This window comes from Platalea leucorodia, assembly GCF_965183815.1.
Source record: "Platalea leucorodia genome assembly, chromosome: Z".
NCBI lineage: Eukaryota > Metazoa > Chordata > Aves > Pelecaniformes > Threskiornithidae > Platalea > Platalea leucorodia.
In genome coordinates, this window is record NC_138858.1 from 11,367,841 (window position 1) to 11,506,417 (window position 138,577).

At 57.8% G+C, this 138,577-nt stretch overlaps 7 protein-coding genes across 8 annotated transcripts in view; 2 read left to right on the forward strand and 5 right to left on the reverse strand.

Annotated features, from left to right (window-relative positions):
* Positions 1–8,069: 8,069 nt before the first annotated feature.
* On the reverse strand, positions 8,070–10,396 carry LOC309602070 (C-C motif chemokine 19-like; the record flags this gene model as incomplete). Its single annotated transcript, XM_082335375.1, has 4 exons — positions 8,070–8,090; positions 8,623–8,719; positions 9,056–9,179; positions 10,339–10,396. The coding sequence occupies 4 exons, from the start codon at positions 10,394–10,396 to the stop codon at positions 8,070–8,072; spliced, it is 300 nt and encodes a 99-aa protein (XP_082191501.1).
* An 8,941-nt stretch (positions 10,397–19,337) lies between these two features.
* LOC309602226 (C-C motif chemokine 20-like) lies at positions 19,338–20,416 on the reverse strand (the record flags this gene model as incomplete). The annotated part of the gene is made up of 3 exons (XM_082335617.1): positions 20,315–20,416; positions 19,627–19,747; positions 19,338–19,509 (listed from the first exon to the last, which is right to left on the reverse strand). The coding sequence occupies exons 1-3, from the start codon at positions 20,379–20,381 to the stop codon at positions 19,338–19,340; spliced, it is 360 nt and encodes a 119-aa protein (XP_082191743.1). The 5' UTR covers positions 20,382–20,416.
* A 40,505-nt stretch (positions 20,417–60,921) lies between these two features.
* PHF24 (PHD finger protein 24) lies at positions 60,922–64,482 on the forward strand (the record flags this gene model as incomplete). The annotated part of the gene is made up of 7 exons (XM_082335835.1): positions 60,922–61,290; positions 62,205–62,390; positions 62,813–62,891; positions 62,982–63,184; positions 63,842–64,008; positions 64,179–64,280; positions 64,386–64,482. The coding sequence occupies 7 exons, from the start codon at positions 60,922–60,924 to the stop codon at positions 64,480–64,482; spliced, it is 1,203 nt and encodes a 400-aa protein (XP_082191961.1).
* A 17,181-nt stretch (positions 64,483–81,663) lies between these two features.
* On the forward strand, positions 81,664–97,932 carry DNAJB5 (DnaJ heat shock protein family (Hsp40) member B5). Of its 2 annotated transcripts, none has more exons than XM_082336568.1 (4): positions 81,664–81,701; positions 88,762–89,006; positions 91,084–91,682; positions 95,967–97,932. In XM_082336568.1, exons 2-4 carry the CDS (start codon positions 88,796–88,798, stop codon positions 96,198–96,200), a joined length of 1,044 nt encoding a protein of 347 aa, XP_082192694.1. In that variant the 5' UTR covers positions 81,664–81,701; positions 88,762–88,795; the 3' UTR covers positions 96,201–97,932. The 2 variants fall into 2 exon arrangements, with proteins under 2 accessions (XP_082192694.1, XP_082192693.1); XM_082336567.1 differs by lacking the exon at positions 81,664–81,701 and adding an exon at positions 85,595–85,668.
* Positions 97,933–100,892: 2,960 nt separating this feature from the next.
* Positions 100,893–121,658, reverse strand: LOC309602707 (transitional endoplasmic reticulum ATPase). Its single transcript, XM_082336545.1, has 17 exons — positions 121,535–121,658; positions 116,557–116,668; positions 115,995–116,167; positions 113,649–113,791; positions 112,528–112,658; positions 110,651–110,782; positions 110,140–110,242; positions 108,478–108,611; positions 108,088–108,223; positions 106,919–107,031; positions 106,091–106,255; positions 105,858–105,980; positions 104,574–104,786; positions 102,992–103,300; positions 101,930–102,085; positions 101,639–101,793; positions 100,893–101,323 (listed from the first exon to the last, which is right to left on the reverse strand). Exons 1-17 carry the CDS (start codon positions 121,549–121,551, stop codon positions 101,218–101,220), a joined length of 2,421 nt encoding a protein of 806 aa, XP_082192671.1. The 5' UTR covers positions 121,552–121,658; the 3' UTR covers positions 100,893–101,217.
* Positions 121,659–123,106: 1,448 nt separating this feature from the next.
* Positions 123,107–132,099, reverse strand: FANCG (FA complementation group G; the record flags this gene model as incomplete). Its single annotated transcript, XM_082336907.1, has 14 exons — positions 123,107–123,273; positions 123,521–123,644; positions 124,490–124,627; positions 125,171–125,226; positions 125,389–125,726; positions 126,187–126,253; positions 126,497–126,657; positions 127,450–127,596; positions 127,980–128,110; positions 129,293–129,452; positions 130,075–130,268; positions 130,898–131,029; positions 131,730–131,820; positions 132,013–132,099. 14 exons carry the CDS (start codon positions 132,097–132,099, stop codon positions 123,156–123,158), a joined length of 1,944 nt encoding a protein of 647 aa, XP_082193033.1. The 3' UTR covers positions 123,107–123,155.
* Positions 132,100–135,957: 3,858 nt separating this feature from the next.
* The window catches only part of PIGO (phosphatidylinositol glycan anchor biosynthesis class O), a gene marked incomplete at its 3' end in the record, with an annotated part of 11,105 nt that continues 8,485 nt past the window's right edge, over positions 135,958–138,577 (reverse strand). The window contains exons 7-10 of the mRNA XM_082335376.1: positions 137,967–138,170; positions 137,455–137,657; positions 136,649–136,719; positions 135,958–136,078 (exon numbers count right to left, since the gene is read on the reverse strand). Coding sequence (XP_082191502.1) covers positions 135,958–136,078; positions 136,649–136,719; positions 137,455–137,657; positions 137,967–138,170 — 599 coding nt within the window. The remainder of the gene's footprint in view (positions 136,079–136,648; positions 136,720–137,454; positions 137,658–137,966; positions 138,171–138,577) is intronic.

Consider the following 138,577-nt stretch of genomic DNA (forward strand, 5'->3'; position numbering starts at 1 on the left):
TCTGCAGCTTCAAACTAGCCTGCCTTTATCTGGGAGCAAGGCTCCATAGCTGCTTTCATAAGGCATTTGATGATAAACTCTTTGGCTTCATGTTCACCCTGAAGAGCTCATTTCTTTTCTCTCTTTGGGTTGCTTTTTTTTTTCTCAAATCCAAACTCAGATTATGCTGGCAGAACAGAGCCAAGGCTGCCACGGCCCTTGCCAGGATCACACTAGCATGTGGCCCAGATGGTGACAGTAAGGACGTTGTTTTTCACTGCTGATGGTTCACACTCTACTATTAGCGTCTGCACAGCCTGCTCAGCTTCAAAGAGGACTAATGGATGCAACATAAGATCTGCTTCCTTTGGCCCAGCTTGCCAACCTCTCCCATGCTCCCATGGCACCTTCATCGCATGGGCACTAGGTCAATTTGGATTTGCACCCATGGACAAAGGTTTCTTCTGGCCATGGGCTGCCTCACATCAAGTACCCAAAAATTGGTGGGGACTTCAGAGTGTGACTCCATCCTGCCGCCTCCACCTTCTAGAGAGGTTCCCAAGGTCCTGGTACCTGCGACTTCATGCAGCCTTCAGAGGAATAGCATAAGGCAGAGGAACCCCACGTCACCCATGACAAACCTAGTAAGCCAGAATAACAGGTGAAAAAAAGGATTAGGAAGGACTGCCCCAGGTCATCTAATCCATCCTGTGCTGGGCCAGGGCCAGCACAACTTACAGCTTTCCGACAGGCACGGGTTTAATGGTAAAAGTTTCCTGCAGTGGAGATGTAGCATTTCTTCATCTGCGTCTTCCTGCTGGATGAAATTTCCCCCTGAAGTCTGACCCCAGGGACCCCTGTGGTTTCTTGACCTATCATCAGAAGTAAACTCAGAGAGTACTTTTTTCACTTTCTCTTCGCAGCACGCCTTTGTGCACTTGGAGACCATCTTATCCATTCCTGGAAGCAGGGTAAACCCAAGCTTCTTCAGCCTGTGCTTGGAGGCCAGGTCATCCAGACCTCTGACTAAACTCACTGCTGTCCTCCGCAACCCTCCTAAGTGGGTGCACACTTTTCCAGAGCCCGGTTGTCCCATCCAGGACCATCTCTCCCACCAAGACTGACTTAAATGACTCCTGCACTACAGGATCACTCATGAGTGATGCCAAAAATCCTCGCTGAGGATTTGGAGTTAAATTAGAAGAGTTGTCCCTGCCAGGAGGGAAGGGGACAGAGCCTGGATGCAGTGACAGCAAGCTGCAGGATGTGTACCCCCTTGTCCTCATCCCAACAGCCGCAGCTCAGTCCCCATTTCTCCCATTACCACTGCACCAGTTGCCAAGTTGGGCTGCAGATCTGAGCACCTCTTGGTATGAGGCTGACTCACAAATAGCTCTTTGTGGTGATTTTTTGCTTTAGTCTGCACTAACACAGTTTTAAACACTGGTTCTACATCACACAAGCATGCCAGGAGATGCTAATTTTTGCAACGAGCCACCTGCATTGGATTTGCTACCAGCAAGGCTGTTTAGCTTGAAACCAGGCCAAGGTGGAGAGAGCTTCCCTCCTACCATCCCTGTCATGCTGCAAAATATCTACTGCTCCTAGTGTCTGTGCTGGGATACAGGGCAATGAAATGCAAACAGGGCAGAGCCTCCCTACCCCAAGTGACAAGTGCAAAGCTGAGTGCCAGCATCTCCAGGACCTGCTGCCCTGCCCAGACCAACCGAATCCCACAGGCTCAGCAAAGAACCATTGTACAGCACAAACACAGCCTTCGGACACAGCAGGGATCAACCCAGTGGACTTCAGCCCTGCTGCTTTTGCCCCAGGCAGGCAATGAAACCCACAGCCCTGCAGGCTCCGACACTGGGAATTCCCTAGGGCAGCTGGCCTTGGTGGGGCAGAGGAGGATGCTGGAGCATTGCGCAGTAGCTGGGAAATGAAACCAAGCACTGTGAGAAGAGGGCAAATGTGTAGCTGTAGTGTAGCCGGGACACTTCTGCTTTTGTTCTTTGCAATACAGTGGCTGTCATCCATCACTGTAAATGCTGACTGGTGCCTTTCCAAAAGCCACGTCAACTAAATAAAAGGTGGAAAACTACAAGCTGCAGGGTCTTTCAAGGAAAGCAATTGATTTCTTCACCAAAGACCACCTCAGCAGCTCAAAAGACTCCCAATAAGAAATGCTGCTTTTCTGGAGTTTTGTCCCTCCCTGAGACAGTAGAAAGTGGTGGCTTGATAATTTAAACAAGATTAAGGAATGTGCATGTAAACACAGTTGTGTGCTTGCAGTGTGGGGACAGTCAGTGCACAGCCCAGCAGAGGAGGGGTTTTCCCAGCCAAAACATCTGCAAGGAAGAAAATCTTGCTTTCTGTGGGAAAGTAGAGAAGAGTGAGATGTGTTTGTTGAAGAGGCAGACTGAAGGCTGTGGACAGTGAACCTCCCAAGCCAAGCAGCCGTACCACACCTGGCACATCTGTAGTGACACAACACAACTGTCAGATCCCTCTGGACAGGCACAGAATAGCCACCACTCAGGTAAAGCCTGGGGCAGAAGGGTCCAAGGAAACTGGTCAGAAACTGGGCAGCGTGGGGCCAAACAGACAGAGTGGAAGGGAGAACCCAGGATTAGAGATTTGCACTTGATAGAGCTAAACAAGGATCACAGGAAGAGCCTCTGGGTCTGCCTTGCTGCTAGCAATCTTCTGGCTCTCCCTTTCTGTGCTGGACAAGGAAAGGTTTTTCATGCTTATGGGTTTAATGCATCCCAGCCAGCCTGAGGCTGCACATCTATTTCCCAAATTCATGAGAAGCTCCAAAATCTTCTCTTCATTGCTGCTGTCCTCCCTCAGTTCTCACCCCATGGTTGTCCCTCCCATCTGTTCCCAAGCAGAGCTAAGGGAGCTCCCAGATCTTCATGAGTCCCCTCCAAGCCCCATCCCTGCAGTCTGAGCCGGTTGGTGCCACCCCACCACAATCTCCTACAGACCCAGCTCTGTTTTGCTGTGCAGCCATGCGTTTTTGCTGTGACTGCAGAACAACTGAGAAAAGGAGGGAGGGCAGGTTTCCTCCCAGCCTCCTGGCCAGGGGCACACCACAGAGTGCCGAGAAAGCCTTACATGGCATGGCTAAGCAGGAAAACAGGAGGGAGAGGTGGGGAGTGCCATAGAAATGGCACTAAGCCTCCCATCGGTGCCTACCAGTTCATTGGGAGGGATGGGTAATGGGGAAGGTACTTTCCAGAGACTTCTGGCAGCAGGACAAGTCTATTATTTGCTTGTCCTCCTGATTTTCTCTTTAATCTCTGTTTTTTACTGCTACTGTGCATAAAGAGAAGATGGGTGCATCTGAGGTTGGAGAGGTTGTGTTCCCCCTCCCTTTCCAAAGGGTGCTCTGAGCTATGGGATATGGGCAAGGGTGCGCCCGGCTCAGGGCTAAACCTGCACTGCAATGAGCTGTAGCACCTGCAACTTGTAAAAGCACAGAGCTGAGCCCTAAAAAGGCACAAGGATCCCCATATCAGACAACTTCTGGGCTCAGTTTGACTCCAGGGTCCTGGGCCAGGAGAAGCACCCTGGTCCCACGCTCCAGTCCTGGGGATCAGACTCAAGAAGCCAGACCATGGAGGTGCAGGCTGGGCGATACCACCAGGGAGAGTCCGGCTGCAGGAAGAGGGCAGCAGGGATGGCACCAGCTCCTGCTCAGAGCCCCACAGCCTGGCCAAGGGTGCTGGCATCTTCCCACAGGACAAATCTCAGCAGAAAGTGTCCAGACAAGTAGCACTGGTGATGACATGCTGGGAAAGAAAGGGGAGCAAGCAGGGGCCTGGGGAGGAGAGATGCCAGACCTGGATCCTCTCCATCACCCACACACGTTACTATTTAGGCAAGAGCAAACAGCGTGATGGGACGAGATTAAAGGGGCTTTTCCGCACCTGGCTTCCCACCCTTCCCAACCATCCACATGTCCCATCTCCTCACAAAAACCGGTGCAGATCCCTGAGGCCCTGCCAGCCAGGTCCGGTGCTGGTGCCAAGGGAGCTGTGGCCATGGAGATCAGCCCCTTGCCTTGGCACCAAGACCACCAGTACAGGGGACAACTGGCCCTTGCACTGGCAAATGTGCCCAGGGCATGTCCACAGCTCCTGTGGACCCCTCTGCACCAGGGAGCGATGTGAAGAGGCTGTGTTTGGGCTGTGGCGGGGGGAGCATCTTTTAGCCCTCGCGGTGCTGCTCACCGTGCCTGCGAGTGCATGCAGGGAGGGTGCAGCCAGCTCCTCCCTGGTCCCTCCAGGAGCAACACAACACATGGGGGATGCTGGTGATGGAAAAAGCTCCCGTGCACCATCTCTTTGGAGGCAAGGGACAAAACCAGTTCCAGTTAAGCCCATGGAAGGGGTATTATGGCACCAAGTGAGAGCAGCATAGCATTTTGCTTTGGTGCCCCCTCTTGCTGCAGAGAAACAGAGGGGCGCTTTTGCTATGGACCTGCAATCCTACCTCCTTCCTGGCTGGGAATGCCCATGGCAGGTCAAACCCTGAGACTGCAGCAGATTGTGCCTGCTGTGTCTTGTACCCCTTGAATGCAACCTGGGAAGCATCCGAGACAGCTTTCACCATGCCTGGGAGAGACAGAAGTGCTCTCGTGATCCTGGCTATGAGACCTGGCAGCCAGAGAACAACCCAAAGCATGCTCAATTTGCTTGCATAGATGCAGCCTTGTCTTTCTTTCCTGGCCTTGTGCAGAGTCATCAAGAAAGAAGCAGTTTTGTAGCTCCTTAGGAAAGCTTTTCAGTTATAATGTCTTATTATTCCGTATACGTGAAATACACGTCCCAGGAGTGGATAAAGGACTGCAGGTGATTCAACTGATGCTCCAGAACACCTCACACCAAAGTGATCCTTGCACATAGCCCCAGACCTACTGACGGCATGTCTGCAATGGATCCTGATCCTGCCCCACCAACCCCTGAGGATGTGCTGAGGGTAGGCAAAGAGCAGGAAAAGCACACTTGGGCAGAGAGAAACAGGAGGACTTGGAATATTTTTTACTGAAACTAGCTCTTGGTTGGGACTCAAGGTTTTTGATGTGGCAGTGACTAGCTGCTTTCTCTAAAGAAAGTGGTTGCTTCCCTTTAAAGAGATTGTTGACATTTTGTATCAGAAAAACACACTCCGTAGTTTACAAAGGACTGAGCCCTGCTCGTTTTTGACAGATTTCCAAGAGTCAGGCTCTGGAGTAGGGACAGCTGCTGCAGGGCTGGAGGAGGGACAGCCAGCCAGGACCACATACCTGGCTGGGGACAGCATCTCCTCCAGTCCTTCACTGGGGGGTAAGGACAGCCTGCTGCCAGAGCTGGGGCCTGGCTCACCACCCCCTCGAGAGCCATGAAAGACCAGGACCTGGCAGGGATCTGTGATGAACGGCTGCATTGCTCCGAGGAGGGTGCATTTACTGTTCCCAGAAGAGGTGGGAGCCACGGGCTTTGCAACCATGCTTTTACAGGCAGCTTGCCCAAACAGTCCCTCAAACCCTGATGGAAATAGATAAACCTGCTTCCAGCATCCAAGAGATCAGTGTAAGACCCTTCTCCCTCAGTTTTCCAAGGAACTGGGCCAGGACACTGTGGTCATCGTAGGGTGGCCTCCGGCCAAGGACGAACCTGATGCATCTCAGGCTAAGCCCCTCCTGCAGCCCCTGTCCTGTGCAGGGACCCACGCCAGCTGCAGCAGCTCAGTCCCGGTGCAGATTCAAGCCAAGCATCCTCCTCCCCATCCACAGCCCCTCGCAGGTCACCGAGTGAGTGGCAGGAAGGCTTCTGCCCAAGCAAGCTCCAGTTATCCTCCTTTCCCACTCACACTGTTTGTCTTGGCCTCTCTTCCCATACCAGCCTTCCTCCTCTGCCTCCTCCTCCTCAGGATTGTATTGCTCGGGCTGTCACTATAGTTAATGAGCTGGGACGGAGCTGGCGCTCTGGGAAAGTCATGCGAAGAGACAGCCGAGACCAGGGCATTGCATGTGCACAGATACCAGGGAGGAGGACCTTGAAGGGGGGAACACCTGAAAAAGAAACCCAGGACACCAGCCAAGGGGAGGAAAAGGGCCAGGGCTAAGCTTGCATTCAACAAGTCTCAGCAAAAGCCATCAGGTGTCTGGACATCCCCTGGCTTGGACAGCCCAGCTGCTGCACCACCATGGATGCCATCCCCCCAGAGGGGCTGGTGGCCACGTCCCTCTTGCCTTCAGGAACAGCTCCTGGGCCATCTCATTCCCAGCCTGTGCCCAGGCTTGCTGGCTGGCACCAAAGCCTGGCCAGGGACAGTGTAAATAATTTAATGATGTGGATAGTCATGTTTGACACTGTGGTCTTTGAGGGGAGAGCACAATGCCTGGCTGTTGGCCATGCAAACCCCATTCATGCATGTTTGGCCCATGCTTCACCCAAACAGAGCAGCTTTGTTCAAACATCACATGGCATGGGCGAAAGGGCAGTTCCCAAGGGGACATAGGGCCACTTTGGGGCAGCAAGACCACAGACCCTCTGCACAGACCCAGGAGACCCAAGGCTCAGGAGGAAAATGGCCAGGTACTCTCAGTTCATTGGCAATGAGGGGCAGGAGCTGGTGGGCTGCACTCCATGCCTTGTCCATGGACATGCCCAGGATCAGGTGTCTTCACCTGCCTCCATTTCCCCAAAAGCTCTTTATCTTCCCCTGCAACCCGGCTGCTAGCAAGCACCAAACTGCCAGGGCAATCAGCAGACCCAATCGTCCACGCTGTGCCTCAGTTTCCCTTCAACACAAGGACAGAACTCCTGTTCCCGCAACTCTTCATCCATGTCCCATGCTCCCATGGGAGCTGAAAGCCAGGGAACTCCAGACTGGCAGCTGCACCAGTGGGACTGAAGTGGTTTCGGCTGGATGGTGCAATACTGGCGTGCTCCCTCCCACCCCATCTCTGCAATACAACCCCCTGGGGACCTGCTCCGGCAGGCTGGCCCAGCTGTGCGGAGCAGGGCGCCCGCCCCACCACAGTGCTGAGAGCTCCCAGGAGAGACCTGCAGCCCAACTGCTGTAGAAAGCGTTCTTCACCCCTGTGAAAGCCCCTTCCCCCCCATGCACCCCACCCTTGCTACTGCAGCATCGCAGGCAACGTTGACTGCATGCCCCACACTCCGCGCTGGCCTTTGGGCTCAAACATGAGGCAGGACAACCACCCGCTGGCTTTTCTTTTTATTTAACAAAATCACAGCACAATAAAAAAGAGAGAAAAGAAGCAACTTACACCCGTAATTGTTGCATCGAACAGATCTAGCAGCAATACCTGAGAGCAGAATGAACACTGCTCGTGCATCCCTGTCCAGGCAGGGAGCGGGGCAGGTGGCAGGCTGAGGGACCACGAAGGGGGGCAATGTCCCTGAGCAGTGCAAGGGCCAAGGGCAACATCGCTGCCCGCTCTGCCGCTGCTGCATTACTGGCTTTATTTCTACCTGTGCAAGGAAGGGCAGGAGGGGAAACAGTGCAGGGAAGTCAGGGCGTGAGAGAGGAACCACATCAGCCATGCTCTGTCTGACAGCATCTCAGTTGTGCTCAGCGAGGGAGCAGCACAGTGCATGGCCAGCGAGGAACTTCTCCATCCCTCCCCTCCATTCCCACACTATCCCGTCCTGGCAGCCCTTCCCAGGGATGCAGAAGGACTGCAGAAGGTTTGGGGCTGATGATGGAAACCCAAGGGATCAGACTGGTGCTGGAGGTCACAGCCACTGCACCAAAGGGTAGGCTGAGACCCCCCCAAACTCATCTCGCAGAACAGTCCATCAAACAGCTTCCAGGCTGTGAAGGTGGCAGAGGCTCTGGTCCAGCAGCCCCCAGCTCAGCCTGACGCAGGTTGCTGGGTCACACCAGAGACAGAGGGAAGAAGAGAGAGCAGGCAGGGCTCTGCCCAGCCCCGCACACTGATGCAAGTCCTGAGGAGGGCTGGCCTTGTGGCTGGAGGTGGAAGCAGGTTGGCTCCATTAGCTTCAGATTCACAGCTGGGAGCTGGCCCCACTCAAGGCGCTGGGACCGGCCACAGGCTTCTTCGGAGCCTACTTGCCCTCAGGTTTGGTCTGAAGAAGTGAAAAAACACAGCTGTGATGAGCGTGATCCTCAGGGCAGAGCCTCCCCAGGGTCCCTTCCCCATGGTCAGGGTGGTCACTAAGGGGTGACCTCCCCTGGCCAAGCCATGGTGGTAAAGCAGGGACTTGGCAGGGCTTGCAAAGCACCCACCAAAGAAACACAAGCCCTCCCTGTGAAGATGCACAAGTTGCAGACTCCAAGCTTGCAGGGTAGAAGTGGGGAGGGTTTGGTCCTGGTGCCGTTTGCTGTAGCACCCATTGGGCTCAGCCCAGGGTGGCACTGGCTGGGCAACAGCCCCAAGGCTGCATTTATTTGGGGTGGAAGAGGGATTGCAGAGGAGCCAGACTGATCCCAGCTGGAGGGAGGAGGGATGGAGACTGAGATGAAGTATCCATGAGCATGAAGTATCCATAGAGCACATCCCAGCAGCCCAGTCACACTGGGAAAAGCCTGTTTGGTGGTGGATAAACCCACCCCCCCCAGCTGCCTTTGTTCCCAGCTGAGCACAGGGACAGCTCTTACCTTCCTGGCAGAGCCGGCATCCAGCTTCTCTTGGAGGCGAACCACCCATGGGGCTTGGAGCGGGGCACAGAGGCGCTTGCCCTTTGTGGTGATGAACCTGCCAGGCCCACAGGAAAAAATCAAGATGAGGTGAGCAGGACACCCCAGGGATGCTCCAGAGCACCCCGAGCTCTCACCCACTACCTTCCTCACTGCCCTCCTCCATCTCTACCTTGGAATGACTTTCTTCCCTGTCTTTTTTCGCAAGCTTTCCCCTCCTGGCAAGTCTGTCCTGCTCTGATTGAGCCTCTGATCTCCACAGTCGCTTCCACAACCCTCCCTATTCCCTAGCCCCCCAAACCCAGCTCAACATCCCTCCTCCACCCTGATCTGCCTCCCTCCCTGCCTCCCCACAGGGTCCATCCCTTGGCCACCACCACCCTGGGGCTCTTACACGGCAGCTGGGATGTTGCAGCCATCCTGCACCAGCTGGAGTTGATAATCCCGCACTATCCACCGCGGGATGGGTATATCACTCGTCCGCAGGCAGCAGTCAAGGACGTTGTTCCCACCGTGCACTGGAGGAAGAAGACACCATGCAGGCTGAGGCTGCTCTCCCCAGGTCGGCTGTGTTTTCATCCAGCCTCCCCAGAGGGTGCGGGAGCTGCGGGGCTGCCCCGGCAGAGCAGGGCAGGATGGTGCCCGCCAGCGATGCCCTCTCACACCGCCCCGGCTACACACGCAGGCAGGAGCTTTATTGCTTCCGTGCCCCGGCGCCGGGAGCCCTTTGCCTCCTTCTGACAGAAAGCAAAGGAGGTGAGAAACAGCAGATTGGCAGAGGGCGGCCCTTCTGCATGCCTGGGTCCCTCCCGCACCCCCGAGGCCAGTACCAGCTGGCAAGTGGGGCAGGATGGGGGTCTTCACCCCACTTCAGGATGCTGCAACACTGAAGATGCCCATTCCCAAAGGGCTGGGAATGGCTTCAAGCTGTATTTGCTGAAGCAGCCGTAGGTTTTGCAGCCACCCTATCACCAGCCTGCCCCGCACTGATCAATCCTGTGACAGCTGAGGGACACAGCTCTCTGCACTTCACTGCAGGGTAGGGGAGCTCAGTTGCCCTCCAAGCAAATGCTGTACTCGCTGTTAATGCCCGCCAAGGCTGGCAGTGCCCAGGGGTGCCTGTAACCCCAGGCAGCAAAGTGAGGTGCAACACCACAAGGTGTCTGGACTCCCCAGCTCCCCGCAGCAGAGCAGAGGGCCTGGTGTCACCCACCCAGACAGCTGTGACCTGTGCAAACCCCGTGTTCAACACCAGCAGCCCCTCAAACATGGGCTCTGCGCTAACACACGCCTTCCCTCCCACTCCCAGCCCTGCCACTTGCCCCCAGGCTGCCCCACACCAAAGGGTGCCAGAGATGCTCCCCTGGTGTGCTGGGGAGAATGGGACCAAGGTGATCCCAGCCCAGTGTGCACAAGCTGGGCTAGGGCACTGGGAGGCAGGATTGCTCCATGGCCTTTCCCAAGAGCAGCTTTCCAGCCCCAGTGCCCTGCAGGCTCCTGCCTGGACTTTGGGCAGGACAGAGTCCCCCTGGGACAGGTTGCAAGCAGAGGATGCAGGAGGGCTGCAACAGAGCCCCTGCCATGGGTCCCTCTAAAAGTCTGCTGGAAATGCAAAAGAGCAAGAAACTGGATCCCCTCCCTTCCACAAGAAAGGCAGCCTGAGAGGTTCCCTCTTACCATCCAGGATACGTCCCAGTACCAGGAAACTGAAGCAGAGAAGATGCAGCTGCTGCATTTTGCTGCTGACTCTGGCAGAGGATGGGCTGGAGGCGATGGTGCTCCGGGCAGGAGAGGTGAGATCTGCACAGCTTCCCTGCGCTCTGCTGCTCGTGCTCCCCGCTGCCTATTTATCCTTCCAGCCCGTGGCTTTCACTTTCTTTTGGAGGAGTGGGAAGTTGTAACAAGTTTTGCCACAGGCTGGATTTTAATCTTTGAGCAGTTCCCGTATATCCCAGCTGCTTTCCCTGCAGCCAGCTGCTCTGCGGTCCCCGAGCCAAACACCCTCCTGCCCTCTCCGCTGCCAGCACCCAGGCCACAGGGGTTGCTGGTCAGGGCCAGAGCAGCTCCAGGGTCCCTTCACCCTGCAAAAGCACCCCAGGGCCCTGGGCAAGCACATGGTGGGTCTCACCCCATACATTTCCCAGTCCTCCCTCCAAGACATCTCTGGGACGTTGCCATTAGGTATTGCATAGGCTCAACCCACTGATGTGGGGGGACAACGTGCCTCAATCCCATTTTTGGGGTATATACCAGTACTGGGGTGATGCCTGGCTCCCCTGAGCCCCTCATCTGGTCACAGGAGCCCGGCTGGCTTCCCCTGCCATCCTCATTGCCTGGGGAGGGGGGCACATCCAAAGCTGGTGGATAGAGGAGAGCCCAGCCAGCATGCTCCAGTCCAGGGCCGCGATCTCACATGCCAAAAGACAACCTGGTTTCCGGATGTCCCAGCAAATGGGCTGTCCTGGTTTCGGCTGGGATAGAGTTAATTTTCTTCCTAGTAGCTGGCATAGTGCTGTGTTTTGGATTTAGGATGAGAGTAATGTTGATAACACACTGATATTTTAGGTGCTGCTGAGCAGTGCTTACACTAAGTCAAGGACTTTTCAGCTTCTTATGCTGCCCTGCCAGCGAGGGTGCTGGGGGTGCACACAAGAAGCTGGGACGGGGCACAGCCAGGACAGTTAACCCAAACTGTCCAAAATGGTATTCCATACCATATGACATCACGCTGAACAAAAAAATGGGGGGAGTTGGCCAGGGGGGTGCGGCCACTGCTCAGGAACTGGCTAGGCATCGGTCAGTGGTCAGTGAGCAATTGCACTGTGCATTGCTTATTTTGTATATTCTTTTATCATGACTATTATTCTCCCTTTGTTTTCTGTCCTATTAAATTGTCTTTATCTCAGCCCATGAGTTTTACTTTTTTTCCAATTCTTTCTGCCATCCCACTGCAGGGAGTGAGTGAGCGGCTGCGTGGTATTCAGCTGTGTGCCGGGCTAAACCACCACATGGTCTCACGGCCAAAGGCAGCTACAGAGATTCCTGGAAACAGGTTTTCTCTGCACAAGAGCAGAAATCCCCAACAGAGGATGTGTGCATGGCACGGGGTGCCAGCAGCTCACCGGCTGCATGGGCTCTGCAGGGAGCGAAGACCAGCGCTCCTGCTGCAAACCTTCGCAGAAGCGCAGCGACAGGGGCTGTTTCTCCTTGGGATGGTGACTCACCACCATACCAGTGCCACCTGCAGTGTTGTCCCTTAACCAGCCTGCTTCAGCCCTGATAGGTACCAGGTGGGATGCTGAGAGCAGTGGGGTTGTGCAGCCCAGGGAAGGAATGGTGAAGGGGGTGTCACTGCTGTCAGCAGCTGCCTTGTAGGGGTTTGGAGAAATGACAGAGCCAGGCTCTTCTTGGAGGGGCCCAGGGACAGGATGAGAGTCAGCACCACCAGTTGCACCCAGGGAAATTCCCATTTATAGTAGGAAAAATATTTCCCCACAGGGGTGAACAAATCCTGGAGCAGGATCTCCATCCCTCCGCCCTCTCCCTCACTCCAGCTCCAGCCTGTCCTGGCACCTCGGTGGAGAGGGCCACACAGCCCTTCCACAGGGACAAATATCTACGTGGGGATAAGACACAGGGCTGGGACCCTGGGACCTCAGTGGGTCCCTCTGCTCCTCTCAGCAGTAGGATATAGTGAGCTTTGCCCCTTCCCCACTCCACGGTAAGGAGACTCCAGCCATGCCACCGGCCAAAGTGTTCCATCCCTGCAATGGCACTGGCACTGGCACCAGCTTCATGTATGGGGTGGTCTCTTCCATCAGGAGAGCATCGCCTCCGGGTGCTCCTGTGCCCCTGCAAGCCGGCACTGTGCCGAAGGGGTTAGGCAGGGGCAGGTGGGCAGGGTGAGCAGCACAAACAGGATGTGCCAGATTAACTTCAGTCAGCACCTGCCTTCTTCCAGCGCTCACAAGCTATTGGAGAGAAATCTTCGCTGGCGGAAGGGGAATTTAGGTGGCAGAGGATTAGTGTCAGTCATCAGCCGCAGCCTCCCTGCGGGTTTGGGGATGCAGGCTGGCTCTGGGACCTCGTCTCCGCTTGATCTGCCCCGGGGCGCTGACAAAGAGATGCCACAGCAGGGAGGGCAATGGCTTCTGGCTGCTGATACTGGTAGTCAGATCTCCAGGTGCGGCCGCTCCTAACCCAGAGCTGCCTCCTCCCCAGGAGCTGGACTGACGGCGCGAAGCCCCTGGTGAAGAGGGAGCCCCAAAATCAGAGCCCTGACCCACTAGCAAGGGATGCTGGCAGTGCTGCCCAGCAGCAAACCCTCGCCTCCTTGCATGTTTAGTGGGTTCGGCAGCTACCAAAGCATGCCCAGGTACTGGCAAGGCGTGCTGGGAGGTGCTGGGGGGTGCTGGTCCCTCCAGTGCACTGCTGGGGTCCTGGTCACTGTGGCAAGCAGTGGGGTCCCCTGCCACTTTCCTGGCACAAGGGACTCCCACCCACTGCTGGTTCCTGGCAGGCCACACACTGAAAGCAGTGTGTCCAGTGTTGGGAATCCATCCTTGTAGGGGTAAACCCCTTAACCAACTCTGGCTGCAGGGGACCCCTGCCCTTGCGCTGCCTGCAGTCCCTGCCAACACATGGGCAGGAAGGAGAGTCCCTGCTTCCTCCCAGCAGCTGTCTGGGTGCCAAGTGGGTGAAAGCACGGCTGCTCCAGATGCCTCTGCTCCCCAGGAGGGACACCGAAGAGTGAGGAAAGGGGCTTTCCGCTCGCGTTGTGAAAGGGGAATGTGACGGCTTTTCCCCCCTCCACTGGGGTCAGTGGGATTTCTAAGAAGAGAGTGGTCATCTCTGAAGCACATCGCTGTGGTATGCAGGGAGGTCGCCCCATCCCCCTCGCAGGGATGAGCCTTGGGGACCAGAAGAGACGGCACAGAGGGGGAAAAGGGGATGTTTCGGGGTCCAGGCTCTTCAGAGGCACAAGCAGGAACAGGCAGGGGATCTGGTGTGATTTGGGAAGAGGGGAGAGCACTGTGTGCGCTGACCCATTTAAGCCTCATCCAGAGCAATTTGGGAGCGCTGGAGCTCCAGCCCCGAGGACACCACAGGCAGCGAGAAGCATGCCTGAGCACTCCCCCCGGCAGCAGCCTCAATAATGCAGTTGTTAATTAAAGTTGAAACTGTATATGGGGGGGATCCCCATGCGAAATCCAACCCATCAAAATGTAAATGGGCTGCGTGAGCATCACCTCCATCCCTGGGCTCTCCTCAGGGAGCAGCAGCCACACTGGCACCCTCCCGGAGATCTGCCGGCTGCAGGAGCCCCCGGGGCAGCTGCTCCCCACTGAGCTTGTGGGCTCCAGCGCGCTCCCCAGGCTGTCTTGCGGTGCTCAGCTTTCCACCTACAGAGCTGGAAAGGACAAATGGGGGAATTTCAGCAAATTCCAGGCACAGCCAGTCCCTGGAGTAGGATCTGGCCAGGCTGCATTCACCTCATTGGGAAATACTGGGCAGATATTGCAGCTATTTCAATTTCCCTTCCATCTCCTGGCACAAAGGAGACTCCTGCACAGCTTCCATTGCAGCCCCAGTCCCAGTGCGGCACGGGGACCAGGGCCATCGCCAGCCCACGGGGCTTGGGGCCCTGCTGGATCTCCTCTACCTGAGGGAACCCGGTCAATCTGATTTAAATGGAATTAAGGAAAAGAAAAAAGCAAGCCATGGCTTTGCCCAGAGGAAGTAAAGATGGTCCTGAGGGTCTGGCTAAGAGGGATGCAGAAGGTGCCAATTCCTGCTCTGTTAGAGCCCATCTCTCCCTAATGCTCATTGCCTTCAGTGGCATTGATGCTGAGGTCACTGTAGGTGATGGGCAGCAGAGCCAAGACCCTTCAGCTGGGTCCCACTCAACTCCACCCAGGTGAACACCCATCTCTCGGGGTCTCTGCAACTCAGGTGTCCCTCAGCATCATCTTCGGGCTGCACAGTCTCCCAGCTGGGTGCTTCCTGAAAATGCCCTTGGACATGCTGTGATGGCACTGAGATGGCAGCGGCCAGGTGGGATGACCCTAGCCCCGGCTTCCCGCTGTCACGCTGCCTGTCCTCCTCTCTGCAGCCTCCTCAGGGGTTTCAGGAGGGGAGGGCTGGAGAACAGCTCGGAGACCTGTACAAAAAGCAGCCTGTCAGCAATTTCCTTGTCATCTCCCACGTGGCTTGGCAGGAAGGATGCCCGGTGAGGCTGCACCCCAAACTCACCTGTGGACAGATCTAAAACACATAGAATGGACCAAAAGCCCTGAAGACTGCTGTCTTTTACTGCTCTGTTGGCTTTTAGACTGACACCAGACAGAGGAGGCTGTGGGGGTCTTGGTCTGGTGCAGCTCTGGGACACGGCTCACATTGGCCCCACTGCAGGACATCCTCAGAGGAAAGCAGATGCTCTTCCACCACCCCCTTGGACAGCTGCAGCCCAGGAGCAGGTCTGAAGTCCCCAGCAGGATGGGAGGCAAGCGGAGGGACGTGGGGGTCTGGGCAAGTGGAAGGAGGACCATCAGCACAAGGACACACCAAAGCCGAGGGGCTCCAGCCAGCAAAACGGAGGACGGGGGAAGGAGGGCACTTGGGAGCTGCACATAGGTGAAGAAAGGTTTGAGAGGAAGCTCTGGGCTGGGGACCTCTAGGAGAGGATGGGTGCCAAGGGATGGCTAGGACTGGGAAATATGTTGGGGCAGGAAGGGTGGGAGTCCCTATTGCCCACCAGCCACTTCTCCACCTCCTCTCTCCTCTCTGGACGATGGCAGACCCCAGAAGGGCAGTGTTGGTGAGAGAGCAGCTAAAAACACCTTGAAGCTTCAGCTGGAAACTACAGCCCCTCTAGGACTCACACAGCCCCAGAAACAGCCCTTGGCACCTGCGGGGCTGCTGCAGCATAGCCGGCTCCTGCTCCTCGGGGACGGTGCGGGGCAGAGGGACAGACCCAGTCCGCATGTCTCCAGGTGAGCCTCGCTGGAGCTCAGCCCGGCGTTGCAGCCCAGCACGCTCCGCTGCCAGCACAAGCCTGGAGCACCATCTGCGCCAGCTAATGACTTGAGCTAATCATTTGGCCTGGCTTCAAGACTCCCCTTTTTTTGGCTGCACTCTCTGGTTTCTATCTTGTGTGGTTACTTTCTGCTGTCACTGAAGCCTTTCTGCTCCAGGGTGGCCGAGCTCTCCCCTAACTTTTTGCTCTGCTTGACATGGGTGCTGTTTTCTTGCGTTCCCTCCAAAATGTCTGGCAGGGCTTGTACAGCCCTTGCACACCCACTGCCCCAGCACACACTGCATCAACCCTGCCCTGTCTCTGCACGTGGGGCAAAGCAGCGGGTTTGCCCTGCCATGGGGTACAACTGTGTGAATCCTCTTCTGCTGCTTCACTGTGGCATCATCACAGAGCATCTTCTTTACATCACTTGTCTCAGCTGGGGTCCGTGGATTCAGCGCCTCCATGGGGAAGGGGTTTTGTCCCCTGCTGTGTGCTCCAGATCCCAGCCCATCGCCTCTCCTTTCGGCCTCTCGCAGGGAATCTCCTTGGAGTCATTTCCCCAGTGCCAGCTCCCTGTGGCAGCACTGTGGCCACCTGCCCCACCAACAAGAGGCTCCCACTAACCCTGACACCTTATTTTCCTTAAAGGCAGTATTCTGCAGGAAAGCTGGAAGCAGTGCGCAAATGCCATGTGCGTGTGCAGGCACAGGCACACGTGAGGCTGCATTTGTGCATCTGTTTCCATGCTCACGCATGCCTTCCCATGCAGGCATCAGTGCCCAAGTGTGGGACAAACTCTGGTGCTCTTCCACAAGCCCTGCTTTTAGGGTAAAATTTAGGGTAAAATTAGAGCACCCTCATATGCATGTTTTTTAACCTGTCTTAGCCTAAGGCCCACCTAGCATCTGAAGAAAAAAAACACCGGTGTGGTGTTTACATCTGCAGCCACAGAGACACCAGAGTGGATTTCACGTGCTGGTTCACTCCTGCCATCAGCTCATGCTTTGCTGTTTGTGGTTGCAGATGTATTCGGCTGGGCCTCATTTCTAGGGGTTTTTTGCAATCATTTCACAATCCCCTGACACCGCAAGCAGCACAACAAGGAGTCCCGCAGAAGGCAGGGCCAGCCTCGCAGTGCTGGATGCAGTGCATCCCCAGCAAACGCAGGGCTGTCTCCAGCCCTCCCGCAGCAGCCCCGGCTGACTCCCAGTACGTGGGTGTTGGTTCCCAGGCTCCCAGCAAAGATCAGGCCAGAGCACAGCCTCATTAATAACTTGGTTTAATGCTGTTTTCCCAAAGCAGCAGGGAGCACAGAGCCCCTGCTTTAAGCAAGCAGTGCTTGTCCGGGGAGGGTCAGAGTCAGAAGGACAAGCTCAGTGGTGAGCAAAGACGCCATGTACAAAACCATTTTGTGCACCCATGTTTGCTGGCATCTCGGGACCTCTTGGTGGGGACAGCTGAGCAAACAGGACAGCTTCACCTTGCTGGGCAACACAGCTGCAAGAAAGGTGACTTTCATGGTCCCCCTCCCCTGTGCCAGCAGCTCCCAGACCCTGCACCCCCGGGGACGCAGTGCCCAGGGGGGCTGCAAAAGCCAGGTCCTGGGGGGTGACCGTGTATGGGGCAGGAGAGCAGACCCCCCATGCCGCCCTTCCCACCCCACCAAAGCCCATCACAACAGCCAGAACGAGTGAGTTTGGTTGTAAAGGATATATTTTATTGCCTCGCATCCTGTCCAAAAGCCAGTCTGGCAGACGGCCGCGCGCTCCCACGTGGAGACAGCAGCATGGAGCCAGCTCAGCGCCCGTCCCGTACTCAGGGCCGGTATCTTGGACTTCACAGTTTCTTTACACAGCCTTAAAATAATAGACCTATAACGCCTACCTAATAAAGCGATCAAGCCAGATAAATGTGCTTGACAGAAAGAGTCAGCTACAAGATTTACTCCAGCCAACACACAGCCTTTGCTGATACTGTTAAGCCCCGCAAATCCTATTATTGCAATTATATGACTTAATAGACCTTTACTGACCAAAGTCCACGTCTGAAGTCTCTGCAAGCAGATACCACTGCGGCTGCAGTACAGCCCTTCAGTTTGCTCCTTCTTGGCACGCTGGAGGGGGTTTGCAAGCATGGGGAGATTTCCCCGCCAGCCCTGTCCCGGGGATCTGTCCCCCCTCTACTTGCAGTCTCACCTTATGGTGTCTTCAGGTTAGTGACTTCTCATTTTACTAAAGGTTTAGGATAGAGCTGCTCTCAAACAGCGGCAGCGTCTCTGCGATGAATTTTGCAAAGTCTTCTATTCCCGCACCTGCACAGCCTCACATGCAGTTTTCACCATGTGGGCTTTTCAGACTTGGGAAGAAAGTATACAAGAGTTTCTTTTTTTTTCAGAAAACTACGCATTTGGCTTAATAATGTCTGAATATCTGACAACAGCAAAACCAAGGGAGATAAAAGGGTAAAATTCCGCTAAAATGAACAATTTGTTCTGATTTCCTTGCAATTTTGTACCTAAAAAAAAAAATCGAAGGGACAAATCCTGACTATCTTCCTCCAAACTACACTGCAACAACGCACTATTTTTAGGGAAAGCCTAGAACAGCCCAGAGATACAGCCACACTGTCATCCCCACTGTCCCCAAACTCTCCATCTCAGCTGGTGTTAATTGCCATGCGAGGAAGCACCCAGCAAGCAGCCCGGGCAGGACCACGGGGACATGGGACCTGCCTGGCACCCCACAGTCCTGCAAGCCAAAAAGGAGCAAAAAGGTGAGAGGGAAATGAAATGCAGCCATTGTTTATTTGGTAGAAAAATAAGAGCAGTCTTCCAGAAAAGCCAGCCTGCAGCATAAAGGGTACTCTGTGAAGCACAAGGAGCCAGAAGTAGAGCCTTCCAGGAAGACCGAATTAAAGCACAGTCTTTACATATAAATACAAATGTATAAAATCCCCCAAAAAAAGTCATAGGAAAAGCTGCCATCCTGCCAGGCTACAGAAATCCCCTCTCACTTCCCCCTCGGGGCCACGGCTCAGCTCCCACATGGGTCCAGGTCCCCACTGGCATGGCCATGGGGCAAGCGAGGACCTGGGTGCTCTTTGCTGCTGAGAGTACCCAGCCGGTGCCGGGGGTCCCGGCTGGGGGGAACTCTGCGGCAGGCGTGGCAGCACCGAGGGGGCTGCGGAGCAGAGAGCAGCCCCCTCGGCCAGCCCCGTCCTCGCCCCGGGGCTGGCAGGCAAGTGTGCGGTCTGTGGATGTCCATTGCCAGGCAGTGAGTCGGTCATCAGTGGGGAAGGCATCCGTCCTAGGGGAGAGAAAGGCAAGGAGGAGGCAGTGAGGTGGAGAGGGTCTCAGCAAAGGCACCCACCCCAGCCAGGGGGCCATTGCCTTGCGTGACGTGCCTTGCCCATCCCCAAGCATTCCCTTGCCCCAGCAGCTCCAGAAAGAAATCTGATTTTAAAGCAAGCACAGACCAGGAGGGAGCTGTGTTCTCAGCACCTCCATGCTCCAGCCACGGTTGTGGCAGCCCTCCCAGGCTTGGCCCTGGGAGGTGGGTGTCCGCCCTTCCACGGGGAGGGATCTGGGATGGGGAGCAAGACCCTCACCCCATCACCCTACTGCCCCCCACTCCCCTTTGCCTACCTCTTCAGGCCTGACTTAGACCCGCTGCCGCTTCTGCCGCTTGGGTCTGCCCCCGGTACGCGGGTTATGTCCCTTCTTCTTGTCCTTCTTGTCATTCTTTGCCTTCTTGTCCAGGTTTTGCATCAGCTTCTGGACGGAGGGGTCAGTGGGAGAGGCGCAGATTTTCTTATTCTTCTTGGTGGTAAACCTGGGGGTGCAGGCAGAAAGGTTTGCTGGGCGATGAGCAGGGGCGAGGACATGGGGAGGGGGGACTTAGCTGGAGCCAAACTGCTCCAGATGGTCCCGACTACAGTGGGGTACTCACACAACAGCACGCAGCACGCATCCCGACTCAGGTCCCTGGAGGCTGTAGGACTTCACCCAGTTGCTGGAGATGGCTTTCCGGCTATGCTTCAGGCAGCAGTCCATGGCCGAGCTGCCAATGCCTGGGGACAAGGGGGAGACATGGGATTTCGGACCCTCACCCAGCCAGGGCACTTTCTCATCCCCAGGGGAGCACGGCACAGCTGGCTGATGGCCCAGGGCTTGCTTGGTGTCATTCGTGGGAGAGATGCTGGGGCAGCACATGAGGGTGGGAGCTCTCAACCTCAGTACCCAGTTGCAGGTCAGACCCTGCCCCAGGGATATTTCACTGCCAGCGGAGGGGAAACTGAGGCAGAGATGGGCTCCTTGCAAAGGGTTGAACCTTGTTCTCCTGCCTACGCTGTTCAACTTGGAGTTCTGCTGCCCCACTAGCCACGTGCACACACACGTGCTCCCAAGCCAAGCAAGCACTGCAAGCCGATGCCGCACACCAACCAGGCTTGCGCACACGCACACGTGCCCTACACACGACTGCGCGGCAAACCCCAGCTATGCACGCACCCAAATGCACCACAAACACCCACTGTGCACTGCCACCGCACCACCCAGCACCCTGCACAGACCCCGCCGAGCACCCATCCCCTGCCCCATCGACCCATAGGCGGGCAGGAGGGCTTCATGCCGCTCACCTTGAGCGTGGGTGATGAGGAGGGTAGCGGCCAGCAGGAGCAGTGGCAGGAGGAGGCGCAGAGCCATGGCGGGTGCCGTGGGTGCTGAGCTCGGCAAGGCTGGGAAGCAGGATGCGCACTGCTGCCTTGTGCTGGGGCTGCTCCTATTTATCTCTGGACGCTTTGCTTTCATTTTCGGCCCCGCCTGGCAGGCAGCCCACCAGCCGTCAGAGGGCTGGGTGATGGAGAAGCGGGAGGATGGGGGATTCCTGTAAGCTGCGAGCCCCCCTTTACAGACGCGTCCTGTCTTGTTCCCAGCTGCCCATCACGGTGCGGGGTGCCAGGTGGGGGGCACACCGGAGACACAGCCCTCATCGTGGCTAGATGAGTTTGTGGGCTCCTGTTTCCTATCCGGTCCTGCAGCCTGCCGCTACCTGCTCTTGGTGGGTTGAGTGTTGCTGCTTGCCTGTTTACTCCCCAGACAGGGACCCTGGCGGGTGGCCAAGGCATTAGGAAAACCAAGGAGTCAATCTGTTTTGCTTCACCACCTCGTGCTTTGCTCCTGAGCAAAACATAGGCGAGAAGGGGCTCAGGGTGACCCCACGTCTCAGCCCCCTGAGCCTCCATCTCTGTCCAGCTGCCTTGGGGACCTCCCCAAACAGCTGAATACATCTGTAGGGCTGGGAAGTGCAGGGGCTGGACTGCAAATGGGGCTGGGGGAGATGATAGTAAAGCCCACCGTGCATTGGTGCTGATGCATGAGTGGGCATGAGTGGGGACCTCAAATGGCTTGGAGGCACGGGCTGACGGGAACCTCCTGAGGTTCAACACAGACAAAATGTGAAGTCCAACAGGTGGGACGGCATGATCCCATGCAGTCAGACAGGTTGGACATGGCTGGAAAGACGGGGACCATGCAGAAGTGGACCCGGAGGGCTGAATAGGAACCCTCAGGGCACCCCTGTGGTGGCAAAGGCCACCCAAAGAGATGGCCACATGGCTGGACCAAGCCCTGAGCAAGCTGGTGAAACACCGGTCATGCTCTGAGCAGGAGATGGCCAGAGACCTCCACATTTTCACGTGATTGCCAGGGCATGATCTGGAAGAGACCAAGGATGGAGGTTTCACAAGCGCTTTGGGTAACCTGTTCCAGTGCTTGAAATGTTTTCATGTTGGAAACATTTTCCCCGCTTTTTAACTCGAATTTCCCTTGATGCATCCCGTGCCGCTGCCTCTTGCCCTCCCCAGGGCCCCTCTGAGAAGAGCCGGGTACCAGCATCTCTCCAGCCCCCCCGGGCAGCCAGCAAGGAGCCCCCTTTGCTGTCCCATCCCCAGCTTCACCACCCCACCGCTCACAGCCCATCTTTGCCTGCCCTGGCCTCCAGCTCCTCGGCCAGCCCTGCTCCTGCTGCTTGTGTCAGCCGTGTCCTGGGAGTGCCAATGGGACGCAGGGCTGTGATGGGGTCTCCCCAGTGCCGGTGGGGGCCAAGCCCCTTCCTCAGCCCTGCTGCCTGAGCCCTGGGGTGCAGCCCCATGACTTTTCACCAGTTCCTGATAAGGACCCTCATAAATAGATATCAAGGGCAATGAGCAACCCAGGGAGAAGACCAAAGTCCTAGCTGCTGTAGAAAGCAAGGCCACGATAAGATGACCAGGCTCTCGCCCCCTCAGCAGGGAGGGGGCAATGCTGGTATCATGGGGGGGGGGGCTCACCAACAACTGCCCTGCAGCCCTCTCTTGGGCAAGGAGCCTGGCAAGTTGCAGCGGCTTGTTGCCCTCCTCGGGGACAAGTTGGGTGCCTGAGGCAGCGTGGGATCCAGGGCTGTGCTCCTGTGGCTTCCCCCATCACCCATGCAGAAGAGAAAGGGAGCTCTCATGCTGGGGCGTACCAGTACCCAGATGGGGGGGAAGCAGCTCCCCATGCACTCATGTGGCACCGAGGTTGATGCCTCAGGCAGCAGCCCTTGGGGCATGCAGCAGGCATGGGCCATGGGCAGCAGTGGGCTGCCTGTGGGTTCATCTCCCCAGGGTGCCTGGCAGCACAGGGAACTGGATCCTGGAGGCGTCCTATGTGCTGTCACCCATCCCTCCAACCCCAAAGCACCAGTGGCATCAGGACAAGGCAGGAAACGGAGAGCCGCACTGGCTCTTACCGCCTTTCCAGCCTCTATTTCTGCAACCTTTCCAGGCAGCAGTGCCCAACTGAGGACCTGGATGAACCCTTGCCCTTGGCACATCTGGGACACTGTCCCACCCCAGTTCCATGTGCTGGAGAAACTGGGGAAGTACTGATCCTGTAGCCATCCACCCTGGTGAAGTGTCTCCCAGAGCCTATGTGGTATGAGGACAAGGGATGTGGAAGGAGAGGAGATCTGTCACAGGTTGCCCCCAGCATGGACTGGTCCAGCCCAGGGCTCTCTCCACTCCTGAAGGAGCCCAGGAGAGCTCTGCGGTCCCAGCGCAGAGCCCAGCTCCATCCCTTGCCCAGTCTCAGCCCCAGTCGCAGCAGCAGGCGCCTGGAAAGTCCCTGGCTCTCTGCGTGTTTTCGAGACACTGCAGCAGCATCCTCCGGCCAGAGGCCAGTCCCAAATATGGTCTGAGCTGCTGAAGAGGGTCAGGGCATGTGTTCACTTCACAGGCATCAATCTTTGGCAAGTCTCTGGTTGCTGCAGTTTGCACCCTGAAGAACGCGGCCGACTCAGCAGACCCTCACTCCGATACCTCCAGGGAAGGTGGATTGGAGAAGACCCAAGAGCGAATAAACTAAGGGTAGGGGAACCTGGTCATTGCTCTGGCTGAGCAATGCAGACGCACCTGCATGCCTGATCAGCAGGACCTCATGGAAACTGGCATGGAGGTCCCTGCCCCACCTCCCCTCCTGCCTCCCTTCCCTCAGAGCCCCCAGTTCAATCCTTCCTCCCCAAGTCCCTTGCTCTATCACCTGTCCCCCCAGCTCAGGGAGAAAGCAGGGAGCTTCTGGCAATGAGACAGGCAATGAGCATCCCTGTCTGCAGGCGGGTCACAAGGCAGACGAAACTTTTGGGATACAGAGGAGCTGCCGGGAGTGGGGGGTGGAGGCAAGGCTTTTTGGGGCTCTCCAACACCGGCAGCCTCCACCAGCCTCTCAGCCAGGCACAATTTCTTGCACGCACCCACATAAACCCATTTCTCACCAGCTTGGGCTCCTGCAGCCTCCAGCCTTTTCCCAGAGCTCAGAGGTGCAGGATGGAGACAGAGAGAGGGAGGTGGGGAAAACTAGGCAGGGTGCCCCTCTGCAGTGTCTCAGCTACAGGGAACCCCTTCCTGGCCCCAGGGTCTGTGTCAGACACTGTACAGAGCCTTTGCAACAGGGCTTTGTGCAGTGGTGCCTCCAGCTACCCCCATGCTTGGGCAGCCCAGCTTCAGCCCTCTGTGCATCCCTGTGGTGGAGGGACCTCCAGACTGCAGGAAGAGGGGAGGGTGTCCTAGGCAGAGACTACGGCATCCCTGCACACCGAGTGTGCAAAAACAGTGGGACCATAACAAAAGTCACCAAATCGCCTTGCTTGTGAGCCTTTCCCAGGCAACGAAACCACTGTGGGAGCGTGTAGGGACTCACTCAAGCCTCCATCCCAAATGCTTCCCATGTTTGTACGCCACATCCCAACAAGTTTTCAGGTTTGCCCACAAATTACTTCCCTGGCTTCCAGCATGGCAGTTTCCTGGCATCTCACCCCATAATACCAGAAGATCTTCTCTCCTGACCCCACAGCCCTCTTCTCATCCAGCTCTGGGCTGCCCTTCAGCCCTGCAAAAGCCCCCAGCTCTTCCCTGCTTAACCAGACGTGCGGTCTGCTCCCTGTGGGGCTCAGGGCTGGGAGCAGAAGCTCCTTGGGTGCATGCATGGACCAAAGGCATAGAGGGGAGCCAACCAGGGGGACTGGGAATTTCCAAATCCTTCTGGACACTGCCTCCAAGTTAAAGTCACTGCTAACAGGAACAGGGTCGCGCAGCTCTGCTCAACCCGCTGACCAGCAAATTCCTTCCTGCAGAGGCCCTGATTCCCAAGACCCAGTGCAGAGGTAGTTTGCAAAGCCCAGCATGGAAAACCCCCATGACTGAGAAGGGGAGTGGGCTGCCTGCCAGGCACACCGTATAGAAATGCCGTATAGTGAAAAGGTCCTCGGGAAGTGGGAAAGAATTGCTGGAAGCCAGCAGCACACGAGCCAGGCAGGCTCCCTGCTGGCTGCTGCTTTGTCCCCCCAAGTGTTCGGCAAGGCTGATGGGAAGAGCGGGATGAGCACAAGATGCTGGGAAGGGCAGGGAAGGCAGCTCCCTGGGAGTCCCCTCCCCACACACGGGTGCTGGAGCCAGCTGGGCTTGGAGAGGGTCTTTGACCAGGAGAAGTTTGCCCCCATGGCCCTGAACACCCTAGGTGGAAATTTGGTTTCCCAGCTGGGTACGGATGCAAGGAGTTAACCCTTTGGTTGCTAGCACACCTGCAGAGTGGCTCAGCCACTTTGGGGTAGGACAGGCTTGCTGATGGAAAATGTGCAGGGGGTTAGCAAGCGGGCTGAGAGGGACCCGAGCAGGTCCTGCGCCATGGCAAGATGCTCTCTTCATACAGCATCCTCTGCGTGGCATGCAGTGCTGCCAGTAGTGCTCCCTCAGACCTAAATGCAAGGAGCCGGGCAGGATCTGTGTTTTGTCTCCCTGTGGAAAGCACGTGGTCAGGGTTGCTCAGCTCTCACCCCTCCTGATCCAGGCATTACCGAACACATGGGATCCTTTGGGCTCGGGCTGTTGTGACTGTGTATATGTGTCGCTGCCTCACCAGGAAATATATTCAGTGCTGAAAGGGGTGATGGCTCAGAGCCTGTCCTTCCATGGCATGGTGGAGACCTCCATAGGGTGGCCAAAGTTCGTGGTAGAAAGGGGACACGGCGAGAGACTCCTGCTCTTGGCAGAGATGCTAGGCCAGAGAGCAGCAGATGCTGCAGGGAAGAGGGAATCAACCGGTGTTTACATAACCCTCCAAAAACTGGGCCCCTCTCAGCTCTTCCACCAACCACAGGCCCAGCCCTCCTTCTTCCACTGCGAAGCACATCAATCCTCCATCCAGAAATCCCACGGTTCCTCATACAGCAGCGTAAAACTCAGTGGAAACTGCTGGCACCAACCCAGCCTTCGCTGAAAGTGGAGATGTAACAAGTCATAAATCCTCTCATGGCAAAGTGAGCAGCAGCCCCCAAAGCAAGGTACGGTGTGCATGCCAGCCGCGCCAGGAGCTCCGCGCAGTTTGGAACGGGTGGGTTGGCTGGGCCCTGTCCAGGCAGGGATGCGCACACACGTACACTTCGTGCAAAGGCATCGTCCTGGCGTGTGAATTCAGAGAGTCTGGAAAAGTTGCTGGGAAAAAAGCTGGCTGAGTGTTGTTGGACAGGAAACTGCTCCTTCTCCATCTTCATGCTGAGAGATGTCGGACTTTGTACTTGCAACGAGGCAGAGCCGTGCTGCAGACGCCCGGCGTCCGCACAGCAGCTTGCTCTGCCCCACACTTCTGGCACGAGCTCAGCTCCGCGGGCTGGAGAGCCCAGATCCAGCCTCCAGAGCAAACAGCAGCTGGCACACACGGCAAGTTCATCAGGAGGGGGGAAATGGAGACAGAGAAATTAAAGACAGCCAAAGGGAAATGAAGCAAAACATCAAGAAGGCTCTTGAGGGTTTGCAGAAGACATGAGAGCAACACGTAAACTAGGAAATGGATACGCTTCAGCCAAGACTGGAAAACACCAGAGAAGGGTGAAGCTCCTGGCGATGGCTCAGCCGGCTGCTCTAACCAGGGAAGCAGTGGTGGAAAATGCAAAAGGTAGAGAGAAAGCAAATAAAAGGAGATGAAGCCCCACAGGGCTAGGAGCTGCTGGGCACCGACACCAGGCAGAGACCCGCCACGTTGTCTGTCGACTTCATGGGCCACGAGCATCTGGACTTGGCATCAGAGGGAGCACGAGTGCCAGGAGGGCACCCGAATAGCGGAGGGCTCAGCCCTTTCCAGCAGCCTGCACGGAAAGGAAACAGCTGCTGGAAGGGACAGAAGCAGCCGGGGGGTTCCAGGAGCCCTGCTCCGCACTGGACAGGTTTCATATTGCCCGGATATAATTAAAAGATTAGAAGTTATGTACTCCATACCTAAATATAACTAGCCATTAACAGTAATTCAGAGCAGCAGGGCAAAGCAAAGGAGCCGTCAAAACCCTGCAATAGCTGACTCCACCATGGGGGCAGCACTTGAGGACGTGAGGAGTGACCTGAGGGTCATTTTGGCACCCAGGCAGACAGGAGTAACGCAGAGGGGATGGCCTGCACCACCAAGGAGACCGACACGATGCACAGCAACCTCCTCCCAGGCACACACAGAGCAGGGACTAACCCGGGGAGGGTTAGTCCCTGCTAACCCCAAGGACCTGGGGAATCAAGACTGGCCATTTGACCTGGCCATCCATCTGGTCTCCAGGAGGAGGCAGAGGGGAAGAGGCACCCACCAAAGTACAAGGAAAACAGTGTTTGGAGCTGGGACTCTGCTTGAGCTGGCCGGCAAGCATCTGAGCTCTGGTTTGGCGGGTGGCTGCAGGCAGTGTGCAATGGGCTGAGATCAGTGCAAGGGGCTGGAAATTCCCTTTGGGGCTGGGGGTCAGCAAGGTGGCTGTTTACAGCAAGGGAAGAGCTGCAGGGCCAGAAGCCGGGAGACCTCCTGGCAGCATCCGCCTGCCAAAACCCTGCAGAGCCTGCAATGGCGGCTCTGCGAAAGTCAGCCAGGCAGTTTGCAAGCCTCTCCTGGAGGGTACCTAGCTCAGGCATCAGGAGGAAGGGGAGATACACCACCATACCCCCTCAGTGGGTCCCGTCCCAACGCCTTGGCAGCAGGGCAGATCCCACATGTTGCAGAGGTCTGGAGGAGCTCAGGGCTGCCCAGATGAGATTGAGTCCAGGCTCTGTCCCATGTACCCCAGAAGGGACTGACTGTGGTCACAGTCACAAAGGGGAATTTACCCCTCCAAGAATACCATGAGGGCTGCAGCCCCAATTTCCATATATGCAGGGCTCCATTCCAGGCCCGAAGGTCCCTGTGACTGATGCCTGTATTGCAAACCCTCACCTGGCTGCACCAAGGCAAGGTTACAGAGAGAAGAACGAGGTTTACAAGACCAGGTGATATGGCTGGCATTACTCAATAGGCAGGGAAAGCATCCTCGGGACATGCTGCTGTCTCCACAGCCTACATCTACCTCCCATCTGACACCTGATCACATAGGCAAATACCACAGTCCCTGAAGCCCCTCAGGACACAGCTCTGGCAGATGTGGCCCATCCCATGCCCCTTGGGTTTCTCTCTCCACTCAGCATGGAGACAAGGCCAGATCCAAATCTTCCCATGGGTTTCCAGAGACAAATCATTCACTGCCTGTTCCCATCTCTTCCCGCTCTCTCCGGAGCCTTAGTAAACTCAGGATCAATACTGAGTCAGGCAGGATGTGTCCCGCCAATAACTCACAGCAGTGGCTTCACCCTCTCATCACAGCCCAGGGTTAGCACAACTCTAACTTAAAAATAGGCTGATCTGCTGTAGTGGGTTAACCCCAGTAAGTAGCTAAACCTACAGCTCGCTCGCTCCTCCCCAAGAGGGATGGGGGAGAGAATCAGAAGCGTAAAACTGAGAAAACTCATGGCTTGAGATAAAAGACAATTTAACAGGTAAAGCAAAAGCTGCGTGCACAAGCAAAGCAACACAAGGAATTCATTCACTACTTCCCATCGGCAGGCAGGTGTTTAGCCACTTCCAGGAAAGCCTTCATCATGCTGATGAAGTAAATACCTTCATCACATGTAGCGGTTACTTGGGAAGACAAATGCTGTAACTCCAAATGTCCCCCCTTCCTCCTTCTTTCCCCCAGGTTTTATTGCCAAGCATGACGTTTATTGCTGAGCTGGTTGTGCACCCCCAGCTTACAGAAAAGACCTTGAGATGATTGTGCAAATACAGTTCAGTAATAACTAGAACATCATTATGTTATCAGCACTGTTTTGGTCACAAATCCAAAACACATCACCATGCCAGCTTCTATGAAGAAAAGTAACTCTATCCCAGACAAAATCAGTACAATCTCCACCCCTTATTCAATACCATTTATGCCATGCTTAGGTCCCACACCATCCAATACATCCTCATTAACCACCACCCTCCCTCCCATCCTTTGATTTATACACAGATATCATTCCCTTAGTCCATGGGCCACCCCTGTGAAATGGCCATAAGATGTCCATTGAGTTCACTTAGTCCATGACTTTGGGCACCATCTGTGATGGTGGTCGCTCAGGACAGGAGAGGTGGTGTGTTGCGTCGAGTTACTGGGCACCAAAGCCAGCTCAGGTCAGGTCACTGCTGCACTTGCACTGCTTCTTGTGGGGCTTGTCCTCCACTGGTTCAGGTGGTTCCTGCTATAGTAATTCCTATAACATGCAACTCAGATCATGGATTACAACAATGTAAAGGTATATCCATTACAATCTCCACCCCTGGTCCCTATGGACCAGGCCATAGGGTTTAACATTGCAATGAACTCCTCCCCTTGCCCCTGCTCCGCCTTGGACTTATCCATGGGCCACAGTGCCTTCAGGGGAGAACCTGCTCTGGCATGGCCTTATCTGTGGGCTGCAATCTCTTAGGGGTGTTCTTGCTCCAGTGTGGCCTTATCCATGGGCCACAGTCTCTTCAGGGCTATACCCGCTGTGGCGTGAACTTATCCATGGCCACAGACGTTTCGAGGTGTTCTGGCATGGCCTTATCCATGGCTGCAGATGCTTCAATGTGTACCTGCTGCGACATGGACATATGCATGGCTACAGACACCTTGGGGTGCACCTGCTCCCACGAGGATCATCCACAGGTCACAGTCCCCTCAACTCAAGTTGACACTGGAGTTCCAGCTTGTCCAGTACCACAGCACAGAAACAGCAGCGATGCCCTGGCCATCTGCCAGCCCAGGAGCATCGCCATTGCTGTTATCAAAATGTTCCCAGGCACAGCAGAGTAAGATGATAAGCAGTATGGCAAGCAGCAAAAGCAAAAAGCAGTCACTAACAGGCACTAGACTCTAATATACAATGAGGCAAGCAAGCCTCATGGCAAACGCAGGAGTCTGCCAATTAGTAGCTAAACAGTTATAACAGCTATAAATTCGGTCTAGCACACTCCAATCAAATCTGTCATTATCTCAAACCCTTTGAGCCCTGCGTTGGGTGCCAAAAAGGACTCTGTCCCAGCCCAAACCATTACATCTGCCATCTCCTACAGGAACACCTTTCTATTGCCTGGTTAGAGCTTCACTCTAACTCTGTCCATGACGCTGTGGAAGCCCCAGGTGGGATCACTGCAAGCACAAAATGCAAGAGCCAACCTCCTTCTGCCACTGAGGCCAAAACACAACAGTCAGGGAGCTTTATTTTGATAGATGTGAAGGATGGAAGCAATGGTTATGTTCATCCTGTCTGACCACAGGCCAGGAGCTCTCATCAACTGAGCCCACTGTCACGATCAGTCAGGTCAATTCCTCTTCCATAAGCACAATCCAGGCAGCCCTGCTGTCTGTCAGTATGTCCAGTCCCAATAGTTTCAGCAGCCAAAATAACCTGTACTTAGAAAATATGTGGCTGGCACAAACGCTGGGAAATCACAAACAGGGCATTGGAGTTGATGTACACTTGTGCACACGTACATCATCAGACCACTGCTGACACCATTCAGTTCTGGAGTCAGCCTTTCAGAGGAAAAAATCATTTGAAAAAAGGGTGAGAGGGGATTTATAAAGAGATTTTACAAGAACCTGATATGGCATATCCAAGCCAGAACCCCCTCCTTCATAGCACTGGGGAAGCTTTAATAGATGTCTCTAATGGGCAGGAGACTGGTGTGCAGCCTTCACAGGCACCCACTTTGTGTCCCACCAGATTTGCCTGTCAACAGTAGTCATCAGGCACATTTACTGACTCAAAGCTGCAGGGTCAGACCAGAGCGCAGGAAGCAGTTCTCCGTCTATTTGGTTGGCCATGGCCAACAGTTTGTTCCCCACAGTAGCTGTAATGATGAGCTCTCTCATGTCTACAACATCCAGTTTCCACAAGGAACACCCCACAAAATGAGAAACATCAGATACACCTTCTACCTGATATATCAGAAGGAAATCCCACAATGGGCAGGAGGGACCCCTGGCCTTCCCAGGAATGGAAAACTGGTGGCACTTGTGGATATTGCGAAGCACTTCCAAAGTCTGTAGCAAGCCCCAGGCTGCTCTAGGGATGCTGTCAGGTCAGAGCTCAGGATGAACCTGACCCAAATGTCCATGCTTCCCCTGCGCTCCAAAATCATGAGCTGCTTCTCACTCCACAAGACCGAGTTGCCCTGGAAAAAGGATCTTGGCTGAAAAACAGTGAAGAAGCTCGCGTCTCTTGTGGAGAAGAGCCCAAACCCTTCCTCTCTGACCTGGGGAGATGAACGAGCAATCTGCCTTGGCCCATCTGGTACTTCCCACAGCCCAGAGTTGCTCTGTCCCGATGGGCTGGTGTTCCTGTCTCCATCCTCCTGATGTGTCTCCAGAGCCTTGGCAGGCGGATGCTGCCGGGAGGTCTCCCGGCTTCTGGCCCTGCAGCTCTTCCCTTGCTGTAAACAGCCGCCTTGCTGATCCCCAGCCCCAAAGGGAATTTCCAGCCCCTCGCACTGCTCCCAGCCCATCGCACACCGCCTGCAGCCACCCGCCGAACCAAAGAGCTCAAATGCTTGCCGGCCGGCTGCGGCATTTCAAGCAGAGTCCCAGCTCCAAACACTGTTTACCCTATGTTCTGGTGGGCGCCTTTTTCCCTCTGCCTCCCCTTAGAGACCAGTTCAATGTGACACACGAGGCCCTTTCCCCTTTGCAGAGGGTGATGGAGACAGCAAGATGGTCTTAATGCAGCCAGGGCTGTGGTGGCATGTAGACACTGGATAGAGAGACATCCCTGTGCACTGAAAGCAGATCTGCCTCTGGTGGCTGTGCTGTTGGGTGGCTCTGCACACACCCATGGGGCCTTGCACTCTGTGCGCTCTGAGGGTCCAACGCCCCATCTTAGGACCAGAGGTCCCATCCCCGCCTCCCCCGATGGGTCCTGTCCTGACACCTTGGCAGCAGAGCAGACCCTGCGCGTTGCAGAGGTCTGGAGGAGCTCAGACTGCCAAGACAAGATTCAGACCAGATCATACCCCATGTATCCCAACAGTAATTGACTGTGGTTGCAATCAGGAAGGGGATTTTGCACCCCCAGGAAGACCACAAGGGCCATGGCCCTAATTCTCATCTGCGCAGGGCTCTGCTCCAGTACCGAAGGTCTCTGTGAGAGTTGCCAGCATTGCAAAACAACAGCCTTGCTGGAGGGAGAGGGGGAAGATGTACAAACCGGCAGCAGAGGATTGTGTGCCATTTCAGTGTCGAAAGCTCTGGGGATGCTCCTGCTCCCTTTGTATTTGCCTTGTGCTCCTACCTCTGGGAGCAGGACCACCGGGCGTCTGCAAGCCCAGAGCCCAGCTCCCACCTCGAGCTGCCTGCCAGCTGCCCAGTGAAAGGACCTTTGCACTGAACCTGGAAAACCAAAGACCAAAGCATCTGCCCTCCTTGCTGCACAATGCGGCATCCCTTCACGATCCAACAGCTGAAAGCTTTGTGGACAGAGAGGGAAACTCAACGCTGGAGCTAAAATTGAGAGCAGGAGAGGTGGGGAACAGACTTCAGAGCATCTTCTGCTGCTTCCCAGGTGGGCATGGGCAGAGGGCATGGTTATCCATGATGCTGGCAGTGCTGCGGGGTTCAGAGCTGCAGGAAAGGGGCTTCAGACTCCACACAGACACCCCTCTATTTGTCTGATGCCTCCGGTATCATGGAAAGGGGCACCACGTGCTTTTTTAAAAAACAGGATTTCCTCTGAAGCACCATCTGTATTTTCTCTTCCAAACAGTAAGACCCCGCCAGCCCCACAGTTTCCCTTGCCAGAGAGGTGACGGCACGCAGGGGCAGGGAACGAGGGCACGAGCCTCAGCACAGCCCTGCTGCAGCCTAGCAGGATGCCCTGAACCTCCCTGGGGTGCAGGACCCCCCGTCTTGCTCCCATCTGCAACGGCCTTGCTGCTCTAGGGAGGTTGTGTGTCCCTGTCCCTGTGCTGTGGCAGCGCTAGCACACATAAAGATTGGTCTAAGCAGGTCTGGGGAGAGGGTTTGGAGCATAACTGCAAAGGCCAGTTAGCATGTTTACAACCGAAAGCATACATAAAGCACTCTGCTCTTCACAAGGGGAGGCTGGAACAGCCAGGGCGGACGGCCGACCTTGCATCTCTGCATGGCTTCAGCTTCACATGCAAGTAACCTCTGCTCGGGGGACCGCCATCTCCCATCATCAGGCCCATCACATCAACCCCATCTCCTCTCTGCCTCTCATTCAGTGCCTTTTCATCTCCTGTCCTCATGATATTAGCCTCTTTGCCCGGGACAATAGATCTTCCCGGAACCTGTTGAAATTTGCAGTTGCTCATGTATCACAGGGAATTAAAAGATTAAGTGTATCTCCAGGCTGCCGAGCCCAAGCTGAGTGTCCAGCCGAAATTGCACACAGCCGCTTTGGCTAGAGCACTGCAAAGATAAGGATAACACTCCAAACATCCAAGCAGCTCTTGGAGGTCAAGTTGCTCTCCCTTCCCACTTGATGTTATCTGCTTTGGGATCTCCTGAGTCACACACAGATTTCAGGAAAAAAATCCGGTCTTATTTAAAAACATTCAATTGCCAGAGACATCCTCCAGTTTGGGGATGTGCTAGGGGCTAAGTGTCTCCCCAAACACGTGCACCATCTTTCTGGTCACCCCTGTACCCCTGTCAAATATTGGCATAACATTTTCTTCTAAATCTTCTGGAAATCCCCGCTGTCCCGAGACTTGGCCGATGCCTGTGCTCGGCACGCTTTGCTGGAATAGGCATTTTATATATGCTAAAGCGAGTGACGTAGGACTTTAGAAGAGCTCTTCTGGGGTGGCGCAGCCCATCTGAGATTGTACTCCCAGATCTCCCTTCGAGGACCTCCCTGAAACAACATGCAGCGTCCGTCCACCTCCGCCGCGGTTCCTTGACCGTAAGAGACCCCAGCCTGCTGGCCCCAAGCTGCATGGGAAGAGCTGGGTGCGGAGAGCTACAGCTGGGGGACCTGCAGCCTGGACCCACCGCCAAACCCGCCAGGGGATCAGCAGCATCCCTCATGGGTCTCCATGAAGGCAGCAATGCCCTCCTGCCCCAGAGCAATCTCACAGTCGTCTGGTCTGCACCATTCAGGGCTAAGACTGGGCAACCCAGTGGTCTCCTCCAGCTTTAAACACCAAATGGTGTAAGCGGAGGCCCAGAGGAACAAGAAACAAGGGGAGGTGTGGTACCCACACCTTCCTCTGTCTGTACAGCCCAGCCAAGGCTCTCTTGCCCATCACTGGCTGCCAGACTGTCTGCCAGCCAAAGCCACCAGCGCACCACACACTGTCTGCTCCCTTTTCCCACTCCAAGGATGCCCCCATAAAAAGCTGTCCTTCCAGTCCCTCAGCACTAAACTTAACACAGTGCAATTTCTGGGAAGCTTTGGATCTCACATGTGTTTGTCCCACTTCCCAGGCTTCCCAGCTGCCCAGCTGTTCCTTTCCATTTGAGCTAATCACAGAGATTAAGGCAAAGACCCAGCCTGGAAGGTTTGCAAACAGCTCGAGCCTGTTTCTGCAAACAGCTTTTGCAGTTGCACATGGGCTGATAAACCCTGTGGCATCTGTGCAGGGAATTCCCAAGAAGGACTCGGTGCTAACCCAGCCCAGCCAGGAGCCAGCCACCAGCTTAGGGACACTGCAAACCACAGGGCCACCAGGCACAGGTCCTTCAAAGGGGAAGCTAAGGGAGGCAGCAAGGCTGAAGAAAAGGTGCCCAGGGCTGTCAGAGAGAAGACTCATGTCCATAACACATCTCACCACAGAGCCTGGGTCTTAGTGTCCCCTGTCCCCCCAAGAAGTCTGCCCAGCTGTCACCTCCAGCCTCCCGAGCACGCTACCACACTCACGCTCTCGGGGAGAGGGTATCCCTCCATCCCGGCAGGGCACCGTGGAGCTGGGTGGCCAGCCCAGGGCCGATGGGAGCCTCCAGCCCCCCATCCTGCCAGCCAGAGCCCCCCGTCCTCGTGCTGCCCCGCGGCTGCAGGCAGTAGCTGCTGGCTGGAGCTGTTCACTACTAGATTGACTCCAGATTTTGCAGCCTTTGAACTCTCATGGCCAGGAGACTCCAAGCCAACAGGACAGAGAAACCATCCTGCATCTGTCCAGCTGTGAGCTGAGGTTTCTGCAGCCACCCACCAAGCGAGCTGCTGTCCCTGTCAAAGTAAACAGGTTATCCTCCCTCTACTAACAAGCTCGAGGGATCGCTTTCAACCCCCAGCCCATCTGTAGCCCCATGTTTGCCACTGTATGAAACAAGCCGCTTGCAGCTGGCCTCACCGTGACTGCACGGGGGAGGGAGGGGATGCAGCCAGCCGGTGGTCCTGATGGGCTGCAGCGTATGATGGACAGTTGACAAACATGACCCTTCCCAGCCGTTCAGCGCTGAGTCCCGAGGGATGGATGTGAGGGTGAGCTGGGGAGGAGAGAGAAGCCAGATGCTCCTATAAGAGGGGCTTGTGGTTGAAATGCAGTTTTCCCCCAGCATGGTGGAGGTCGCCCAATATCGCTGCTTTGGAGGTGAGGAAGACATTTCCTTGGGCAGTTTGCGTGCAAGAGCGTGACAGTGGGCTAAAATGCACTGCCCTGATGCCCATGTGCTTTGGGGACACAGGGTGGCTGATGCGCCAGCACGAGGGCAGGAGTAGAGCACACAGCCCATTTCCCTGGCAATGCAGGGACCCAAGCAAGCATGTCCGGCTCCAGGCATGTTGAAGGGGGAGGTCTGTCCTCCTCTTCTTCCCCTCCCTGCCACCAGCCCCCCTCACCCTCCCCAAGGCCAGCACAACACAGGCTGGGGGGGTTTACAGCAGGCTCAAATGGCTGCAGGCATTTGGCCTCGCTTGCAGCCACGCCAGGACCTCCTCTGCCTGCAAGTGAGTGGTTTTGAAGGCAGACAACAAGCAATGCTCGCACTGCTGCAAAGCACAAAGCTCAGGCTAAGCACGGCTGGATTTTGGCAGGGTACAAGGTGAGCAGGGATCTGGATGACCCGGGTGCAGGGAGCCCACCAGCTGTCCCATCTGCGGCATCTTGGCTAGAGAAGATCCCATCCCTTTCTCGGCACGGCCGGCCATTCCCGGGGTGATGTCTTCCAGGCATGAGAGCCTGAAGCTTTTGTCAACAACATAAACAGGACAACTTGGACCCAAAACCTGGTCAGTTAAACCAGAAACATTGGTCAGATTTACGGAGGGGAGATTTTGAGACAAACAGTTTAATTAAGTGAGGAGCACAATCAGAGGAAGAAACAGGAAAAACACTTTCAATTCTCCTTTTTTCTTTTGAAAATAAGCATGTTCCTGAAAGGCACGTGGGTGAAAGGCATGGGCTTTCCAGCCAGGGGAGCTGCCAGAGGAGCACTAGGGACCCTGCACTGACCAGGAGACCCTGGGAACCCACGACACTGATGAATGTCCTCGCTGTGAACCGTGGTGAGAGGGGTGACTGTTTCTCGTTAGTCAGGAGGACAAAAGCATCCCAGAAAATCACAGGGATGTGACCAGATAGAGAAGCTTTTTGTGTGACTAACTGTCCATGGATGAGGGGCAAAGGAGGATAAAAGGAGCAAAAGGAGAGCACACAGAGCCGGTTTCTCAACTTCGTGACGTAGTGGCAGAGGCTGTCGGGCAGAGAGAAACTGCAGTGGCCATAGAGTTTGTCTCTTTCCCTGCTGGTTTCTCCGTAGCTGCAGCCCTTGGTCTCTCAGCACCTCAACCACGAAACCAGGCATCACTTATTGCTTCAGAAAAGTCTCTTGCATTGGTAGCTCTTGATGTATTACCACAGAGTCCCTGGAGCGATGGCGTCCCCCTGAAGCAATGCTTGGGCTGCAGTGACACCGCTGGAACGTCACTGTCTGCGCTGATAAATTGTGTGCATGCTCCCCTGCATGCTTTAGAGCCAGGCCAGCTAGCGCTGAGCTAAGTGTATGGGGGTGAGCAGGGTCAGGGACCATCCTCGAGGGACGGGGGATGCAGCCACTCTGTCCGGGGATGAGAGAGCTTGGCCCTGGGCTGCTCCCTGCCAGCTGGCTGAGGTGCCTGGTGGTGTTCCCGCACACACTTAATCAGCTCATCCAGACCCAGCAGTGGCCTCATTAATCACTGACGGACATGAGTCCCACCAGGGGCTGAGACAGCCCAGCCAGCTTCCTTCCTCCGTGCACCCCACACATTCCCTGATTTACACCCTTCCGCCTCTGAAACGTAAGCGTAACCTCATGCCCTGCTCCGCTCCCGATGCAGACATAAGTGTCCCATTGCTTTTTGCCCTGGAAGGCAGCTCTGACCCATCACCCAGGCAGCTTGGCCCCCAGCTCCAGGACGTGCCCTGTGTGGGACGCCCCTGCCCCACACCACTCTCAGCCATTCGCCCCGCAGCCCTCTGTGTGAAGCCAAAGCGTTTAACAAACACTTTCCAAGCAGCTCCATTAATTTTCCCTCTCCCATCTCTTTCAGAGCTGGCAGAAGAGCACATTGGGATGGGTCCGAATCCAGAAGGAAATGCTAGCAATCGGCTTCATTTCTTATCCAAGTTTGTCCGACTCCTCAGGCTGTTTGGTCCTGCTCTCCTCCACCAGCTCCAAGAGCCTTGTGCTCCAAGCAGGTCCTTGCCAAGACCGGCTCACCTCCAGTCTCCAACTGGGCACCGGGGACTGCCTGGGGTAGAGCAGGATTTCCTCCCACCAAGCATCAGGCAGTCATTTCTCCAGCCTTCCTCCATCCCTCCTTCAGGCTCCCTCTGCCCAAGACCATTTTCAGCTGCTGGTCTCCCCAGTCTCCTCCCGCTGCCTTCACGGACTCACAAATCCATCTCATGGACTCGCAAACCAAACTAGGTCTCAAGTCCAACCTCCCATCCAAAGCAGGGGCAGCAGTGGGATCAGACCAGGTTGCACAGGACTTTGCCCATCTGCGTCTTGAAAAACTCCAAGGCTGGAGATCCTACCACCTCTCCAGGCTCCTCTTCAAACACACAGTTGTCCTCATGGGGAAAAACTTCCCCATGCTACAAGCTAGATCACTCTCATCCTCCCATGCACTTCCATTAAAAGCCTGGCTCTGTCTTCTCCATGATCTCCCCATAAATGTTGGAGGATGTCTCCTCAAAGCCATCCCTTCTCAAGTCTGGAGAAGCCCCGCTCCTCCAGCCTCTCCTTGCCAGGCAGGAGCTCCAGCCCCTGCCATTTCAGTCGTCCCTGCTGAGCTCTGTTTATCAATGTCTCTCTTGTACTGGGGGGCCCAAACCTGGACGCAATACCTAGATGTGGTGTAATGAGTGCTGATCAGAGGAGGATAATAATTTCCCGAGGTCAGAAGGAAAGAGATGAGCCCTTCTGCCTTTCCACAACTCAAGTGCATTGCCAAAACTATTTCTCCGGCTGCCTTGAAACGATGATCAGCTCCTGTGTGCGCTAAGAACCTGTGGGTGATGCCCAGCCAGCACCAGCCCCGTGTTTCTGCATTGCCCAAAAACTCACTGGACAAAGCGGTGGAGGAGGCCTTTTGCAGACAACAGATCCAGAAAACAAGCAAGTTCCCAGGCTCTTTGGACGCCTATGGGAAGGGAGCAGCTGTAGGATGCGTTTTCCGCAGACTCACAAAGCCTACGGCCAGAGGGAGCCATCAGATCAGCTTCTCACAGCCCTAAGCCCTGCTGGCAGTGGTGTAGCTGCCCAGTCCTTGCAATGTTTTAGTTCCTTAGTTGTCTCCTTGTGCCTGTGGATTTCATCTACACCCATTTAATATTCATTTCCCATCATGCTGAATGTTATCAGGTACAGAACTGCTCCCGGAGGAACAGGCTGGTGGGTGCCACTTCCCTCCGGATGGCTGCCTCTGCCTGGGTCACACACGCTGCCCCGAATCACCTCCTGCCCCTCCTCAGCTCAGGGCAACCTGGAGTCCCCAAACTGCCACAGGGTACTCATGGGGTACCCATAATATCCTTCACAGCACAGGGAAGGACAAGAAATGGCAGCGCAGCTCGCAAACAAGGTTACAAGAGATCTCCGAGTTTAAATTGTGCAAACGTCACAGAATCTGCAAAAAACTGCAGAATGGACCAAGTAAGTTGGAAGCTATTCTGGAGACTATGTTTTGTGAGATAGGTTGGCAAGAAGCAGTGACTAAGCAAAGTTAGGATGTTTTCCTTTTGGAGGGCACTTCGGCAGACAAGAGAAAAACCGTTAGCATCGAGTCCATGCGCACACCACTAAGAGATGCTCCCTTCCAGCAGCAAGCTCTCAGGATACCCCCACGTCTGGGGAGAAGTGACCTCTCTCCACAAGCTGCTCACGTTGATTCACCATCCCAGGGATGGAGATGGAGAGCTGGGCAAAAGGGGTCTCTTCCCATGGGGTTCGCTCCCATTCCCCCTCTAAAACCTCATGTCGGAGTTGCATCAGATTTGCTTTGCTTTGCTCTGCTTGTGGTTTTCCCAGAAAGAGCAAGCAATCATTCTTCTTTCAAGATGCTTGTAGTAACAGCCGTGCCATCCCTGTGTGCCTGACACATGAAGGATGCTCTGTGCTCTGGGGAACGTGGATGCCTGAGCAGGGAGATACCCAGCAGATGCCTGCCTGCACCAGCATCTCCTGGGAAGACCAGGGAAATTCCAGTTGTATGAGAAATGAATACCATCGCAGCTAAGATCCCTCAGCCTGTTCTTCCAGGGCTCTTGGGTACAATTTATCTGGGCAGCTGCTTTTGAAATATTTGCCCTCAGTGTATGTCTTCTAGTATCTCCTCTAGTGCCCGATAAACTGAAAAGTGTTTCACAGCCTTCCTTGCTTCTGTTTACTTCCCAGACATTGAATACAGATATTGCCTTCCTTTCTGCATCTTGCGTAACAGCGTTTGCATTCTTTTTGGAAACAGATTTAAAAGTTGAGTATGTGTTTTGGTAGTAAAATCTGTCCTCCTCCTCCTCATCGCTGTGGTCAGACATGCATACCTCCCAGGAGCATTCACAGTTTTAAACACTTCCCAACTTCCCATTTGCGTCTGCTCATGCCAACCCAGCTCATTTCGGACAGCTGCTTCCCCTTCTCTGCTGAGCCTGCCAGTAAAATCCCCTTCCTCACTGCACAATTTGGGCTTCAGCTTCTAATAATGCCTTTCTAAAGCACATGCCTTTTCAATTTTTTTTTTTCAGCCCCCACTGCTTTACTTGCTGCGAATCTGGCTCAGGGTACACTCAATCCCACTGTCTATGTCACTGATGAAGATATTAAATAGTGTTGGTCCCAGTACAAACCCTTGAGGGACACCACTCATTACTGGTTTCCACTTGGACATTGAGACATTGACTATAGCTCTTTGGACACAGCCATCCAGCCAATTCCTTACCCATCGCTTTTCCCAGACCAAGCAGAGATTATGGCCAGTCAGCATCGCTGCAGTACCCTGGGTACCATTATCTCAGCACAGGTAGCACGAGCACACGTGCCTGGTGGCAGGGGCAGCGCAGTTTTCCCCTGCAAAGGTGAGCTGTACTGGCTGGGAGTCTCTTCTGGGCTGGAGGATGCTAAGCTGGGAGGTGGCACAGCCATCTGGTGTGGCATTCCCCATGGGAGGCCACCATGGGTCCATCTCCCTTGCATGTCTGTGTTCCTGAGGATGCTCCTGAGGTTGGTCCTCCAAAGCACCCATGGTGCACCCATCACATGTGCTCCTAACCAGGGCTCTGGCCTTGGGCTTATAGTAAGGATCCCATGGACAAGGGCTGGGGAGACCACGGTGGACGCAGCGAGGGGCACAGCCCATGCCATGCCTAGGGTTGGGTCTTCCCTGGGTGGATGAGCTTTGGCAGGATGGGGCAGCCTTGCCACAGCACCGCTGGCTGCTGGGACCCCTTTGCCAACACCGGCACAGCCCCCAGCCGCAGTTCCAGTCCCTCTGTGCCACGTACATCTTCATGGCTCAAGGGGCTTCACAGCCATGCAGAGGTCCAAGGGAGAAGGCAGACCCCAGCTCCGCAGGGGCTCCTCTCTCCGGGGTCAGGTCCATGTTGCTCAGGCTCTTGGGGGACTGAGGTTCAGCTCTGCCTCACAGGGGTGACCATGCTGAGGGGAGGAGGGGGAGAGGTGTGGAGCAGAAGGGTCAGGGGTCCCTGGTCCCCTGGGCTGAGTCAGCAGCCCCACTGCAGCTGGGGGAACCACTGCCATGATACTCGATGGGCACCAGCTGCGCAGGGGATGCAGCACAGGGCAGGGTGTGTGTTGGCCCTGCAGGGATGTCCCGAGCTGCTGACGTGTGACCTGCTCAGGCTTAAAGAGGTGCTTAAACTTCACCAAGGGGACACAGGTGTAGTGTGGCCGCATGGTCAGCAGCTGATGCAGACTTTCCATGGACCACTGCACTGCCTCGGGAAGCTTCACAGCTTTGTCTCCATCCTTTTTCTTGCTGCGTGCAACCAGAGCTTGCTGCACACTTCCTGCCTTATCTCCAGCTTTGAGATGACAACAGGTGCTGCAGCACGAGGCTGGCTTCCATCCTTGACCGTGCACAAGCATGGGGTGGCAAAGCCAGTCTGACAGCCATCATCTTCCTTTGGCAGGATCAAAGCTGGTCCTGCTGTAGGTCCTGCTGCCTTGCAGGCTGGGAAGGGCTGGAGGGACCATGGACAAACCAGGAAACCATACCAACTCCTCCTCAGTCCAGGAGAAGGAGTATCTCTCACACAGTGTTCCCCAGCGATGGTGGCTGGATGGAGGAGCAGACCTCCGTAAACAGCTCTTCATCTCTGCTGTCTGGCTTGCTGCCCCAAATCTCTCAGTCCTGGGGGGCTCAGGGGCAATCAGAACCTCCAGGCACTGGCTGTGCCTGGGGACCCCAGCCGGTGTCCCCGTGCCGCTGGGGAGGGAAGAGTCCAGGTAGTGGTAACTCACAGAGAGGCCATCATCTTCCTTTGGCATGATCAAAGCTCGTCCCCCTGCCAGTTCTGCTACCAGTCCTGCTGCCTTGTTGGCTGGGCTGGAAAGGGCTGGGGAGGTCCACGTACAAAATGAGAGTGCACAGGGACTCCTCCTCCCTCCGAGGCAGCCCCTCATCTGGGCAAAGCAGGCTCTCATGCACGATACTCCAGCACTGGCTCCCGGCTGTCACAGGCAAAGCAGCATGGACCGTCCCGGGCACCGGTCTCCACACATCCCCGCAGAAGCAGCCCCCCCTCAAACGGCGGCAGGGAACCTGCCAGCCATGGCAGATGGCACCTCTTCCCATGCTAATGAGCCGGCAGGATTTAATTCCTGCCTCCCATTAACACTCATTAGAGTGTCACTTGGCCATTCTTCTGCGTCTATCACATCTCTGCCGTTTCTGCTTCAAGATGTTAATTTGGGGCTGCCTCTGGGGTGGCCCTCATCCTCCCTCCCCCCCCCCCCAGAAGGCTGCCGCCTCACTGTCTCCCAAACCCTGCATTAAATGGGTTTAAATGGGTCTTAAGAGGAGGCAGGCACAGAGCAGCATGCCCGGCACCCATGAGATGGCTGGATGGAGCTGGCCTTAACCCCCAGAATGGGTCTGGACTCAGGGTTTTCCCACGGCGTCCCCACCTTGCCCAAAATCCCACAGCCCCGCCATGGGCACAGAGCCGCAGGAAGATGCAGCCAGACCTGCTGCAGCTTGCTGGGGGCCAGAAGTAGGTTACTTTCTGCCATGCATAGAAATGATATGATGCATATTCATCAGTTACGGTTGTGCTGAGATTACAACAGTCGCATAAATTGCAGGTTTAGGGATCATCAGCTGCACTCTGTGACTTTCCCAGGGCTTCCTCCCCTGAAAAAGACATGGAAATTGGAGCCATCTCATGAAAAATCAAGGTCAGCACTTTAAGTGATGCCTTAGAGAAATACTGTTGTCTTGACTGTACATTTTTGCACCCCTCAGGTGAACAATTCGGTGATCATAAGCCTCATCTTATTATTTAAAATGGTATTTATCAGTTGTAATCACTCTCAATACATTTTTGTTCTTAAAAATCAATTTACCAAGCTCTTCACAGGTATGATGGAAACAAATTGAATTTGAAGCCCAGCCTCACAGGATCGATGCTAAGCAGGTCACTGCATCTGTTTACAAAGGGAAAATATTCTTTCCTGCAGCTGCCTTTGAGCATAGCGGAGCCCAGGGAGCCTAAAAGCTTTGAGCAGTGGAGAGGATTTGGGGATCGCTGCTCTGCAATCACCCGTGAAGGCAGGAGCTGGGGTTAAAAGTGCCCCAGGGCATGCAGTCCTGCCCCGGTTCCCCTGTTGAACGAGGCTCTCCCCAGCCACTTGTCACCAGCCTGGCCATGCCACCGGCTTCACCATCTGCCCCAACCACTTGTCACCAGCCTGGCCATGCCACCGGCTCTCCGGTCTGTGCCTCCTTGCCAGCCTCGCCACGCGACACCGGCTCCCTCTGAAGCGACAACAGCACGGTAATTGCTTCACCCACTGGTGAGACCCCTCTCAGGTGTCACCAGCCTTAGAGACCTCTTAAAATGCAACTTGATAGTTTTCCCCCAGTGCATAGATAGCTGTGAGAACCCTCAAAATGATTTAAGTTCCTCTCAACTGCAGCGTATGAAGTTAACCCTGGGGGGAAAATGTACCGCAGTGTTTCCACCCATCCATGACAGATGGGTCTCATCCAAAACTCTGAATCGGATGTCACTAAAAAAGAAAAAAGGCCTGAAAAAGCACTGATGTGAGCAGGATCTGTGCAACACAGAAGGTGGGCAGTCAGCCCCAGGCAAATACTCATTTCTGCTGTCCGCTCTCTTGCAGACACAGAGAGACCTTGCAGAGTTACCCCCCACTGTCAGCTGCACGCAGCAGTGATCAGCCAAGCTACTGACCACTCGCTTTTTCATGCTTTCAGGTTCATTGCTAGCCTGCAAACAGTCCAGCAGACGAAGTATTATTGCCTTTCAGGTGGGGACTGGCTGCAGAGCAACACAGAGCAACTGGAAGCATTTCGATATTCTCATATTTTAGGGTATCTGTGACCACAGAAAAAAACAGACTCTTTTCAGCCAAGCCTTTCATTAATTTTTCATCCAAAAGAGAAGCTAATATCTAAGTGTAAAGCTCCTTGCTTCCCAAATGTCTCATTTGAACTATATGGGACTTTCAAGAAAGGCCATCTATTTCCCAAGCAAGTGCTCCAAGTGCCTTGGGATAACACCACGGTTCCCTTTTATTGCTCCTGCAGCAACCCCGGTATCATCGTCTGTATTTTCACGTCTCTATCAACAGAGGAAGCTGCGGGAGAGCTGCTGTTAGGAGCTATTCAAGAATTGCTTCCGCGATCTGTGCGTCTTCACCAGCGCCAAGGAGAGGGGATAATGACTTCCCTCGATCTGCTGGCCACGCTCCTCCTAATGTAGCCCAGGATGTGGTTTGCCTTTTTCACGACGAGAGTGCTCTCTTGGCTCATATTCAGCACGGTGCCCACGATAACCCCGGGTCCTTCCCATCAGCGCTGCTGCTCGGTGCGCAGCTCCCAGTCTGGGCTTATTGCACCTCAGTGCTGCACTTTGCATCCCCCTTGATGAATTTCAGGGGGTCAATGCTCACATTTCTGTAATCCCTTCCAAACTGAGGCTGTGCCAGGTGTCAGCCACCCTTGTCTAGTGGCACCTGAGGCTTCGCTGAAGGTCCACCCTCTCTCAGCTCCCTGTGTCAGCCCCCGGGTGCTTCAGTCATTACTGGCCACCCACCGGCTGCCGAGCTGTCGGTGGTCACCCTCAGAGTCCAGCAGAGTTTTCCCTTGGGAAATCCCTGCTTGTCCTTGACGTGCTCGGAAATGGCATCTGAGAGGTTGTGCTCCATAATGTGTCTTACAGCAATTACCGCCGCCTTTACTGATCCACACCAAGTCACGTCTCCCCTTCCCTTGCACAGCACAGAGCCCTTTGGCTCCTGGCACCACCAGTAAGTCCTCATCCTCCGACTGTATAGCGATAGAAAACACAGAAATCAGGGGGCAGAGACCACGAGATGTCTCTGTGCCCTCTTTGCTCTGGCTTGGGCCAGCCCAGGCGCTGGGTCCCAGCCAGCCAGCAGTGCCCTAAAATCTCCTGCAGGATCAACCATCTCCAGCATGGCACAGAGGAAAGCTTTGGGTGATCCCAGCTGTGATGTTTCCGCGCAAGCTGGAGCTTTGCATCCCAGCAGCAACCTCAGCTACTTTTATACAAAGACGTTAACGAAATTCAGGATATCTTGGTTTTGAAAGCACTGCATAATTGCAAGCTGTTATTGTCTGAAACCGCATTTGCAAGATGCAATCTCAACAGACAGGCAGTTTGGGGAAAAGAAACACTTGCTTAGTGTGGGAGAAGCTCCTGCAGAGGATATAGCCTCGCAATACCCTTGCCAAGCATTCCAGGTCTTCTCAGCTGTCCAGGCACCACAGTTTTTAAGTGGAAACCTGTGGGAACATCCTACCCAAACTCCCCCCTGCCCTTGCCGTGAGCTCAGGGTTTCTTTGTCCCATTTCTCTGTATAGCTGTGTAGGTTCCTTCATCACTCCATCAGCATCAGGTAGCAGAGCCCAGAGTGGTTTGCAAAGGGGCAGGTCTACAAGCTCCCCACCCTGAACTGCAACAGCCAGAAAGCTCTGGCAAAGCCTCCATGTTCCCCTTTCTATCCTGCTCACAGCACTGCTGAGACTTTGCAGCTGACCAGACTGTGCCCTTCAATGCAAGTGCTTGTGATCCCTTCTAGACTCCTCTTCCTCATCTTCCTTGAAGAGCAGAAGCCTAGGAAATGCTGGGTTTGATCAGGCATTGGCAAAGCCACAGGCATGAGCGTTATTTCAGGCGTGTGATTCAGTGAGGGGCTAGAGCACCCCAGGAGGAGAACGGGTGGCTTTTGTCTTGAGCTTTGTGGCTGTATTTCATCCAAAAAAACTCATATCCCATCCCTCATTCATGTCTTCACTCACCCAAACCCACCCATGCTCAAACTCTGGAGGACTTGTTGGGTCGTACAAAGCTTAAACTGTGCCTTCTTGGTATCACTTGGCCCTGGGAGCTGGATTTTGCAGTGCATCAGTTTTTATGATGCATGGGACAGTCCTGTATGAAGTCTGGCCACAGACAGGGCACCCGGTCCTTTCAGACAAAGAGCAGGGAGCATCCACAGACTGACTCCAATTTGGGACATACCTCCATCTGGCTTGTACGTAAGGGCAGGCAGGACTTTCTGAAGGGGGTGTCCCAGGTCCTCCAGGGTGCCCGAGGGATGAGGATAGCTCAGAGATGGAGAACATCCTTACCAAAAGATGCAGTGGATGCTGCAAGTCCACTCAGCTTCAACAGGAGACCAGCTCACGGGAGAGAGGTCCATCGAGCACATCTAAATACTCTCATGGTGGCCCGCACCCCCTGCCCCTGGCCACGGCTAGCCCCAGGGGAGGGTAGCAGGGCTGGTGGCCACGCAGGGCTCTGCATGGACCAGCAGCATCAGTGTTAATCAGGCTCTGCCCCAGCCCTGCCGCGAGCACACACTTGCCTGCAGAGCTGTGCTTCCAGAACGCTCCTTGCAATTACATGCCCTGCCACCATGCAGGCGAGTTATTAATATTTATTAGGCTCAATTATTCATGGCCTCTTTAGGATCCTGTTGTTTAAGTCCAGCTTGAGATCTCCAGGCTAGCAATCACAAAACTTGCTTTCCAAAGGAATTACAGTAAATCAATCCTTCGGAGATGTTCCAGGCAGCTGTAAAACTCATGGACAGAGCTGTCTGGAAAGGAGCCTCACGCCCAGCCCTCGGAGGCCCAGAAGTGCTGCATGGGAGCAAGCAATGCTTGAGCCTTCCTGGGGTGGGGTGCGGGGTCCCGGGACACCATGTCCCCTCTCACCACCACCTGCATGGAGGTCACTCTGGCCATCTCCTTCTGAAGTGGCAGGGGATCATGGTTTGGAGGTTTCTCCCTGTCAAAAGGACACCCGGTGAGGATGGAGAACAAACCATGATGTTTGTGGCAGAGCAAGGCAAAGCAGGCAGCAGCCAGGAGGACGCAGCCTGTCCAGGCAGCTGTGACAGGGGATGTCCTTGCTCGCCCCAGATCCTGGCTGGTGCTTGGTCCATAGTTGGGAAGCCATAGGGAGGGTGCACGATCCAGGAGGGACACCCCAGGGTGTTCCCAGCAGGGATACCCCTTGGCGCAGGGCATCCCACTGAGACCTGCCAAATTGCTCTATTAAAGCGGGATCGGCAGCAGCTAGGAGCATGCACACAGCCTGGAGGGGGAGGATTTACCTTCCTGCCCTCTTGATTTCCACTGTGGCAAGCTCTGGGTGAGCCCCAGTAGCAGACACCAAGCACACCAGCCCCTGGGGCTGCACAGGAGGAGGCAGGGGGTCTGCCCGCACACCGTCTGCAGAAGACGCGAGCTGCCAGGGCTGCGCTCTGCCAGCAGAAAGCCATCTGGACCACTCAGAGATGCTCGGCAAGGCTGATAAGCCGGGACCTGGCACCACGCTAACTGCACCCGCCAAGCCATCTCACGGCTGCTTGCAAAGCCCCAGGCAGCACAGACTATCCCAGCACTTCCTCAGCAAAGCCTGAGCCACACTTCTGCACTGACCTCTGCATCTGCTCCCAGCCTGAGGCTCACAGCAGCCACCCCACAGCCACCTCCAGCAGCTCTCAGCACCACTGCAATGACGGGTGGGACACGGGACTCCCAGGGGACCCACATGCAGCTGGAAGGAGCTGTGGGGTGGGCAAGGTCCCCCAGGGCACCAGGCACAGCACATGTCCCTGCAGCCCTCCATGATGAGGGTGAGCAGACCGCCTCTCTGGTGGTGCTGGTTGATGCTCAGTGACCATGATGGGAATCGGGGCATGCAGAGCTCACGTAGTCACCTGGGAGGGGAAGAAGAGAGCTCATGCAAGAGAAACAGCCCTCTGCCTCCCTCCAGCCCCTTCCCTCGCCAAGTCAGAGAGCTGTGGGCTCTGAGAAACACAGCATGGCCAGGGAGGAGGTGCACGGCCAGGAGGGAGCATGGTGCACAGGCTCTTCTCTGGAGACCAAGAAACACCCAAGGAGCAGCCTTGCCCACAGTGATTCATGGCTGAGCCGCATCACCAGCGTGCAAGGGATGGAGAGATTTGCTCAGCGCAGAGGAGGAGGAGCAGGGGTTTGAAGGGAAGCAGCCCTACATGTTGAAGCCTCGGTGATGAGCAGGCAGAAGGGACTGGCTGCATAGCCTCCAAAGCCAGGGTGATGGTCCTGTGCCATCAGGCTCTCACGCTGCTCAGGTGGGTGTCAGAGTCCCGATGGGGGATGCCGGCATGGAGAAGAGCTGGGCAGAGGCACTTGGATGCCACAGCAAGGGCCATCCCCTGAGAGAGGATGCCAAAAAGGCCACATGTCACCCTCAAAAACTGGGTTTCCTTGTATGCCATCCTTCCTCTGACTTTCCCTCCCATCTCCCTGTCTCCCCTGCATCTCTGCAGCAGCCGATGCCTCCTGCCTGTGACATAGCCCTCCTTTGACTAAAATCTGCAAAACCGTGCTGTGCTCTGGGCTCCAGCATGGCTCAGCATATAAAATTTTGATCTCTTAAATGGGTTTGCAGGGGAAGCTGGTGAGCAGGAGGGGGAACATGCACCCGCATCCACGGCCCCTGCCTGGGGCAGGTCCCTCTCCTGCACCAGGTTGGTCACTGCTAGAGAGGACGGAGGGGGTCAGGAGGTGGTGGAGGGGCCTGATCCAGCTCACAGAAAGGCCAAGGGTGGCAAAGAGGAGGATTTGGAAAGAGGAGAGAGAGGAGGAACTGGGGCACAGCCAGGGACTAGGGGAGACAGGCCACCCAGCTGCAGAAAGCAGGGTGGGCACATGTCAGCAGGGGCCAGCACTGCTGGGGGCGGGGGTCTTGCCCCATACCCCAGGACGTCTCCAGGTCGAGGACAAACGTGGGTTGGACCCTCTGAGCTGTCAGATCTGCCCCCACATCACCCCCCCAGCCACCTTTTCTCCCTCCTCCACCAAGCCGCCGCACCAGCTGGCTGCACCACCAACCCGGCCAGTTCTGGGGACCACCATGGGTCCCCGGGGCCAGCACCCACCGCCCATCCCTGCTCCCTTTGCCTGGGGACACAACCTGGGCCCCCTTGTCTCACAGCCTGCCTCACCCTGCTGAAGGAACCGAGACGATGCTACCACCAACAGTGCCTCAGACAGCCTCCAGCAGGCAGGGGCACTTTCTTTTTCCCCAAAAAGCCTCTGAATCCCAGCAAGAGATGTTTTAATCAGAGCTTTCTGCCCTGCGGGACTCCGTGCAGTGTAATGAAAGAGGCGCAGACAGCCCTTTTACTCTCCCCTCCCATCAACCCTCTGTTTGGCCTCCTCTCCTTTTTTAATCCCCCCCCCCGCCCCCGCATTTCAAGCCTGCTTGGTAAATGTTTGAAAGTGATGCTGATGCAGTTGGTATGGCAACGCCAGGCTGGGGCCCTCGCCTGAAACCCCAAACACACAATTAGCTGATTAAGAGGCGGTAGCGTGCTGGGGCTCTGCTGCTCCATAGGCCTGTCCCTGTTCACACCATCGGAGCTGCTCAGGGGTCCACAAGAGGGGTGAGAGGCATCAGATGCTGTGATGCAGCCCAGGGAGCATGCACAGCCCCTCGCGTGGGTAAAGGATTGGGGTTCCAGGCTTGGAGAGGCTGGGGACGAGCCTTTGCATGAAGCCTGCCTGTAGGATGCTGCGGCATGGGAATGTGGCTGATGGAGACACCAAAAGCGACGTGGAGACTGCTGGACCCACTTGCAAGCACCACGTCCCTGTCTAAATAGCAGCACCCGGGAGCCTTGCACAGCGCCCAACTTGGGTGCAAGTCACACCACATCCCACCTCCACAGCAGGATGGGACCCAGCCGTGCCCCAGAGGGATGCGATGGTCCCATTCAGTGCTCCTGGCTCTCCGCTCCTCTGGGCCGTGCTCCCCTGGAGCCATCTGGGGTCTGCATCTGCCTCCAGCCCCAGGGGCTGCCTGCTTGCCCCCAGCCTCCAAAACGGGCCAGGGCAGTGCCCTCGCCAGCAGGGCAGAGGCATGTGGGCAGGCTCTGCCCTCGCCTCTCCTCTCTCTTCTTGCACAGCTTTATTGCTCATAAAACAGCTCAGGAAGGCAGCAATCATCCCCGTGACAGCCCCGGTTAGTGAAGTCGGCCTTCATTAGGCATTTCCGTTCCACTTGAAAAGCTCCTCTGTGAGGACGCTCGACTGGCCTGCAGCAGAGATGGCCGGGCTAAGGGAGGATGCAGGGATGGGTGACGCTGCAGGGGGCAGCCAGGCTGGCAGGGCTGGCATCCCTGCCCGTGCCTTCCTACAGGGACGAATGCGTCCCTTGCGAGGTGCTGTGGGGCTGGCACTGGGGTGCTGCAGCTGCAAACCCATACCCGGTACCTGCCCACAGTCCAGCCCCGGCGCTTTTCCTCTCACCCCAGCCTCAACCCTTCTCCCCAGCTCTAGGGCTGATCCTGCTCTCCGGAGCCCTGCGGTGTCCTGGGGGACAAGTCCCTGCACCAGGCTCTGCTGTTTGGGTACGTTCATGTTCCCACTTAGAGCAAGGGGGTACCAGTCCCTGGAGAGCCATGGGGTCTGGCCTTGACCCCTTCTGGGGACTCACAGGCGGAGGGGAAAGGACAGGTTGGGGGGACAGCTGATCGCTGGGAGCTGGCTGGAGTGCCCCTGTGAAGAAGGTCATTTAGCTAATGCCTGCAAGAGTGCTCCTAGATTAGAGAGCTCTAAAGTGCTCAGCTATTATCTGTCCAGAGGGAGCATCCTCGTCTCATCAGGGCCAGGCTTGGAGAGCCGCCACCTGCCGGGATGGGGTCTCTGTGCCCTGGCTGCTCTGTAGGGACGTGCCACCCCCAGGAAGGGCAGCCTGGGGTAAGCCCAGGCAGCCACCCTCGGGGAACACCTTCATGCAGACCCTGGACCCTGGGGCATCCCTGCCCATCAGGGGATGCGTTGTTGGCTTCCTCCTGCCTGCTCTTATCTCCTTGCTTCCCTCACCCCAGCACGTTTCCCCCAGCTCCCCTTGGAGCATTTTGACACCCATCTGCACCATCAGATCACATCCTTTCTCTGCATCCCCTCCCCAGGTCCTGGCGCTGGTCACCACCAGCTTTTCCCCCTTATCACAGGGGTGAAGGCAGTTCATGGGGGAGCAACATGAGTAAATGGCTGCATGAAGCAGCATGGTGCTGAGCACCTCACGCTCTCTCTCAGGCTCCCCAGAGCCCAGCCTTGTACAGGGAAAAGGGAACAGCCAAGCTGTGACCGCAGGACAGTAGCAGGGAGCAGACAGCAGCACGCAGCCAAGGGCTCACCTGGAGGTGGAGGTGCAAGAGGATGGATGGGCTGGATGCAGGCTGGATTTCCTCCTTCCAGCAGCTGGAGAAGCTGGTGGGGTGCGTTGTCTGCTCGGGGCTGCATGTCCAGCAGATCTGGGGCTGCCACAGCTCAGCCCAGCAGACACGGGGAAGCGGTGATGAGGCAGGGCTGCGTCAGACCCCGGCGAGGATTAGGAGGAAGCAGTGGTCAGTGCTGCACCAGGGCCCTGGATGGAGCTAAAACCACCCTGGGCAGCACAACGTGGTCATGCCCCAGGAGGGGAGGTTGGGTCTGGCTGGAGTGGGAGCTCAGCCCAAACCTGCGGCTGGATGAAGCAGAGGTGCCTCCCCCCTACGCAGCCCAGCGCCTGGCCCTGCTCTGCGTGGGATTTTGGCTGCCACAAGCATCCAGACAGACCTCAGTTGAAAACTCCTGGGTCCTGTGGAGCTGCAGGGCTGGAGATATATTCGTTGGGCAAATTCTGCTCCAGGCTTCTGTACTGGGGTATTTTTGGGTGCCAGGAAAGCTGCTGGGGAGGGGGCAGAACCAGCCCTTGCACCCCGACAGTGCGCACAAGGCTGCACAGTAATTATGCCTTGCAAGAGCTCTGCACTCCGGCCCCGGGATGGGAGGGAAAAACTCAGAGCAAACAAACGCGGTGCCACGGCCGCGAGGCACACAGCCAGCGTCTGCGGCGTCTTAACCTACTTTGGGTTCGTTACCACGCGGCCGCTGATGGGGGCCAAAGGAGGGGCTGCGTCCCCGCTGGGCACCATCGGCAGCTCCCGCTCGGGGCACCCTGGCCACCAAGGGCTGGGGGAGAGTGAGGGCCTGCCATCCTTGTGCACACCTCCCTGTCCCTGTACCCGAGACCATGGCAGGGTGAATGCGGGGAGCAGGAGCCACAGAGCAGCCGCCACCCGTTAGCAGTTTGCAACGGCATCGGCACTGCAGCACCACACGCACACCTCGGGGGGACCACTGGTGGGCATGGGAATAGGAGTGGGCTGGGGGTCACAGGGCCACCGCCCCCCTCTGCCATCAGGCTCGGGCTGCGGGGAGGCGGAGGCTGTGGGGACCGAGGCCTGAGCTGCCAGGGTGTGGGAGCTGCGGAGGACAGCTGCATTGATGGCCGGGGGTGTGACAGGCAGTGTCAATGAGCTGTCCTCGATGGTGGGAGCATGACAGGCAGCCATCAGCATCATGCACGGCGCCTGTGGTGATGACCAGGGGTGTGACAGACAGCCACTAATGAGCCGGCGTGAATGTCCAGGGGCAGCGATGGACAGCCAGCGGTGGGCATGATGGACAGCTGTCAGTGGGCACGAAAGACAGGTGGCCTTGGGAGGTGCTGTCTGCAGTCGGCATCAGGACATGTCTCGCTTGGGTGCCGGTGGAGAGCGGGATCGTGTCTGCAGCTGGGATCAGGTCCATGGGCGGGATCCGGAGCCCCTTCCCCTGCGCGGAGCCCATGCAGCCTGAGGGCAGGGGCTGGGGCAGCCGGGGGGAACCAGGCACAGTCTCCCTTGCTCACGGGCTCGCTCCTGCACCGCTTGTTCCTGGAGACGGGCGATGCTCTGCCATTCTCTGCCTGCAGTCTTACACGGCAGCCCATCAGGCAGCTGGTTTTTATCCCATTTCATGCTGATTTTGGCATCATCCTCCCCTCCTGAACCAGCTGCCACAAGGTGCGCCGATGCCTCTCCGAACCCTCCCCGCAGCGTGTCAACACTATTATCTCCATCAGCCAAACTTGTAATCTCCTGGAAAAAAAAAAAAAAATCTCGCTATTTTGACAAGTTCTCTTTTCCATCACCCCCCGCTGACTGGCGGGAACGCTGGCTCGCACAGGCGCCCTACCGCTGCTGCTCCTGCTTCTTGGCAGAAGCCAAAATTTCAGGTCCCCCCAATCAAAGAGCAAACCCTTCACCCTGCAGCCCCCCAGGGTGGTGGTGGCTTCAGGGCCAGGGGCCAGGCGGGAGCTGGGACAAGCCGGGGCGGCACGGGGCGGCGTTCCCAGGCGGCGGGCTCCAGAAGCAGCCGCAGATGGTGAGCCCACACGCCGCGTCGCTGCAGCAGCCAGTGACCTACACGCGGGCGTCAAGCGAGATTTTGGGGGGGGGGGGAGAGTGGGGAGCTGACGAAAATGCACATTCCCGCTGCAGCTCAGCTCTCACCTCCGCCCCTGCAGCCCTCCTCCAGCAGCCCGGTGCTGCTGGCTCCTCCAAGAGCTTTCCCAGTCTGTTGCTGTAGCGGCCACTCCGGCGGGTGCCCAGCCATGCTGTGGCTTTCCAGAGAGGGGTGTCAGGGCAGGGTACCACGTCTTCCTTCTCCCCAGAGGGTGTGAGAGCATCCTGCATCCTGCACGGGGTGGAGGCTGCTGGATGCTCCTTGCAGAAACGGGTCCGGGCTGCAGCTCTCCGTCGGTGGGACATCACACTCACCAGCTGGGCCCTGGTGCACCCAAGGGCTGGCGAGGAGCTGCCGTCCCCCAGGCTCAGCCAGCCCCATCCATGGAGCCTTGCTGCAGGGGTACAGCCTGGCGATGCTACAGAAGGGACTGCAGAGCACCGGGGCAGACGGCAGCAGGACCCCCAAGCCCCTCGGCAGCTTGGGCAAGGAGCAGGGCTGGGGCTCCTCCTTGCCTTTGCTTTTCCAGGAACCGCTGCACTCAGCCACGGGCCGCCAAGGCAGGGTTCTCCCCGCAGAGGCACTTAAAGCTTTCACAGCCTGCTGGCACACTCCTCCTCCACCGCCTCCCCTTTTCCCCTGTCCTCTGGGGCCAGGGTTCATCTGTGGAGATGTTTTCCTCTGGCCCCATTTACAGTTGGCCTCCACTTTCTCTACCCCACATCCATCCCAGCACCTTTCCACCTGGCTCCTCAGGCCAAATAACTCAAAATGTGATTCACCCTAAAGGGAAGCATCCTTGGGGAAGGACGCAGCACAGAGAGGTACCCCGGGCTAAGGCAGGGCGACCGGAGGCTCCCTGCAAGGCTCCCGCGGCTGATGGAGCGAAGCAAGACAGGACCTGACAGCCACAAGCAGAAAGCAGATAAATCCTGTCTGCAGCCCAGCTTTGCACATCTCCACCCGTCGGGGAAGGGAGTTGCAGACCAGCTCCGGTCCTGGCGCAGCGGCCAGACGCTGCCCTTGCCAGCCCTCGGCTCTGCTTGTGGGTGATACGAGCTGTGAACGGGCTCAGCTCACTCCTGGCTGAGACGTGGGGGAGTGGGAAGGATCTGTAATGGAGGTATTGGTATTGTGGGACCAGTGTCAGCACCCACAGGTCTAGCGGAGGGCTGGTATGAGGTGAGGAGTGACCGGGCCACCAGCTCCAGGTGTGCTGGTAGTCACCCCAGCGTGGACAGGGGCCAGGGACCAGCCTGGTGCCAGTGTGTGGCACAGGCTGAAGCAAACCTGCCCCGAACACGGTGCTGCGACCACCCTCGAGGCTGCCCTGCCCCAGCCGCTTGCTCCTGGGGAGGCAGGGCACTGCTGGGGCATCGGACGCTGGGCCCAGTGCAGGCTTTTTCAGAGATGGAGAAAACCTCAGGGATGGTGCTGCCCATCTCCCAGGAGCTGGCAAGCTTCATCCCTTGAATAGTCCTTCACCCCACAGCCTCCCACCCCATGGTCCCCACGCTCTCCGCATGGGAAAGGCGACATCCGTGCCCCACCACTCGCTGCTCTGCCAAGGCCTCCTGAGCCCCTCTGCAGACACAGGCATCGCTGCACACGTGCACACACATCCTCTCCTCCGTGGGGTGCTGGGTCTGCACGGAGCCAGCCAGACCCTGCACCACAGAGGGCACAGGGGCTGGCATGGCCGGGATGTCAGGCTGGGATGTGGCATTCCCCCTGCAGCAGCATCCCGGGGGCAGGAACAGCACAGGGGGGCTGGGCAGAGCATCCCTCTCCCCTAGCCAGGAGAGGGCCTGTTGTATCCCACCTGGCCAAGGGGCAGGGCAGCCCTGCAGCCATCCCCACTGCCCAGGCCCCTCTGCTTTAGCCTTCAGCACTAATCCCAGGCCTGGCTGGAACCCCGTCCCAGGAGGGTGTCGAGGGGCTGAGTGACAGTCTCCACCAGGCTGGTGTGGGGCAGCTGGGGATGCATTTGGAGCAGATATCCCACCTTCAGAAGCACTACTTTAGTGCTGCACCCTCCTCTCTAGCCCAGCATCCTCCCTCCTGCCCCATCGCCTCCCTCGCACCCCCCACAAGACCCCAGCCCCACTGCAGCCCTGCCCTGTGCACCCAGGTGACATCCAGTCCTGGGGACCAGGAGAACCGAAACCCCTGGTGTGCATTGCACCGGGCACACAGGGCTGCACGTAGCCTGGAGTCACTGTGCCCCCGCTGCACCGCGGCGTGGGGAAGACAGCCTGCTGGCAACGCTGACCGGCAGGCAATGGGTTAAAGAGGTCGCAGGTAGCCTGTGGCCGGGGCTCTGGTCCGGGGAAGACCCTGGCTGGGCCCGGGGAAGACTGTGGCCAGCGGGCAGGGGAGATCTTTGCTCCTCCATGGATGCAGCCCCATCTCCATAGTCCTTGAGGCTGTCTCAAAGAAAGGCGGTTCGGCCCCAGGGGCCAGAGGAGACTCAGGGAAAGCTTTTATTGGTATCTCCCAGCCAACGTCAGCCTGGTTAAAAAAATGCTTCATGTCTCAGAGAGCTGTTTAACACAGCTCAGGCAGCAATTGGTACAGGGACAGCAAACCAGGCTGCATCTGCTCAGCCCCAGTCACAAGCTCCCTGATTCCTCCGTGTGTGTGTGTGTGTGTGCGTGTGTGCGCGCGTGTGTGTGTGTGTGCGTGTGTGCGCGCTAGACACAGGCATCCGCTCCCAGCATCTCGCTGTCTCCTGCATCCTCCGGCAGCAAGCGCAGGGCTCTGGCTCTCCGGGTACCAGCCTCACCGCTCCATCCCCTGCCGGGGATTTGCACCCAGGGTGCGGGATGCGGTGAGCACCCGCGGGCGGAGAAGGGGTTGCGGCCAGAGGCAGCGGCGATGGGCATCGTGTGGACCGCTCTCTAGGGCTGACGCTCCCCAGACGGACACTGACCCGGGTAAGTGGCTTTTTTGCCGCTGTTGGCGCTTCGCCCGGTGCACAGCGTGGGCTGGCTGCACGTCGCAACACCCATGGGTGGATCCCCTTGCTGTCCCCGGGGTGCTGGTCCCAGGGAGGGTGAGCGGGGCTCCTGGGATGGGGTACATGGGAACAGGGATGAGGATGGGGTGGGAGGGTTCTGCCCAGGCATGGGGGTCTTGATGTGGGTGCTGGGGAGAGGGGCTGGGGTGGGAGACGAGGAGGAGGTGTGGGGAGCTGGGCAGGAGCCACGTCTGCTGCAGGGGAAGGGACTCTGCTGTCACGGCATTTTGATCCCCCTCTGGGAGATGGAAACGTGTGACACACCTATAAAATCTGCTATGGCGCGGCAGGACGGGCAGCCTGATCTGGCAGGGAGAGCAGCCACTGGCTCGGTGTCCCCAGGAGGGGGACGCAGCACAGCTGGGGCTCTGGCCACCCCCCAGACCTCCCTGCCAGGCCCCTGCAGCCCTGCAGAGGGTGGGGAGGCTACCATCAGCCACGGACCCCCTTGCCCTGTGGCAACCGGGTCACCTCGCAGCAGCAGCCTCAGCGGTGCCATGGTCCCAGCACGTGCCATCTGCCAGGGAGAGGGGACAAGGGGGTGCCACTGGACCCCTCTGGGCACCCGCAGCCAGCCCAAGGAGGTGGGATGTGGAGTCCCCCAAGCAGAGCCTTCTGCCTGCGCCGCTCAGCCCCCCTCGCCCCAGGCAGGCAGCAGCCGGCAGGGTGGGTGTGCAGGGCTGTGCCAGAGCCACGGCAGCTCCTCCCAACCCGCCTCGGTGCCCTTCAGACTGAGCCCTGGGACCGGGCTGCCATGGGCCCTGAGGTCCCCAGCCATCTGCCCCCAGGTCCCTAATGCTGCTCCTGGGAAGGCGCAGCACCGAGGGGTAAAAACACCAGGAGCCTGGTGAAGGCAGGGAGGAGGCCTGGCCCATGGGGAGCCCATGGGGACCAGGCACATCCTTCCCCGCCGGTAGGGAGCCCGAGAGGGGGTCCTGCTCCTCACACACCCCTGCTGCATCCCCTCGAGGCTGGGTGCAGGGGGTGCCACGGACCCTGCTCATGGCGTGCACCAGCCCAAGCGACCGCCAGCCCTTGGTTTGCTCATGGGGCTTTGCACCGAGGATGCACAGTGGGGCATGCAAGCATGGCTGAGCAAAGGGCCGGCAGGGGGGCAACGGCCAGCCCTATGGGCCCTATGGCTGCGCATCCCAGCAACCCATGCCACCGCCGGGCAGCGCAACAGCCTGCCCTGCTGCACCCACAGCCCCCGAAACACACCCATCCAGCACCCTCAGCTGCCACAGCCACCACCCCACAGCTGCTGCAACATCCCTGCACCCAAAGCCACCACCCACACCATGCCCACAGCCGCTGCAACACCCCCAGCCCGCACACCCCCCAATGGGCTGTAACACCCGCCCCGTGCTGCGTAGCACATCCACCTCTTAACCCATCCACCCCGTAACACATCCACCCCGCACTGCTCCCCACCACATCCATCCTGTGCTCCCAGCCACCACAACATCCCCGCCGCGCTGTGATACACCCACCCACGCATCACCCGCCGCCACGCACCCACCGCCGCCCTCACAGCCAAACCTGGCACCCCGTAACCCCAGCGAGAGCCACGGGTGCTCCCTGCTCCCACTGCTGTGGGGTAGAGGAGATTTTTGGAGCCGTGCGGGGACTGGCAGCTCTGCTTCGGGATGCTCTGCCCTGCTTCCTCCTCCCGCGGTGCCTCCATGCTGGCCACCAGCTCCATCCCACCAGTGGCCCCGTCCTCCCCTCCAAGATAGCCGCACCAGCCTTGCCTCCGTGACTCAGTTTCCCCATGCAGAGAGCTGCGTGAGGCTGGGAAAGAGGAGTCCGTGGGTGCTAGGGGGATGAAGTGCTTTCTGGCTCAGTGTTTTGCTGCAGGGATGAAGTAGCAAGGAGCAAATCCCCATCAGAACAGCGCCGGCAACGGGTGCTGCCCAGGGGACAAGGCAGGGGTGCGGGATGCCGGTGCAAGGGAAGAGAAGGGGGTGGGAAGGTGCCCACCATCCACTGCGACAGCACCCGGCGCCGGCAGGGCTTGGTGGAGCCGGGCGTTTGCAGGCAGCTCCGTCCCGTGCCCAGATTTAGCTCCTCCACGGGGGTGACCTAAAAATAGCCCCCGCGTTGGCACCCAGCAGCAAGGTCGAGGCCCCGGCGCCTCGGGCCGAGATGAGCCGGGTGGTGGCACTGGGTCCCGACCGCCGGGCGCCTCGGAGGGTGGCCACAAACAGCAGCAGAGGCACCTTCCCCCCAGGGACGCGTGGGGATGCAGGGGCTTGCTCGGGTAGCTGGGCTGCTATGGGGTGAGGGTGCCTCTCCCCTCCCCACATCCAGGGGTCCCTGGGAGAGGGAGGACCCCCCCTGAGCCTGGCAGGACCCTCAGCCGGGCCAGGCTCTGCACGGGGGTGATGTCCCACGGCGCACAACGAATGGGTCAAGCAGGGCATAGGGAAAAGGGGGTCCTGGAGAGTGCAGAGCAGGTTGGGGTTATCTGGGGAGCTTTGGGGCCTGTAGAAAGGCAGCGGGGTCTGGAGAGGGAGCTGGACGTGCAGGCAGGGTCCGGCCATGCAGCGCTGGAGGAGCTGAGAACAGACACAAGCTGTGGCAAGAGTGACAGCCTCCAGACTCCAGGCATGCAGCAGCCAGTGGCATCGACTGTGTCAGGAGACACTCGGGGTGGCCCTGGGAGAGGACTAGAAACAGGGAGATGGGCTGGGATGCTCTGGCAGCGGCACGGCGCTGGGGGGCAACCACACTGTGAACACACAGAGGAACCTCAGTTTGGGGGGATTACAGCAGGCCCATACACCAGCCACCCCACTGCTGCCCTGCTGGGTGGCTGGGGCTTGGCCATCCAGAGACCCGCAGCACTGCAGGGAGATGCTGCCAGCACACTGGGGATCAGGAGAACCAGTGCAGCTACTGGGGGGACTGGTGTGCCAAGAGCTGGGGCCCACGCCCTGCTTTTGGCTCTTATCCATGAGCCCAGCCCCTCTGCGCCGGCTCCTCCCTGCTTCCACCCAAGCCTTGGGCAGGATGAGGCCAGGATCTGGCCCATGCTCAGCAATGCAGGGACCTGCAAAGGGGGGGATCTCCCTGCGGTGCCCCCAGCTCGCTGGCTTGCACGCAGAGCTGCAATGCTGCCGAGCAGCAGAGCTGATCCTGCCCACAGCTGATGGGATCCTAAGCCTCCTGAGCAGGGGGTGACAGCACGATGAGGAGGCAGAGACGCTCAAGTGTCTTCCCCTCCATCGGCACAGCCGCAGGGATGCTGTTGCTGTGGCTTGGACACGTGCCTCCAGCTCTTCCCCGCTCCCACCTTTGCAAAGCCCCAGGAGCTGCGGCGTGCCGGGCAGCAGCCACAAGCCAGGCATGGAGGCCAATGGGTGCAAGTACCCCCGTCCAGGCGTGCCCACCAGCGAGACCCCCGTGCGCGGGATGGGGCCCACATGCGTCGCACACCTGGCTCCGTGCGTGGGAATCTGCACGCAGATGGTCCCGCAGTGGCGGAGGGAGGCTGGGAAATCACATGCGTGCGCGCGCGGCGGTGTTTGGGTTTGCACGCCCGCGCGCGCGCGCGTGAACCGAGCCCACGCGGCTGAGGGTCGTGGGGCGCGAGCGTGGGGCCGGACATCTGTGGACGCGGGTACGAGCAAAGGGCAGCGAGCTGCCGCCTGCCAGCGCGCTCTGCTCGGCACCGCTGGCGCGGGGCAGCTGTAATCACCCTGCCCAGGCTCCCTGCCACAGCAGTGCCCGCAGCGCCGTGTCCTCCCACGGCTGCGAGATCCCAGCGTGCGCGCGAGTGCTGCTAATTATCCCGCTACCGAGGGGCTTCCCTGCCGAGGCTGGTGGGGCGGGAGAGGGCTGCTCCCATCTCCCCTCACGCGCACAGGCAGCAAGTGCTGCCTGCTGGTCCCCAGGCACCAGCTGGGAGCGCCTCTTGGCTGCAGCATCTTCCATCACTCAGCCCCGGCGGGGCTTGGGGGGCACTGCCGGGACCCACATGGGGTGATGCTGTGCCCCACGCCGCTGGAGACCAAATGCTGCTGCTCCCCAGCTTCAGCCCTGACCTGCTATTGCTGCTGCCGTTGCCCTCTGCGTTACCCTAAGGTGATCTTCCCTCTGTCCTGCAGCTAAAGCCCCTTCTTGGGACCCACGCGCCCCAGACCCATGCACTGCTCCCCTTCCCTCCTGCACCCTCGCAGCCCTCCCATGGCTGGCCCAGCCTCTCCGCCTGGCTCCTTGCAGGATGCCCAGCAATCCAGGCAGCAGCACGCACGCATGCACACAAGCATGGGATCCCAAGAGAGGTTGGGGCATGAACTGAAATTTAGGGAAGGTAAGAGACCCAGGACAGCTCTGCAATGCCCCAGCCCTGGGCAGAGCTGCTGGGAGGACACCTCTCACCCTTGGCTGGCCAAAGAGGCTTTCTCCAAGGCAGAATGGGATGTGTGCAAGGGGCAGGGTTACAGCTGGTCCCAGTCCCTCTGCGATTTACTGGTCTGGTGTGGGAAGGGCACAGATGTGTTTCTTGTCAAGCTGGAGTCTACAGAGCAAGGATGGGGGAGGCAGGGTGCCCCCAAACCAGCTCCCTGATTGCTGTTCCGCTCCCCCGCCAACACTCAGACCCTTCATGGCTAGATCTCCACGTGGCTTCAGATCTACCTCCCCATGGCCACCATGGATGACCGCAGCGCCAGCTTGCCAAGGAGCCCCCATTTCTCCCTGCCCTGAGCTGCTCCGCATGCAGCTGGGGAAAGCCATCGGGACACCTTTTTGGGGACAGGGACATGGTGGAGGGGTGGGGAGCAGCATTGCACCCCAAGGCCTTAGCACTGAGTACCTTCCTTCCCCCTGCAGAGCCATGGGGGTGCTGATGTCCAGGCGGCAGACGGTGGAGAAGGTGCAGAAGGTCAGCTTGGCCGTGTCAGCCTTTAAGGACGGGCTGCGGGAGCAGCCGTCGACACGGCGGCGGGCAGAGGCGGGGGGCATACGCCGCGGGACGCTGGAGCAGGAGGTACAGGAGGGAGAGGAGGAGGCAGCATCAGGACCTTCCCAGCCAGAGGAGAGCAGCGCCAGCAAGGCGGCCTGGGAACGGCTGCGGGATGGCCGGGGTGTGGAGCCGGAGGAGTTTGACCGAGCCAACAGGTTCACACCACCCGCCTTCATCCGGCCCAAGCGGGAGCTGCACGATGATGAGCCCCTGGACATCAGCCTGGAGCAGCGGGAGCAGGCGAGCGGCCGGAGCACGGGGATGGGGCAGAAGGGATGGGGACGGGGATGGAGATGCGCAGGGGAGAGTGCAAGTGTTCCCGGTGCCCGCCGGGCAGTGACAGCCCCCACTGGCCATGGCAAAGCTCCATGGAGGCGGCTCAGTGGGGCCAGGGGCTGAGCTGAGCAGCCAGAGATGCCATGCAGGGAGGAGGGTGCGACTGGTCAAATGTGCCCTGGAGGGACCCCTGGGTGTCTCGGAGAGGAGGTCACTGCTGGGCAGAGACCGCTCCAGCTTTGGGGAAGAGAAAAGGACGATTCGATCTATGTGTTTGTCAGCCTACAGCCAGCCAGCCTACAACTCAACCCATCCATCTGCACCTGTGACCCTTACAGCCCAGCTCATCTACAACCCAACAGCTTATCCACCCATGCCCGCAATCCTACAGCCCACCCATCCACACCCATGACCCTACACATCCACCCATCCACCCCGACAACCCTACACCCCGGCCCACCTGCAGCCTTACAGCTTATCCATCCACACCTACAACCAGCCAACCCACAGACCAACACTTCCACCTGGCCACGCTACAACCCTAAAGACCAGCCAACCTATGACCCCTCAGCCTGGCCATCCACACCTACCATGCTGCACCCCAGAGAATTTACAACCCCACCATCCCTACAGCCGGACCCATCCACCCTCCATTCACCCCCACAAACCCACCCACCCTCCTCTAACCCCACCAGCTATGCCCACTATGTCCCCACCGCCCACCTCTTCCCTACGCCAGCCCCACGCAATCCCACCCTCCCATCCCCTCTGCCCCCCGACGTCCATCCCCACCTGCCGAGCACCACCCTGACCCCTGCCTTGAGAAGCCAGCCCCCTGCCCACGCCGCCCCTCTGAGCAGCCGCCCACCTCTCCCCAGGTCCTCAACGACGAGATGTGCGAGATCTGTGAGGTATGGACAGCCGAAAGCCTCTTTCCCTGCCGCGTCTGCAGCCGGGTGTACCACGATGGTTGCCTGCGCCGCATGGGCTACCTGCAGAACGACAGCGCCGTGGAGGTGACGGAGACGGCGCACACCGAGACAGGCTGGAGCTGCTACTACTGCGTGAGTGCCCGGGGTGGGGGACACTGGGCTTCTGCTGGGTGGTGGGTGCTCGCCGCGGAGCCGTGCCCCAGCAGGGTCCCAGGGTGAGGGGGGACCTGCTGCTCCCCAGCTCCTGTCCCCCACCTTGGCCTGATGGGGAGCCACCGGAGAGGAGGGGACAGCAGCCTTTCGCCACCTCCCCACCCCAGCAGCCAGCACCTTGGTGGGGAGACATGACTGGGCGCACGAGGAGCTGTGGCAGAGCTGGAATGGCACCTGAAGCCCAGGGGCATGAAGCCACCCCACTGCGGCACCCCGGGTGACACACCACACCGCCCCTCTCTGCGTGCCCGCACCCAAGGGATCCCGGTGTCATGGCATGGCCAGGTGCTCACATCACCCCATGCCTTTGCCCCACGGCTCCTCTCTGCCCCCCACCCCAGGACAACCTCAATCTGCTGCTGACGGAGGAAGAGATGTACAGCCTGATGGAGACCCTGCGGCACTGCAAGATCATTCCAGGTGCGGACTCTCCCTGCGGTGGGTCCCGGGTGGTTGGGGGAGGCGGGTCCCCCCTCCCCGGGCACCATGCAGCCGATCTGCCCCCTGCAGAGACCTGCCTGACCCTGGACGACTTCCTGCACTACAAGCACCTGGTGCATAAGCAGCAGTTTGAGCAGCCCATGGCCGAGGCGCAGGAGGAGCAGGCAGCCCTGCAGTTCTCCGCCCTGGACCCCGACAAGAAGGGGCACATCGAGTGGCACGACTTCCTCTCCCATGAGTCCATCCAGCTGCTGCAGAAACTACGGCCGCAGGTACGGCTGCGGCACCCGGGGCTGGCTCCCGCCAACAGCCCTCATGGCTACGGCACCTGGGGCTGGCTTCCATGGCCACAGCACCTGGGGCTGGCTTCCACGGCCACCACCCATGGCTGTGGCACCTGTGGCCAGCTCTCTCAGCCATGGCACCTGAGGCCAGCTCCCATGGCCAGCTACCACAGCCATCACTCATATCCATGGCACCCAGATCCAGCTCCCATGGCCAGCACTCATGGCCACAGCGCCTGGGGCTGGCTTCCATGGCCAGCACCCATGGCTGCGGCACCTGTGGCCAGCTCCCTCAGCCATGGCACCTGAGGCCAGCTCCCACGGCTGTGGCACCTGTGGCCAGCTCCCTTGGCCACAGCACCTGAGACCAGCTCTCATGGCCACAGTGCCTGTGGCTGGCTACCACAGCCATCAGCCGTATCCAAGGCACTTGGGGCCAGCTCCCATGGCCAGCACCCATGACCACGGCACCCAGGTCCGGCTGCCATGGCCGGCACCCATGGCTGTGGCACCCAGGGCTGGCTCCCACAGCTGGCACCCATGGCCTGGCACCCAGGGCAGCAGATGCACACGGCGTTGGGGATGGGAGCAGGGCGGGTTCCCGTGGGGGTGAGCGTTCCCCCTTCCCCTCTCTGCCCCCCCCAGAACGCCCTGCTGCGGCTGCTGACGGCCAAGGAGCGGGAGCGGGCACGGGCGGCCTTCCTGGCCCTGGACCAGGACAACGACGGCTTCATCGGGGAGGGCGAGTGCCGCCGGGCCCGGCACGCCTGGTTCCGCAAGCACCAAAAGGAGACGCCATCCTGCAACGTCAGGTACGGGGATGCCCGCCCCGGGGTGGGGGTGACATCCCTGGCGGGGATCCCACCGCAACCCCAGCACCCACCGAAGGGGCTCGGCATGCAAATGGCTGCCCCTTCCTTCCCGCCACCATTTGGGGTGCAAGGATGGGGGATGAAGATTGCCCTCCTCCTCCTCCCCACAGCATCAGCCACGTAGGGCCCATGTCGGAGAGCAGCCCGGCCAGCAGCGGCAGCGGCAAGAGTCAGGAGAAGACCCCGTCGGCCACGGAGCAGGAGGAGGCCAGGTGAGGCAGGGGCAGTTTTGGGGGTGGGGGACACCCCCATTTTGGAGGAGATGCCGGGGGAGCAGCGGTGTCGGGGCGGCCGGTGAGCCCCGCATCTGCCCGCAGGCCCGTCGACTGGCCCGGCTTCCTGCGGGAGAACGTCGCCTACATCCTGGCCGCCCGCCCCAACAGCGCCGCCCTCCACCTGCAGCCCCCGGCTTAGCCCCCAGCGACGCCATCTTGGGCGGCGAGGCCTCTCCCTCCACGGAGACCCGCCCTGCCCTCCCCTCTGGGCAGAGCCGGCCGCCGATGGCTGCCCCCATGATCCCCAGCCCCACCGCACCCCCTCGCCCGCCAGCGCCTGGAGCCACCGGGGACCTGTCCCCAAGGACCTGCAGACAGAGCGGGGTCTGCCCCCGAGGAGAAGTGGGGCTTGCTCTGGTCCTGGAGCCAGGTCTGGGTGGTTACGGGGTGAGAGCAGAGCCCGGAGCAGCCGTGTGCCCCCAGCCTCCTGCAGCACCGTGGGGCAGCAGCAGCTGGGGGTCTGCAGCAAGCGCCGGCTCAGCCCATCGGCATGGCAAATCCTCAGGGGGGAGGACAGGGCTGACCACCGCTTGGCCTCTTTCACATCCCAGCTGCGCTCCAACAGGGGCTGGACCCCCTGCAAGGTCCATCCTTGCACCCACAGCTCGTGGCTGTGTCTGGGAGAGTGTTTGGCAGCGCAGCTCAGCCCTGCCCTGCTGGGGACCAACCATTTAATGCCGACAGCAACGGTGTGGGAAGGAGCACCAGGAACAGAAAGCACCGGGGGGGTGGGAGGGCGAGCTCGGATGTACAGGAGTGCTCCCCTGCATCCCCGTCCCCTCCTGTCCCCCTGGTCCCACAGGATGCTCTCCCCCTGCTCAGCATTCCAGTCCTGCCCCAGCCCCGCTCGCTCCCACTCCCTTCCCAGCGCAGTGAGCAGGCATTCTCGCCTCACTGGGGGCATTAGTGCTTGGGGCGAGGAAGAGGAGGCAGAGCCCAGAGCCCCCCAGGGTGTCAGCTGCAGGGATGAGGCACCTTCTGGGCAGGGTCAATGCCCAGTGGCCCTAAGGTGGACGGATGCGCTCAGCCCACAGTTGAAGGCGCAGGGACCCCCAGAAACCGAACCCCACACACGCCAGATGGGGGGATGCCCAGGTCCCGCGGCAGCCCCAGCAGCCTCCAATCCCGTCCCCACGGTGCCCTCAGCCTCTCCCCGCCTGGCGTGCCCCGGCTCAGCCGGGGTGCCCCATGGCGTGCACAGACCAGAGGTGCACCTGCAGCAGCCCGATGGCTCCCTCCCCTCCACCCCCCCGCTGCGATGGGGGCACTGTCCCGCTCAGCCCCCCTACCCCAGCCAGGGACCCTCTCCAGGGATTCTCCCCGCTGCAAGACCGGGAGGCACACCGCGACACCTTCCTCTACCGCCCTGGCATGCCAGGCCAATGGGGATGTTTTAGGTGCCAGGTCCCAGACGGGGCCGGTGCCATGGCCATGGCAAGGAGGCGGCCAGGGGTCTGTGTGTCGCTACACCCGCTCTGTACCAAGAAGCGTCCATTAAACAGCTGTGTCCAACTAGCCTCTGGCCGGCGCGCTTACGGGGCTTCTGGCTTCTCCCCAGGGATTTCTGGGCACCCCACAGCTGCCTCCTGTGTTTAACACCCTACCCCGGCTTCAGGTCCCTGTCCCATCAGGCAGGCTTGGCCTTGTGTCCCCAATGTGTCCTGCAGCTGCAATGGAGGGAAGGCAGAGGGTGCACCCAGGACCCTGCAAACTCAGGGTGCCCCACATCTCGGCCAGGAGAGCAGACAGTGGGGAGTGTGCCTGGCTGGCCCCACAACCGGCCCGGCTCCTGCAGCGGGAGGGACACCCATCCACTGGGATGAGGGTGCTCCTTGCCTGTGGAGGCACTGGAGGCTGCAAACAGAGCACTGGGCACAGGAGACGGCTGGATGCTGGGAACAGGCTGTTTGCAGTGGTGCTGGGAAACCCGAAATATCCCCACAGAGACAACAAGGATCCCTTGGGGGTGGGGGCGATTGGAGAGGGGTCCCCGCGGCTGGGGGCTCCTCCAGTGCTAGCCACATCCAGGGAGCTCCCAGGGGAAGCTGCAGCTTTTGCTGGTGGCAAAGGGGCCTCGCCTACCTGGGGGGGCTTTTCTTGCACGGTCCCTGTGCTGCAGCTGGGAGGGAAACAGGGCTTGAGAAGCGGATCTGGGAGGGAATTAGGAGGGGGAAGCTGCCCTGGAAGCACCCCTAGGGTCTGCGGGGATGCAGAGCTTGCTGCTAAAAGCTGGACTTGGATATTTCCACGGCTGCCGTTGGGTCCAGACCACAGCGGTTGTGTCCAGCTGGCCCCCCGGAGAAAATCCAGCCTGGGGAGCAGTAAGCGTTTCAGGCCCTGGAAGCGGGATTAGATCTAAGAGCTCCCGGGAGAGGCACCCATCGCCTTGAGGAAAAGGATGGGCACCCAGAGGAAGAAGGAGCTGGCGGGCAGTTTGTGTGCCCGAAGCTGGGATGCTACAGGTGGGTGATGCCCTGGGCTCTGCCTGTGGAGGGAAGCCCCAGGGAATCCCTTGCCTGGGAAGATGGTTTTAATTGCTGTGTTGTTGCTCCAGCTGCTGGAGCTGGAGAGCGAGCTGGGACAGAGCACAGGTCCTGGGGACACTGGGGGTGAAGCAACCGCTGCCAGCACCCCAAACCCACGCTCTGAGCACCCCGCAAGATCCAAGCTGGGAGGGCAGAACTCCCTGGACCCTGATCCAGCCCCGTTCTGCACCCACCCCTTCCCCTGGGGACACGGCGCAGGTGGCTTTCCCGGCCCCAGCCTACCCTGCCACCCCCTGCCGCAGCCTGGCACCCCTGCCAGGGCTCGCAGCTGGCTGGTGTCCCCCGGGAGCTGGCTAACGAGGGCCGCTGGTGGCCAGGCTGGCCCTCATCCCGCAGGGCTGTGCTGTCACCGCCGCGGCACCAGCTGCCCGGCATGCATGCTCTGCCACAGCTGCAGGTCCCCAGCGAGCGCCCGCACGCAGAGCGTGCCCCAGCTAGCTGTGTCTCCGCGTGGGCAGCCTCCAGGTCTGGGCAGAAGCGGGCGGATGCGGTGAGGGAATGGGCAGGGTGCTGCCCTGGCATCTCTCAGCTGTCACCTGCCCCTCCGAGACTGGTGACCTCAGAGACCCCGTCCCCAGAAAGCCTCCTTGGCCTGCAAACCACCCTCCTAAATGCCGGTGCAAACCTATCCCTGAATGCTGGCACAAACCTCCTCACCACCCAAATGCTGGTGCAGATCTCCCCTGAATGCTTGTGCAAACATCTCACCAAATGCTGGTGCAAACACCTTCCTGAACCCCCCAAATGCTGGTGCAAACCTCTGAATGCTGGCGCAAACCTTTCCCTGAATGGTGGTGCAAACCTCCTGCCAACCACTGGTGCAAACCTCTCCCCAGCTGCTGGTGCAAACCTCCCCAGTGAAAGTCCCAGAGGCCCCAAACCAAAGGATCGGGATGCTCCTGTGGGATTCAATGCTGGGGAATGAACCAGCTGACAAGCCCACCCCTCCGCCAGACCTCGCAAGGAAGGATATCCCAGGGTGTGCAATTCATTCTGCAGTGGTAATGCCTGTGCAGCCCAGTGTCCGTCGCCCCAGGTCTATCACCCACCGCCGGGTGCCACGCAGAGGGTGCTGTGCACCCGTGGGGCTGCTCCAGCCAGCATCACCCAGCCTGGGGCCTGGGGCAGCGTCGTGGGGTCCTGGGGGGGCAGCTCCGGCTCATGCATTACATTTTGCAGCAGGCAGCGGTCAGAGCATCGGCCACCCTTCACCCAGGTGGTTCTGCCATCTGCAAGGGACCTGGAGCACCTCCTGCTGCCCGCCCTGCCCCGCTCAGGGTGTCCCCGCTGTCCCATGGGGACTCCAGGGCGCAGCAGTGCCCAGCTCTGCGGGGAGGCTGCACCCTCTGCTGGGATGCGCGGCCATTGCACGGGGCTGCCACCCACCCCAAAAACCTCCGCTTGTGGAGAAGATGGGTGCTTGGCTTTGCACCCTCCTCCAAGCCCGGGCACCTCTGTGTGTCCCCGGGGCTCCCCTGGATTTGGCTAGTTGCCATCAGGCCTGGCGTGCCCCAGATGGGAGGTGGCCGTGGTGTACCCCACACCAGAGACAGCCAACCCTCGGGGACGTGTGCAGGGAGCTGTGCTGACACGGGGGGGACAGGGGTGACCCACTGGGCTCAGACAGTGTCACCATGAGCCGTGGCACCCGGCCGTCGCTGGGGCAAGATGTCAGAGCCCCATACCGTCGGTGCCACAGGACCAGCCAGGGACAACCGGCAGAAAAGGGGGGTTCTCTGGGCGGTGTGTGACAGTGACAGCAACAGCCGCAGCTGCTGGAGGCAGTGCCACCCGGGTGGCCCCAGCCGTCCTTCCCCTCCCAGGCCAGAGCAGGAGCGACCACGCAGAGCGGCGATGAGTGTCCCCGTTTAGCAACATCCCCCCAGATGTGAGCAGGGCGAGGGCGGGGGCAGCCGAGGGGATTTGGGGGATGGAGCTGAGGAGGCTGGACCACCCAGAAGTGACTCCCACCCCGAGCCAGCGTCCCTAGAGGGACCAGAGCCCTCTGGGGAGGCCTCTGGGCAGACTGGGGGGGCGAGGGGGCCAGGGAGGGGTGCGAGGGGCCCTGAGAAGTGTGTCCCCCCGAGCAGAGAGGTGGCCACAGGGTGTCGCCCCTGCTCCACGCCGGCAGCAGGCGGTGCCACTTTTGGACATGCACACTGTACAGCCATCCCTGGCCACCGCACCGGGGATGGGGACACAGGCGGGGCACAACAGCATGCCACCAGCCCGTCCCGGTGGAGCAGAGGGAGCTGGCCTCCCTCCTCATGCCCAGCAACCAGTCCCACAGCCATCAGAGCACTCAGGGAGGAGGGATGCAGGGACTCATTTCAGTCCCCAGAAATCATTTTGTAGGGTGGTTTGTGACCCCCTTCTCCTCCTGCCCCAACCCCATCTCTGACCCCAGTCTCTGCCCCATAGCACCCTCCTCCGCCATGGTTATGTGCCCGTGGAGGGTGAGTGCTGGGCCATGCACCCCACGTCAGGAGCCAGGACTCAGCCCAAGCAGCCCCAGGCTCCTGCACTCTGGGGTGGGCTCCATCCTCTGCAGGACCCAGGAGCTGGGAGACCCTGGGCCATGGAGAAAAGGGACCGGCCGAGGGCTCCCTCGGGTCCAGCACCCCCTCCCCACGAGACACATGGGGAGCCAGAGCCCCGTCCTCTCCGTGTCCCCTGGCAGGAGCCCCGGGCATCCCCCTCCTCTGCACAGACCCACTGCACCCCCCTAACAGCCGCAGGGTCTGTCCGCACCTGGCACTGACGCAGGGCTGGGAAGGATGTTCAAGTGATGGAAATGCAGCCAGGCACCGGGCGTGGTGAGAGGGGTAGCGACAGCAATGCCCACCAGCGCCTTCTGGGACCCGCCACGTGCTGCTTGGGTCCACAGGCAGCCTGGAGGGAGCCGTATGGGACCCGAGCAGGGAAATGGAGTCCCCTCCCCAGCATCTCCCCTAGCACACTGCCAGGAGCTGCAGGACAAGCTGCCTTGACAGGACACCACCCCACTGGCACCCTGGCATGGATGCGGTGTGCTCCTCTCCTGGGAGGGTGCACATGGCCTGGAACGCCCACGGGAGCCCATGCAGGGGGCTGTGCACGGCCTCCCACCGGCATGCCGTGCCGCTGGCTCCTGCCACCCCAACACTGCCGGCTCGGTAGCCCTGACACGGTGCAGGGCTGCCAGACGCTGCCTCCTGTTCCTGGCACGCTCGCTCCTGCTTTCCTCCCCGCAGCACGGCCACGCACAGGGACACGAGGTGCCTGTACGGTGCAAGGCATGCAGAGGCGGCCTGGGGACGAGGTGGGGCACAGCGTGGTGCTGAACACGGCGAGCATCTTGCTCCCTGCAGCAGCTTTGCTGTGACTCATCCTGGCAACCCACGCAGCACCCGGGCAGGGTGTCCAGGTCCCCTCCCGCCTCGGTGCGAGGTCATGCAGGAGCAACGCATTAACACCACAAGTCCTGGGTGCCTCCTCTGCACTTCCCTGTGCCCTGGCCTCACAGGGGGACCGGGAGGTGGCACTGGGAACGGTGGCCCCAGCCCTGGGCTCCCTGGGGCTCCCGTGTCCTGCTGTTCCCCTCTCCGCAGCCGCCTGCGCCTTGCTGGCCCTAAGCAGCTACTATCTAGTGCCGGGGATGGCGTGAAGGGGGCCATCGGCTGCCAAATAAGGTGGGGAGGGAAATGGTTTGGGGTGCGGCGAAGGGCAGGACCTGCCTTCCCATTTTGGCACTGCAGATCCAAGCCCCGTGGCTGGTGTCGGAGCAGACGCTGCCAGGCCCTCCGGGTAGCGCAGTGGACAGCTGTGCCATGCCGTGCATGTCCCTGCGCACCCCAGCATCCCCTCTCCGTCTGGGATGCACCCCCGGACCCAAAAGCCAGCACACACAGTCCCCTCTGCCCCCCCAAAGTCCCGTGTCAAGGCACCTGATGGGGACACCAGTAACAAGGCATCAGTCCAGGACTAATCCAGGAGCCCCACGGGGCCAAGGCTGGCCAGGGAAGGAGGAAGGCAGCCAGGGTACCTGGAAAGCAGGGATTTGGATCCGAGCCACCCCAGAAAGCCAGCAGTCTGCTTGGCGCAGGCAGAGGCACCCAGCCTACAGCCAGACGGGGACACGGAGCCCCGTTTGGGCCATCTGCCAACCCACCCAGCATCGACAGGGCCGCTCGCTCCCCGGGCCGCGGGTTAGGGGCTCTGGCAGCGACGATGGGGGTAGCAAAGGGGGAGGCACCTCGTGTTCGGCACGGGGCACCCCGCGACCTGGCAGCAAAACGACCCGGGGGCTGGAGTGACTGATCCGCGAGGAGCCGCACATAACTATATCTGTCTCGCTCGGCTGAGTGATGACTAAGGGAAGGACAGGAGAGCAGTCTGCACACCACCAGGCAGAGGAGGAATTATTCAGGCTGGAGCACGGGGGCGGAGGGAGGGGGGCTGGAAGGAGAGGGGTGGAGGCTGGGTGGGATGCTCTGGCAGCGCTCCCCCTCTACGCCGGCCGGCAGGACACCCGGTACCGGGCTGGTGAGAAACGGCACAAAAGCTGGGGGACTGGGAGCTGCCAGCTCACTTTTTGGGGAGAAAATACTTGCAGCCAAGGAGGTGTCCTGCCCTGGCCCCAACCCCGCGGCCAGGCGCTGGCTCGGAGACCTGCCCTTAGCACTGCAGGACAGCCAGCATCCCCGATGCATGGAAAAACTCCCGGCAGCTGCCTGCGCAGGGCAGGTCCCCAGGCATGCACAGCCCCGTCCCTGCCCTCCCACGACACGCCGGCAGCCGGACGGTGGGCTATGTGCGGAGCTATTTCTGCTGGTCTGGGGGCCGCACTGCTCCGACGCTGGGGCCAGCCCCATGCCTGCGGACGGGCTGCACCATGCTGCGCCGGGACGGCTGCTGGAGGAAAGACATGCGCTGGCCTTGCAAAAATTCGCCTCAGCGCCCAGGAGGTGAATTTTTATCGATGGGGAGAGAAAGGTGGAAAAAAGACCCCACTATGGCATCTCTCCTGAGCCATGGCCCAGCACAGCAGTGCTGTCCCCTGCTGCACAACAAAAATGAAAGGCAGGAGGAGGGGATGCTGAGACCCAGGGGCTCAGCATCTTCTGGGGCCAATCCCTTCTCCCGGGAAGGAAGGGACCCCACCACATAAGCTGTTCCCAGGGCTGACAGGTACAAAACCTAACTCCTGGGGTCACCCTGTGCTTTAGGGGCTAGCAGCAGGACAGAGAAGAGCAACTCAAGCACATGGAGCCACAACTCCTGCTGATACTTCAGCTGGGCCACCCTGCCTTGTTGACCTGCAGGTTGCAACTCTTCTCCCCGCTCTGCAAAGATTTTTGCAGCGTAACTGGGGCACAAACATCCCAGCCCACCCAGCACGGGAAGCTGGGGGAGCCTGCAGGCTGCTCCGTGCACGGGAAGCGGAGCCGAGGAACCTGCGTGACCTCTGGCCCTTCCAGCCCAGGAGGACGTTTGCAAGGGGAGCATCATTTCTAACCCAGAAAGCCCCCGAAACTTGCAGCCAGGAGTGCCGCAAGGGTCTCCAGCTCACTTTAATGCTGCAGAATTGAAATGTGTGTGTTACGGTCAGGGAGTGGGGACGAGGCAGGGGATGAGCCTTGAACATCTATAGGCTATGAGAGCAGGACCACAGTCCAGGATGGTGCAGGAAAGGAAATTAAGGAAGGGGCTACAACCCATGTGTTCAACAGGGCTTGTCAAATAATCCTGGCTTCTTTATTTGATGACTTTATAAATCTGGTTGCTAAAGCACCACCACGGACATACCAGGCTGCTGTCAGGTCATCCCTCCAGCACCCTGAGCACCAAGTGATGCTGGGGGAGCACTGGGCAGTGACACCTCTGTCACAGCCTGGCCCCCCGCGAGCCGGCCCGTGCCCGGCAGGTCCCTGGGCTGGCAGCGAGGTGGGATTCAGAGACCGCAGCATCACCCCAGCATCATCTCCCATCTCCTCATCCTCAAAGCAACCTGACATCCTCGGCATGGCAACAGCTGTACCGGCATGGCAACGGCTGTACTGGCATGGCAACGGCTGTACTGGCATGGCAACACGGCTGCCGGCGGAGAGACAAAAATGTCAGGCAGATCCCCCCTTGCCCCCAGCCGTCCCTCTGCCTCCCGGAGCAACAAAGCTGCCCCATCTCCCCCAGGCACCTCCAACGGGCTGCGGACACTGGGCACGATGGGCCCTGCCAGCCTCATCTCCTCCTCTCCCCAGCATGGCATGAGATGAGTTGCTGGGTCTCAGCCCGGCTCTCATGGGTCGTGGCACCTGGGGAGATGCACCCGCATGCAGATGTCACTTGCAGGTCCCCTGCGGGGGGGAGACCCATTCCCCTGCCCTTACCTCTCCCAGAGCAAACACCTTGTTTGAGTGGCATAAGTTTGAGAGACGCTGGAAAATGTCCCCTCTGTGTTTTGGCTGCCAAGGGCAAGGAAAAGAAAAGGGGAGGAAAGGCACTGGCATCCCCAGGGAACGAGGGGACATTAGGGCCGCCCCTCTCACCCTGTTTGGCCGGGGGAATGTCTCGCTGGCAGCGGGCAGGGAGGGCAGCCGGAGCATCCCTCGCTGCCAGGGAAGGAGATCCGGCGGGGCCTCGGACGTTACACAACGCTGCACCAAGCCGACGAGGCAGCGAGCGTGGCGGGGGCGCGCGCCAGCCCCCGGAGTGAATTCCCTGACGTGGCAAACATCTCCCGAAAGCCCCCTCGACGCCCACCTGCACACGCAGGCAGGAGCCCACGCGCATACGCAGGCAGGAGCCCACGCGCCGGCGCACGCCTGCCTCTAAAGGAAAAGCCTCACCAGAGCCAAGGCTGAAATAGTGAATTGCCTCATTCATTCACCCTCTCCGGAAGCTTTGCCCGTACATGCAAGCACACGCGCAGGGAGGCATGTGCGGCAGACGCGTGCGCCCACCCCTGCGCCCTCCAGGAATCCCCCCCCCAGCCACCTTCTTCACCACCCGCTCCGAAATGCAAGTACGGCCCGCACGCGTGCGTGTCCCTCCACGCAAACCCCGGTGGGGAACCCTGGTTGGAGCAAATTTTACATGCGTCCCCTTTCGTGGCGTGGTGGGGTGACCCACGTTCCCTTGGAGGGGGGGAGCCCCCCCTGCCACTTTTTGGCCCCAAATCCAAGACTCTCAAGTGGGAGATGCCCTGTTAGCACACACATAAGCACTCCCAGGCATGTTTGCCCCCACAGCTCAGAGCAGACCCTTCTACAGGGGACGCTGCTGCAGCAAAACCCCTCACCGTGGCCAGACAGGTCCCTCCATCCCCAAAAGCTTGAGCAGGACCTGGCAGGGCCTGTGCAGGGCACACATGCAGGGACAGGCATGTGCATGGCACACAATGTGTGCCGGCCCAGCGCCACATGCACGTGGGACACACATGGACGGAAACCTCCATTTCTAAGGTGGAAGGTCTGGCCTGGGGTTGTCACCTGGCAAACTCTCTCCCCTGGGACACGCAGGCTCGCAGCACACACCTGTGCGCGATGCTGGGCGGACGCAACACTTGCTCACATGCGTGTGCACACACACGCCTGGCACGCTCTGTGGTGCATGGCTCTGCAGACCCCATCTGGGGGTTTGGTGCACACGGGGTGCACGCAGGCACGGCCAGGCAGCAGCGGGGCAGAGCGATGCCTGCAGCCTGCCTGCAGCCTGCCTGCAGCCTGCCTGCTTGCCTTGCCTGCTCCCGCTCTGCCGGCGCGTCCTTACGTAACTCCAGCCGAGTGTGGGACAAGCCACCGCACCGAGCAGGGAGATGGAGCGGATTCAGCTAATTTCTTTTCCTAGAATAACTTCTTCTTTTAAGCCCCGCGAGGTGCCCGAGAAAACATCCCATCTCCACCCCCCCGCCTCCTCACCTGGCAGCCTCCCAGCAGCACCAAGCCGCGGTGCAGCGGCAGCAGCCGGCACGGCGTGTGCGGCACCCGCGAGCGCGGCGTCGCGCCCTGGCCAGGGCCACCTTCCCAAGCCGGCGGGCAGGTCCCAGGTGCTGGCATCTAGGATGGTCAGCTGTCACGACACGTCCCTGGTCCTATTCTCCTTCCCCTTGTACAGGAGGGAAACACGGATGTACCTGCAGGCACCCCGGGACGGGCACCCAGCTCATTTCCCCCCTCTAATCGCTGCCGCAGACGCGTGCCAACACCTGCGCTGGACAGGGAGGGTTCCTTGCAGTGGGGGCTGCTGCTCGCATCGGTGTGACCCAGGGATGCAGCACCGGACCGCACGCCTCGAATAAGCAAAAGCATCAGCGTTCGCAGCCCAGAGCCTGCGCCCTGTCCCTGCCCGCCCCCTCAATGGCTGCTCTTCCCATTTGACTTTGAATATTCTCATTTTTCCTCAACCTTATCTAGAATTCGAGACCAGACACAGGGGCTAGTATCTGCCCAGATTGCTCTTCCTTCTTCACGAAACAGGGCATTCAATACTCTCCAGCCCAAGCCATGCTTTAAAGACGGTGGCTTGCCGAAGGGGAGCCCTGCCACCGTCCCAGCGTGCGGCAGCAATCCCGGCACCCGTGGCGCAGCTCAGCCCCTCTGCCCAAGCCCGGCACATCGAGCGCTCTGTGTTTTTGTTCCCCTCCGGCAGCGGCAATTTCTCCTCCCCGCCTCCCTCCCACTCCTCACCCTCCTTCGGGCTGTACATTCAGTGCCCTTACTGAAGGTTGAAGCAAAGCGGGTAATTAGTTTGGGGCTGTGTTTTCTTAAGCGTTAATTCTTCCAGCCCTTTCTCATGCAGAGACGCTGCTGCTCTCCTCATTTGCTTTCTAATTACATGGCACTGTAACTTTTCCCTCTTTGTTCGCTCTCTTCCCGAAAATTGGAGGGTAGGGGTTGCAAAGTCTCGCTTTCACCTTAACCCACCGACACCCCGACCAGGCTCGGATGTATTTGCTCTGTGAGGGGCCTGCCAGAGACAACCGCACCTTTATCTTGGTGCCTTGCAGCAGCTCTGGGCACCGCATGCCAGGCTGAATCCTCTCCGCAATCCTCACCATGGTGCCCAGATACCACAGGGATGAGCACCCAGGGAGACCAGATTAAACAGAAGCCTCCAAGGCCTGCCCTCTGGGCCAGGGACACAGGAGAAAGCTGCTTGACTTGCAGATGGTGACCCATAAGGGTGAACCACTGGCCACTTCACGCGCCGCCACCACCCCCTGCCCCATCTCTCCATACTCTGCCTCTGAGCGAGAAATGGGCAGAGAGGAAAAGCATCCTCGCTCCGGCCTCCAGCCAGGGCAGCAGATGCTGAGCCAGTCCCTGCCAGCATCCCCAGCTCACTCACTACCGCATCCCCTCCCAGTTCAACCTCAACGCTGGCTGGTGTCTCAGTCTCCTGATGAAAAGCTCCAGGCAAGGCTTTTGCTTGCAAAGATGAGACTGGGGCACCTCAGCACCCTCCAGCACTCCGGGGGCAGTGCTTGGAAATCTTCCTCCTTTCCCTTCTCCTTCTGTACAGGGATCTTTATGGCTTTACCCACCCACCATCCATAATCCCACTGGACCACAGAGATGGGATGCTCAGGAAGGAGCAAAATCAGAGGGGTTAGTAGTTACAGGCTACGGGTAGGGAGGGAAGCGGCCCCGCACCGCTGCAGCACCAGGGGAGCCTTCTGCCCCCAGCACAACATCGCCTGCATCCCGCCGAGCACCAGCTGCCGTCGGGCAGGGCAGTCACAGGGAAGGAGGTTTGGGAGGCAACGGAGAAGAGGCAAGACCAGAATAAAGGCAAGACAGCCTGTTCTTTCAGAAAACTCTCCTTACCTGACAACCCCGGGGTCATTTTTTCTTTTTAGAGGTCACGGATTTGGTAGCATCACCGAGGTACTAAGCGTCCTAGAGCAGTCGGCTGGATACCACTTTGTGTCCTGATGAACCCATTGCATCTCGCCACTGTCAGCTCATTTGGCAAATCAAGGATTAGATGCCAGGCAGATCTGCAAAAGGAAAAGCATCAGATGGACACACTCCCAATAGATGCAGCAGGGTTTGTCTCCAGCCCGGACACCACCCACCTCCAGCTGTGACCTTCAGGGCCAGCATCCCTGCTGGGAACACCCGTGGATGCCCCTGCCCTGGAAAGCAGGGACTCGGGATGTGTCTCAAGGCCAAAATTCCTCAAATGATGGGGTGGCTGAAAAGACTAGAAGAGCTCGGTGCGCTTGGCACTCAAATGCAGACTGGAAATAACTTGGTTAAAACGTAACTTGGAGAGAGCCATCCCCAGGAGAAACCATCGAGGACGCCTTCACTGAGGAAAGCAGAGCAAGTGCTACAAGATGCCTTTGCCGAGGAAAGCAGAGCAAAGGCTGGAAGCTGAAAGGGAGCCAAGCCAAACTTCAGCGCATGTCCCCCACGTGCAGACGGGTCCCCAGGGGCGACCGAGGCTATTCGGGCTCCCCAGCACAGCTGGCCTCCCTTCCCAGGGGACGCCCGAGGTCACAGGACCGGAGTCCAGATGCTCCGGATTCGAATCCCATGCCTACTGCTGATTCCCTCGGCAACCCGGGACAACTCCCCATGCTCCAGCATCCCCAAGTCAGGGTGGGGACACCGCCTCTCCTCTTTCTCCTGCTCGGACAGGGGGCTTGCAGAGGCGGCTCTGACCAGGGGCTTCCCCAGCCCCACGCACCCTGCGTGCCCCGTTTAGACCTGTGCTGGCTGGTGCTTCCGCGTGGGAGCCAGCGGGGTAGGTCAGGACAAACCAAGGTTGTCCAGAGGCAGGATCTGCCTGGTGGAGCCCTGCTCTGCCCCATAAAGCACCGCAGCATCGCCCACATTGCCCTTTCCTCCTACTCGCTCTTGCCTTTGGGTTTTGGCCGCTCCAGCAGAGCTCGAGCACAGGTGGGGACAGCAGGGGACTGGAAAGGACCGAGCGCTCCCACGCACTGCTGCCCACCACCGTGCATAGCCGCTTGCACCTACGGGGGTGGCAGGAGAGCCCCGGCACGCTCATCTGAGGGGGTTTGCAAAGGTCAGCCCGGGAGGAGGTCTCTGGCGGAGGCTGTGTGCCAGCACCGGCTGGGAACCACTTGAGAATTAGAGGCAGGAAGGAAAAAAAGAAAAAAAAAAAAAGAAAAAAAAGAAAAAATAACCCAGCTGGCAGCACAGACGCTGCCGGGAGAGGAAGCGGCAGGTTGAGACAAGGACACGGCTCATTATGCCACCCCCGCAGGTGCGGAGCGCCGAGCGGAGCGGCCGGCTCGGCTGCCGCCGGCAGCGCGCTGGCAAGGGGGAGGCAGCGGCCGGCATCCTCGGCCCCAGCCGGGGAGGACAAACCCAACACCACCGTCATGGCCCACAGCGGCGTCCAGCCCCTTCCTCCCGCGCGCCCTCGGAGGCCGCAGGTGCTGGTGAGATGCGGCCCCATGGGAGATGCCGCTGCAACAAGCTCTCCCAGTGCCATCGCCGTCCTTGGGGGTTTTTCAAGGTCAGACTGGATAAAGCCCTGAGCAGCCCGCCCCAACCTTGTGGCTGACCCTGCTTGGAGCACGAGACCTCCCGGGGACCATTCCCAGATGGATTATCCCGTGCTTGCGAGCCCGCTGCGTGCTGGGGGCTACCAACAAAGTGTTGGCGACTGAGAGGTGGTGAGAGCCACTCGGGTTCGGCGGTTGCCTCGGGGGACATGCCAGGGGCTGGCTGAGCCCCAAGGAAGAAGGTCCCCATGTCCTCAGAACAAGGCTCACCTGCACAGACAGCACTTTCAGCAGGAACTAAGACCCAGGCCTGACCTGGAAGATGACCCACCAGCATCTCCTCGGAGATGCATCAACCTCAGAGCACAGCCAGGGCAGGGAATTAATCCAATTAAAAAAAAAAAAAAAACAACAAAAAAACCCAGGCATGGATTTTTTCTTGCAGCCCTTTCCTCATCCTGCAGCTTAGAGTGCTGGAAAAGGCGGGCGGCATCTCCAAGGATGGGAACAGGCAGGAAGGAGAGACAGCACCAAATGCGTGGGCGCTGCTCTCGCCGTGGAGAACAGAGTACAAACCCCGCTGCTGCCGAGCCCGGTGTCCTCAGATGCATCTCCCCGCTCGCCCAGCCACCGTCGCCAGAGACTTCCCCACGCTGAGCTGAGCCGGCGAGAGCATCGCAACGAGGAGCCAGCGCTCTCCCGCACGAGGGATCGCGTCCTCGCTCCTGCCCCGTCTGCTTGGCCCGGGGACATCCAGATCCAGCTCGGAGGAGGTGGAGCGAGGGGGGAGAGGTCTCCTTCGCAGTGGTACGGTGCCCGCGCCAGGAGAGCGCTCCGCAGCCGGCACCCGGGCAGGAGGCTGCAGAGCTCGGTGGCCTCGTCCACCGCTCCCACCTTCAGGGAGCAAGTAATGATGGTTTAACAGAAAACCAGCCCGGGCCGCGGTCCCCCACCTCCCCATCCCATCTCTGGGACAGAGACCTGCAGCCAAAGCCTCGGGAAGAGCTGAAGCTCCAGGGGCGCACGCCTGCCGCCGGGGGGGTTCCCCGCACCACAAGTACTGGGCTCACCCGCCCTCGGTGGATTTCTCCTGTCGGGAATTTGCTTAATTGCCTTTTGACCCCAGAGGAGTTTCTCACATCTTCCCTCCACCCAAGGCCACCATTTCCACAGGTCGATCCCGACCACGCTTCGCCAACGGCGCTCGCACCCCAAGGTGCCGCTGCCTCTTCCCGCACTGGTGCCCCGTTTCGGGAACCCCAGCGACCCGTCCCCGCTCACCTTCCCCCCACCGCGCAGGATTTTATTATTCCCCGTCATGCCTCCCTCAGTCATCTCTTCCCCCAGACGGAAGAGAGCCAGTTTATGTAATTGTTCCTTCTATGGAAACGGCTTCGTACCTTTAATTATCCCTGCCACCCCTCCCTGCGCTTTCCCGGCGTGTCTTTAAAAGGGTGCGGATGTGCCGGCGGGCAGACGGGCTGTGAAGGAGGAGCAGTTTTGGTTAAAAACGCTCGCCGTGCCCCGGGAAGGGCGGCTGTGGTCTGCCCTGACCCCGCTCCTGCCTGGCTTTCCAGCAACAGAGGGGCCGCATCCAGCCCCTGGGCCAAATCCCTTCTTTGTGCCCAGGCGGGCTGCAGACCCAGCAGACCATTTGTGAGCACGGGCGGCCAGCGGGGCCTCCAACGTCCCCCGGCGATGAAAGGGAACAAAAAGCAAGCGTTCGCAGGGCCAGGACATCGGGGTGGCCAGGGAGGAGCGGCGCGAGCTGGTCAGAGACCCAGCCCCGGAGGGGACGGGGAGACCGATGCTGTGGGCAAACCGGGAACCCCGGAGTCACCCCAAAACGCCCCGTTCGAACACCCCCTGAGCGTGGGGAAGCGTACAGAGGTTACCAAAGCACCCTCCCATCACAATGAGTGCGATGGTACCAACAGGCACAACCATTGACATCGCCGCTCGGCTTCAGCCGCGAGCCGCGGCGGGACCGGCTGCTTCCCGCCCCGGTGTGGACCCACACCGAGCCGAGCGGCGCGGCTGGCACCCCCGAGGGACGGGGTGGCGTCCGGGGGGAGCGGGGCAGGCGGGAGAGGGGGGCCTGTGTGAGCCCCGGGAGGTTCAACAAGGCCGAGTGCAGGGTCCTGCACCCGGGCTGGGGCAACCCCCGGTGTCAACACAGGCTGGGGGATGAAGGGATGGAGAGCAGCCCGGCCGAGAAGGACTCGGGGATGCACTGATAGGCAAAAAGCTGGGCGTGAGCCGGCAACGTGCCCTCGCAGCCCAGAAAGCCAGGCGTGTCCTGGGCCGCACCAAAGGCAGCGCGGGCAGCAGGGCGAGGGAGGGGATCCTGCCCCCGGCTGCGCTCTGGGGAGACCCCCCGGAGCCCTGCCTCCAGCCCGGGGGTCCTCAGCGCGGGAGGGACGCGGGGCTGCGGGAGCGGGGCCAGGGGAGGCCACAAAAACGATCAGAGGGCTGGAACACCTCTGCTGCGAGGGGAGGCCGAGAGACCCGGGGGCGTTCAGCCTGGAGGAGAGGCGGCCGCGGGGAGACCTCATTGCGGCCTTTCAGTACTTAAAGGGGGCTTAGAAGAAAGATGGCGACGGACGTTTTAATCGTCCCTGTTGCGACAGGACAAGGGGCGATGGCTTTAAACCAAAAGAGGGGAGATTCAGACTGGATACAAAGAAGGAGTTTTTCACGCCGAGGGCGGTGGAGCGCTGGCGCAGGCTGCCCAGCGGCGGCAGATGCCCCATCCCTGGAGCCATTCACGGCCGCGCTGGAGGGGGCTCCGGGCAACCCGACCCGGTTGAAGATGTGCCCGCCCATGGCAGGGGGCTGGACCGGGCGAGCGGGGAGCCCCGCACGGCGAAGGCCCCGCGGCTCCCCCCCCCCCCCCCCGCCATTTTAAGCGCCCCTGCGGCGGGAGCGCCGGCCCCGCCATCTTGGGACGGCGCCCCCCCCTCGGGCACCCGCAGGGGGAGGCGGGGCGGGGCGCCACGCGCGGTGACGCCACCGCCTTCCAGAAGATTCCCCCCGGGATCCCGCCGCTAGAAAACCAGGGCCCGACCAATCGGAGCGCCCCGGGGGGGCGGTGCCGGCTTGAACTGGCCAATGGGAGGCGGCAGCGGGGAGGTGGGGCGAGGAGGGCGGGGCTCGCAGCCCAGCCGCCCGCCTGGCCCCGCCTCCTCCCGAGCGGGTCAGCCAATGAGCGGGGCGCTGCGCGGCGACGGACAGCCTGCCGGCCCAACGGGGCGGGGCGGGCGCGGGCGGGACTCCCCTGACGTGGCGGCCGGGGGGGGCGGGGGCGGGGGCGGCTCAGCGAGCGCGCGGCGCCCCGGGACAGCGCGAGCGGTGAGTGCCGGGGGCGGCGGCGGCCCTGCCCCACTGCGCTGCCCCACACCGCCGCCCCACAGACCCCACCGCGCCGGGGCCCGCCTCCCCGCGGGGACGGGGCCGCGGGCCCTCCGCCCCCTGCGGTGGCAGGGTGTCCCTGTGGGGCCGGGGGGTCCGGCCCCCTGCCCCGTGGGGTGACAGGGTGTTGCTGTGGGGTGACAAGGTATCGCTGTGGGGCTGGGGGGTCAGTCCCCCTGCCTTGTGGGGTGACAATGTGGGGCTGGGGGGTCAGTCCCCCTGCCCCGTGGGGTGACAAGGCATCGCTATGGGGCTAGGGGGTCAGTCCTCCTGGCCTGTGGGGTGACAAGGCATCGCTATGGGGCTGGGGGGTCAGTCCCCCTGGCCTGTGGGGTGACAAGGTATCGCTATGGGCCTGGGGGATCAGTCCCCCTGGCCTGTGGGGTGACAAGGTATCGCTATGGGGCTGGGGGGTCAGTCCCCCTGGCCTGTGGGGTGACAAGGTATCGCTATGGGGCTGGGGGGTCAGTCCCCCTGCCCCGTGGGGTGGCAATGTGGGGCTGGGGGGTCAGTCCCTCTGCCCCGTGGAGTGATAGGGCATCGTTATGGGCCTGGAGGGTCAGTCCTTCTGCCCCGTGGGGTGACAGGGTGTCACTATGGGGCTGGGGGGTCAGTCCCTCTGCCCCATGGGGTGACAGGGTGTCACTATGGGGCTGGGGGGTCAGTCCCTCTGCCCCATGGGGTGACAGGGTGGGGCTGGGGGGTCAGTCCCCCTGGCCTGTGGGGTCACAAGGCATCACTATGGGGCTGGGGGATCAGTCCTTCTACCCTGTAGGGTGACGGTATGGGGTTGGGGGAGTCAGTCCTCCTGCCTTGTGGGGTGACAATGTGGGGCTGGGGGAGCAGTCCCCCTGCCCTGTGGGGTGACAGAGTGTTGCTACGGGACTGGGGGGTCAGTCCCTCTGCCCTATGGGGTGACAGGGTGTTGCTGTGCGATGACAAAGTATCGCTATGGGGCTGGGGGGTCAGTCTCCCTGCCCTGTGGGGTGACAGTGTGGGGCCAGGGGGTCAGTCCCTCTGCCCCATGGGGTGACAGGGCATCACTGTGGGGCTGGGGGGGGTCGGCCCCTCTGCCCATGGGGTGACAGCGTGCCCCTGTGGGGCTGAGAAAGGAGGCTAGCCCCTCTGCACCCATGGGGTGACAGGCTGTCCCGATGGGGCGGGTTAAACCTCTGCCTTGTGAAGTGACGAACTGCCCTGTGGGGCCGGGGGGATCAGCCCTTTTGCCCCATGGGGTGACAGGGTTTTGCTGTGGGGCTGGGCAGGGGAGGTTAGCCTCTCTGCCCCTTTGTGGGTGGGGAAGGGTGGCCGGCCACTAGCCCCGTTGCCCCCATGGGGTGACAGGGCATCCCTATGGGGCTGTAGGGAGGGGAGGAAGGGGTTGGTGTCTCTGCCCCTGTGGGGTGACAGGGTTTCCTGGTGGGGCTGTGGGTCAGGGTTAGCTGCTCTGCCCTACCTGGTGGCAGGGCGTCCCCATGGGTCTGAAGGGGGTGGGAGGAAGCGGTTAATCCCCCTGCCCCGTAACAGTAACAGTGCATCCAAGTGGGGCTGGGAGGAAGGGGTTAAACCCCCCCCTCCATGGGGCTGTAGTACATCCCTGTGGGGCTGGAGAGCCTGGTGAGGTGAGGGTTAACCCCTCTCTCCCCTCCTGCTTGGAGGGAATAATGTGCCCTGTGGCCAGGCAGGGGTTAACCCCACACACACACATTGGGGGCACCAGTGTATCCCAGTGGGGCTGAACTGGGTGGTGAGGAAATGGGTAACACCTCCCCCCACCAGGTAACAGTAACAGGGTCAGAGGGGCCAGCAAGGAAGTGGTTAACCCCTGTCCCCAGTGGAGGTGACGGTGTCCCCCAGGAGAGTTGGGGGCGGGGAGGAAAGGGTTAACCCCCTTTCCCCCGTGGGGCAGACAGTGGGTCCCAGTGGGGCTTGGGGGGGGGCGAGGGTTCACCCCAGGCCGGGGCCAGCAGCCCAGTGGGGCCGCGCAATGGGGTGCAGGGTTGTGGGGGGTGAACCCCTGCCCATGCTCCTCACTGAGCCCCGAAATGGGGCACCAGGTGTGGGGGTACAGGGTGGGGGTGCTTAACCCCATCCCCACGCCAGTGTGGAGCTGGAAAGGGGGACCTACATGGGGAGACATTGCGGGGGCGGGGCTTGACCCTGTCCCCACACCAGTGTGAGCTCCCCAGTGGGGCTGGAAAGGGGGAATCCTATATGGGGAGACACTGGGAGGGGGCTTGACCCCGTCCCCACGCAGGACGCAGCACCTGATAGGGCTGGAAATGGGGGGGGACACACCCTATCTGTGGGGATGGTGAGTGGGGCTTGACCCCGTCCCCACGCAGGAGGCAGCGCCCCGTGGGCACGGAAATGTGGGACCCTCCGTGGGGAGAAGCGGAGGGGGTCTGGACCCGTCCCCACACAGGAGGGGCCGGTGTGGGGGGGCCGCGCTGGCAGCAGCAGCGCGGGGAGGGTTAACCCCGTCCCCACGCAGGTGCCGGCACCCCAGTGGGGCTGTCGGTGGGGAGGGGGAGGCGGGCGGTGCGTGTGGGGGCCCGGGGAGGGGATGATTCATTGCGGGTAGTCATGACATTGCTGCCTGGTTGCCTGCGGCTGCCAGCCGGCACTGGCACGGGTGGCTCTGCTTGCCCCGGCTTCGCCGAGATCCCCTCCGGTTCCCTGACCAAACCCGGGATACGCTGCCATGCCGGCCATCCTGCTCTTCTGGAGCCGCGCCGAGAGGTACGCACCCACCCCGGCACCGACGCCGGCTCAGCCGCCCTGGCGCTCGGTGCCCGGCGAGGCACCGGACCCCCGACCCCCGGGGACGCTGCGGGCTGTCACCTGCCCGGCGTTTGGCTGGCCGAGGGTGGGATGCAGGAGCCGCCCGGTGATGTCCCGATACGGCTGCCCGATTTTGGTGTGGGGTATCCGGAGAGGATGCTCTCCGTGGCCCGCGAGTGACGGTGACGGACGGGGGGGGGACGCGGCGGGATTGGATTTCCTTGGCGCGCGTGAAGGTGACTTCTCAGAAGTAGGTTTTGCGCCGCCGGGATCGGAGGAGGCACCGTCCCGGGAGCCCCCGTCGCTGGGTGGGAGCGCGGCCGTTGTCATTCCCCTTCTGCTGGGGGACCGGTGCCGGCGCCCGGCGAGGGGGATACGGGACCCCCGCGCATCCGAAGGGGAAAGCTGGGGAGGTGCAAATTGGTTAACGTGACTTTTTTTTTTGCACACCGCCGCCCTACTTTTCTCCCTCCCCGCTTCGCCTGGCGGGTGCAAAAGCCCTGGGCGTCAGCAGAGTCGTTTCTGGGGACGCCGGGGGGCTCCTGGCTGCGCTCCCCGCTCGGCGGCGGGGGCTGCGCGGGGGACGTGACGGGAACGGGGCGTCCGGGGCCTCGCGGCAGCAGGGAGGGAGGGTGCCGGAGCTGACAGCAGAAGTGTCTTAATCCGGCGGCTTAGCGAGAAAGCGTCAAGAAACCAATTCAAAGGAAAATTACGGCTCGGCAAGTGACTCCATCGAGGGTCCCCCCGCGCACGGCTGGGAAGCGCAGAAAGGACGGCAGCTCCCCGGCAGTGACGCCGGCTTGTCCGCCGCCAAAGCCCTTTCGGAGCCGTCCTGGGAGCGGAGGTCAGAGCCGAGCGTGGCCGCCGGGCTGGCGAGGAGCTGCCTTTTCGGTGCGCTGGAGGAGCCGGAGGGGGAGGCTTGCCACCGGAGCATCCCTTGGCGGCGGCAGCATCTCCGGCACCAGCCGGCACCTTTCTCTCCGCCGTCCCCCCGCCACCCTCCGGTGCCTCCCGGCCGGGCACACAGCACCTGCCGGCGCCTGCGGACAACCGCGATGTTTAAAATAAAACTAGAGCCTTTAAAAATGACGGCTTGGACTCTGAATGTGTTCGTAAAGTTTCGGTAAGTGGGTTTCCACCTCTTGACCTCGCGTCCTCGTTAAACCATCGGTGCCCGTCCCCGGCGTCCCGCGGTGACCTTGCGCCTCGAGATGGGAAAACCAAAAAAACCTCCCTGGTGCCGCCGCCGGGGTGGGTTTGTTCCCTTAGATGACTGCCGAGCGGAGGGATTATGTCAAACGATCGCTATTCAGCTGGCGCGCTCATCCAGCAGTGGCACGGGCTGATGTCATGTGTGGGGCCGGAACAAAGATTTAATTTTTTATTTAAATTTTTTTTTTTTTTCCTCTGGTGCGGTTGCAAGAGGAGGATGGAGGCTGGGCTGGCTCGGCGGGGCCAGGGGATGCTTGTGGTTTTCTCCGCGGCCGAGTGGCCGTGGCTTAGTCCAAAAGGTGTCCGGGTTGGGAGGGCGATGCAGGGATGGCTTTGCCTGCCTGAAACCCACCCTGCGGCGTCTTCCCCCGTTCCCGAGGGGGTTAAATGGGAAGGCAGGAGAGGATGACTGAGCAGAAGGGGGAGAGGAGCAGCGGCAAGGCGCAGCTGATCCCCGGGAGGTGGGAGGGAGGGAGGGAGAGAGGGAGGCTTTGCGGGGACAGAGTCGTGTTTTACCATCATCGCGCATGTGAGCGTCGCCTCCGGAGCGTGCCTTAACCCACCGGGTCACCCGCCGGCGGCTGGTCCTCACCGGCACGGTAAACCGCGGCGCGGGGACGCGTTTCGGTAGAGAAATTGCCCCCTCCCTGAGCCCAAAGGGGTCTCTGGCCGGGAGAGTGTCCCTGGTGGGCATCCCCACCCCGGGCAAAGACCCCTTGGCGGTCAAGACGGGAGATTTGCGGGGGGTGACAGCGTTTTGCCGGGGCGGGGTGTATTTTCATGGGGAGCGCCGTGGGGGTTTCGGACGGGTGAGGGGGTCCCGGTGGTGCCATCAGGTTGGGCTGCGCAGTGTCGGAGCCGGGCACGGTGGTCGCCGCGGGGGGACAGCTGAAGCTTTGCCACCTCCACGTCTCTCGAGCCGGGGTGCGATGGGGTTGTGTTCGGCGATGCCCGGCTTGCTCAGGAGGGCTGGCATCACAAGGCAGGGGCCAAATCCTGATCCAGCTCCTGGTGCTGGTCGTGGGGAGCCCCTGCCCCGCTGCGGAGGCTGCCATGGGGAAGGGAGGCGTTGGGGTGACCTTTGTCAGGGTGGATTGGCAGGTTACCTCTCACCCCCCCCCGTCACTGGCTGGGGGTCTCCTGCAGCCCCCCCAGCCCCACAGGGAGGGCAGATGGGGAGGCGGAGGTGGGCAGGGGACAGAGCATCCCCCAGCGCCTGCGTGGGCTGGGTGCCGGCGGCAGCTCTGAGCGCAGGAGCTGGTACGGAAACGTGCTGGCATCCAGGAGCTGCCGCGGGAGACGCTGTCGGATGCTCTTTACGCCCCCAGGGACCTTCTCCCACCTCTTCTGTGCCCCCTCCCCGGGCCGCCTCGCCTGTCCGTGGGTGCCCCCATCTTCCCTCGCTGCATCCTTCAGAGATGCCTTGGGTGCCTTAGCCCCCCTCCCCACCTACGCCGAAGGACCTGCTCCGTGGCTGGGGCAAAAAAGTGCAGAAGTCGGTGGTTTGAATCAAGGTGGCCGATTTCCCAGCCTCCGCAGCAGCTGCCCGGCTGCAGCGGGGTTGTTGCCTGAGGCGTGACCCAAGGCAAGCCTTGGATGCCGACACTGTGGATGGGCACCCCAGGGGTGTCCACCCACCCTCATGTGGGCTGCTGTGGTTGGGGGGGGTCCCTCCGTGACCTCCACCGGGAGCTTATGGGTAGAGCTTATGGGAACACCTGGTAACTTGTGTGGTGGTGAAGGGAAGGGCCGAGGCTCGCGCCCCGTGCAGAAATCCATCTGCCGGCGGGGTGCAATGGGCTGGGGCTGCCCAGCGCCGTTTGGAGCAAGGATGGGGTGAAACCTGGACCGTGGCAGGGAGCAGGAGGGTTTGATGGAGAGCAGAGGGTCTGCTGGGGCAACACCCGGAGGAGAGCAGGGCCTGGAGGAGCGCCGAGCTGCGCTGTGCGAGGCAGCGGGGGCCAGGCCGGCCCCGGGGACGTGGGAGTTCGCTGTCGGATAACCGAAGGCTGAGGAGCGGTGGGAAGCATCCTTGGAGGAGCATGGGGCTTGCTCAGCCTCTGCCCGCAGGAGCTGCCCTCCCGGCTGCTCCGGCTGCTCCCTGGGTCTCCGCCACTCCAGCGGCGTGGCTGGGGGATGAATTAATCGCCCGCCCTTTTCCTCCCGTTACGGCCACCAGGTTTTCCATGCCTTAGTATAGGCATGGCCCTGGCCTCAGCCCCTGCGCGATGCAGGGAGTGAGCCCTGGGTTTCTGGCTTACTGCAAAATGTAGCTAAAGGTTCTTGGGGAGTGCAAGTCAGGCTAGAAAGTGATTTTTTTTTTTTTTTTTTTAAACAAAAAAATAAAAACGCCCTCCCACCATCACAAGATGTTTCTGTCTAACGGCTTCGTTCTCTCTTCGCTAAATACAAATTACGTCTCTGACACGCCGGAGGCGCTTATCTCCAGCTGAATGCCAATTGCTTTCAGGAACAAAATGTTTGAAGTTCCTTTAAGGTGAAGGCGGCAGCACGGCCCCTGCTGCCGCTTTCAGCCTCCAAAAACCTGCTGCCATCGCCTCGACTCCCGTCCCAGGTCCCTGGCTGGGAGAGAGCTGGCGGGGGGACGGGCACGGGCTGACGGCTGCATTTAGACACGGCTCAGCCCTCCTGGCTCGGCGGGGGGGGAACGGGACGGGGACGTGGCCCTGGCCTGACGTTAGCGGTGGCGTGGCCCTTATAATAACGCCGTGCCCCGGCTCGGGCCCTCCCTCTCCCCGTCAGCCTCAGAGATGAGTCTCCCCATCCCCGCCGTGGGGTTTGGGAGGGTAAAACCGGAGCCGGGGCTCGTCCTGGCACCGGGGCTCTGACCTCCGGTGGGAAGCGTGGACTTGAGCCGGCTCTGGTGCTGCTGGCCGGTGGGACGCGGGGAGCATCGGCTCCGTGATAAGTGCGTGCCGCGGTCGCGTCCCCGGCTGCCCCGGTGCGATACTCCCCTTACGGAGAGCTGTCTTTCTGCTTTCAGGAATAAGTACTCGGCTCCCGGCAGCGTCGCCGTCATGGGGAAGGACTATTACAAGATTTTGGGCATCCAGTCTGGCGCCAACGAGGATGAAATCAAGAAAGCCTATCGGAAAATGGCCCTGAAGTATCACCCTGATAAGAATAAAGACCCCAATGCCGAGGAGAAGTTCAAGGAGATTGCGGAGGCTTACGACGTGCTGAGCGACCCCAAGAAACGAGCCGTGTACGACCAGTACGGGGAGGAAGGTAAGGGGATGAGTGCTGCACGCTCGGAGGCAGGGGTGCTGGGTCCAAATAGGTTTTTATAGGCGAGGGAGCGTTTTTCGCACAGAGTTGCCCCTGTGGTTCGTGCCTGCCCCCAAAAACGGGCTCTTAGCTGCGGACCTGGGGAGGGCGAAGGCTCCACAGGTGCCAGAAATGGCCCCTCACCCCGCTTCTCCCCAGGCTGCTCTGCTTTTCCAACCCGCCACCCTCCTTCCCGGGATGGCCAGGCTCTCCCTGCCCTCCGCCCCAAAATCCCGGCAGCCGGCTGAGGCGATGGGAGTGGAAGGAGCTCACCTCCTGGGTCCTACCTGGGGTAATTCGTTAGCAACTCTTTAATTGACCTAAATATCCCAGCGGAGGAGTATTGCTTTTGCCCGCATTCCCCCGCGCATTTGGGCACTGGTCCCGCTGTCCTCCCTGGTACAGGCTGACCTACAGGATTCAAAGCTTTTCCCAATTTAAGTAATAGGTCCTTGTTTTGAAACCAAGCGGTTGCTGTTGTCTGGTGGTTGGCACGGAGGAGGAGGAGGAGAGCCACTCCACCGCAGGCGGCCTTATTAGTCGAAGATGGAAGAGCGCAACCCCATTCGAGGAGAGCGTCGAATAGCATCTGCATTAATCAGCCCAGGGCTTGGGTGCTTAAAAGAGCAGGAGGTCTGGCAGGAGCAGGCTGCTGGGTGGAAGAGACAGCCCCTCTCGCGGGGCCAGCGGGCAGGTGCCTCCCCTAACGAGCCACCGGCAGAACTAGCCGGTGGTGCGTTAACTCTCGACCCGTTAGTTATGTCAGGGCTGTCATGGACCCACCGAGGCAGGGTGATTTGCTGTGGTGTAAAATGAGAAGAGGCTGCCTCAAGTGGGAAACCAGCCTTTTCCCCGGAGGCGCTCGAAATCGGACCCGGCTCGGGCTGGCGTCACGGAATTAAAGGTGAAACCTGCTGGCTGTGCAGGCTGTTAGGGACAGGGGCTCGCCGGGCATTTGGCGAAACCACCCCCTCATCGCAGCGGGACGGGGAGTCCTGGCAAAGCCAAACTCCATCGGATCAGTCGTGGTCCGTGGTCCCCACACCTTTCGTTTCCCATCAGATGCGTTTTTTTGAGTGACGTGTCCTGGGGATCGACATTTCAAGGGGCTTCTGGGTCCCCCACGCTGGGGTGAGCGAGGTGAAGCGAAAGCCGCCCCACCCACACTGAGTATTAACTTCATTGATTCATTAAAGACCCCCAGACTTGCCTGCTCGGTGCTTCTTCCCCTCCTGTCTCCTGCAGCAGGTCAGAAATAGCCCTTCACTGTCACCGGTGTGCCCTGAAAATAGTCCTTGAGCTAGGCTTGGCTTAACCCTTCCTGGCCCCTCCTGGTCAAAAATAGCCTTGCAGAGCGTGTGTGACCGCTTTGGGGGGCCACTTGTCCTGTGCCTTGGCTGCTTGGGACTTTGGGGGGGTCGCAGTGACCTACGGCTCGGCCTGGGAGCTGGCAGGGGAGTTTCCCATGGCAATGGTTGCCAAAAGATGCAAACCTTGAGCTTACCTGGCATTTTGTACAGCGTGTATACAGGGAGCTGTATACAGTGTGTACCCAGAGACCTCCACCCGCTCTGTCACCCAGGGTCACAGTCGCTCGCTGAGCTCGAAGCTGTTCTCACCTTCTGGGTGCGATGCTCCTGGACCATGGCTGTCGGTGCAGCCCAAGAGACGGGGCTGTTTGGGCAGAAGGGAGCCTGCCCATGGGGAAACAGGAGATGTTTTAAACGAAAAGGCCTTGAACTGGGCAGAGAGAACCAAAGGAGCACTTCAGTAGGGGTAGCGGGGACAAAACCTGAAGAGCTTTTGAGATGGAGCTTGCTGGGTGTAGGGGCAGGACTGTGTGTCATGGGTTGAGGTGGTGCCTTCCTGCTCCGTGCTCTCCGCAGGTGGCTGGGCTGGAGGGGGTGACCTGCACCCCCGGGGGATGCTGGAAGGGCTGCCTGGAGCCAGCAGAGACCACGCTCCCGCCTGGAAATGTCCCAGCACGGCGTCCAGCGGCGGGCAGCGTTCATGTCTCGTCTTCCCCCTTCTCTTCCAGGTCTCAAAACTGGAGGTGGCTCTTCAGGTGGCTCAGGGAACACTTTCCACTACACCTTCCACGGAGACCCCCATGCCACCTTCGCATCCTTCTTTGGAGGCTCCAACCCTTTCGACATCTTCTTCGCTAGCAGCCGCTCGCGGATGTTCAATGGCTTTGACCAGGAAGACATGGATTTTGATGACGATGACGACCCTTTCAGTGCCTTCGGCCGGTTTGGCTTCAACGGCATTAACGGGGTTCACCGGCGGCACCAAGAGTCCCTGCACACGCGGAGAAAGGTCCAAGACCCACCTGTCATCCATGAGCTCAAGGTGTCCTTGGAAGAGATCTACCACGGCTCCACCAAGAGGATGAAGATCACCCGCAGAAGGCTCAACGCTGATGGCCGGACCATGCGGACTGAGGACAAGATCCTAAACATTGTCATCAAACGGGGTTGGAAGGAGGGAACCAAAATCACATTCCCCAAAGAAGGGGATGCCACCCCAGACAACATCCCTGCCGACATCGTCTTCATCCTCAAGGACAAGCCTCACTCTCACTTCAAGAGGGACGGGACGAACGTGGTCTACACGGCAAACATCAGTCTTAAAGAGGTGGGTATGGGTGGGAAATCCCACGGGGTGGGAGGTGGCACTGGGTCGTGGCATGCGGGGCCAAGACGGGAGTCAGTCCCTGTCCTGTGGCGATGAGGAAGGACCAGGTAGGTCGCGAGAGACACAAGCAAAGACCTCTGCAGAGAGGAGCACAGAGGCCAACTCATGCTTGGTTTCAGAGAGGCTCAACCTCCGTGCCAGGCGTAGGACATGGGTGCTGCGGTCCCTGCTGAACACGCCTTGCTTCTTGAGCCAATACAGGTGGTATTTACCCGTTTTCTCCCTTCCCCATATGTCTTGTCCTTCTATTTTAGCGTAGGGTATTCACATGTGGAAGAGAGCCCAGATCCTCTGTAGGAAAAGGGAAAACCCCGGTTTGCTGGCATGAGCCTGGTCCCTGCTTGTTCTCGTAGCCGAGCCTGCTGTGACTTAGTCACTGTCCAGGATAGCGCCGGGTGCCTCTCCCCAGGGGCAGAGAGCGGGGTCATGCGGAGAAAGGTGGTACCTCGCCCTCTCTGAGCAGTGCTTTAGCTGCTTTCCTTGGTTCTGGCTTTCCTAGATAAAGAACCAAATAAACAAAATATTCAGGCAGTGAGCAAAACCCAACACGTCCAGGCTGCCAGTCCTGGAGGTCACGGCGGGGCTGGATGCATCAGAGCCAGCAAGCTGCACGAAGGTGGGAGAGGAAGGAGAGATTACCCCAGTACAAGATGTGCTGTTTGCCGCTGCTGCTGTATAACTACCTTTTAATAAATCCCAGCTGGCAGCTGCATTTAACATTGACATTTTTGGCAGCTACCATTTGCTGTTCCTTTCAGACTGTAGACGCTGTCTGTCTTCTTAATGAGCTGATTTTTTTTTTCCCCCCTGAAGACAGATTTATGTTCTCAAATGCATTTAATAGAAATAAGCTCAATGAGCCAGACCTGAGGTAGGAAAACGTGAGCTTGTCGGTGTGCCAGCGAGTCGGGAGAGCTTTGGGATGGCTCCGCGTCCCAGCTGGGGCTGTGACCGGCTGCACTGGGGGCAAGGAGCAGCCGCATGTGTCAGGCAAAGCCGGGTGCTCCCGGAGCAAACTCAGCTCAAGTTAACCTGCAGACTCAGGAGTTGAATTTCCTTCGCAGTGCGAAGCGAAGAGGTTTATTCCTGTGGTGGCTGGCTCCCCTGCCTGCTCCAGAAATACTGAGGAGAGGCTGCCTTATTTATGGAGCCATGCGTGCCATATCTCAGATGTTTCCTTCTGTGCGTTCCCCTATCTGTAAAATTAACCCCAAGCTGGCTGTGCTGATGTCCAGACCACATCGGCCCGAGTTCACATGCTGCTCAGGCTGGAGGGACTCTGGAGTTGCCCTCTGAGCAGCAAGCGGAGGGACCTGCTCCGGCCCCACGTGCTATTGCACCAGAAGTGCTGGTGCTGGGTGCCTGTGGTCTCTGTGAGCAAGGCGTGCCTGCTGGCGTTTGGTTTGCACGATGTGGTCACAAAGTGGAAAATTGCTGGTTTGGGCAAATTCATCTCTTTGAGATGGAATTTCTGGTCTCTGTCCTCCCCCACCACAAACCCAAGGTGCTGGGCATCCTCAGGGAGCTGGCGGCCTGGCTGCCATCCCCAGCCCGCTGCTTGCCAGGGCAGGGTGATACTTATGAGAAGAAGTACCTTAAGTGCTTTGGAGCACGAGCAGATGCTGGGAGCTCCCTGACTCCATATGCCACCGCCTCGGTAAGTGACGGAGCACAACCTCTTCATCACCTGAGCCTACAGCAGTAGCCGTGGGCGCTCTCCTTGCACCCTTCCTCCTTGCGAGGCTGTCTTTTTTAGCCTGAGCTTTAGTCTTTTCCACTGCCACGAGAGCAGCACAGCACGGTGCCAGCAGGCAGAGTTGGCAGGCGGTGGGTGCCGTGCCGGAGACCCCTGGCCCGCACCCTGCTGCCACGGGGCGCAAGGCACCGGGTGCTTGGGGCACTCAGGAGAGCATCCTCCTCCTCCTCCTCCTTCTCGTCCTCCATCCCACAGACCCCTCTGCAGCGCAACCCGGGGAGGCAATGCCCTCCCAGCCCTTGCGTCCCGGCCCCACTGGGTGCCACGTCCCCCCGGCCGGCGCGGAGCGGGATGTTTGCCACCCGGCTGCTGCAGAAGCCGGAGGTGTATGAGGGCTTCCCCAGGGACTCGTGGGCTGCGGGGAAGTGTCCCTTCCTAAAATTACAGGCGCGTGTCGCAGTGGGAGGCCGAGGGAGGGAGGAGTGACACTGCTCCGCCATCAGCTGCCTCTCTTGGGAGGCAAATCGGGCTCGCGCCCGCCCGGCCGCCTGCCTAACACCTGCCCTCGGCAGCCGCCCACTTTGCATCCTTTACCTGGTGTCACCTTCCTCGAAGCATCCCCGCCTCAACGCCCGGCTGAGACGCGACCGGTGGCGACATCCGCCCCTGCGGCTTCGCTGTGAGCGGCAGAGGACCCAGCGCTGACCTGAGTAAAGCTCTGCTCGCACAGCACAGCGCTCGGCTACCAAACACAGGATGATTTCATCCCTAGGGATAAACCGAGCCTCTTTCTAGGATGCAGGGCAGCTCCCGCGGTTCCTGGTGTTACTTCAGCAACCGTTTTCCCAAATGCCAGTGAAGTTGAGCAAGAATGAAAAACAGGGACATACGGTGGAGGAGTGATGGCCTCGGATTCTTGCATCTTGGCTCTGGGAAGGAAACATTAAGATCCCGTCTGTCTTCTCTGTAACCACCCGCTCCTGCTCGCATCCTTCTGCTTGCCCCATCCATGTGCTCCCATAGGGAGTTCCCGTTCTCCTTCCCATTTTGTGGCTGGAGATGTCCTCTCCCTGGCAGATGTGGACCGGTGCATGACGGTGGGCACCAGCGAGCAGGAGGGCTCCGGCAGCCTTCAATGAGCCCAGGGCAGAAATGCATTGATGGGGGGAGATCGTCCTTTGCATCCCCCCAGCCTGCTGGAGATCCAGCCAAGCACCTGCTGCTTGCACAGAGCTGGCGATGGGCATCCTCCTGCAGCCAGGAAAGCTCATCCCAGGTGGAGACCCCGTGCACAGGAGCTGTGCAAGGAGGCGGCCCCAGCTCTCCTCTCTTCGCCAGAGCCCCCCAGCCAGCTCTGGCACGGGTCTCTGCAGTCACCCTGGTGCAAAGCCCTGGCTCAGCCGCAGAAGCCGCAGCCACCGGCCCTGAGCCAGTGGCCAGCACGGGAAGAAAGGTTTCTTCTGGTGCCTGTTGCTGCTCTGCCACTGGAGGCTTTCCCTGGGGAGGGGGATGCAGAACATCCCCCCATCGACCCCAGAAACAGCAAATCGCATCTTCCTCCCCTCCCTTTGCAGGGTGTTTTGGAAGGGCTGGGACCCCCAGGACCCAGCTCGGAGGGGCAAACCTGTGCCAGCCCCCCGCCTGGAAGCTCGAGGCCGTACCCCCAGCAAACCCCCCCACACCCCATTCCAGAAGCATCGCTCCGCAGTCCTCTCCCTCAGCCCTTGCCGAAAGCCTGGAGACGATCCTGCCCACGTGTACGCCAGAGCTGTCTGAGTTATTTAAGGACACAAGGATTTTCTTGCTGCATTCCCGCATCACGTGGCTCGCTAATGCAGGCCGGCTTGCGGCTGCCGCGGCACCCACCGCCCCGGCTGCTGCCGGCTGCTGCCGAGGGCTGGGGTGCAACAGGGTGGCACCCACCAAACCGGCTCTTGGCTTTGCAACGGGGACTGGCAACAGGGACCAGCCCCTCTGGGACCCCGGCTTCTAGGAAATCTCAGTGCTGTGCCGCGGCCGCACGGCCGTCCCACGCCGGCGTAACCTTTTTGGGGAGGGACGGGACGCGGGCTGTGCTATAGATAACCCCCAGCACCGGGCGGAGCGGCCGGGCTCCCGAGTGTGACAGCTGATGAACCGCAGCAGCATCCGATGACCTCAGCTGGATTTTTGGCTGACCGAGGCTGGGCGGCGAGGCCGGGAAGGGGCTAAATTTAGCCTGTCCTGTTGCTGCGAGCGGCCGGGCGTGGGGTGGTGGTGCCTCCTGGGGAGCCCGGGAGGTGGGGAGGGGGGGTCCTTCCCCCCATGAGGCTGGGGCACCCCTCTCCTGCAGCGCAGTTCGTGGTGGTTAGACTGGGCTGGCACCAGCAGAGACCCGGGCTTGCGCTGGTGAGCACCAACCGATGTTCTTGGGCATCGTGCGAGCGGAGCGGGGCAGTTTAACCCGGGGAGCAGGCGGTGGGGGAGCGGGGTGCAGCCATCGGGGTGCTTTGGGTTGTCTGACAGCCTGTCCCCTCTTCTCCCCCCAGGCCTTGTGCGGCTGCACCGTGAACATTCCCACCATCGACGGGCGGGTGATCCCGCTGCCCTGCAACGACATCATCAAGCCGGGGACAGTGAAGAGACTGCGCGGGGAGGGGCTGCCCTTCCCCAAGGCCCCCAGCCAGCGAGGAGACTTGATCGTGGAATTCAAAATCCGCTTCCCGGACAGAATAGCTCCCCAGACGAGACAGATCCTCAAGCAGCACCTCCCGTGCTCCTAGAGCCCAGGGACTCTCCTCCAAGCAGCAATACTCCAAACGCACGTGCCGCAGCACTCGGCCCGCACGGAGCAGAGGTGCCGCAGCACTTTCAAATGCAAAAAAAACACCCCTTCACACCACTTTCCTTCCCCAAAAATCCCACCCAGCTACCCCCCGTCCATCCCTCTCCCCATCCATCCCTCTTGGCCCATTTTCTACTCCGGCAGCGGGGAGGCTCCTGCCCATCACGGCTCTCCCGGCTGCCAAACTTTTTATTTTTTCCCCCGAGGTCCAGCTTTTCTGCCTCGCACAAGCGAGCGGCGTGGGCCCTTTGCCTGGGGAGGTGCATCACGTTGTGGGTTTTTTTATGTCACCTGCTTTTCAGGCCACTTTTCCCGCAAGAGGCTGGACTTGTTGGGGTCCGGCGCAGTGTAAATAGGACTCCGCAGGATCTGGCGTCCCTGCTGTTAGTTTTACTCTTTCCCTCTTTGATACTTGCTGCTGTTCGGGGTCCCGGCTGCACCGCGGTGCCGATCGCTCCCGCCCGCGGTGGCCCCCCCACCGTAGCCAGACTGTTTCTCACCTGGGACCGCGGTCCTGACTCCGACCGCGGTCCGCTCTCCTGTGCCAAGCCTACAACCGAGCCTCGGCTGTGCCAAACAACGGAGCGTGTGGGGATGGTCCTGTCCAGCCTCCTGCCCTTGCCCGGGCCGTCCCCGGTGCCCCTGGGCAGCGCAGGGTGGAGCTTTCTTGTTCAGATGTGTTGAGTTTGCGTTGCTGCTTTCTTTTTTTTTTTTTTTTAAAAATACATATATATAGAGCTCGTTAGAAAAATTCCGTAAGGGTTTTTTCTCTGCCCGTTTTGGGGTTCCTGGCGTGGTGCACCCTGACTTTTTGTTTTTTGGGGGGAGGGTGTTTCAGCCACACGAACATCAAGCCCATCACGGCAGGGGGGTGTGTGTAGCACAAGTCTGGGTGCAAAAGCAGAGCCAAGCGTGAGCAGAGCTGTGGGTTTCACTGGCGTTTGAGTTCAACCTTAGGGGATTTAATAAGAGGAAGGCGCGTGTATATATTTTTCTACAGGGACGATTCATTCAGGAAGTATTTCTGGGCATCGGGGTGGAGCAGGGAGGCGCATGAGGCAGTCTGCTTGGTGGCTTTGTTTTCAAATGCTGTATTTTTTTAAAACCTTTGGATTTCCATCAGGAGAATTTTTATATTTCTTACCTTTCTCGGCCCACTCTGCCTCGTGCCAGGTTTTGGTTCCACCCCCCCCCAGAAGGGGCTCTTACGGAGCGGGAGGCGCGTTCGACCTGGCTTTGTACGGCTCCTCTGCCACCGCGGCACTGCAGAGAAAACCCCTGCCAAAATATTCAACCCCCCCACCCCAGGAATCCTTTTTTTTGTAAAGAGAAATCACTGACTTGAAACAGGGGTCGTCTTTCGGGGCGGGGGGCGAGCGCAGGGCGTCCGTCGGGGCTGGGTGTACAGCTGTACAGTCTGTCCTGCGGGGCGAGGAGAGCCGTTAGCCGCTGCTTAATTAATCGCCCGGTTTGGCCAGCGAGGGGACGCCGCCGGTTCCCTCCGCTGGTCCCTGTGGAGTTCGGTGTAGAGAAACCCGATGGACACCGCGAGCGAGAAGACAGGCCAGCGCGCGGATGCAAGCTGCTTTGTTTTTCTCGGTTTCAATGAGACCTGAATGTTTTATAGTGGTTTTTTTTGTAATTTTTTTTTTTTTTTGTAATGTCAGTATTGAGAGACAAAAAGAAATAAAGTAAAGTATTTTAAAAAAAAAAAAAAAATAAAATGTAGTTCCTCGGGGCGCGTTGTGGTGTGGACTGTGCTCACGCGGGGATGGGGCTCTGTGCCGGGGCCGTCCCCACCGCCGGGCTGGCCGGCTGCCTGGGACCCCCAGGGCCGGTGAGGAAGGGGTAACCGGCCCGGCACCTGGGAGCCTTGCGGCCGGCAGGGAGGGGAAGAAGAAATCTGTTTGGTTTGTCTGCTTGGTGCCCAGGACCTTCAGGGCCTGAGAGCGAGGGGAAGGGAACGAATACGTGACCCGCTCGGTCACAGAGAATGGACGCTGCCCTCATAACGTGGCGCTCGTTGTGCTGACCACGCTGCCGGGGTGGGGAGCGGGGAACCGTCCGGGGCTCTGTGCCGGGGCTGCCAGGACAGCGGGCGCGGGGCTGGCCGAGGAGGGGATGGGATGGCGAAAGGGGCTCCTTGCTGGCTGCCCGGGGGGCTGGCAGGACGCCGGTGCCCGGCTCTTCCCGGAGGGGCCCTGGGCAGGGCGAGAGGCACCGCACACCCTGCACCCGGGGAAAGTCCTGCCGATACCCGGGAAGTTTGCCTGAACGCTGTCAGCAGGAGCAGCGAAGGCAGGCGATGGGAGCAAACCCTGTGGTCATTGATCCTCGGGAGGGGACTGGGCAGAGGCTTCCAAACCCCAAATGGGGGCCGTGGCTCACTGCCCCCTCCCAGGGGAGAGCCGGAGGCCATGAAATCACCCCGCAACAAGCTAGCCCTGAAGCCCACGCAGCAGACAGGGCTGGGAGCAGCTCATGGGCTGGGCAGAGTGGGGAGGGAAGAGCCAGCGCAGCCCCCCAGCCTTGGGGGCTGCAATGGTGCCGGGGATGCCGTTGGAGCAGGAACAGCCATGGGGAAGGGATCACAGCATCCCAGAATCGTAGACTGTCCTGAGCTGGAAGGCACCCACAGGGATCATCGAGTCCAACTCCTGCCCTGCAGGAGGACAACCCCAGAATTCACACCATGTGTCTGAGGGCGTTGATGGGGTTGCCTGAGGGATGGCATGGGGCAGGGGATGCCCGTGCAGGAGGGATGCCTGTGGTGGGGGGATGCTCTTGGGGCAGGGATGGCCCTGGGGAGGGGACGCTGATGGGGCAGGGATGCCCGAGGTGTGGGGGGATGGCCCTGGGGCCAGGCGTGCCCATGGGGCAGGGGTGCCCATGGGGCAGGGATGCCCATGGGGCACCTGTGCCCGGCCCGGAGCCGGGACCCGCTGAGCGCGGCCGCTGCCTGCCCTCTGCTGGCAGGAGCCCCTGCTGGGCCCGGAGGGTTTCGGGGTGCTGCGGGAGGGCCCCCATCCCTCGGATCAGGGACCGGCCTCTAAAGCCAAGGCCCTGGCCGGGAGGGGTCCCCCATCCCGCACCCAGCCTGGCTGGGCTGCCGTCCCTGAGGGTCGCGCGGTCCCTGTGGGACCCGGCTGTAGGGCTGGGCTAGGGGGGACGTGGCTCTGGGGCCACAGGGAACCCCGGGGAGACGCCAACCATGTTGGCAATGAAAGGGCTGCCCTCAGCCGCCCCCCTGCCTAACCCCACATCACCCAGGGCAAGTCCCAGCCGCCAGCACCTTCCCCCCCACCCCCAGCAACTTTGGGGGTGCCCAGTCCCCCCAGCAAGGTGCTGGGCAGGGGAGGGGGGGCCGTGGGAAGGCTCTCGCCCCTGCAGCTACCAGGGGTCTCTGCTGCAGGGGCGGCCCTGTAAAGGGGCACAAGCTGGGGCCAAACCCCGTCCCCGGTGCTAGCTGCTTTCCAGGGGGTCCGGGGGGTGTTCGTGGGGGCAGGAGGGCCCACCCAATCTCCCCAGCTGCTGCAAGTGCTGATATGGGGGACACCCTCAGCCCCCCAGCAGGTTTACAGTGCTCCGGGGCAGAGGCAGATGCTCTCGGAGCTCCCACGGTTGCTGTCCCCACCAGGAGCCACGTCCCACAGGCGGCAAGGAAGAAAGACGAGGTTTTGCAGCTCTCCTGCTGGATTTAATCAGCGTGTGCAAGTAGGAGAGGCGGCAGGGAAGAGCTGGGCTGCCGGGAGCTGGGACAGGCACCCCGCCATCCCGCGCCCTGCTCGCCCCCACCTCCACAGCAGACGCTGATGAGGAGATGCCGGGATCGATCGTCCCCAGCGCTGGCTGGGCAGCGCTGTCCCGAACTGGCGGGGAGGGAGAAAGCCAGCCCCTGCCACGCTGGGGAAGGCTCTGGGGAGGGAAACAGCCCAGGAGCAGAAGTTTCCAGGTACCAGCTAACCCCAAAAGGGGCAGGGGAAGCACCAGCCCCCCATCCTCACCCCCGCTGCCGCAGGAGGCGGCGATGGCAGCCTCCCGGCGGGATGAGCAGCGGCGTTTTCTCTAGCAGAGGTGGCGTGAGGACAGGCCCAGAGCGGTGCCGGCAGAGCTCTGCAGCAGGACACGGCGCCCGAGCCGCCCACCCTCCCCGCGGGACTGCGCGGCCTCCTGCCCCGCCGGCGGCTGTGCTGGTTAAACACGGCGCTCCCCCTTTCAGCGCCTTTCTCCCCACTGCCAGGCCGAGCCCCCTCCGACGGAGGGTCCCGTCCCAGAGCCCCCGGGTGCCTGCCTGCTGACCAGACGGGGGCCGCCGGAGAAGCCCTCGGCTGCCGAGGAGCCAGAGCAGGAGGAGACGCGACAGCTCTCGGCCAGCACGGGGGAAGCCACGCCAGACACCTGCGACTCGGTGCCTCCTCCACGCCAGGGCAGGGGAGAGGCGCTGCCAAACCCCCTTCTTCCGTCACCGTGAGCTACGAGGGGTTGAGAAGGAAGAGCAACCCCCTGCGCGGCCCACGCAGACGGGCTCCGCCGCAGCAGGAGCGCTCGGACAGCACGCGAGGCACGGGCTCACAGACCGCGCCAGCACCGCACAAAGGAACGGACAGGGCCTGGCTAGAGTTTTGTGGGATTTTTATTAATTTTTTTTTTTTTTTTATTTTTTTTTAATACAGGCTAGCGTTGTACCCTTTGCTAAAGCTGCTGATTCTGCCACATAAACTAGAACAGAAATTTCTCAGAAATTAAGTTGTTTCCCCTCCTTGTTAATTCACTGTCTGCCTCCCAACTGAACAACGGTCTGGATTTGTGTTTGCAGAAAACATTCCCTGTACAAGTCTGACGTGCAGCTACGCTGTTCTGACTGAGGAATGAAGAAGCCGAGAGTCCATTGAACATTGGATTTTTCCCTGTACAACATGGCCTGATTCGGAGTTTGGTCCACCGAGGACAGCGAGTTAACCGTAGAGATCGTCGTCGTTGTCTTCACTGTACACGTTGCCCCCGCTGCCGCCTCCCGTGCCTTGGCTGGGACCGGCGCCGCCCTGGTTACCCGACGGGAACCTGCGTGCAGCGGCGCGGAAGGGGAGAAAAGAGACGCTGTTCAAAAGCCTCCTCGCCGCTTGGCGCCATCCCCTCCCTCCACCCCAGCGCCCCGGTGCCAAGCAGGACAGGCAGGAGAAGGGGGATGCGGCCTTACAGCAGGGCACGCAAAAGGCTCACGCGGCCGCCGGCTGTCGCTTGTGCTAAATGTAAAAGGGTTGATGGACTTCAGGAGCACTAATGGAGCAGCTACACCCGACCTGCGGCACAGCCTACACCCGCCGCGCTGTGTACTGGCTGAGCCGTGCTGCCCTCCCCTCACCCCGCCACGGTTACCTGAAGCTGCCAAAGCCACGGCTCTGCTGTAGAGTCTGTGCAAACATCTCGTATTTCCTGATGTCGTTGTCGCTGACAGAGCGGCGAGCGAAGCGCATGGCCTCCTCAAAGTGATCCCTGCGTATCTCGGGAACGGGGTCGTCCTCCTCCACCTCCTGCGGCGGGAGGGAGGGCCCGGGTGAGCCCCGTCCCCAGCCGAGGATGAGGGAGAGGAAGGCATCGCACCTCGCCCGGGGGCGGAGGCGGGCTGCCCGTCTCACGAGCGGGGAAAGCTGAGCGCGCCCCACTCACCATGGCGGAAGGGTTGGTCTGCCTCTCACGTTCTCGCCTGATCTCACTCTCGATGGACTCGCGGATGGCCAGTTTGCAGGCACGCTGGCAAATTTCTGTCAGGTCGGCCCCCGAAAAGCCATTGGTCATCTTAGCTAGGAAATCCAGGTCGACATCCTAGTGGGGGGGAAAAAGAAAAAAAAAAAAAGAGGCCTCTCCTTAACATGTTACAACCTCAGGTGACTTCAGATCCCATGGTACCAAGGCACTGCCTTAACTTTGTCCAATTTTGGAAAGATCAGCTGTTAAGTTTCTTGTTTCTGGGAGAAGTTAACCACATGCGAAGGCAGGCCACAGTCCCCACATGCCCACCAAGAATCCACGAAGCGGCTGTAAATGCCTCTGCGCCTGTGGATTGAGAGTATGATGTGCTCAGGTCTCAGCATCAGGAGTCAAACGAAACACTGTCAGACTGGAAGTGGGGCACCGGCAGACCAAGACAACTGACCTCCTCCTTCCCCTCAACGGAGGGGGGGTACTGCAACCTCCTTTGAAACCTTCCTTCCCAACAGAACCTAAAAAGGTAAATCTTGGCATAAAAAAGCTTAGGCTCTCGCCTGACATCTGCTTTTCTCTGATTAATTATCAGTTGCATTACTGCCTGCTCCACAGGCAAGGGACACAGCTCTTGCCTATGACAGAGTTCAGCAACAATTAACTGCAATGCTTCCTCTTCAATTTCCATTTCCCACCCCCGCGTTCTACATTTACTTTTCTTTCAGAGTACAAGAATCTTTTCCATCTTGCCATTACAGGGCTTTCCTGTTCCCGCACCGTGGGCAGAACTCCACTCTGTGACAAAGACCTGCTGTGCTTACACACCGACACCTAGCTTCCCCGATACCCAGCCTCAGAGCTCCAGCCTCCCCCTGCCTCTTCATCGCCATCCGTCAGCGACAGAAGGTTTCCCAGCTCTGTCCCGCGCGGAGCAGCCACCAGCCCTCCGCTCTGTCCCCAGCTCGTGAGGAGCACGTGCGGCACACAGCAAACCCAGGTCGGACGCGGTGAGGGCACAGATTCTACCTTGGCAACTGGTGATTTCCTCAGGTTGGCCTTAAGAATGGCAACCCGGGACTTCTCGTCAGGCAGGGGGATGTAGATGAGCTGATCCAGGCGGCCGGGGCGCAAGATGGCTGGGTCGATGATGTCTGGCCTGTTGGTGGCACCGATGATGAAGACGTTCTTCTTGGTGGACATGCCGTCCATCTCTGTCAGGATCTGGTTGATGACACGGTCTGCAGCACCACCGCCATCGCCGATATTCCCACCTCGAGCCTTTGCGATGGAGTCCAGCTCATCAAAGAAGAGCACGCAAGGGGCTGCCTGGCGGGCCTGCAAAAAGCAAACGGGAACAATTAGTCCATGTTAATACTGCCCGGTGAGGAGCATGCTGATTTCACACTCAGCCTACCCTACCATTACAGCAGCTGAGAGGAGTGCCAGAGCACGGCTGCTGCAAGAGGAGCCTGGAGCGGCTGCTCCGGAACAGTCTCCTGCCACACAAACCCTCAATTAAATTCTCCTGAACAACAAGCTGAATTTCCCCAGAGCTGGGAGCACTGGGAACCAGGCAGAAGGGTGGTAACTCCAGTGCCTAGAGGGAAAGCTGGAGCAAATTTGCCTGGACCAGAACTCTCCCTGCAAGACCTGGGGACATCAATTGGTTATTTAGGCACTCAAGTATCAGTAGGTGAGATATAGCTCATGATAGGGGGAAATCCAATCATTGTCTTCAGCTACCTAGTGGGCAGTTGTAGGGAAAAGGGAGCCAGATCTTTCTTCAAGGTGTACAGTGAAAGGATGAAAGACCACAGGCACAAATGGCTGCAAAGAAAATTCCAGTTAGAAATACGGGAGGAAAAAAAAAAAAAAAAAAACCACACTTCTTCATGGTGAGAGAGCTCAAACACTGGCACGCAGGCCCAGAGAGGTCAGGGATTCTCCATCCCTGGTCAGCACATGGTCAGAACACGAGGCACTGAGCAACCTGATCGCATTTCCAAGTTCTGGACAAAGAGCTGGACTAGATGGCCTCTGAGGTTCCCTCCCAACCTAAGTTTTTCTACCCCCTCCCTCCCCCCCCTTCCAACTTTGTTCTATCAGCACCCTCCCTGCCCACAGGAGCGAGGATTCCCAGGACAATCCATGCAAATACCTTCTGGGACAGGAGGTGACACTATATACAGGGCAACCGCGCAGCAGGAGCGAGCTCCCTTCTAAGCCATGTACATTGCAGGACAAGAATCCACAGGATATTTTGAAAATCTGTATATGGTGACAGCTAATGAGGTGTCAAGGTAAGTTTCCAGGGATGTGGAGGGGTATCCATGACATCCTAATGCTAGCCTCACTGCTAAGGCACTGGGGCATTTATCATCCTGTAACAACAGATGGAAACTGCAGCCAGAGAAAACAGTTTGAACAGCTATGGTGCTGAAGAGGATTCATTCCGCAACATCAGGAAAGCAGCCCCTGCTCTCAGTGCAAGTGGGGAAAACACAAAAGCCACAAACAAGAACCAGGCCAGTAAGACAGACGCAGTGGAGACCAAGTTCTGGGGGTACCTCAGCACAAACACAGCCCAGGGAGTGGAAGAAACACTTACCTTGTCAAAGATCTCACGCACGTTGGCTTCAGACTCGCCAAACCACATGGTGAGCAATTCCGGCCCCTTGATGGAAATGAAGTTTGCCTGGCATTCGTTGGCAATGGCTTTGGCCAGCAGCGTCTTACCACAGCCAGGTGGACCGTAGAACAGAACCCCTTTCGATGGGGTCATACCAAATTTGAGGAACTTGTCTGGGTGCTCCACAGGATACTGAAGAACAAAACAAGCAAACAAAAACCTCTTGTGATGAGCCAGAACAGGCCTGTACCTGTACAGAATGGTTTGGGTGGGAAGGGACCTTCAACGATCATCTAGTCCAACCCCTCTGCCAAGGGTAGGGACATCTTTCTCTAGGTCAGTTTTGTTTCTCCTCCTACCAGAAACGCTACCTGAGATTTCTGGTGGGTTAAACACAAGATCCTGCCTGCTGGGTGCCACTGGAGTTTTCAAATGGACGCGGGTTTGAAAAGCACCACAGCTACATTGGAAAGCTGCCTTAAACAACCAATTTACCTCTAAGAACTAAGGACCCATTCAGGTATTTTTCCAGCACACTTAACCCCAACCTCACTCAGCCCTGCAGAAGCAAAAGGGAACAGCTCATTACCTAACCTATTCGCTCTGCTCTCCAGAGACAGGCAAGGTGTCTGATGTGAGCATTTATCCTCAGCAACGAGGTCAGATGTAGGTGATTTTAGCATCAGAAAATTAGACTGAAAATTAGATTCTTTTATTCACTGACAGGATGTTTCTACAGTGCCAACTGAAAGCTGGAACGTGTCAAACCCAAACCATCCCAGTGCAGGTACCAGGAGTTTCCACAGACCATTCATGACTTTTTGTCCCAGTTTTTCCCTTTGTAGAAGGCTTCACAATTACTTCTCACCTGTCCCTGTGCTAATGCTGATGGGAAGCCCTTCGGAGGCTCTCTGTATGAGAATCTTCATCCACTTTCTGGCATACAAAGCTACCACATAAGAGGATTCTCAGCAGCGGTCCCACTGCTGGTCTCCACTTCAGAGAAGCAGAACTGCTGCATGTAGCACACCACCCACCCAAGATGACACTGTAGACTCAGCTAAGGAAAGCCTGATGCTGCTTCCTCTCCAAGTTCACCAAGGTGGAACAGCATGTTATTCTTAGTCCATTACAAGCAAATACCACAAAAACCTCTGCGTTTACCCTGTTCCCAGCCCAAACGGGAATCTGAAAAAGTTCCAGATTTTATTATTATAACTATTTTTCAAGCTGACTAGGCAAAAATCTGTCGGAAACACTTACCTGTACAAGCTCCTGGAGTTCTCTCTTTACATCTTCTAGACCACCAATATCTTCCCAGGTAACTTGTGGCACCTCCACCACAGTCTCCCGAAGAGCAGAAGGGTTGCTCTGGCTCAGAGCCCACTGTCATTAGAAGAAACGGCATTATATGAATTCCAACACATTATGCTCACTTGCTTCAGGTAAGCAATTAGATATTGCACCCAAAAGAAAGAGAGGCACTCCTCCATTACCCTGAAGTCATCCATGGTCACAGCCAGCGAGTTCATCACTTCAGCATCGATAGTTTCATCTTCTAGGTCTATGAGATCCATCTTCTTTCTGATAGCCTGAAGAGCAGCTTCTGAGCAAAGAGCAGCCAAGTCAGCACCAACATGGCCATGGGTCTCGTTTGCCACCTGAAAGCAGAGCACTGACTATGACTCACAGGGATACAAGCAAGCGCTCTGCAAGGGCAACGCACGCTCTGGTCACTCGCTGGGAAGTGCAACAAAGCTCTGGAGGACAGGAACATCAGCGCTTTGCTGTGGATTCAAGACAAATGCTACCACGTATTGAACAGGCAAAGACACCGCTGTTTCACTTCCTACTTGAGATCAAAGCTGCAACTGGAATTCAGGCGGTGCGCACAAAGATAACCCTGAGGACTGCAGTTCTTCATTCAGGACAGAGATTACAGGAACCATCCAGTTTACACGCGGTGTCCAGTGCCAGTCACCACAATGCTCGCCCAGCTCTGTGTGAGCTCTTTCAGGTTTGCTTTACTTTTAAAGAGAATGCCACAGCAAACAAACCCAGGGGGACAGTGGCAAGGCACTTCCAGACTGGACTGATGCACGTTTGTTTCACTTATCCAGGCCATTCTTAACTAGTGAGTGAGGATTTTTGGTCACTGGTAAACTAGTTAGAAGCCCAAAGATCACACGTTCACCCAGTTTCATGCTGTCCTAAATGAGCAACTACATTTATGCGAGCAAGCCTTAACAACTCTTCCACTACAAAACAGAGCACTGGGAACATCTGCCTGCAGAGAAAAGCTTTCCTAACAGCACGCTACTCACCTGTTCCAGATCCACATCGTCAGCCAGTTTCATATTTTTCGTGTGGATCTGCAGGATCTCCAGGCGCCCGGTAGCATCTGGGATACCGATATCTACCTCTCTGTCAAAACGACCTGGGGAGTACAAAACATACATTGAGCCGCTGATCCTGTGAACCAGAGGAGCTGCAGTTGCTGCCTTCCTCTGACTGAACAACATGATGACAAGCCACAAACACATACAATTTCAGAAAATGCCAGAGCTTTGGGTTTCTCTGCAGCATCTATCAGCACAGTAGCACAGTCAGATTAGAGAAGGACGAAAGGCTTTAGCCATTCAGGGAAAGTGAGACTACTGTATTAGCTAGAGTTCAAGATTATGTGACACAGAGGATTGCTAGTTTAGTAACTTTTTCTGACCCTCATTTTTAGGAAAATATGCTTCCCCAAACCAACATACCAGGAGACATTTTTGTTTATTTCTGCCTTTGTGTCCTCATCACAAGAGTGCGCAAATACTGAGAGATTTAGTTTTTCACAACTTTCATAGCAGTACCCAAGTGGTGAAAAACATGAACTGCCCCAACATCTGGAGAGGCAGGAAACCTAAGTATTACTGCAATATTAACTAAGGTACGTACACCTATCATTTTCCTCTAGCCGTAACTGCGTTCAAATGGCTCGCTACACATTTAAGAGGCCGTTTTCCCCTGCACACTTGGCTGGTTTGCTATTACAGATTTTTACCAACTGGTCATACGCCAGACATTCATTCATGATGCAAAGTTTTGAAAACCTGAATCTCCGAAACTACCGGACTTCTCATCAATAAAAGAAAGAGAAATCAGACAATTCAGAGCTGTCTGCAACCTAAGGCATGAACATCCCCTTAGGCACTTACTCCTTCAGTGTGTCCTGAAATAGCTTCACCTAATAGAGGCTAGCACACTTTCCCACTTTGAAGCATTTTTTCATTTCTACAAGTTCTAACCTAAATCAGCACAGAAAATGATACCAAAGGCTGGAAGCCTAGAAATGAATTTCAAACAAGCAGCTGGAGACATGTCAATAGTTTATGTAACACACAGAAGATGTTTAGTATTAATTTCTGCTCAATCCTTCCAAGGCCCCTGAAGCATAGCCTGTAACAAAGTACGTGATACACAAGAAAGAGACTGCAGTCGTGGTTACCGAATCGCCTGAGTGCCGGGTCAATGCTGTTAGGTCTGTTGGTAGCTGCCATAACGATCACGTGTGCTCTCTGTTTCAGTCCATCCATAAGAGTCAACAGCTGAGACACTATGCGACGTTCCACCTCTCCATGTGTCTACGGAGAGACAAAGCAGCCGTTAAACCAAAAGCTCTACAACATGGCACAGGAAATAGCACTGCACCAGAGTGGACAGATACGACAGCCGCGAGCTGTTAAGAAACATCGTGAACTACACACGATTCTTCTCATGTCCAACTGAAATCAGGTGTTAAGGTAAATATCGCTTTACCCTGTAGTCAAATGCAGAGATTCACGCCAGCTGCTACCAAAAAGGACATAGTTCTTTACCTTCCACAGGCTTTCTTTACCTTCTCTCTCTTAGGAGCAATGGCATCCAGTTCATCAATGAAGATGATGGCAGGAGCGTTCTTCTCTGCTTCTTCAAAGGCTTTCCTCAGGTTGCTCTCAGATTCACCAGCCAGCTTGCTCATGATCTCAGGACCTGAAAAATAGCAGCACTGTGGCACCCAGAAGAGCGACAGCCAGCTCCAAGACACGCAGCTGAATTTTTTTAGTACAACGTTCACATGGGACAATCTACATTTCAAGCCAAAGCAAATACTATCAACTGAGTTCACTAAATTTGCAGCTGAACAGGCAAGAACAGCATGCAGAATTACTTTCTATCATTATTCTGCTGGTTTCTGTTTACTCTAACAGAATGCAGCACTAGTCAATGAGCTACCTTTAGCTGCCTCTTTCCTTACCCTATTTCACACTTGGTGAGCTTCTCTGTATGTGCCACCACACACTGTTAATGCCAGTCCTAGCTTGCAAGAGAACCAATCAAATTATAAGGTGATGAATTATCAGGGTAGGGAAGGAAAAACCTCTAAGATACTGAAGCTGCCTTTAGCTTACATTACACAGGTATACATTTACCTCTGTAAGATCCTATAAACGAGTTTTAAGAAACCCAACAAAACAAAACCACTGGTGTGGGCAGGTACTAGGAGTGTTTCATTACCTGTAACTCACCAGGTAGCTCTGTCTACAACTACACCACCTGCAGCTCCAGGCTTGGGACCAGCAGAGAACGCATCACTAGCTCTGACAATGTTATTTTTATTATGCAAGAGAAGTGCAAGTGTCTGAAGAAATGGCTGGCTCATTAGCATTCAGTGACAGCTTCCACACACTTTAGCAAGTGTTTGACAAGGGCGACATATGGTTAAAACCAGCCCATTTACATCTGATATCTTGAGACACAAAGCAAGTCACTTCCCTACTGCTGGTCACTGTTATGCTGTGCTATACACTCCTTTGCTATTGCCTTCGCGGGTCCATGTGATTGAAATCAGAAAAGAAAAGCAGCACTCCTTAAGTAAAAATGTTCAGTTACTCCAGCACTGACAGTAAAATGGGACAGAAAAGCAATAAGGAAAATGCAGAATTTGGTCCTCACTGGACATAAACCAGTAATCATCTCAACTGCTACAGGTGAGAGTTATCAATAGGTGGCTCTGTCACTTGTAGCCAAGTCCCAAGGTACTCATTATAGCTTAAAGTTCCTCCCAATTAATTTTATGTGAAACAAAACAGGTCTTGTGCTTTACTTGAGGGGAAAGGGAAATCCACAGCAGACCAGCTTCTTTTCTGAACGGAACATGGTAGCAGCAACAGAAGCAAGTGTCCTGCACTCACATACTTAGAATAATCTTAGCACTTCACTCCCAGCTCTGCCCTCACCAACATAAATGAACACCCAACCAGACAGACTCCAAGTCCCTGCGTTGCAAAGCTGGCTTCCAACCACCCTGCTACAAGACAATCAAGTTTAATGGAAGTGCCACTACAGATGCTTCCACACAAATGGCCTCCAACTGTCCCCAGAGGCACGCTTGAAGGAGGTAGGGAAGGATGGCAGGCCGACAGTGTGGCTCTACAAGCCCTATTAACACCATTCATTACCATAAGATGGATGAATGAGCGCACAGCAGACCTGGGGCCAAAACAGCCACAAAACTTACCGTTGATAAGGAAGAAGAAAGCCCCCGTTTCATTGGCCACTGCTCGGGCAATCAGTGTTTTACCAGTGCCAGGAGGACCGTACAGCAGGATCCCACGTGGAGGCTGAGGACAAAGGCAAGGGACTTAGGTAGTGAGCTAGCATCTGAATGCCTAAGTAGCTTTACAGTGAAATTGTGAGCATTTGATAAAGCCAGTCCGAAACTGTGATGCAAACTCATGCAACAGCTGCCATCCCAGCATTGCTATCAACACCCTTACTACTTTGCATGACACACAAACAGAAACCTTGCCAGTAACTGACAGCGCTGATTCAAAGCATCACTCCGCTTTACAAGTTGCCAGTACCTTAATCTGTGTCCAGAACATGTAAGGAAATACTTTCCTAACGCCAGCACTAAAAACACCCCACAAATTACTTATTCTCCCCATCAATGCCTCATAAACCTCTGACATCAAGAGTCATCTGCAAGGGCAAGCCTGCTCATCCCCCTGGTGCACACGGGGACTTACCTTCACCCCTATGGCCTTGAAGAGCGCGGGGTGTCGGAGGGGAAGTTCCACCATCTCTTTGATTTGAGCCAGCTGCTTCCGGCAGCCACCAATGTCATCATAGCCCACTTCATTCAGTGACTCCTCTTCGTCCTATCCGGAAGGAAATATATTAAACATTGGAGTGAAAACAATAGTTCAACAACCCCTCCCAGTCTACAGAAGCCAGGAATCTGGGTTTTTTCTCATAGCCACTTCTTTGCTGTCTTGAGAGTCTCACTTTCAAGTCTTCCTGATGTCTTCTAAAATTGTTTCTTTGCTCTGTCTTCCCAGACATATAAAGGGAATGGCCTACACGTACCTAGCCTGCGCGTACCCAGACCTCACTGAAGCCCACCCTCTTGAATGACAGCCTCTGCTGCCAGATTCCCAACGGACTCTAGTGCAAAACAAGCTCTGTGATGCTCTGACGTGGCTAACAAAGATAGCGATAGACAATGAAACTCAATACACTTATTCCTTAAACTGTAAGTGGTATCTCTAACTACTTGACATACTCTAACTATCATACAGTTCTCGGATGCAGTGCTGTCTTTTGGGATTGACTTAAATTAACAGAGAATGTTAAGATCCAGACACATGGATAAGATCAGCTGTAACCAGCTCTTCCAGCATAGCTCCACAGTATCCATTCATTTGGCTGTCCAAATCCCTACTGGCCTTAGTTATCTGTAACATTAGGCCACACTAAAATAATAAAATAACACAGCCTGGAATCTCAGAGGGGCTCGGTCCAAGCCCTACAAACGGGAACCGCTACCTCAAGCAGGTCACTCAGGGTCTGGCCTATCGAGCACTGAAGGTCTCCAGGTTTGGAGACTCCTGCCCTCTCTGGGCCCTGCTCCAGGGTTGGGAGAAACCTTTTTCCTAACATCTGCTGGCAGTTTCCCCTGATCCAGCTTATGCCACTGCCTCTAGTCCTGTCCCTGGGCACAGCTCTCAGAAGAGCCTAGTCATCTACCCCTTCCCATCAGGCAGTTGCCAGTAAGCCTGCCCCTTTGCCTTCCCTTCTCCAGGCTGCATCATCCCACTCTCCCAGCCCCTCCTCATTCATTCTGACCTCCGGCTCCTCATCGTTTTGGTGGCCTTGGCTGAACTTGCTCCCATCTGTCTCTGCTGCGTCCTGAAGAGCCCAAACTACTCATCAGATGCAATCTCACAAGTGCCACATAGAGGTGAATTTTTCAGAAGGCAACTAACTACAAACCAGCACGCACCCTGATTTGCAGGTAGTAAAAAGGCACTTACTTTGCAAAGTATGGAACCACCTTAGCTCGTTTCTCTGAGACTTCCTACACTGTAACAGTAAGGTGGCCAAGACCTGACAGACAAGCCACTCAGGCTGCCTCAAGCTTGGGACACTCAAGGCTAGACACCTTAAGGGACTAGGGAAGTTTTTTTTTTTAAAGTCAACCATTTTGGGATTTTAAATTTCTCACCGAAAAAGCACTAACTGCTTTCTTTTCACGTGGCATGAAATTCATCAACATTGTAAGCTCTCCCTGCTATGGATCAAGGGAATTTTGGAATTAAAAGATGCATGTAAGTCCAGCATGAGCTATCTGGAAGCAGATGCAAAAGCAGCTGCTGCCAAAGTGTGACATCTCGTCAGCAAACCTACGCACTGGTGCTATCTCAGCATATGAGGAAAGACACTGGAAGCACATTTCTCTGACTGCCTTCAGCAGCAGCTCATCTCCTGAAAGTGGCGTTTCTAACCATTACATTCAATACATAAAATGCCAAAAGAGGAACTGCAAACACTGCTGCTCTCAAGCACTGTCACAGAAATGGATTTTGGACAGAGGGGATTCAGTAGGAGTACCGATTCTGCTCACCTCTCGTTTGATGGGCTCTCCTTCACAATGGATCACCGTGTCTGGAGCCACTATGCAGTACGGACTTGGATCTGTCTCCACCACTTTGAACTCCACTGCACGCATCCCTCCACGCACCAAGAAGATGTCACCTGTAAAACCCCACACTTCAGTAGCCTGCTGCAACCGACGTCTGCAAAATGTCGGCCCTTGTACTACCAGCAGCCCCAGAGGATAAGGAAGTGGGTTACGCAGGCATACGCTGCTGGCATTTGTAACGCTGCTCTGCATTTTAAACTCCAGAGCCGCATGTACTGTGACTACCCGAGCACCGCTTAGATCTGCAGCAGTTAAAGTTCTCAAATTTCCCCGAGTAACAAACAGCAAACAAAACCAGCAAACAATAGAAAAGAATACTCTGCCTAAATACAAAACACAGAGGCAAAGAATCACATTTCTTTTCCATTCAGTTTCAATTTAACATTTCTAAAACAGGCAAAAAGCCCAACTTAATAAAAGTTCATTTTGAAGTTATTATAACTAGCTGTTACTAGTTATAACTGGTTATTTCCAGAAGCAGAATAATACATAATACTGCACCATGACTCCTGGCTGAACTGGGCTGCAGAAACTGGATAACTTCAACCAGCATTTATAGTGTATTAGGACCTATTTGTTCCAGCAGGAGTGCTACTAGCACAACTCCAAAAGTGCATTTGGTTTTCTATGCACTCTCCCAGTTATTAATTAAATTACTTGGAAGAAGTGAATTTAGTCAGGGTGCCAGCTGGTATACACAACCAACTGATTAATATGCGGGCAACTCCCCAATTCCATCAAGTGGTAGCAACTTAGGTTAATGAGATTTTTTCCTGAGTTCTACCTGAGCCTTTTCTGATGCTCTCCCATCTCACGCAGCAAAAAAAATACAGGAGAACTATCAAGCTGCTCTGCTAGCGAGCATCACCCTTTCTTCTGAAGATTACAAAAAAATTAAATCAGCACCAGCAAAAATCTCACTCTACGGATGTCAGTCTAATGCTTCACAGAGATCTGTGCAAGCTTCTAGAAATGCTCTTTATTCCGTCTCAGGACTAGCTCACACTCGCTGCCATCAGGACTGCAGTAACAGGTGCTATTACCTTTCCTGATGGGTCTGTACGCTTCCAGGAAGTATGGCTTGAGATAGACCTCAAACAGATTCCCCGTGATCCCTTCTACCGTGTCATCAATCGGCAGCACATGGATACGTTTGCCGTATTTCACATCTGGGCAAGGCTGGATGCTGTAACAGAAGAAAACTCCAGTTAGCCACATCGTGCTGGACTTACACCCGAGCCTGGGAAAGGCAGCAATGCCCCTTCCCAGGAGAATCCCCTTCCCAGGAAGGACCCACCAAAGCCCTGGTGAGAGTTCCCACCTGTGTAAGAACATTTCAAGGCTGACAAGGCAAAAATCATGCCCTATGAGCGCAGACTAGCCCTAGAGCTACTCTTCACAACACACGCTCTCCTTCACTCCTCTCAGCCCTATCCAAGGCCACTGGGGAGTTTCATACTTTCTTACTAACCCCCTGCTCTTCTGTAGCCCCCCTTGCCATCCCCAAGACACATTCACAAGTTACTAATGCAGCTCAAAGACCTGTGAGAGTCATGAGCTGACTTTTGTTTCAACAACAAGCTACAGCTGAACCAACTGCAAGGGAGAGGGAGCTGGGGGAACCTCTTTGTTCCCTTCTCTCTCTCTAACTTACTACAGAGACCGGAGCCCCTGTTGCTGACAACCTGGATTCTGAACGAAGGCTCTCGCAGTACCAGCCAGGGGTAACCAGCTTGCAGCCAGGTGTCTGTCAGTCCCGCTTTGTGGAGGCTGACATTTAGGTTAAAGTCCAAAGGCCCCTTCCCCCTTTTTAAATAAACATTACAGTTATTATTTTGCAGTGTAGGACAACAGCCTACTATGGCGATAGCTCAGAGTGTCAGGCTGTGGCAGAAAGTTCAAACTGGCTTTGCCAGCTAAGAAAAGCCTACATGGAACACAACTTCTCATATGTAGCTTTTGCTAAAGACTCTGTTAACAGATTCTTTTACAACGTGCTTTACAGAGAGGATACAGCAGAAAGGGTAAAGGAAAAGACAGACTGCCCCAGAAGGAAAACAGTTGACAGACCACAAGCAGGAAGCACTTAGTGCACGACTCCAGATTCTGGCAGAAACGAGGCCACAGAAAGTAACACGATAAGCAGTTAAAGATCAGTAAGAAAAACTCTGAGGGCCAGAGGTGTGAGAATTCTCTGACCCTTGCAACAAAGCTAAGACAATCTGTAACGTGTCTGGAAGGCTGACAACCGCTACAGACACAGTCCCGGCAAAAGAAGGGGAGAGCACAGGCTGAACTGTCACGCTAGAAACAACTCCAACAGTAACCTCACGTCAGGTTAAAGTAAGGATTCACCTTTATTTTAAATCCACAGATGTGCAGAAAGCACCGTTCAGTTCTAACTACAGTGGTGTTTAAAACTTGCGCTTTCTAGTGGTAGAGAAATGGGTGGAACAGCCTCATTCCTCTCCTCTACAAAGTTTGTATGAAACACATTTTGCATTTAAAGATTATTCTAGATATCACCCCAGGTAGCCTAGTGTCAGAAACCAGGCTCCAATTTTCCCACAACATGCAGGATATTCCAGATTAGGAAGATGCTCAGGAGGAAGAGCTGCCGGCCCTCCCTTATTTATGCGTGAAAATTAGCACTTTTATGTTTAAGAAATGCTCACACCGTTTTCCCCCCACTCCCATCACGGAATGGAACCTGTGTCCCGCAAGCCAAGATGTATACTTCAATGCTTTCCCAATATTTTCTGGAAGCGTTGCACAACAAAACCCCTGCAACGCTTTTTAAGCATTCCTAATTTTAAAGTTATTTTTATAACAAAAATCAGAATATAAACATCCTACAGGGATTTTTAATCTTGCTATTTGACTGCTTCATGTTTTTGTCACTCATTTCTAGCAAGTTTTAATTTCTGTTTGCCACAGGGCAGCTCAGATATTACGAGAACAATTACAATGTTCCTTAATGCCGTCCACAGTAAACACTGTAGACATTAAAAATTTAGATGAGAAAAACTTGTGAGTTCACCTGACTGTGAGTTTGGGAAGAAGACTGTGACAACAGTGGGATAATTGAACCACACTCAATTTAATGACAGGACCTGGGCTCGCAAATGTCCTGAAGAGACTTCAAGAATCTTTAGCATCATTTTTTAGTATTAATCTGAATACGTGTACAGCCAGAAACACAGGCAAAAGTAAACACAGATCCCCAAGGTAAGCCACACACCTGAAGACATTTCTGTGGTCTCCTCTGGAAGATGTAAGACTACCTCCTGCAGCTCCTGTCTCTGCCACTGACTCAATCAATTCAGAGCCAGCGCACAAATTATTTAGGCAACCCAGGGATAGGCAACAGTTCTCGAACGAGTCCTCACCTGATCACGTCACCCAGTCGCACTCTCAGGTTGTTGCGAACAACCCTATTCATGCGAATCTTCTCATCTGAGCAGGTGTCATCTGACAGAACAATGCAGACTGCTTCTCTCCTCTTCTTTCCTTTTAGCAGAACAGTGTCTCCTCTGAACAGCTGCAATTCGTCCATTTTTGCCTGTAAACAGTAACAGCATTAGAACAAGCTTTTGACAAAACAAAAACTCAAGCATTTGAAGGAGAGTTACTTGACTTTGGATAATTACATCTTGGAAGCAATATGCTAAATCCACAAGGACACAGGCTCCCACTACGCTGGTCGAGAGCTAACCCTGAAGCCAGACTAAGGGCACAAGCTCAACTGAATCCTACAAACTGAGAAGCAAAATACATTTGGTCATGGAAGAGAGATAGGAAACAAGACAAGACAATCCTCCCTCACTCTTAACAGCTGCAACTTCTGACACAAATACTTGGATTCATGTTGCAAAGTTACATTTCAAGTAAACACACAGCAACAGCTTGCAAATTACCAGATTAAATGCTTTGCTTTTATAGATGACGCACCTGGGACAGTGACACAACACTGTTGTCTTCATTGATGGCTTCGTCAACAACTAACCGATTGGGCCTGTTCTTCTGCTTCAGAATAGCAGTTGATAAGTCATCCGCTTTAGAACTGGCAAACAAAACAAAAGTTATGAGGTGAGTGATACTGCTCCCCCCTTTCTAGCCACCCCCCTGTTTTCATCTCCATTTTCTACAAGTTTCTTTGTTGTCTTGTCTTTTAGAAACTTGTTTGTACGACAAAGGAGAATATTCTTCCCAGGCATCAGTTGCAGGAGTTCAAAGCACAGTGTTTTCTGTCAGTAAATATAACTACTTTACAAGCCTTAAATGGAAATAGCTATGAAGCTATCTATGAAAAGAAGTGGTCTGTGAGATGTTGCTGACTGTAAGATGTTTTGCCTAAAAGAATTAGTCAGACTCATCTGAAATCCCGTGTAACCACTGCGACCGAAACAAAAGTTCAAGTCTATTTGGTGTCAAATCCTGGATAAATAGGGGAATTAAAGGACAATGATGCAGCTCCCCTGACCAGAAGAGTTGTAAGAGTTTAGCCTGTCCAGGCCTATTAGTTAAACCTAGGAAGCCAGTAGAAATATTCAAGTGCTCATGAAAAATGGGGGGTTCTTTTTAGGATATAAGCATCTTCCTATAATACCTTCACAGGAGTCACGGCAGCTCTAGCCCACTACGCCACAAGAAATATGACAGATAACTCATTAGCCTTGACAAAATGGAGCAAATCAAACAACAAAGAAATGGAGGAAAGGCACATTAAGTAATTTCCCTCAGAATTTAGTACAGCACATAATTCACTCTATGAAAGAAACATGAATTTGAACCAACTGATTCCTGAGGAGCTCTTGGAAGCTGTACCTCAGCTTGCAACAACCGTGGCAGACTGCTGTCACTTCCCTTGGCGGGCGCCTGACTACTTTCTCAAAAGTATTCCAGATGTGCCAGTGTCTAAGGTAGGAACAGAAAACTTTGCACAGTTTGGTTTGATTCTGACAAAGAAAAGTCAAGTCTTCCTTTGTCCTAAGCAAGCAGCAAGCACCGGCAAAGAGTAGGAAGCTTTATGGACGACGGTGTTGGCTGTACACTTTGGCTCCGTTCCACTCTTTTAGGGACAAAATAACCACAAGAAATCAAACTTTGAGTGGAAGTGGTACAGCAAGCAGCCACACAGCGCGAACGCAGAGCGTGTCAGCGGTGCGTCACTTGGCACGCTTGCTGCATTTTTAAAAGTACATCAGAGAGGGATGACATACCTACAGTGTGATGCGACCCGAGGTCGTCCCCCCCCGCCTCAAGATGGAGGTTTTTCCCAGACAGGCTATGCGGTGTTGGCTCCTTTCTCGGACACTTAAAAGGGGTAACAATACCAAGCAAGCCTCTGAGGGCAGCCAGCTTGCTTCTGAGAGGCTTTCAAGCTTTGCATAAGCCCTGGTAGCATAGGAAACATGTTGGAAATGAGACACACTATTTTAAGTGAACAAAAGAAGGAGTTGTAACACATGTCTTTCCAGGACTGCCAGCACTGGGAAAGTCATGTTTCCCGCTCTCCATTGAAGAGTGCAAGAGGTAAGACATCGATATCCATCCCTTTCGATGACCATGTGAGATGTTACAGGTTCGTTCTCTGAGCCACAAAAGACAGAAGAAAGGCTGCTAGGTACATGCTGGAAGGAGCTCATGAATTCCATCTTCAACCTAAAACGTGGTCTTGGTAAAGTCCTAAAAGGTCTGAGATTCACAGAAAAACTGAGAGAGCAGTAAGAAAACTGAACGAATACATTGTCAGGTCAGACAGGATCTTGTGGTTAAAAGAGAGGATAAAAACAACCTACTTGTAAGGACCTTGCCTCAGCATTAGCTCCTGGACACTGGAAATTAATTTAGCAGCTAGATTTTAAAACTTGAGCTAAGGGACACCAGAAAGAAACGATACTCCTATTGAGCCTGTTCTAACTGTGGATGTAACTCATAACCCTCTGCACATGAGATGTGGATCCAAAGGCCTTTGATACGAAACTGCTGCCAGACTTTGGCTACGTAAACTGTCACTGAAGCTGAGTGGCTGTCCCTCAGGAGGCAGAGACTGCCGTGCAGCCTAAAAACCAGTCTGGGGCCCAAGATAAAAATAAACGGAAGAGGAACTGGTCAGCAAGTGGAAACTTTTGGACCAAAATTGTCAACAAACCAAAAGCTGCATAAATCTGGACAGAAAGTTCAGATACCTCCTGACACACAGCAGTACTGAAGAGCACAGCAAGAGGTCCACTTGGTTCTGCTGAATGCGAGAAAAAAGTTTTAGCACTGAAGAACTGAATCTACAGTTTCCTAAGTAAGGAGGGAGGGCTGGATCGATATTGTCAGTACATTACTGCACTTAAAGCAATCAAAACGCTTGAAGGCATTAAAAATGGAATAAAGGTCTCCAAGAAACAGCACGCAGGCATCTAAATGTGCGGGGTCAGCTTCAGTTACCTGACTGGACAGTTCTGCAGACAAAGAAACAAAGGTGTTACGAAATTACATGTCAGCTACACAGGAGAGTGATGTTATTTCTCCTGCAGACAAGGGTAAGGACTTCAAGAGACAAGCACTACCCCTCTTCCAGTAGCAACTTAGAACATTATCATCATCACCTTTGCCCTCATTGCATCTCTCCTGGGGGCTCCTCGCTCTGTAACTGAGATGATGGAGCAAAATATGTCTGCACACCTCAACCGCGCTCAGACAATCCCTGACATCTGTGCATCAGAGAGCCTGAACAGAAAATACCAAGCAGGAAAGCCTAAGGCATGCGTCGGGGCTTCTCCTGACAACTTTCCTATACGTGCTGGTAAGCTTCAGCGAAGGGTAGGACAGACAGCTAACCTAGGTAATTTTTAAAGCTCCTCAATGAGCTTCCTGACAGAGAGGGCCTGGTGCAAATCCTCTAGATCATCTCCCCTACCCACCCCTTTTGTCAGCTCCGTCACACACTTTCCCTCTTGCTCCTTTCTTTCACTGACTGAACAAAGAGATAAACTGAACACAAAATGTAGCTTTAGAGCTGTTTTGGAATTAAAAGGAAATTCAAAGCCTGCATCGAGCCTGCCCCTAGATAGAGGCCAGAAGTCAGGACATAATCCCCAGCACAGCTAACGGCCAAACTTGCATATAAAGCACAAGACATCAATAAAACTGAAGCAAATATGCACTAGCCCTGAAGACCAAAATAAAAGGTTCCCAGTTCCCATCCTTAGCCCACTTTTCTCTCTCAGTAAAGCAGTCCAACAGCCCCATCTGACACAGGGAAGGGGACTTTTTAGAACTTACATCACTGCATCGTTTATCTGTGTGTCAGAGCTCCTCTCATTCAGCACGTGACAATGCCCAGAGGCCATGCGTTATGGTGGGTGGTATGCCAAGCGAGAGCAGAAAGTAATTACCAATTAACGATCCTTCTGAAAACGACTACCAACCTCCAAAGCTCCACTTAAACTAAGGAAATAAGTCGCTCCTCCAAGTCTGTGCTAAAAATGTAGTGAAATGCACTGAGTCAAACTGATTCCAGCTGCAGTAACGAAAGTGAAAACAGTCATGCCTTCTGCAAGCCGGTGTGCCTCTTTATCAATATCCTCATGAAATCACTTCCAGCTTAAAACCTCTCAGCAGTTTCTTACCATCCTGAAGATCCGTGTTACAGACTGAACTGGTAAGTATTAAACAAAAAAAAACCAAATCCATAAAACATTTTATTCATTGAAGCAAACGAGTGAGATATCTGATGACTGCAGCCACTTACTGGAACAGCCCGTGACAACCAAGCAGTGAGTTCATACCCGTGCTCCAGATGCCAACTTCTCAAACACTGTTTCAGACAGGTAGGCACATGAAAACGAGAATCCCCTCAGAAACCACACTCTCTTGGCTCTTGCAATGCTGCTCGCTACGCTAAGGCTCAATTCAGCAAGATGGCTGCCAGCAGCATTGACCCAAATATGGCAACTAAAAAGTTAACTGTTTTCCAGTTGCAGAGTAACTTTTGTGGATTCCTGTGTGGTGAGAAGAACTTTGCCAAAGTAGAAATGTCTTTTTAAAGACGCTGTTCACCTCGCTCAGCTGCGAAATACGCCTCTGAGACCATCACTTCCATCACAAGCTCTACCACGGACACTGAATTCTTGGCACACCTTGCTGGAACTAGCTCAGTAGGACCAAGCAGGTCTGAATTTCAGGAGTTGCAGAAGGAAAAGAGAACATAAACAACAGACACTAAAGGGACCGAAAGTGCCTCTGGCAAGGCCAAAAAGTCACTTCAAGTCTTCTTGGATTTGGGACGTTTATCTTTAGGTTCTATTTTTACTGCTCTCAGGGGGCAATGAAGTGGCTTGCGCACGTGGGCTAGGAGCCGAGAGGCCACTATTACTCAACTCATTTTTGAGGAGCACGAAAGATGATCCTGGAACTCGAAACAGAGTGAGGCAAGACACCGGAGACGAAAATATAGCCGATTGCCTCAGCTTCCACAGAGGCCAGCCCGGCACAACATGTCTGCCTCTGCTAATGCCAAGTCACTTGCTAGCCCCGGCCCGAGGGCCGCTGCGGGGAGGAGGCCGGGACGTGCCTCTCCCCCCGCCTCGCTGCCCCGCCAGCCGCTCCGGGGCCTGGAAGACAAAGCCCTCCCTGGCTGAGGCCTAGCCCAGGCGGGACGGCCCGGGCCTCACCCCCCCCCCATGACTCGACACTTCCCGGGGAGGCCCGGCCGGGGCTGGGGGGGTGGCGGCGCACGGGGAGCGGCCCTTCCCGCTCCCAGCACCGCCTCCGCCTCCTCAGGGCCCGCGTGACACAGGGGGATCGGGGGGCGGATCGGGCCCGGCGCCGCACCGCGCTGAGGCGAGGCAAGGCGGGCTAGGCCGGGCCGGGCCCGGCGCCGCCGCGGCAGGGCCTAGGCCGCGGCCTGCCGGCGGGCGGCCCCAGCACTTACTCGGATCCCGAGGCCATGGCGCTGGGGGGGGAAGGGGCGAGGGGAGGCGGGCGGCGGCGGCTCCTCAGGGCGGGCGACGGCGGCGGGCGGCGGGTCTCGGGCAGGCTGGCGGCGGCGGGTCGGGGCGCTGGGCGCTGACTGAACCTCAGAGCCGACTCATCGGAAGGGGGAGCTCCGCCCCGCGCCGCCTCGCCTGCCTAGCAACAGCGTGCGCTGGCCAATGGGAAATTCCGCCCGGCCAGCGCCTCAGCCAATGGGAGGGGCGGAAGCGCGGAGGGCGAGAAGAGAGAAAGAACGGGCGCTCTCCCCCCTCCGCCCCGCCCCTCTCCTTGTCCCTGCCCAATCGCCACGAGCCAAGCGCGACACCCGTCAGCCAATCGCAGCGCCGCCCCTGCCGTGGCCGTTCTACCGGGCAACACGGGCCGGGCAGCCAATGGGAAAAATCCACCAATGGGAAAATCCGAGCGGCAAGTCCCGCCCCGGCGGCCATCCGGCTTAGCCTCGCCTCTCCATTGGCTAGTGCCCGAGTCAAGGGAAACGGGCGGCAGGGCCGCGACCAATGGGAAGGGGCGGGAGGCGGGCGCTCCGGGAGCGGCGCGGCGGCGGGTCCGCGGGCGTGGGCAACGCCGGACCGGGGCGGGCGTCGGGGTCCGGGCCCTGCCCCTCCGCCCCGCGCGCCCGCGTCCCTGCTTCCCCATTACAGTTACGGTTTGGGGCATTTTTTCCCTATTACATTTATGGCTTGGGGCCTTTTTTGCCCATTACATTTACGGTTTGGGGCCTCGTTTTCCCTATTATGTTTACAGTTTGGGGCCTTTTTGCTCATTACATTTATGGTTTGGGGCCTTTTCCCCATTACGTTCACGGTTTGGGGCGTTTTTTTCCCAGCCCAGCTCCCGCCCCGGGAAGGGGATGTGCCAGGATGCATTTCCCACGGGAGCAGCAGGGCAAAGCTGGCTCCAGGCCCCCCTCCGTCCCTCCGAGGAGGCCTCACACTTCTCCCGAGCTCGGTCACGTCGTCTCTCCTTTCTCCCAGCTCGGCCCTCGCCCGGCCCTTTCTCCCCTCTCATGGGAGGCCCGGCTTGCCAAAGGCCTGGCTTAGGTGGTCGTGGATCTTCCTCGCCCAAAATGAGCTGCGCCCAGCGCTGGGCAGGAGCTGGAGCCCCGTCACCCCTGCTCGCCGTCACAGAGGGGCCCAGAGCCCTGGGGACGCACCGTGATTCAGCCAAAACCGCTTCTCTGGGCTCCAAACTACATTGACCGAGTAAAAAAGTCAGAATACAAAGGGCAGTCAGGACAGACAGCCCTTTGCTTTACGGGAACGTCTGGCACAGAGCTGGCCCCGCAGCACGGAGCAGGAGGATATCTCTGCCCTTAATCTCCTGCATGCCCAGGGCACAGCCCATGGGCTCGCAGCAGCTCCAAGGCCGTGACTGAAAAGGTTTGCTCTGGAAAAAGGGCACAGTAAAACTTAAACAAAATAAGAGCCGAGGCTTTTATAGAAAAGGAGATCTATTCTGTTTCAGTCCTTTGGGAATCCAGCTTTATCCAAGAGTAATTCCGAGTCCTGGAGGAATCCTTAAAGGCCTCGTGCCAGCCTGCTGCGGGGAGACTGACCGGGTTAGCTCAAGGGGTCCCGGCTCATGGTCCGGAGGTAATCCTGTACACTTCTGGCAAGGGATTCACCATGTGGGAACATCGCCTGCTTCAGACACGAGACCAGGTACAACGGGATGGGCCTGCAAGAGAAGGGAGCGTTGCAGCAGCACGGACTGCGGCATGCCCTTGCCACCGTCTGACTAGGAAGTTCGCTCCCTGCGCGCTGCGGGGCCCCCGGCCTCTGCCCTCCTGTCTGGCTCCGTGTCAGCTCTTGTCAGCCCCGGGGGGTTCCCTGCAGAGCCCCAGCCCCTGGCCTCTCGGAGCAAAGCGCTGCGCTGCTGGAGCTCTCGTGTGGCCAGCTGAGATCCCACCCATCCCTCCACGCACCTTCCCTGCTGCCCATCCTCCCCAGGGATGCTCTGGGAGAGCTTCTGCCAGTGAGCTGCCGCCTCCTGCTTTCGGTTCAGTTTCCACAAGGCCTGCACCAGGTAGGAGGCAGCAGCTGGGTCACCTGCAAGAGACGAAGTGGGGGGATTCAGCCCTTAGCAGGGGAGGAGCGGGTCCTCAGCACTGCTGTGGGTTGCAGGGCGTTGAAAAAGCAGCTTAGAAACCAGATGAGGGAGGTGAGCATGAGGAGAGGTGGTGTAATGGGGAGAAGACCGTCCCAGATGTGTCGCAGCCTCTAATTAACTCTGGGGCTGGTAGCCAAGGCAGATGGCATCAGCCCTGCGGCACAGCCAGCCACACCTCTGTTCGGACACGGGTTGGGAGCCTCGGTCAGGACCGGGAACAGCAGGTTTGGCAGATTCTGGCGGAGCTCACAGGCCTGCAGTGTTGGCACGGCTGGAGCAGCAAACAGGGTCACCCCTGGGAGCAGCACCAGCCATGCCTCGGCTGTGCTCGGGACACGTACAGCTCCCCGCTCCGCTCCCCTCTCCCCTGACCGGCCTCTGGACTCGGCCCCTGGACTGCCAGGTGTGGACATGCTGCTTCCTCGGATAAAGCAAGAGTCCAGCTGCTGTTCTGGGAAAGCAGACCTGCTCTGGGAGAAAGCTGGCTGTACCAGGCCGGGGTTTGGGCAGGAGGAAGACAAATTTCCAAGCTGTCTCAGGGCAGAGGTTGTGGGCAGGGTTCCGATACACCCTGACAATGGTTTTGGTCTGCTTCTCCAGGGCAGTGAGCTGACCAGGCTCCAGAGAAGCATCTCAAGTACGTAACATTGCTGGCAGCCCTGCTGTAGTCCTCGATACCTGAATAAGCGTGGTCTAAAGTGTAAGAGCTTTCTGCTGAAGACAGCAAAGCAGCCAGGACAAATTTGTGGAAATCCCCTGTTCCTCACCAAAATGAGCCTCTTACCTGGCGAGATCTGCAAACCGTGCTGGAAATCCAACAAGGCTTCCTTGTGCCTCCCCAGCTCCAAGAACTGTGAACCTCTCCCGATGAGAGAGAGCAACCTGATCTTCTGGAGCACCTCCACTTCTGGTCGGAGACTCTCTGGCATGGAAAGACACATGGACCTAGAGACAGCATCCTCCAGACATTCCCTCCCTCATCCCAGCAGGCTGAGACAGGTTAGCAGTCAGGATAGGCCGAACATTTACTTGGGTTGCTCATCTTCCAGCTCCGCAAAACACCCGTGGCAGAGCTCAGCCTCCCCGCCAGGCTGGGAGAGGCCAGGAGGCGGCAGAGGGTGAGAGCGAAGAAAGCCAAGAGCTTGGTACATTACATGGCTCCAGTGAACAGTGACCTCGGCAGCAGCCGAGAAGTCTCTTCCCTGAAATCTGGATTTGAGAAGCTTCCCAATTCACAATCCATTTAACTGTCACCTAGACAGCAGGGAAGGAGGCAGAGCCAAGGCGAAACCCTGCTCCAGCCCAACCAGCCAGTCCTTCTGAAAGAGCTCCGCAGGCTGGGACACGCGCCTCCTGCCAGCGGTGACGCCGGGCCCGGCACCTTGCTCCTGTACCCACCGCTGCCAGGCACGCAGCTCCCAGCCCAGCCAGGCCCCGCGCAGGTTCCAGCCGCGCGGCATCCTACCTGTCGGTTCAACACCAGACCCGTAAAGCTGGACTCGCAAGAGATCGCTGAGGCACCTGCGGGTGGGAGGACAGAGGAGCTTTTGGTACCACCCTCGGGCTGGGAATTCGGCCCCGCGCTGTCAGGCCAGCCCCACCGCCGTGCCGCACCCTGCTCTGGCCCCCGCCAGCCATTGCTGCCCGCCAAGGAGGCCCCTTCTCCCAGCGAGGCGTCGTCACCTGCTGAATTGCGTGACGGCCTCCTTGCTCTCGCCCAGCTCGGCCCATGCCCAGCCCTGGTGCAGGTATCCAGCTGCTCTCCAGGCGAGGCAGCGCAGACTCTCCTTCTTCTGGGACAGGAGTCCACTCGCCAGCCCTGCCCCTGGCGATGGGCACTCCGGCTGCTCCAGCCTCTCCTCCACTCGTAACATCCGTGGGATCAGGTCGGTCGTGCGGCTGATGACCTCCTCGCACATGGTTATGGCATCCTGGTGCCTCCCGGCCTGCTCCAAGGCAGACGCTGCTTCCAGGAACACCTCGGGGATCCTGGGCAGAGCTGAGCCACCATGTAGGGGCACCTGGGGAGCACGAGCGGTGGCAGTGCTCAGACGCAGAACCGCAGAGCGCCCAGCCAAGCAGAATGACCCCGTGCTTACTGGGAACCTGGCACCGCTGCCCAGCAAAGCCCAGACCCACTCCCACAGATGCTGGAGCCTGTCGGAGGAGGCAGAAGCTGTGAAGCACTAACAGCTCAGCAGAGTCAAGGTGGCAAATCCCTACTCTTGAAGGGAAGGACGTTCAAAACCAAGCCAACAGCTGCTCCCCACAGGGAAGAGGAAGCTGTTTCTCCAAATAGCAGTGGCAGGTGGTCTCTGGTGTGAAGCCAAAACGCAGACATGCCACAGGTCAAAGGTGCCAGCCCCCACCTCATTTCCTTCACATCTCAAACTAGACACTGAAACCTGGAGTCCAGGTTGGGATGGGGATGGAAACCTCATCTACCCAGTCACCAAGGGAGCTCCTCACCAAGATACCCACCTGCTGCTGCAGCCCCTCCTGAAGCAGAGCCAGAAAATCCAGGTAATGTTCCACCGCATCAGCCACCCTGCAACGGGGACAGGACATGTGGTGGAAGGAGCAGGGGGACCCGAAGAAGTGCCAGCAGCCAGGTGGAACCTGGATCACCAGCCCACAGGCTCTCCCTGCACCGCACTCACTCTGGTTGCGATACCCCTGACTTGAGCAGACCTACAACAGCAGCACTGAACAGGATGATTTCCAGGAGTACAGAGAAAACCGCAGAGCCCAAACAAGCAGCGTGATGCAAGCAGATCAGAGGTGCTGTTACCTCCCATCCTGGAGACATCGCTGTGCCAGCAGGTACTTCACTTCAGAGGGTTGGCGATGGCGAAGGAGAGAAGCTAATATTGGTGTGTGGACAAGGAGCTCTGTTCGGATTAGGAAATACGGACTAGGGGAAGCAGCTGCTGGAGGGTTTTTTCCCAGAGCCTGTGAAACAGGAACAGAAAATATGGTCAACACAATGCCGGTCAAGTCCCAAGCAGCTGCAATCACTTGCCACTTCTGGTGTCTGGAGATGCACCCAGACAAGCAGAAGCACTGCGCTTCATAAGCACAGCTCCACTGTTCTCCCTCAGTACAGCACAGACGCTGCCAGGAAGAGCAACCAGGATCACACAGGACAGGCAGGCTTCTGCTTTCCAGGCAGCATCAGATGTGCAAGATCACCCACATCACCTCAGGTTTTCAGTTCAAGGTGCTCTGAGCTGCCTGGAACACCATCTCCCACTGCAGCCACAGACTTAATTAGACCAGATCTTAGGCCGTTTGTAATGAGAGCGATCCCTCTCCACAGCTGTGTTTGCATCTTATGGATTTCAAACAGCTGGAGCTAACTCTGTGACCTGCACAGGTCTGCCCAGGCAGACCAAGGTTGCTACAGCTAATGCACACTCTCCTGCAGCCACAATCTGCCTTTTAAAGGCCTCTTTACTATTAGAGACTTTGAGTGTAACCTCTTCTCCCGAGCCACCAAGAACATGAACTGGGACCCAAAGGTCATGCCACATCCAACAGCCAGGTGCTGAGCAGGAATTTTGGACCTCACTGGGCTCCTTCCTGCCCACCGCTGAAGGCAGTGCCATGGCTGGATCACTGTAGTCTACTTTGGGGACCCCTCCAAGGTGAAACAGCCCCCCCAAGAAGGCAGAAGCCTGCTTGAGGCTCTGTGCAGGCTCTGCTGGGCAAAAATAAACCCAGGACTACAAGAAGCAGACAAACCTCGTAGAGCAGAGCCAGGGCCTGCAGCTCCGCCTCGGTCTCCCCCAGCTCGTGGTACACTGCTGCCATGTGGGACAAGGTAGGAAAGCAATGGAAGTCCACCTTGAGGGCCCGTTTCAGGTGCTGAAGGGCTGTCTGAGGCTTGCCCTGGATAGATGGGAAGAGGTGCATGTTGAAAGGACATCTTGCTGACATCTTTACTGTTTGGTGGGATACCAATCCCCACTCTGCTTCCCCAGCGATCCCCACTAAGCAAGGGCAGCACTTTAGCCAAAGGCAGCCCTCCTCAGGCTAGTTTTTGAGCTTCTTTCTCTACAACAACCCTTTGCGCTCGGACAAAATCCCTGCCTGGATTTTGCAGCTCTCCAAGGAGGCTGGGGCCACAAGGGCAACCTCTGCTCAAGACCTCGCCTTCCTGCAGCAGCCTAGGACCATGCAGAGGCAGCGAAGACATCAGCTTGAGCCTCCCCACCCTGCTCTAGGCTGCGTTTCACGTCTCCCCACTGACAGGGAAGGGGCCCATCCATTACCATTCGCTGAGCGCAGCAGCCGAGGCAGGTATAGATCTGGGCCAGGACCCTCTTGGAGCAGAATCCTCCCGCAGCCTCCTGAAGGAGGGAGAGGGCAGTGGGAAAGTTCCCAGCCTCCAGCTCCTGCAGCCCTAGGACAGACCCAACACCTCAGCTCCACAGCTCCCCTTCCCGCCCTCCCTGGTCCCCAAACAAGCATACGTGCCCTTTTCTTCCCGGTGCCACAGGGACCTGCCCAATCCCCTCCGCACCCAGCAACGTACAGCAGGATGGTGCCAAGCTGCCATCTTTGGTTTGATGGCGTTACAAGAGAACAACAAACCACTCGATGGAAACGTCTAGCAGAAATAATAGCAACTTCCAAGCCCGGATACCAAGATGCCTGCCTTGGCCCAGAACAAGGGCAGCGGCAGGTGCTGGGCGGGTCCACCTGCGCGTTCATCCACAGCAGTGGCGGTGCGGATGGGGAAGCACAGACAGAATCTCAGAAAGACTTTTTCCAGCGCACCTGAGCCATTTCCCAGCAGGATGCTCTGGGATATTAATTCATGAATATTTATGGCGAATGGTATTTGCTTTTCTTTCAGTCCTCACTTCAAGCTTCCCTCTGAGGCTGCTGTCGCATGCCTACATCATATTGACATCTGCCACCTCCCAGCTGGAAGGGCTATCGCCACCCTTGAGGCTTTTGAGAGGTCTGTGGGCAGGAGCTCCTGCCCTCCCTCCTCGCAGGAAGGCCCTGCGTCAGCCTGAAGGCAGCAAGGCAGTGCTGGCTGCCCCCGGCGCTGCTCGGGTTGTCACGACAGCGAGCGAGGGAAAACCACGAGCGGGACGGAACGCAGCAGTCAGATCAGATCAGTCACCTGCTGTGACACCAGGCTACAAAGCTGCATGACAGCTTTGCATGGCTCCCGCAGCACCGTAATCCAAGGGGAACAACGTGCTTGCAACAAGGCAGGTGCCAGAAGACAGACAGAAGAAAGGAAAATTCTCATAAGCCCCCTGCCAGCCTTCCACTTTATACAAGATCACTGCGGGGCCCAGACACCTACCTACAGCCACAGACAGGCAGAGGAACCTGTGACAGTGTAGAGAAAGGCTCAGCTGAGGAAAAAGCAGAGCTCTTTGGATACTGAACAGCAAAGTTGAGACCCAGAAGCTCAGCCCAAGCCCTCTTCCAAAGGAACAGCCCGGAAAACCCCAGGGGGTAGTTTGCTTCGGAAGAGAAACCAGGATAAGGGCAGGGAGAGGGGGCCCTGGGACAGGAGAGTGGTGGGAGGCCATGCTGGCACGAGTACCTCCCCCACACAAACCTTGCAGGAAGGCTGCTGCGGTGCAGAGGATCTCTTTCAAAATATTGGCGCTCTGTACAAGGGGTGGAGAGGCCCTCTCAGCAGGTACTTGCCATGCCTTGAACAGGGAGAGGAGGTCGTTCTCCCCCTCGCTGCAGCGAGCTCTTCCCAGGTCCTGTGACTACACAGAGGAGAGAGAGCATGGAATGCTGAAGGGAAGCAGGAAACGCTGATCCCAGGGCACAGGGAAACAGCGGTCCCAGCAAACCCTTCGGCGGTGCTCCCTGTGCTGGGGAGCATTGTCCTACCACCCCCTCACTTCAACTGCAACCCACTCGTGGCAGTGATTCTGCCTGGCCTGGGGCAGCAACTCCCCACCTCAGAGCGAGGTGCACCTCGAGGGGCTCCCGGCAAGGCAGACCCAAGTGCTGTTGGAGGGCATTCGAAAAGGTGGGACCCCTCGGCAGCCTCACAGACAGCAGGGAAGGTTCCTCCGCATCCCACCGCTCGCAGCTTGCTCCCTGCAGAGGCTGCAAGTCCACCTGCAGCCCCCTTCCAGCCAGGGCCATTAGGCTATGCTCGGACGGCAGGGAGAGGATTACTCACGCTGACTGGGACTGGGCAGCACTGATGGGTTCGGGTCTCCAAATGCCACAGCAACATTTTACAGAGTGGGGTTTATGACAAATATAGTATTTATGCCAGCTCTGCCTCCTTTAGCAAACCCGTGGGTATTTATATCCCTGCAGATACTCCGGTGCGGGGAACCGGGAGCTGCGCCGCGTCCGCCCGTGCCCAGTTACCTCAGCATTGCTCAGGAGCCGGAAGAGGTCGGCGGCGCTTCCCAGGCGGCCGGCTGCCAGCCACCACGCTGCTTGCAGGGCCCCCAGTCGGTGCAAAGGCGCCTGCAGCTCCTTCACGGTTACCTCCTGCAGCACCTTCTGCCACAGCTCCTCGGTGCTAAGATCCTGCCCGCAGGCCCCGCAAGCCTCCAGAACTGAAAAAAACAAACAAAAAAACCCCAACCGTTGGACAACGGGTCGGTGCCCTGTAACAGACACCCTCCCAAGAGGGAGAGAAAGTCTCAAGCAAGCACGGGCTCCTCATAACGAGGGAAGGAATGGGGTTACAAGGCTGGCCCGGCCTCGGCAGCATGGAAATCGGGCTCTCGGACGGTGGAGTTCACAGCAGCATGCTCAGGAGACAGCGCACAGTTCAGAGCTATGACTCTGGCTCTGCCGCGTCCTCCTGAGGTCACTTGCCCCGGGGCAAGCATGTGCCAACACTGCAGATCCGCCTCTGACCTGCAGCCTATTTCAGTGAGTTTTCTTTGAAGCCAGTGCACCATAATTAAAGGAAACACTCATTTTCTACTGTCACTAAAACTTTGCTAGAGACTTGGCACCTTACGCCTTAAAAACTCTCATTTCCGTTAAAACCGCTGGCCCACGCCTGCAGGCAGCAGCAGGCAGGCAGGCAGGCAGCCGCACACCGTCCCTGGCCGCGAGCCGCCCCACCTCCCTGCTCACAGCCCCGCCGCCTCCGGCCAGTCACCGCGCACCTCCAACGCGCAGAGAACAACCTCCTCGCCCCGAGGAGCCCCCGTAGAGAGAACGGTCTCCTTACCCCTGAGGAGCCCCTGGCGTATTCCTTCTGCTTCTCCTTTGATGGCAGAGTCGGATGCTCCCGCAGTAAAAAGCAGGGAGTTGTAGAGGATGGTAAGCTCCAGAGGCAGGGCGGGGAGGGCAGCTGGCAGCCCTGTGATCACAGCCAACCCAAGGAGAAATTGAGCCAGTTAGAAGAAACCCAACAACCATCCACGCTAAGGTGTCATCACCCAGTTTTGTGACAACAGAAGTGTCCTGGCAAGTATTTTTTGTTGTTGTGGTGAGATTTAACAGCTTGGGGACTGCAGCACCTACAGAGACAGCAGGCGCCACTGCTCCAGGTGCCAGCGCTGCCTTAGACATCCATTCCCCCGCTATCCAGGTGCTGCGTTCCTCCAGGACCGAGGCCTTTCAGCCCTCCCAAAAGAGCGTCAGTAGCCTACCCTCTTGCAACGCGCATCCACCCTTTTGCACAGGTTTCCCACTCTGCGCCTCTCTCCCTCGCATCAGGCTTCCTCTATACCACAGCTGCGGCAGGGAGCCCCTTCCCCAGCTTCCCAGGACAAAGGTTGCCTCGTTTTTTCCAGAAACGCGAAAGCTCTGCCCACATCCTCCGGCAAGATTATGCAGAGGTTGGGGCTGGGCCTTAATCCCTTTGCAGGCCCAGTTCAGCTTAGGGCAACGGGGAACATTTCCCTTTGGAAGTTTGTTTCCCGCACTGGGATACCGGAGCTGCAGCCCGGTAAACACCAGCGCCCGGGAACCGCGGCTTCTTCCCCGGTGCGCTTCGGCTGCGGGACGGCAGCGGGAGGAAGGGCGAAGGCCTCCCAGCCGACCAGGCCGCCACTCACCCCGCATCCTCTGCAGCAGCTTCCCGAGGCCGCCTCGCTGCCGTCTCACCTCCCGCGCCGCCACTCCGCTGACCCCGGAGCACCAGGCTGCCTGCAAGGGAGACACTCACCCGCCGGCCCGGGCCGCGGCACCCCTTCCCCTCCCGCCCCGCGGCCGGCGGGCAGGCTGCGGCCTAGCCCCGGGCGGCGGCGCTCCCACGGCAACCGGAGGGAGCGCGGTCGCGGGAGGGCCAGCCCCGGGGCTGAGGGAACGGGGAGGAGGGGGAGAGGGAAGGCGCCGCACCCGCCAGCGGCCGGCCAGGGCCCGGCTCTCGGCGGCCCAGGCCCGCAGGCAGCCCGGCTCCGGGGCCGGCCCCCGCCGCCGCTTCATGGCCGCCGCCCGCGCGCCCCGCTCTCCTCCCGCCTTCCCGCTGATTGGCCGGCGCCCGCCGCTCCGCCGCGGCCATTGGCGGGCGGGACCGAGCGGAAGCGACCGTCGCCGAGGCAACAGCGAGCCCGCCGCCCCGCCACGAGGACGGCGGCCGAGGAGGACCAAACCCCGGAGCCGGGCGAAACGCCGCGGCCGGGACCGCGACCGCGACCGGCACCGGCACCGGGCCGGGTCCCGCCTGCCCGCCCCGGGGCCGCGAAGGAGAAGACGACCAGAGCCCGCCTCGGATCTCACGGCTTTATTTGCAGGCATCTGTTTTGCAGCCGCCCGGAGCCCCGCTGCCACCGTCAAACAGCAAATTTCCCTCCCTCCCCCCCCCGATTAATTAACGAGTCATTTAATAACGAAGCGACCCCTCCGCGGCTGCCTCCCGCATGCCAGGCACGGCGCAGCCCCTGCGAGGCGGGCCAGCGGTAGCCCAGCAGCGGTGGACGTGGGGCACCGGCCCCGAGGACCGCAGTGGTCCAGAGCCGAAGCTCTCGGGTCAACGAGTGCTGCCAACTTGCCTGTTTTGGGGTTTTTTGAAGGAAAAAAGGCTCTACTTCCTAGCAGAGACCCCAGCATCGCTTCCACCTTCCTGGTGTAGCCGCTGAATGGGAACACAAGCGTTAACAGGCAGACATGTAGAAATACCCAGGAAAGCGTAGCACCACGCTGCATGCAGAGCTCCCCAAATTGCTTTCCAGAACTGGGTCCATCCCCTTTTTTTTTTTTTTCCCAAACGGGGTACTGAGGCACAGAGAGGTTAATAACAAAACATAAAACAACAATCTTGCTCCGAGCCAGTAAATGGCAAGTCGAGTCAGAGCCCGGGGCAGAGGGCAGAGCCTTGGTTTCGATGGCGGGCACCTTCCTCTGGACACTCCTTGGGGTTTTAAATCAGCAAACACAGCCACCTCTGCTCTAGCGTCAGCAGCTTGTCTTGCTTCCAAGGTCGCCAAGCCTTGGACCAGCATTAACTCTGTCATCCCTGGCACACTCAGGAGAACGGCAGCCAAACAGTCAGCTTGAGGGCAGCTGGGGAAGGCTGGCAAAGACTAAAAATGTCAATGAAAGAAAGCAAGAGCATCTCCAGCCCTTGGAAAACTCGTCTTCTTGAATTTGAATTCTTTGGTGTAGTAGGCAGTCTGCCTTGCCCGAGCAGCTAGCACTCCTTGGCATCTCTGCAGTGACAAGCATGTACTTGCAGCTGTGTTGCTGCAAGTTTTGTTCAGTCTCCGTCGAGATAAGTGTGCGTGTTTTCATGGAGCTGCAGCTCTGCTGTCCCCTCTGCCCTGGCCTGCCAGGGCCGTGAGCCTGCAGCCCCAGCGGGAAGGCAGAGGGGTGGTATGGAGGGATGAGGAGAGGATGCCCCAGCGCCAGCTGAGCGCTCCAACCACGAACACCGGGCGCAGGAAGGCTCAGCAGCTTTACAGTGACTGTTGAAAAAGGAACTAGTCCCACAGATGGGAGAGAAGAATGCCCAGGGGCCTGGGTGGCAGCTGCAGGGACGTCAGGGGCCAGTTCTACAGCATCAGTGACCACAAGGATTCCTGCCAGCACAAACACATTCAGCCAGCAAGCTCCTGACCAGGTTACGAGGTTACAACAGGACCTATTTGGGCTCCAGCCTTGGGGTTTAGCAACATGTGTTATCTAGACTAACCTCACGTTAAATGAAAATTCACTGGGTAGCTGCTACCTCCACCCCTTTCCTCCTCTCCACCCCTCACCCATCAGCATGGACCCCTCAGCACCGAGAACCTCACAGCCACCAAGGGGTCACAGTATACAGCAAATAACCTGTTAAGGGTGGGACTGCTTAAGCCCATCTAATGGTGGCCTGATGCGTTCCTGCCCCCTCCAGCGTCCCCCGCTGCACACTGCTACCCCTTGCCTTGCACTAGCACTGGCGTGCGTGCATCCAGGCGGTGAGGCAGCCCGGGGAGTCATGCCAGCTACAAACCAGTCCCTGGTTGTGCTGGGTGAAATTAGCGACAGGCCCGCAGGGCAGGGGAGATGCGAGGCTGAGGTGGGAGAGCACAGCCAGCAGCTCAGCAGGAGACCGGGCAACGGAAACCCAAAATTAGAGTAGTTTAAGCCTCCCTGGAATTGCACCCTAACACCTGAACAAGCATTTTGCAGGGGTAAAATACAAAACTAAAGCTGCCCACGAGAGCCATTTTCCACAGTGACTGGGCATAATGGCAGGAACTGAAACGATGAGGTGACGAGACACTTTCCCTGGGACTCTCCAGGGCAGAGGAGAGGAAGAGCCTGGAGTTACGCTAGCAGTTGGCAGGGAGGAACTCAAACAGGGGCAGTCATGGTGCACGAGTTAAAAAACAAATGGTATCAGAACAAAAATTAACGCAGGAATCCCAGGCAAGCAGTCCTCAGCTCTTTGCAGGGGGAAAGAGACAAAAGGTTTCATAGCACCAAGTAATGCCACACAGTGGTTCAGGGCAGTAAGGAATCCCAGCTCCCATCGAAATGCAGGGGGAATGTAGCTGGGATATGGCCAGGCACCATGGTCACTGTCCTCTACCTCTCCCTGTAAAGAAAGAAATATGGTGTCTCCTGACTGCGAGAGCCAAGGGTGGGTTTAGGGCAGCTCACCTGCAGCATGAAGTCCCTCACAGAACACCAAGGTCAGGAGGGAGACAAGCACCAAATGCGGGATAACAGATGCCATCGGCTGCAGTGCCTGGGGACCCTTCGAGGCGACACAAGCCCCAGCACATACACGGACACCAGCGAGTTATGCCACCTCCCAGAAGAGTTGTCACCTGCTCAGGGCTGTCAAGCAGCTTTTCCCAGGCACCAGAGCTCACACCAAGGCCACTCCTGCAGTTGGGACAGCTACTCCAGACGCCCCTTTCCTCCTGACCAGGTGCAATAGGGGGATGAGCCAATGCTCTGTCACTATGTCCCGCTGCATCTCAACCGTTCGCAATCAACAGCCGGCATCTGGCAGCACACGCTCAGGAAGAGATTGGGAGCCTTGGCTGCTGCAGCCCAGCCCAAGGGGACACTGACAGGCCGAGACCCTGAGTGGAGAGTTTCTTGGTCATGGAGCCAGTTATCCCTGCGCCCGCTCCCCCAACAAGCTAAACCTGCTCCAGGCTGTACGAGGCAGCCCGGAGTGCTCCCTGCTGCCCTTCACAGGGCTGAGGAAGACCAGGAAAATGGGAGTGTAGGGCAAGAGGGGCCTCACTACAGAGCAATCAACTGACTTTACAGAGGAGCAGCTGCCACCGAGACCCCAGGAACCATCCATATGCGTAACCACGTGCACTTTGATTCCAGCGTAAAAACTGAGCACACGAAGAGAAGTGGTGGCTGCAGGACCTTCCTCCTCCTCTCTCCCTGCCCTCCCCTCCCCTCCCCAGCAGGCCCCTTCCCGCGAGTCACCGTCTCTGCACAGGCGTGACACCTTGCCGGCCACTGAAACCGACCAGCTGCACAGTGGGGACAGTTGTCAGGAAAGTAGCAGCAAGACCCCGGGTTGGTGTTTCTCCAGAGGAGCACTTCAGGACTCCTGCTTCTTGGGCTCCCGCAGCAGACTCCTCCCGCTGCCAACAGATGCCCAACGAGAGCTCTGACCTCCACTGCTGAGAAACACCGTCACGATGAGTGGGGAACAGTTGGGTCCGGTCCAGCGGTGCAGTGCTGAGGCAGGGAGCTGGGGATCATCCCCGACTGCTGTCGGCAGGCACTCGCTGCTGGTGGCTCATGTAACCCTCCTGGCACCTGGGGTCCAGGGAGACAACCACAGCCTCAGCCGACGAGCGGGTCGGGTTCCCCACATCTCTGACGTTACCTGAGCTGAAGCTGGCTGAACCAGGTGCTGACAGCACAGTCCACACGCATCACCAGGGAGATCCCCAGTAGGAGGCAGATGCTGCTCACCACGAAGCCCAGTGACTCAAAGAGGAACCTGCCGGCACAACGGACGCAGTAAGGATATCGCAGCCAGCATGCCTGCAAAGACAGGCTACTGCCCTTGCTCCCAGCAGGCTCATTTCAGGTCCTAAAACCTGATTTACGCTCACTCCCCAGCAGTTGCTGCCTGCAGCCTGGAAGCCAAGCACGCCTCTGGTTTAGATGCTGTTCAGGACAACACCCAGGTGGGATTTTGAATCCCTCAGAGGCCAAGGCCACCCCACACTCCCTACTGGCCCAAAGGTTGGCTAGTTGACCATTTTTGGGTTTACCATTTCTGGTCTGATATCCCTGCACCTTTGGCTCTCTGCCCTGAATATTCTTAGCTTCCAGGTGGGCTCTGTGTGTTCTTGGAAATAAAGATAAGGAGAAGTTTCTAGGCTCTGGCTCAAGTCCAGCTTCTGAACTTGCAGCGGGAATCAGTTAAGGACAGTCCTACAGCCTCTGCTAGGTAAGAAGTCAGATCGATCACAGGGTCTCTTCCAACATTACTGTCTACAAACTCTAGTCAAGATGTCACGGATATGAGCCCTAACCCAGCATCAGAGCAACTCCTGGGACTTACTTTGGGGCAAAGACCTTCCAGACCATGAGGTGCCTCCTGAGGATCATAGCTGCACAAACACAGGCCAGAAGCTGTGGGGGAGATCAGGAAAAACAAGTTACAAGTGACTCTGGAGAGACCTCCTGGGCACTAGGTTCACATCTGAAGGCAGTACGAAACTGCATGCACCTGAGAGGATGGTCCAGCACGCACCAGAAATAAGCGTGCCAAAGAGGATTCCCTTCCATCGTGTCCTCAAGTCAGGAAAAACAAGCTGCTTGGGGTACACGCAGCCCTCCTGGGGCCAGGCTGGGACAGCACAGAGGAGGGCTCACCCTGCGGCTAACCTGACCTATTATTTCACTGAGAGGGGCACCCATGCTCTCCTGCTGCGGGGCCTGCCTCCTCCCTTGTACTGTCTCTGGTCTGACCACACAGGAGAACGATTTGAAAGGCTAAACCCCAGAAAGCTATTTGCTTCTTTCACAGGATTAAATTTCTGGTGTTTAGCTCCCTATACCACCGCAGCACAGGATCAGCTGAAAACCAGAGCTGGTGCAAAATAGGTATGCATGGTTGGGAAGCGGGGGAGCAGGATTACAACCCTGTAGTTTCTGAAGAGACGTTGCCACTCTGGGCAAAAAGTGGCCTAATCCATACTGCGGCTCCTGTGCGGCTGCTCTTCCACCTGCAACCAGACATATCACCCCTGGGCCTGTCTGTGCCCGGCTGACCCCCATCCCTTATCAGAGCACCCCATGGTTCTCCTAGCAACCCATTTCCCTGTTGGACAGCCTTCTCCACAGCCATCCCGCCTCTGACCGTACCTGTGTCCCAAGGACAAAGAGGTACTTCAGCCCCAGCTGCAGCAGAGCAGTGGAGAACTTCTCCGGGGACTCCCGCAGCCTCATCTCCATCATGTGCTCCTCCACCTCCGGCAGCTCCTCCCGGGGCTCCTTCTTGGGCTTCTTCCTATGCGAGCTGGGCATCTCACACACAAAGGGCCAAAGCAGGAGCAGAGGGCAGCCGACTACCTCAAGGACAAAGGCACATGAAGTTACTGGAGCCCAGGAGGTGAGGAGCAGTCTAGGCTCTGCCATCATGCCCTGGACCTACAGGACGCACACGCCCCAGCTCCAGTTTGCTGGCCAGGCACAACTAGATGGAGGCTGCAGGCCGTGGGCAGCTCTATGGCCCCAGAAAGGGACAGCGAGGATGCTGCTGTTCAGCTGGCGCTGGAGCCTTCATCGCCTCGTGCTCAGCCTGCAGGCCTCCAGACAAGGCAAAGCAGTGAGCCAAGTCTGCTCAGGCTCAACAGCCCAGGAAGAAATTGATTTACCTGCAAAGAGGATATGGGAGGCAAAGGTGTTGGCGCCCACCAGGACAGCAGGCAGAAGGTTCGTGCCGTGGTCAAGGTGGAAGCCGACAAAGGCTGCGTTCCAGTGGATGGCTGGGAAGATGGGCTGGTGGCCCGTGGAATAGAAGAACTGGGACGCAGCAAGGAGCCAGGAGATGACTGCGTACCAGGGCACTGAAAAAGGCTCTGAGAGATTGAGAGAGAGAGAGAGAGATCAGCATCGAGGAAAAAAGACAGACCCACGGTCAAAAAAAGCCTGTTGAGTTTTCTTCCAGGTTCCCTTTCCACGCTCTCTGACAGACAGAAACCAGTCAGGCTCCCGCCAGAGGAGACGGTGAGGGGCCAGGCATTCCCTCTGCTGCCCGCCCTGCTACTGGACTCTGTCAGCAGCAGTGGGGTTCAGTGGCTGCTCACACCCTGGGGAGAAGGGATGGGTGTAGAGCCCCCTTCCCTGACACAAGGGACTCCTCCTCCCACGTTGCACCCTTGCTGCATGCATCTCTCTTCTATTAGAGGATCTGAGCAGCTCTAAAAAAGCTAGGAGGATCCTCTGAGGATCAGTGTATCACCATTCCCCAAGAGCAGAGACTGGG

Excerpts from the sequence above, each read along its gene's own strand:
- DNAJB5 (XM_082336567.1), top strand. The coding sequence starts at position 85,601 with ATGTTTAAAATAAAACTAGAGCCTTTAAAAATGACGGCTTGGACTCTG. Across the intron at positions 85,669-88,761 it reads AATGTGTTCGTAAAGTTTCG|GAATAAGTACTCGGCTCCCG; the intron begins GTAAGTGGGTTT and ends TTCTGCTTTCAG. Across the intron at positions 91,683-95,966 it reads CAAACATCAGTCTTAAAGAG|GCCTTGTGCGGCTGCACCGT; the intron begins GTGGGTATGGGT and ends TTCTCCCCCCAG.
- LOC309602707 (XM_082336545.1), bottom strand. Across the intron at positions 105,981-106,090 it reads TGACCATGGATGACTTCAGG|TGGGCTCTGAGCCAGAGCAA; the intron begins GTAATGGAGGAG and ends TTCTAATGACAG. Across the intron at positions 101,794-101,929 it reads AGACCAACCCTTCCGCCATG|GAGGTGGAGGAGGACGACCC; the intron begins GTGAGTGGGGCG and ends CTCCCGCCGCAG.